The 105,628-nt window shown below is 38.5% G+C and overlaps 2 protein-coding genes and 1 pseudogene across 7 annotated transcripts; 1 reads left to right on the top strand and 2 right to left on the bottom strand.

The window, feature by feature from the left end:
• Positions 1-14,008: 14,008 nt before the first annotated feature.
• Positions 14,009-14,448, bottom strand: LOC308528437 (ubiquitin-conjugating enzyme E2 variant 1-like; annotated as a pseudogene). Its single transcript has one exon. The product of its transcript is annotated as a ubiquitin-conjugating enzyme E2 variant 1-like (transcript).
• A 1,698-nt stretch (positions 14,449-16,146) lies between these two features.
• On the bottom strand, positions 16,147-100,377 carry IFT74 (intraflagellar transport 74). Of its 5 annotated transcripts, XM_081104252.1 has the most exons (20): positions 100,120-100,283; positions 94,769-94,910; positions 90,501-90,636; positions 88,187-88,235; positions 85,497-85,595; positions 85,289-85,349; positions 84,443-84,502; positions 83,226-83,287; positions 68,520-68,658; positions 66,479-66,541; positions 62,663-62,806; positions 60,698-60,738; positions 57,007-57,086; positions 50,040-50,093; positions 45,545-45,642; positions 44,519-44,645; positions 26,415-26,578; positions 25,547-25,672; positions 20,069-20,129; positions 16,147-16,661 (listed from the first exon to the last, which is right to left on the bottom strand). In XM_081104252.1, the coding sequence occupies exons 2-20, from the start codon at positions 94,889-94,891 to the stop codon at positions 16,543-16,545; spliced, it is 1,806 nt and encodes a 601-aa protein (XP_080960378.1). In that variant the 5' UTR covers positions 94,892-94,910; positions 100,120-100,283; the 3' UTR covers positions 16,147-16,542. The 5 variants fall into 5 exon arrangements, 4 of the variants coding, with proteins under 4 accessions (XP_080960378.1, XP_080960379.1, XP_080960380.1 ...); XM_081104253.1 differs by lacking the exon at positions 85,497-85,595; XR_013996713.1 differs by lacking the exons at positions 16,147-16,661; positions 20,069-20,129 and adding an exon at positions 52,989-53,316.
• Positions 70,800-79,294, top strand: LRRC19 (leucine rich repeat containing 19). Its single transcript, XM_081104256.1, has 6 exons — positions 70,800-70,907; positions 72,424-72,476; positions 76,265-76,354; positions 76,894-77,407; positions 77,758-77,946; positions 78,720-79,294. Exons 3-6 carry the CDS (start codon positions 76,274-76,276, stop codon positions 79,046-79,048), a joined length of 1,113 nt encoding a protein of 370 aa, XP_080960382.1. The 5' UTR covers positions 70,800-70,907; positions 72,424-72,476; positions 76,265-76,273; the 3' UTR covers positions 79,049-79,294.
• Positions 100,378-105,628: the final 5,251 nt, after the last annotated feature.

Consider the following 105,628-nt stretch of genomic DNA (forward strand, 5'->3'; position numbering starts at 1 on the left):
TATTCAATGTCCAAGCAGTTTACAAACCCTCTGATACTTTCAACTACTGAAGTTACAGAGCATCTGGCCATATTCGTTCAGAAGAAAGTATCTAAAATATTCCTAACTACTACATATATATATTTTTTTCATTTTTTTTTTCATTAGCCCAATTAAGATTACTCTTCAATGAACTATGTGTGTAAATTAAGAGTAATCAAAGGAAATGCAAAGAGTCCAATTTTAGATCATTATCTCACATAAGAAAGGGTTTTTTTCCTTATCAAACAGTCTTCCTCTACTTAATAAGACAGCCATTTATTTGGCTTCCTCTGGTGGCTATAATTGGAATAAAAAATTTTAAATTCTAAATCTACACTGTCCAATTTGTAGCTACTATCCACATGTTACTATTGAGCACTTGAAAGGTGGCTAGTCTGAATTGAGACCTACTGTAAGTGTAAATATGTATCATTCTCAAAGAGTTAGAATGAAAAAAAGATTAGAAAACATCTTGGTAATTTTATGTTAATTACATGCTGAAATAATATTGTGGATACACTGTGTTAAATAAAATGTATTAAAACTAATTTCACCTGGACAAGTCAAAAGTACAACTAAATTATAGAACAACCACCCTTGAGAACCACCTGAAGGCCAGCTGAACAGAACTCCTACAGCTAAGGCTATAAAGAAGCCATGTGGAGACAGGTAGGAGGTGCAAAGATACAGAATCGGCTTGCCCACACCCATGTGTGGTGGTTAAAAATCGGGAGGGATATCTCAGCTGCAGTGGTCCCCTCTCCCCCGACCCTGAGGAGCAAGTAGTCCCAGTTCCACACCGGGCCCCCATCTCAGAGTTCCAGTGCCAGGGAGAAGCCCCCATAACTTCTGGCTGTGAAAACCAGCAGAGATTATGGCTGAGTGAGTCGGAGGACTACTGGAGTCCCAGGTGTATCCTTAAAGGGCCTGAAAGACTTGCTCACTGCCAGACTGGGCAGCAGCTCAAAAGGCGCCAGGGACATACGAAGGCATGTCTGACTTCAGGGTGAGGCCTGGAGGGACAGCACTCCCTGCCATTTTATTTCTTTGCTGAGCCCTCCCCCAAGCCAGCTGGCAGGCACAGGTGGACACCAAATCTGAGACTCTGTTAAACTCACCCTAGTGCAGTGGTTCTCAACGTTGGCTGCACATTAGAATAACCTGGGAATGTTTTTAAAATCCTGATTTCTGGGCCTCATCCTCTGGAAATTCTGTTTCTTTGTTATGGGGTGGGGCCACAACATTAGTAACAAAGAAACAATTTCCAGAGGATGAGGCCCAGAAATCAGGATTTTAAAAAGATTCCCAGGTGATTCTAATGTGCAGCCAACGTTGAGAAGCAATGCCCTAGTGATTCCCTATGAAATCAAACCACCCAGCACATGCAGAGGCCCGAACCTCTTTCAGCAGCTGTTACTCACAAGTGGCTGACCTCCACACATGGTATGGATTGCCCTAAAATCTCTGGAAGGTCCACAAACCCCAAACAAGAAGTGGCTGGCCTTAGTGTACCTCTAGGCTAAGTGGCCGCCACCCTGGCACTAGTGGCAGTTGGCTTTGATTTACAGCACAGCCTGTCCTACGTGACTCCAAGTACATAGCACAAGTGAAAACCATCTTCAGATCACTTTGTGAGGCTCCTACCAGGTGGCTCAAAACCAATACAGCCAGTGACTGGCTTCAGACCACACCAGAGTATCACCCAATTAGCTCCACAGACGACACACTCAAAAAGCAGAGTCAGCAGGCACCAGAACCCACTAAAGTAACTCTTGTTCCTTGAGGTCAGCCCCTGCACAACAGCTTGTCCACTACAGCCAGGGCCAGTCCTCATAGCCAGTCAGCCTGAGAATCAGTCCCACCTACTGACATGCCAACAGCAATCAAGGCTCAACTACAAGAGGACACACACAACCCACACAAAGGTCACCCCTGGCTCAAGTGACCAGGGAATCTGCACCACTGGGCCCCATAGGATACCTATGACATAAGGCCACTCTGCCAAGACTGGGAGATGTATCAAATCTACCTACTAGTAGTATATGAAAACCAAAACAGGGAGGTAGCCAAAATGAGGCTATAAAGAAACATGTTCCAAAGGAAAGAACAGGACAAAACTCCAGAAAAAGAACTAAATAAAATGGATGCTAACAATCTACCATATATAGATTTCAAAACACTGGTTATAAGGATGCTCAATGGACTTAGGGGCAGAATCAAGGAATTTAATGAGAACTTCAACAAAGAGGTAGTAAAGAAACCATAAAAAAGAACCAGTCAGAAATGAAAAATACAATATCTTTTTTTTTTAAATATATTTTATTGATTTTTTACAGAGAGGAAGGGAGAGAGACAGAGAGTTAGACACATCGATGAGAGAGAAACATCGATCAGCTGCCTCCTGCACATCTCCCACCGGGGATGTGCCCGCAACCCAGGTACATGCCCTTGACCGGAATCGAACTTGGGACCCTTCAGTCCGCAGGCCGATGCTCTATCCACTGAGCCAAACCGGTTTCGGCGAAAAATACAATATCTTAAACAAAGACTATGCTAGAAGGAATAGACTTGCAGATTAGATTAAGCAGAATCTAATCAGCAATTTGGAAGAGAAGGTAGTGGAAAACACCCAATTGGGACAGCAAAAAGAAACAATGAATTTAAAAATTATTATAGTTTAAAGGACCTCTGGGACAACATCAAGTGTAACAACATTCATATCATGGGGGTACCAGAAGAATAAGAGAGAGAGGAAGGGATTGAAAACCTATTTGAAGAAATAATGACTGAGCCTGGGCTAGGTAGCTCAGTTGGTTAGAGCATCATTCCAATATGCCAAGGTTGTGGGTTCAATCCCCAATCAGGGCACATACAAGAATCAACCAATAATTCATAAATAAGTGCAACAACAAATAGATCTCTCTCTCTCTCTCTCTCTCTCTCTCTCTCTTATCTCTCTCTAAAATTAATACAATAAAAAAGAAATAATGACTGAAAACTTCCCTATTCTGGCAAAGGAGATAGACATACAAATGCAGAAGTGCAGAGAGGCCCTAACAAGATGAACCCAATGAGTTCCACACCAGGACACATAATTAAAATGCCAAAGGTTAAAGACAAAGAGAGATTCTTAAAAGCAATAAGAGAAAAGCAGTTAGTTACTTACAAGGGAGCTTTCATTAGACTGTCAATTGGTTTCTCAACAGAAACTTTGCAGGCCAGCAGGAATTAGCACAAAATAGTCAAACTGATGAAAACCATGGCCCTCCAACCAAGATTATTCTACCCAGGAAGACTATCATTTAGAATTAAAGGACAGTGATAGAGCTTTCAAGACAAGAAAAAGCTGATGGAATTCATTTAATATCAAAGGAGAGATAAAGACCTTCCCAGACAAAAAAAAAAAAAAAAAAAAAGCTAGTACTACAAGAAATACCAGTATTACAAAAAATGTTAAAGGAAGAAAAAGAAAAAGAGATTTAAAAAATGAATTTAAAGAAATGGCAAAAGTACATACATACTGATATTTATTTTAAATGTAAATGATTTAATGCTCCAATAAAAAGACAGGGTGGCTCAATGATAAGAGCCCTTTGAACACTCTTGGATTCTGCTGAGAAGCTGAAATGTCTAAAACCATTCTTCTTGCCTTGCACCAAATATCATCCCTCTCTGCAAGTAGCCCACAGCCTGGAGAAAGACCTCACAGGGTAGTAGAAAGAAATGAATGATGAGTTCTTCCCACCATCTGGTACCTGCTTTAAAGAGAAAAAAGAAAATACTTGTGGCCACAGAGTACTGGATGAGTGCCGGGGCTGACCAGCAAGACCCTGAGCGATGACGGATGAATAGATTACTGCGACACAACATTTGCTGTGAAAGAGAGGGCTAAAAAGTGAAACAAAATCCAATTTTTAAAAATCCTATTTTTAAAATATTTATTCATTATAACTTTGAATGCTTACTGCTTAATTGTAGAATATATTAGATTCTACCTGGTGCCTCAGTGTCTTGTCTTGTAATATTCTGTAATGAACTGCTGCTCCGCAGACCTGACTATAACCTGGAAGGGAATAGGACTAGCCCATATAGAAATCACATACTGGGTAAGCAAGGCCGCTCTGCACGGGCATTGTCTCTCTCCTCCCAGGAGAGGGAATGGTTGCACGGAAGGAGAAGCTGTGTCATAGGAGGGAAAATAACACCCACTGGAAGTCCAGGACACAAGAGCGTTGGAAGGAAGCATGAGTCCGAAGAATTCAAGAGGTCTACTGCCTAAACGGAGGCTCAAAGTAGACAAGCCTTTCACAAGAGAAATACAAAAGCTAAAGTGACATTTGCAAAATCAACTTCTGCTTTATTGCAGAATCTTTATATAAAACATCATTCTTGCCATGATAACAACCTAGTAATACCATGGAATAAAGGCAGACTTCATTAGTTAAATAGGGTCAAGAGAGAACTACTCCTAACCAAACGGAAATATTATCTCATTTTCCGTGTTATCATTTCCAACAGATACACTCACACTATTAGAGGAAGTCCCGGCTGACATGAAGGCAAGAGTATTTGATTCAGTCCATAAGCTCACCCTGAATTTTATCAAAGGAAACTCTAGTTCATGTGTACCAGCCTCTCTCAATCTTTAATTAGCTGCTTGTTAAAATGAACTTTCCCGTAGTTTTCTGGAGTGGGGGGAGGTGGCCTTAGAGCTTGACCAGCGCTTCCCCATCCCCCCTGCCAAGGACAAAGCAGGGACCTTGTCTTGGGATTAGGGGAAATAGTTAAGAAGGAGAGGAAAAGAAAATTGCTTTTCCAGCTTCTCTAACTTCCCATGCAGCCTACGGAGAAAGGCAAGCATCCCTTGGGAGGAAATAACAAAAGTGCCAAACTGTAGATGGATGGATGAGGTCTGCATCCCTGCAGTGGACCGGGGCTCTTGCCTGAATCGTGTCACACACTCTTGTCCCTTGCTCATGCTGGTTATCAGAGGCCAAATGGACATTTATTACCAGTTGGCCCTGCCCTCCTGGGGACCTCTACCCTTGAAGCTGTTCCCTTTCCTGCCAGAAATACCAGGGTCAGGGAAGGGGGTCTGGTGAAGCTGCAAGAGTTCAGTTGCCTTGTTTCCTCCCACAGCACATGAGGTAGCCAGTTGGATCATGAGATGCATCTATAAGAAACCTTAAGAGACAACTACAACAGGGTGTCAGGTAAGGCGATAAACGAGCCCTTCTTAGAAAACCACTCACCACTATGTTATCTCTAAGGTACTTCCAGCTTGGCTAATAATAATAATTATTATTATTTAACAACCGCCCCCCCCCCTAAAATACACATTTAAAGTTTCTGTGGCTAATTATCTTTTCATCAAGGGTAGGTTGGATTCCTACCAAGTTTGCCTTACCACACACACACTATTTTGCCAGACTTGATTGCTAACATACTTCATAACTCACTGTGCACTGCTGAGAGAGAGAGAGAGAGAGAGAGAGAGAGAGAGAGAGAGAGAGAGAGAGAAAGAGAAACAGCAACTGGCTGCCCCCATACATGTCCTGTTGGGGACCAAACCCACAACCCAGGCATGTGCCTCAACCAGGAATTGAACCCGCAACCTTTTTGGTGCTCCAACAAACTGAGCCAACTGGCTGGGGCACATTCTCCATATCCTTACTTAAAACACAATGATGTTCCCAAGTATAGTAATGAGGCAGTTTCACTTATTTAAAGAAACTAAACCAAATGAGGTTGTGCATTGTGACCCTGGATAATGCCACGCTGGTGAGCCTCCAGGGAAGTGAGCACTCTTGCACCCTGCCAGTCATGCGTCTTTCTGAGAGCCATTTGTGTCAATAGCCTTGGGTTCTGTGTACTCTTTGACCTATTTCTATGAGTTAAGCACTATTACTTCATTTTACAGATAAAGAAACTGAAATTCAGAGAGATAAGTAACTTCCCAAGGTCATACAACAAGTTAGTAGTGGAGCTGCAATTCAAATTCAGTGACTTTATCCAAACCTTACACTTAACCCCTATACCATAAACTTCATTTAATAATACGGGTTTGTCTTTAGAAAGTACTCATATAATAGAATAACATGCAGCAATTTAACATGTTGTACAAGAATATATGACGACATGGACAAATGTTTGCAAAATTACATATATCCAAAGTAAGCTAAAGAATGTAATCCTAGCCCAGCGGGTGTGACTCAGTGGTTGAGCATCCACCTATGAACCAGAAGGTCACAGTTCAATTCAAAGTCAGGGCACATGCCTGGGTGGCGGGTTCTATCGATACCCGGTGTGAGGTGTGCAGGAGGCAACTGATCAATGATTTTCTCTCATCATTGATGTTTCTATCTCTCTCTCCCTCTTCCTTCCTCTCTGAAATCAAAAAAATGTATATTTTTAAAAAGTTAAAAGAAAGAATGTGACCTTAATTTTATTAGATATACATAAGCATATGTATATAACATATATATATATATACACATATATGCATAACATAGATATGTGTGAGATATATAGATGCACATCTAAAAAGACTGGTGAGATCACAAGTCAGCTATTTCTTTCATTCTGTGTATCTGTCTTTCCTATATTTCCTATTTTTGTACTAAAAATTGTTGTTTTAAAGATGTTCAATCTCACATCTCATAGTGAAAATCTGCAAGTTAAAGGCAAAAGCTACTTTTATATAAAAAGGAACATGAAAATGAAAGATGCAAATTAATTTTAAAGTGGATTATCACAGGCTTCTGGTAAAGAAGGCTGATAAGTGAATGGGGTACTCACATCCTCCCACAAGCACATTAAAATTACAATTAAACTGCCCTGGCCAGGTGGCTCAGTTGGTTGGAGCATCATCCCATACACCAACGGTTGTGAGTTCTATTCCCAGTCAGGACACATACCTAGGTTGCAGGTTTGAACCCAGGTCGGGATGTGTTCGGGAAGCACCACTTGGCTTCTCTCTCACATCAATGTTTCCCCCCCCTCTCTCCCTCCCTTCCTCTCCCTCCCTTCTTCTCTCTCCAAAATCAATAAAAACATATTCTTGGGTGAGTGTTTTAAAAAATTACAACTAAACTACAGAACAACCATCCCTCAGACCACCTGAAATCTAAATGAACAGGAGTCCCATAACTAAGGACATAAAGAAGCTACATGAGACTGGAAGGAGGGGTGGAGATGCGGAATGAGCTGGTCCCACACCCATACGTGGTGGTCAAAAATAGGAGGGATATCTTGGTTGAAGAAGTCCCCACTGAGGATCCAGGGGTCCCAGCCCTACAGCAGGCCCCCACAACTGGGGAGGTTCCAGTGCTGAGAAATCCTCATAACTTCTGGCTGTGAAAACCATCAGGAATTGTGGCTGAGTGAGATGGAGGGCTTCTGCGGTCCCAGATGTTCCTCTTAAAGGGTCTACACATGGACTTTGACTCACGCCCATTGAGTTCCAGCGCTGGGGCAGCAGCTCAAAAGATGCCAGGGACATACAGGAAATAACTGAACTGTCTGGCATCAGCACGAGGTCTGGAGGGTCAGCTTTCCCCCAGACAGAAGTGCTGGCAGAGGCCACTGTTCCTTTGCTAGGCCCTCCTCACACAGAGCCAGCATGTGGGCACCATATCTGAGGCTCTGTCAACCTGGCTAACACTGTTCACCCTGCCCTGCTGATTCTCTGAGACCCCAACCCACCTAACTTTTGGACCCAGCCAAGCTGTTTGTTTTCAGTGGCTTTTCCACACAAACAGCCTGTCTTGGCTCACACTGTGGACTCTCCTAAAACCCCTTAAACAAGCAGCATCTGGTCTTGCATGGCCTATACCACTTGGTAAGTGGTCCCAAGCCTAACACTAGTAGCAGCCGCCTTTGGTGTGCAGGCTGGCCTCTCCCGGGCACATCCAAACCCAGAACAAGTAGCATGCATTTGAAGATCACTTTGTAGCTCATGCCAGGTGACCCTGGGCAGGACACAAGCAGTGGCTGACCTTGTTCTACATCTCCCAGGAGGTCCCAGAGCCAGCGCACTGATGGACAACTTCAGACCATGCTAAAACACCACACAATTACCTCCATAAACAACACATTCAGGCATGAATTCAGCAGACGTCAGAACCCTACTGAAGCAAGTCCTGCTTTGTGGAGTTGGCCCCTGCACAGCAGATGCTCCACAGTGGTCATGTGTGACCAGTCCTTGAAGCTGATTGGTCTGAGGGTAAATCCCTCCCATTTATGTGTCAACTGTAATCAAGGCTCAAATATAATAGGAGGATACAAATAGGCCATATGAGTGGGTGCACCTTGGGTGACTGGGGAGACTGCACCACTGGGCCCAATAGGACACCTACTACATAAGGCCACTCTACCCAGACTTGGAGGCATAGACACTCTACCTAATACATAGAAACAAACACAGGGAGGCAGCTAAAATGAGGAGACAAAGAAACATGTTCCAAATGAAAGAACAGAACAGAACTCCAGAAAAGAACTAAATAAGCAATCTATCAGATGCAGAGTTCAGAACATTGGTTACAAAAATGCTCAATGAACTTAGGGAAAGAGTAGATAAAGTTACTAGTAGTGAGAACTTCAACAAAAAGAGAGGAAACATAAAAATGGAGAAAGAAAACATAAAAAAGAACCAGTCAGAAATGAAGATTACATTACAGGAAATCAGCAATAAAGTATATAAAGCAGAGGATCAAATCAGCAATTTGGAAGCTAAGGAAGCAGAAAATACCCAATCAGTATAGCAAAAAGAAAAAAGAATCTAAAAGATAAGGGTAGTTTAAGAAGCCCCTGGGACAACTACAAGCATACCAGAATTCACATCATAGGAGTACTAGAGAGAGTAAAGGAACTGAAAACCTATTTGAAAAAATGACAGAAAACTTCCCTAACCTGATGAAGGAAATACACATACAAGTCCAGAAAGCACAGAGAGTCAAAAAAAAAAGATGAACCCAAAGAGGCCCACATCAAGACACATCATAATTAAAATGCCAAAGATTAAAGACAAAGAGAAAAATCTTAAGGGCACCGAGAGAAAGACAATTACCTACAAGGGAGCTCTCATAAGACTGTCAGCTGATTTCTCAACAGAAACACTTCAGGCCAGAAGGGATCAGCACAAAATATTCAAAGTGATGAAAAGCAAGGACCTATATCCAAGATTATTGTACCAAGAAAAGCTATCATTTAGAATTCAAGGACAGATAAAGAGCTTCCCAGATAAGAAAAAGTGGAAGTTCATGACCACCAAACTAGTAATACCAAACTAGTATTACAAGAAATGTTAAATGGTCTTCTTTAAGAAATAGAAGAAAAAAAGATAAAAAACATGAATAATAAAATGGCAATAAATACATATCTATCAACAATTACTTTAAATAGAAATGGATTAGCCCTGGGTGGTGTGGCTCATTTGGTTGGAGCATCATCCCATTCACCAAAAGGTGGTGGGTTTGATTCCCAATCAGGGCACATACCCAGGTTGTGGGCTTGATCCCCATTTGGGGTATGTGCAGAAGGCAACTGATTGATGTTTTTCTCTCACATCAATGTTTCTCTTTCTCTCTTTCCCTTCCACTCTTTAAAATCAATAATAAATAAATATAGATGGATTAAATATTCCAATCAAAAGACATATAGTGGCTGAATTGATAACAAAACAAGACCCTTACATATGCTGTCTACAAGAGACTCACTTCATTGAAATATACACAAACTGAAAGTAAAAGGATGGAAAAGATATTTTATGGGAATGAAAAGAAAAACAAGCTGGGATAGCAATATTTATACCAGACAAAATAGACTTTAAAATAAAAGCTATACAGCAAAAGACAAAGAAGGATCCAACAATTCCACTTCTGGATATTTAGTTGAAGAAACCCAAAACATTAAATTAAAAAGACATATTCATCCATTTGTTCATTGCAGAATTACTTACAAGAGCCAAAATATGGAAGCCACCTAAATGTCCATCACTAGATAAATGGATAAAGAAGTGGTACATATATGGAATATGACTTAGCCATAAAAAAATAGTGAAAGCTTGCCATCTGCAACAACATGGATGGACCTAGAGGGTATTGTGCTCAGTGAAATAAGTCAAATAAATAATGCCAGCCCTAGCTGGTTTGGCTCAGCGGAGAGTGTCGGCCTGCAGACTGAAGGGTCCCAGGTTCGATTCCGGTCAACGGCATGTACCTGGGTTGCGGGCACATCCCCAGTAGGGGGCGTGCAAGGGGCAGCTGATCGATGTTTCTATCTCATTGATGTTTCTAACTCTCTATCCCTCTCTCCCTTCCTCTCTGTAAAAAATCAATAAAATATATTTAAAAAAAATAATGCCAGAAGATATTACTTATATGCGGAATCTGAAAAACAAAATAAATGAACAAGCAGAACAGAAACAAACTCACAGATACAGAGAACAGAAACAAACTCACAGAACAAGAACAGAAACAAACTCACAGATACAGAGGACATTTTGGTGGTTGCCAGATGGAAGGAGGGTTTGAGGGTTGGGTGAAAAAGGTGATGGGATTAAGAAGTACAAATTGGTAGTTACAGCATAGTCATAAGGATGTAAAGTACAGTGTAGGGAATATAGTCAATAATATTGTGATAACCATGTATGTTGTCAGAAGGGTACTAGATGTATCAGGTGATCATTTATATAAGTTATATACATGTCTAATCACTGGGTTGTATACTTGAAACTAATATTGTATGTCAACTGTAATTGAAAAATAAAAATTTATTTAAAAATAAATAAAAGAGCCCTAGCCGGCTTGGCTCGGTGGATGGAGCGTCAGCCTGCAGACTGAAGGGTCCCAGGTTCAATTCTGGCCAAGGGCACATGCCTGGGTTGTGGGCTTGATCCCCAGTTGGGGGCGTGCAGGAGGCAGCTGATCAATGATTCTCTCTCATCATTGATGTTTCTGTCTCTCTCTCCTACTCCCTTCCTCTCTGAAATCAATAAATATATTTAAAAATAAAATAATAAAAATAAATAAAATAGATTACTATGATACTTTGGTACGAAGTCCATCTTGATTTTGTCTTCCTTGATTTCGTCTAAATGTTCTTATTTGCAAAGGTTGTTTATGTTGGTCACAAGTAGCAAAAGGAAAGAGCTAGAGGGAAATTGAACAGGACGGCAGCACCTACCCCTGGAGCACCTACTAACTGGTGTTTCTTTTCTAGTGTGAATGGCATTACTCCATTCTCTAATCCTGTAACCCTGAACTGAAATTTATACTGTTTTCACTTGTTTTTTGTTTGTTAATCCTCAACAAAGAATATTTTTTCCATTGATTTTAAGAGAGTGGAAGGTGGGGAGAGAAAAGAGAGAAACATTGATGTGAGACACATGGATTGGTTGCCTCGCACATGTGCCCTGACTGGGACTGGGGATGGAACCTGCAACCCAGATAGGTGCCCTTGACCAAGAATTGAACCCAGGACTCTTCAGTGCAAGGACTGGTGCTCTAACCACTGAGTAACACTGGCCATGGTAAAACTTACACTTTAACATGAGACTAGAATATCCAAATAAGAGGCTCCCTGGTTAGTGAAAAAATATCAAGAACTCATGTTTATTTATTGATAAAGGATAAGGATGGGAAAAACACGACTTGCTAACTTTCCCATGTTGATCTTTAAACAACAGCTACTCAGCATGTTTGTTCAGACTGCAGCTTCTTTTCACATGACTTACAAGGTGTTATTTTAACAGGAGTGGAACTCACTGAGCAATGTGGCTGGCTGAGGAAGAGCCAGGTCATGCAGAGAGTAGCCTCCGGTTCTATCCTAGCAGAGAGAATTTTCTTGTTGGATTTGTTGAAAAGCTCTGAGAGGAAGGAAGAGACATTAGTGAGAATTTCCCTCAGATAACACGTTTTAGTTTAAAGAAATCCTGCTCAATTATGTTCCCCAAATATCATACATGAGTAATTTAGAACGGAAGTTGGAAACCTTGCTTTTTTTTTTTTTTCCCAATAAATTTTCTTTTTTTCGTTGCCAAACTTCCCATTGCTACAATGGAAACACTGTATATTTAATGGATAGACTATCTTTCTCCTGGTGTTTTTTGTTTGTTTGTTTTCTGGGTGAAGATTGGTTCAGTTCTAGTTCAATGACTACACAGTTGTCTTACTATCATATCTCCTTTCCACCAGTTAAAGTGCTAACTTATTTCAATTTTTACTGCATTTCTAAGTAGTATTATGTACCCCATAGATAATTATGAAAGTACCAAAAAGTCCAAGAAAAATTAAAACCCCACAATCTTACTACTCAGGAAAAAATATTATTAATAGTCTAGTATTAATAATATGCACTTTTTTAACTTACTGCACATTAGCATATATTAAAGACTCTTAGCAGCCAAGAAAGAAAGAAAACAATTTACCTTTGTTTCTGTTTGTTTTTTAACACAATGAATCGCTTTTATTTTGGTATGCATCCACATCTCAGCAATTAGTAGTCCTGAACAGAAAAGTGGAAAAGTGCAGCAATTTGCCAGGAAGTCAAGCCCGCCAGTTTTAGGGTTCTGCCGTGCACACCGTGTTCTTCATCCCCGCTGAGGACTGTAAGAAGATGCAGCACCAAAATCAAAGAATGCACCGAATTCAAGGTTCTTTTTGTGCCAGTTTTCAGATTCCAAACTAGAACCAAATGGATTGCAAAGATGACCACCTGAGAGCCCTGTTTAAAACTTCAACTTGTAAAAGCAAAGGCAATGATAGGAACACACAAAACAATTCATTCACAGGGATCATGTACTTACAAGTGTCTTCTGTGGCCTTCCTGAACTTAAAAAAAAAAAAATCAGCTGATGATGACAGTAGAGGGTGGCCCGACTGTGGACCCATTTATTTCCTGGGCTGGTGGAGAGTAAATGAATGTGGTTCCAAAAGTAAGTGAGGGAAGTCAGACTCTTTCCAGCCTTACCTGCTGGCTTCTGGCCAAGGCAAGGGAGCGTCATGGAAAGTGCTGGGTGGTGATGGTGCAAGAAAGGGACTTGAGGGGGAAGGAGAAAGCAGCACCCTGGGATATAAAGGTGGGGGGGGGGGGCATGGGGAAAGCCCTGAATTCCTCACCAAAGGCCATTTTTGCGGGGGAGCAGAGGGGATTAAAATCTATGCTTCAGCCAAGGTGGTAGTAGAGAGTGGGGAAAGGATAATGGCCTGGAAGTGGGAGGGGCATAATTTAAGACTTAAAAGAAGCAGCCAGGGTTGGAAATGAAGCGCCCCCACACCCAGCAGCAGTCCCACAGGCAGTGACCTTCACATCTACTCTAACAAGCCACCCTGAGCTAGAAAGCTGTTGCAGGGAGGAAGCGATGGTGTGAGCGTGGGGGTGTGGGAGAAGGGGGGTAAAGGGGGAGAGAAGGTGGGGAAGGAGAAGACAGAGCCCCAGGCCAGGGGTCCTCAAACTTTTTAAACAGGGGGCCAGTTCACTGTCCCTCAGACCGTTGGAGGGCCGGACTACAGTTTTAAAAAAAACTATAAACAAATTCCTATGCACACTGCACATCTTATTTTGAAGTAAAAAAACAAAACAGGAAATACAATATTTGTATTTGCATGTGGCCCGAGGGCCGTAGTTTGAGGACCCCTGCCCCAGGCCATGTAATCAGCAGCAAGGTGATTGTGTGTCTTCTCACAGTTGAGTTAGATGTGCCCCACCTGTTACGGTGGGAATTGATTTAAATATACAGGACTTTTTTAATCCCGGAAGTTCAACTCTGTGGACCGTGGTTACACTTGACAGGACGATTTCTTATGGCACAACTTATATATTCAAAAGGACAAAAAATTAGTATCATTTACAGTGTCTTACCATCAATTGCCTTTGAATGGACACTACACTTCGATGTCCACAGACATATCTAGAACACTTCCGCTGTGGAAAATGAAGACTGCTCGGATCCAATGGGGGAGGGGCGGGCCTGTGGCTTTCTTGTTGATTAACTGCCGTAACACTGTCCTTCAGGTGGCTGAGGGTGTTCCATGTTTTCTTTAGACATCATTAGGCAACGAAGCCCTGCAGGACTGCAGTGCTATGTGAATTCTGCCATTTCACTAGCACTGATATGGCTCCTGGTCCCCCACTCCGCCGGAACTATTAACTCCATTCATATTAATTTTTGTTACAAATCTTACAAGGGGGGGATGCTCGTGGGTATTTAGGTCCATGCTCTATTTTAAGGCTTTATGTTTGGTTTTGATAAATTGTTCTTGGAGGCCCAATGATCATCCCTATCCATCTTGTAAGTGTTCCGTCTTCCTCATCTTCCAGACCCCAGCTAACTGTGCCATCTCCTAGTCCTTTCTGGCCTTCTTCCCGCTCTTCCATCAGTCGAAAATTGCGAGGGACTTTTACTCCCCAGACTGTGGTGGTTGCCATCTTGCATTGCTGGAAGGCTAGCCAACAATTTACCTGTTTTTTTAAACAGTGCTTCTCAAACTTCGACCATGAATCCTTTGGTAGTATAATAACTCTTCATGACCTGAGTAATTCAGGATCTGAGGAACACGTTTGAGGAACGTCACCTACGTGAACGTATCACTGCCCACAAGCTTCAGCCACATTAGTGATCCAGAGTTAACCAAACTCACCAATGTTCACCCCTCGACCTCAACTCATACTTAATAATTTACTGTGCTAACTTTACTTCAAGAAAGCACCATGCATAGGTAATTTATTATTATGTAAATTATATCTCAATAAAAGCTTTTTTTTAAAGACAATATGCTTGCATTTTAAGAATATTGAGTAGAGTAACCCGATGAAGACAAGAAAACGATGGTTTTCAGGGCTCTTTTATGAGGATCAAGGTGACTCAATCCTGCCCACAAGAGAGGATACATCTTTAGTTACAATGAAGTCTCCCGGATTCATACTTCATAATTACATCTCTCCAGCTTTTCCTTTCAAATGTTCTGGCAATGTTTGCAAATTAATCTACTTAAGTTCTCCTACTGGACAAAAAGGTAAATGAATATATCAGGGTGGAAATGAATAGCAACAGCTATATTCCAAAAACAACACTGTAAGTGCAGTATTTCTTTTAAACTTCGTATTTTCCCCAATATATACATGTAAGGAAATATATTTAAAGTTCAGAGGTTAAAAGTTTTTAATTTGAAATCTTTAGGAATAACTGATTTATAAAGAATATGTGTTATACATTTACCTGTGCCTTTATATGCCTTAAAACACATAAAATATACTCCATTTAAGCACGGCTCAAAGCTAAACACCTCTCTCTAATTTTACCATCTTTTTCTAGAAGCAAAAATTGACAAGGCTGATGTTAAGTGCTGAATCAGAATCACACTCCATGCATCCCTCTAGAGTTGACACATGAAAAGATTTAATTTACTGCCATAGATCAGCAATTTTCAACTGGTGTGCTGCAAGAATTTTTAAAACATGAAATACCTGACTATTTAGTCAGGGGAACTGACTTTTTTTCCCTTAGATTGTGAAATAAAAAAATAGCAACAGCCAACACAATATTAGCCATCAGGTGTACATGCCCTGTCTTAAACCATAAATATATAGGTTACATATGAGTTGTATCTTATTGGTCAGGTTGCATAAGTTTGTACCTGATTGGTTAATTCTTGCATGTGCCGGGGGTGGGGGGGTGTGGGGCGGGGGTGGGGGTGGTCAGTGCAGGGCAGGGGGGGAGGGGAGGCTGTGGGGGAGAAGGAGACATATGTACTACTATTTGTAATACTTTAAACACTAAAAAAATTAAAATTTTTTAAAAATAACAAAAAAAAAGAAATCCTTATATACAAGTATAGGCATCTGATTTTTTAAAAAGTCAGTTTGGAGCAAAAAGGTTAGGTAATTACCATTATTATTTTTCTGTAACTCAATCAAATTATATCTATTTTTTATCAGATCAGCAAAATAATATTTTTCTTGGTGTGCCACGGAATTTTAGTAATTAATTTGTGTGCCATGAGATCAAAAAGATGATTGAAAATTGCTGCCATAGATGGATTATACCATTGAAATGACTCTCAATAACCACTTTTAGTTTGTTTATCTCATCACCCATGCAAAAAAAAAAATCATAAAAGGAGATGATACTTTTAAAATTTTTTTATTGATTGATTTGAGAGAAAGAGAGGACAGAGGAAGAAAGAGAAACATTGATTTGTTGTTTCACTTATCCATGCATTCAATGGTTGCTTCTTGCAAGTGTCCTGGCTGGAGCTTGAACCCACAACTTTGGTGTATGGGGACGATGCTCTAACCAACTAAGCTACTGGCCAGAGCAAAGATGATACTATTTAAATGCAAACTGTTTACTCAACTATTATACTATTTAAAACACCACTCTTCAAAGAGGCCACAAAAAGTATAGCATTCAAACATCTTAGGTAAGACTCTTCAAGGGTAAGCTTTTCTATTTTTCAGTCAGCTTGTTTAAAGTTTAATAGCAACAGGATACTTCTGTAGAGACGTGCAGTTGGTTCAGACTCAGTTTCTGCTCATGCTACGCAAAGCATCCATGATGGTTTTATTGTACTCTGCAATCTGCTTGTTCACATTCTTCATAACTGTCTGGTAATCACTCTCTTGACTCTTGGTTGCTATGACTAATTACATGAGTTAAGGGGGAACACTATCAATACAAATCCTATCTAATAAAAGAGTAATATGCAAATTAACCATCACTCCAACACACAAGATGGCCGCCCCCATGTGGTCAAAGATGGCCATCAGGGGAGGGAAGCTGGGGGGAACAGCCCTGCAGTGGAGGGCAGTTGGGGGCGACCAGGCCAGCAGGGGAAGGCAGTTAGGGGCAATTTGGCCAGCAGGGGAGCAGTTAGGCGTCCATCAGGCTGGCAGGGGAGTGGTTGGGGGCAGTCAGGCAGGCAGGCGAGCAGTTGGAAGCCAGCAGTCCTGGATTGTGAGAGGGCAGTCGGACATCCCTTGAGGGGTCCCAGATTGGAGAGGGTGCAGGCTGGGCTGAGGGACACACTTCCCCACCCTCCACCCCTGTGCATCAATTTTGAGCACTGGATCTCTAGTCTATATATATAAAAGCCTAAGTGACCCTTATGGCAGAATGACCGGAACAACCGGTTGACCAGTCACTATGATGCGCACTGACCACGAGGGGGCAGATGCTCAACACAGAAGCTGCCCCCTGGTGGTCAGTACACTCCCACAGGTGGAGCGCTGCTCAGCCAGAAGCCAGGCTCACGGCTGGCGAGTGCAGCTGGGTGGTGGAAGCCTCTCCTGACTCCGCAGCAGTACTACCGAGTGGAAGCAGCAGGTGCTGAGGGCCGGGATGAGCATCAGCGGCGCAGCGCCAAACCCTGGTTCTAGCTCCTCCCTGGCTGCCTGCCACTTGGCACACTGCTACATCCCTCTCGCAATCTGGGGCCCCTCAGGGGCCTAAACCGCAGTTAGACATCCCCAGAGGGTCCCAGATTGCAAGAGGACGTAGGTCAGGCTGAGGGACAACCCTTCCCTGCCCCTCCCCCCAATGCATGAATTAAGCATCAATTAAATCTTAAAAAGCCAAGCAGAACTGGTTTCAAAAAAGTTCACTTAAAATGGAAAGCTTTTTTATAGTTAATGTTATACATCTCAATCAAATTCTGGTCTTAAAACAATCCAACGATCAGAACAACCATGTTCTCTAGAATATCACAAAGAATTTCAGGTCAGTCTCCAGACTTCACTTGATGCTGCACAAACCTGGAGTCCTGTCCATCAGCATATTGTGAACGGGAGTCTTTTGCTTTAAAACTACGTTGTATGGCCACTGGGAATAGAGGCCCTAATGCATCTCATTTGGAAGTATGCTGTGGTCCACGCTGCTCTGAGCAGTGTCCTATAGCAGAACATATGCTGCATGGAGTCAGGATCTAATCCTCCAAGCAGAGATGTCCTTGAAGGGGGACAGGGAATAGAAAACTACTTTGGGGAAATGTTTCTTACAACCTCACAGTGCATGTCCTCAGCAGCTGCTTCCTCTTATAGGCATTCAAAAAGATAAGCAAGAAGATGGGACATAGGTACCATTTTGGTAGAAATCAGATGAAGTTGAATTGGCTGAAACAGATGAGCTTGAAGGTCAAATCTCTCATACGACTACTTAGTTTATCTCCTTTGCTGCACAGATATCCAAGAACAGCAGTATAAACAATGATACCCCATTCCCCCCTACACACATACATATGGTTATATATAATTCTCCCAACAACTCTACGAGAGGAACTATTAACTCTATTTGAGATGATAAAATTGAGGGTTAAAAAAATTAAGTAACAATTTACTTAAGTAAAAGTAAAGTCCATGACTTATAAGAAGTTAGCATTTAGATTAGCACCTCCCTAGAGGACAGAAGTTCTCTCACTGCAGACACAGCTGATTCTCACAGCCAGTTAGCCTGGTGGTCAAATCCCCGACAGTATTACCTACAACAATCTAGGCTTAACTACAACAAGACTGCGCATAAAGACCACTAGGGGTTGCACCAAGAAAGCATAAAAAATGCAGAGACAAAGAAACTGGACGCAGATGTCAGAAATGGAAGATATAGAGCTCAAAACCACACTTTTAAGGTCTTTCAATAAGTTTCTAAAAACTGCCGATAAATGTAGTGAGATCCTCAAGAAATCTAATGAGACCCTCGATGTTGTGATAAAGAACCAACTAGAAATTAAGCATACACTGACTGAAATAAAGAATATTATACAGACACCCAACAGCAGACCAGAGGAGCACAAGAATCAAGTCAAAGAATTGAAATGTGAAGAAGCAAAAAACACCCAACTGGAAAAGCAAATTAAAAAAGAATCCGAAAATACGAAGATAGTGTAGGGAGCCTCTGGGACAGCTTCAAGTGTACCAACATCAGAATTATAGGGGTGCCAGAAGATGAGAGAGAGCAAGATATTGAAAACCTATTTGAAGAAATAATGACAAAAAACTTCCCCCATCTGGTGAAAGAAATAGACTTACAGGTCCAAGAAGCGCAGAGAACCCCAAACAAAAGGAATCCAAAGAGGACCACACCAAGACACATCATAATTAAAATGCCAAGAGCAAAAGACAAAGAGAGAACCTTAAAAGCAGCAAGAGAAAGAAACTCAGTTACCTACAAGGGAATACCCATACGATTGTCAGCGGATTTCTCAACAGAAACTTTGCAGGCCAGAAGGGAGTGGCAAGAAATATTCAAAGTGATGAATGCCAAGAGCCTACAACCAAGATTACTTTATTCAGCAAAGCTATCATTCAGAATTGAAGGTCAGATAAAGAGCTTCACAGATAAGGAAAAGCTAAAGGAGTTCACCACCACCAAACCAGTATTATATGAAATGCTGAAAGGTATCCTTTAAGAAGAGGAAGAGGAAGAAAAAGGTAAAGCCACAAATTATGAACAACAAATATGCATCTATCAACAAGTGAATCTAAGAATCAAGTGAATAAATAATCTCATGAACAGAATGAACTGGTGATTATAATAGAATCAGGGACATAGAAAGGGAATGGACTGACTATTCTTGGGAGGAAAGGGGTGTGGGAGATGCGGGAAGAGACTGGACAAAAATCGTGCACCTATGGATGAGGACAGTGGGTGGGGAGTGAGGGCGGAGGGTGGGGTGGGAACTGGGAGGAGAGGAGTTATGGGGGGGAAAAAGAGGAACAAATGTAATAATCTGAACAATAAAGATTTAATTAATAAAAAAAAAAGAAGTTAGCATTTAAAATTAGGTCTACTGACTCCATATCCTGTACTTAGTCACTATGCCACACTACTTTGCTACACCTACACACACACACACACACACACACACACACACACACACCCTAACTATTGTAGAGTGGAAATTAAATCTTATTCCTTTATTCCCACATAGTTTAGCCCAGTGTTTCGTACATATTATGTACCTGAAAAAATGTGTGTTGAATTATTTCATTTCAGTCTGTAAATAAATTCATAGAAAAATAATCACTAGTTCATTTGCAGCTTTTTAAAGGATACATTCTTTCATCACAAAATTATTTTGTTCATGGTGTTGCCACTTCCTTTCCAAATTTGTAAGCTAAAAACACAAAAGAAAAATGTTATCCAGTGCCCCCATTCGCAAAAATTATTAGACACACTTTTAAGAGGATAAGAAAAAAAAAACACCACTACTTTAAATCTTATCAACTCCTTGCATGAGATAAAGCTATTGTAGACAAAAAAGAAATTTAGGGAATATTAAATAATAGTAAATACATGAATAAATACAATGTTGCCTCTGACAATAGGTTTAGTCTATGTTTATTTTAGTAGGAATATATTTAAAATATTTATTAATTTATTATACCAATGAACATGCCAACCGAAAGACAATTTACTATTTATACCTTTCCTAAAAGAACTTAAAAAAGAATGAGACATGATGGGAATGTCTCCTTGAAATCTGGAAGTCTAATGCCATAAATGTAACGTATATTCTAACACTGTCTAAGGTTCAGCTATATAGGAAAGACTTCCTTATTTCCAGGCTACACTTCCTGTCTAGTTCTACAAGCTGTGATAAGAGCAGAGCTGCAGTGTGAAGATTATAAGAGGGCCGGGGAAACGCTGGCACTGTTACAATAATTTCTGCATCAACAGGAAGCTAATGTGGATATTATATTGATGGTTGCTTCCTCAGAAGACAATTTTACTGTTATAGAATTAAATTGTTTTTCTGATTTAATTAACCTTGTAACTCTGGGTTACGGTCTTTCTTTTTTAAGATACACACAGTTTGTGTGTTTTTTTCCTAAGCAAAGTGCCGTCTGAAAAATAAAACACAAAATATTCTGCCCAGACATTTCCAAGAAGTAATAATCATTTTTAAAAATCTGATAATTAAAGCAGCTTTAGTAATATTTCTTCATACTCTCATGATAAACTTATTTTCGGGGCATAAGTTCAGACTTAATGTAGCATCTATCCTAATGTTTCCTCCAAAGAGATAAATCTAGATATTAGGATGAATCATAACTAATAAATCATGTGAACCTTATGCGCTGTGAGTTAACACAACTAAATCAGATCTAGCTCCCCAGACAGGACCTTGAAGTGAAGATGGACTTAAGGAAGCTGTCAGCACTTTCTGACAATAAATCTAATAACCTTCTGCAAAGTCAAGTACCACACTTTTCCCTCTTTGTTTTACACAAAGAAGTGGCCTTCTTATAAAGCAGCAGACCTTAGGTGCTACACGAATAATGCTGTAAAGCAACGCTGTGCCAGATGGTCAAATTCCTCCCATATTATACATCTATATTTGAGATTTGCCTTTAAATCTCCAAGTCTGTCATGAAGCACAATTCTGGTTTTTTCCTACAACTTACTTAAAACATCTAGTGTAAGTTCCTTATATATTCTAGATATTAACCCCTTATCAGATATACGATTTGCAAATATTTTCTACCACTCCATAGGTGCTTTTTTATTGTGTTGATTGTGAAAGGAACAGAAGCGTTCTAGTCTGATGTAGGCCACTTATTTCTGCCTTTGTGGCTTGTGCCTTTGGTGTCATATCAAAAAATCCTTGTCAAGACTAATGTCACCTATGCTTTCTTCTATTAGTTATACAGTTGCTCCAATATTAATATGTTTAAATGATTTCAAATAACTAATAGCAATTCATTCAAAAAATAGTCTGTGATGTAAAATTATTTATAGATGTCAAGAACTAGTTTTCCATGAAATATTGTAATAGATAGGGAGATCAGAATTTGACTTGATTATTTGGAACTCAAAAAAGGCAACAATATAATACTGTACAGTGTGTCTTATGTTATAAATTCCTATTATCAGTATATGTGGTTAGAATATGATTAGAACTTAATGTAGAAATAAACAAAACTACTATTGGCTGGCTCTAAGAAATTGTGTTTGTCAAATATTTTCCTCCTTAAATAATCTAATCAGTAGAAGAGGGCCAGTATTCCATAAGAAATATCACTATTTTTTCCTAAGAACCATTTAAGACGATGACTCCATAAACATTTTTTAGGTTTCTTCTTCAGCACACATCACAGACTGTTTTTTGAATGAATGGTTATTAGTTATTTGAAATCACTTAAACATATTAAAAGGTTAAATATTCTAAACATCCTAGGATACTTTCACCACTTAAAAAATCTATATCAAGACTTACATATTATGAATTAGAGACAGAATAACTGACTGATAAATTTTAATTATGTAAATTAGTGATTTCTAAGCTTTTAGTAGTTGTAGCAAACTCTGGTGAGCTTCTACCCCATACAAGAAGAATATATAAGGTATACCTTTTTTTTAAAAAAATGGTACATCCAGACAATGAATTAGCTGATGTCACACAAAAAAGAACTTGAAAATACAGTGGGGCCTTGACTTATGAGTGTCCCGACTAACGAGTTTTTTGAGATACCAGCTGTCTCTTAGCCGATTTTTTGCATTGAGTTGATAGAGTAATTTGAGTTAAAGAGCTCCTTAACGAGCTCGGTCTCGGAATGAATTAAACTCATAAGTCAAGGCCCCACTGTATTGGGGGAAGGTAGGTGGGTGGGAAGTAATCAACCAAGAACCTTGTATGCATATATGCATGGCCCATGGCCACAGACAATGGGGCAGTGAGGGCCTGGGGCAGGAGGGGCAGGGTATGGTGGGCTGGGACAGGCTGGAGGGGGTCAATGGGGAAAGAAAGGGGACATATGTAATACTTTCAACAATAAAGAATTATAAAAAAAGGAAAATAAATGCTTAAAGACAGTATGCATAGAATGATTTCATTTTTTGGTAAAAACCATATAATTAATATGGGTGTATAACTGCAAAGGAAAAAGTCTATAAAATGTTATACCAAAATGTTAATGATTATCTGTCATGATCACATTATATAAAGAAAAGAAAGAAAAATGTTAACGCATTTAGCATTAATAAATCATAGTTTCAAACTGTTACATAGCTGTAAATCAAGAAGTTCAAGGCTAAGACTGCTCTTTACAGCATTATGTGAATAATTTTTAAAATTAGAAATAACCTAAATGTCCAATAATATAGAATTGGTTTAGTAAATTATGCTATATTCATGTAGTCAAATATTATAAAGAATCATATTTAAAAATATCTATAGACAATGGTAAGTACTTATCTATAATAATAAAAGTGTAATATACTAATTAGACCAGACAGCTGAACGACCTTCCGGACATCATTCTGGGCAAAGCTGTGATGGAGAGATCAAGGCAGAGGTAATTAGTGGCAATCAGGCAGGCAGGAGAGTGGTTTGGGGAGATCAGGCAGGCAGGCAAAGTGGTTAGGCGTGATCAGGCAGGCAGGCAAGCAGTTAGGAGCCAGCAGTCCCGGATTGAGAGAGGGTGCCGCCTGGGCTGAGGGACCCCCCACCCATGCATGAATTTTGTGCACTGGGCCTCTAGTAGTTAATAATGAAAAACGAGTGAGGTGACATCTCATTGTAATTTTGATTTGCATTTCCCTAAAAGTTACTGATGTTGAGCATCTTTTCATATATCTGTTGGCCATTTGTATGTCTTTTTGGGAGAGGTGTCTGTTCAGGTCCTCTGCTCATTTTTAATTATACTGTTTGATTTTTTGGTGATGAGTGTTTTATATATATTTTGAATATTAACTCCTTGTCACAGCTATGGTTTACCAATATCTTCTCATTTGATTGGTCCCCTTTTTTGTTTTGTTGGTGGTTTCTTTTGCTGTGCAGAAGTTTTTTGGTTTGAGATACTACCTCACACCTGTTATAATGGCTACTAGTATTATCGACAAAACAAGTAATAACAAGTATTGGAGAGGTTGTGGAGGAAAAGGAACCCTCATTCACTGCTGATGGGACTGCACACTGGTACAGCCACTATGGAAAACAGTATGGAGGTTCCTCAAACAATTAAGAATACAGTTACCATATGACTCAGCAACACCTCTTCTGAGTATCTAACCCCAAAATTTGAAAACATTTATTTGCAAAGATATATATACACCTAAGTTCACTGCAGCATTATTCACGGTGGCCAAGACATGGAAACAAAGAATCACCCTTCAATAGATAACTGGATAAAGAAGATGTGGTACATATATACAATGAAATACTACTCAGCCATAAGAAAAGATGAAATACTGTCATTTGTGAGAACCATGGATGGATCTTGACAATATCATGCTAAGCAAAATAAGTCAGAGAGAAAAAAGGCAAGAACCATATGATTTCACTCATATGTGGAATAAAGAACTGAAAGCAACAAGTGAACAAATAAGACAAACAAAACAAAACCTCACAGATACAGATAACAGCATGGTGGTTACCAGTGGGAAGAGGGGTAGAGGGCAATAAAGGGAAAATGGGTCAAATATATGGTGACAGAAGATTTAACTTTGGGTGGTGGGCACACAATACAGATGATATATCATAAAATTATATATTTGAAACCTATGTAATTTTATTAACCAATGTCACCCCAATAAATTTAATTTAAAAAATAAAAATAAATTTCTAAATAACATGTACAAAATGATAGCATTTCTATAGGTATATAGAAATAAATGTGTACATATATGTGTATATATAAATAAATGTGTACATATACACATATAGACTAGAAGGACCCACACAAAAATGACAAAAAATTACCTCTTCTGGATGGTGGAATATTAGTAATCAGGTTTTATTTTCTTTATTTATAGATTTTATGAGTTAGCAAAGTTTCTGCATTAAAAATGCTTTACTTTCGAAAAAAATTTTTTTTAAATATATTTTATTGATTTTTTACAGAGAGGAAGGGAGAGAGACAGAGAGCTAGAAACATCGATGAGAGAGAATCATCGATCAGCTGCCTCCTGCACATCTCCTACCGGGGATATGCCCGCAACCCAGGTACATGCCCTTGACCGGAATCGAACCTGGGACCTCTCAGTCCGCAGGCCGACGCTCTATCCACTGAGCCAAACCGGTTTCGGCTTGAAAAATTTTTAAACTATTATCCTAACCAGCTGGTGAGGCTGAGTGGTTGAGCGTTGACCTACGAACCAGGAGGTCAAAGTTTGATTCCCGGTCAAGGCACATGACTGGGTTGTGGGCTTGATCCCCAGTACGGGATGTGCAGGAAGCAGCTGATCAATGATTCTCTCTCATCATTGATGTTTCTATCTCTCTCTCTCCCATTCCCTTCCTCTCTGAAATCAATACAAAAAATAAAAATAAAACTATTATCCTAATGGCTGTGCCCTGAACAGTGCCTAGCATAAAGAAGGCCTTCGATATAGGTTTATAGAAGACAGAAAAGCAGGAGTAAATTCATTCTGAGTGGAGGTTATCTGGATATCTACAAAGCCAGAAAATTTGGAAGGTAAATAAAAAGATGGGGAAAAAGGAAAGGATCATTTTGAGGTGAGAATATTAAGAGAACAGGACAGATAGTCTTCAATCAAAATTAATTGCAAAGTTTGTTGTTGTTTTTTTACCTGAGAATGAGTCTCATTTTCTTGCAAGTGTGCTTTTAGTGTCTCATATTCTGTGGTTAGCTTCTCTGTTATTTTCTTAAAGGCATTTCTGCGGGTTGATAACACTGTTCTCTCCTGATGTAATTTCTAGGTAGATCCAAATAGAAGTAAATAACAGGCTTTAGCAATATCTCATAAGCCAATATAAATTGAATTTGACAAATACTTTCAATGATATTCTGACAAAATTCTACCAAGGCTATAATTACTTTAAAACTGTTTGTAAAAACATCCTTTGAACTATAACAAGCTAAATTAATATTAACTATTTTAATAACTCTCTTAAGGCTTCCATATCTATTCCTGCCCCACCAAATTTACATTAATGCAAATGCAATAAAAAAAAACCACTGACAAGTCTTAAACAGGGAAATACCATAATCAAATCTGCATTTAACAAAATTCATATTTGTTGAAATGCTCTATCCCTTGCTTTTCAATTTGTGCCTTTGGTTTAAAAGTTAAATCACACCAGCCAGGCTGGTGTGGCTCAGTGACTAAACGTTGACCTATGAACCAGTAGGTCACAGTTCAATTCCCAGCCAGGGCACATGCCCGGGTTGCGGGCTTGATTCCCAGTAGGGGGAGTGCAGAAGGCAGCTGATCAATAATTCTCTCTCATTATTGATGTTTCTGTCTCTCCCTCTCCTTTCCTCTCTGAAATCAATAAGTATATTTAAAAATAAAAAACTTAAATCACTCTAATCTTCTACTATATGTGTAAACATCTTTATTTTTTCTTAATACACATCAAATAATCAACTGAAAATAATATATATTAGGTTTGATAAATAAAAAACAATTTGAATAATTTTGTAATACTATTTACCTTTTTCTTTTCTTCACCTGATGCTTTTAAAGCTGGCAAATCATTAAATGTCTCCAGATCAATCATCATTTGCTTAATTTTGCTTTTTAGAGAATGTTGTTCCTCAGTCATCTTACTTTCCAGAAGCTCCATTTTCTGTAGATCCAACTGTAGGCGTTGACTGTCTGCACCATGGGAAAATTCAAGTTCATAATTAATCAAAACTTTATTTCTTTCACAAAAGGAAATGCAATGCAACTATTAAAAATCATGTTTTATAAGAGTATTGGCAAAAAACCCCAAAAACATATTCATTGCAACCAGTTAGACAATACAAAGACAAATTAAGAAAAAATATACGCATCCCCCAGGTAATCAACGTAACCTGATGAAAAATGTGTATTAGCTATACTTGTTTCCATGCTCATATGAACATACAAAAAGAGACAGTTCTTTTCTTAATATTATAACATATGAGATAAAGAGTCATTATTTTAAACTAGAGGCCCAGTGCACAGATTCGTGCATCAGTGGGGTCCCTTGGCCTGGCCTGTGCCCTCTCACAATCCAGGACTCCTCGGGTGATGCTGGAGAGCTGGTTTTGGTTCGAACCACGCAGGCCAGGCTGAGGGACCCCATGGGGATCAGGCCAACTTATGTCTGAAAAAAGCTTATCTCCATAAAGCATATCACATCACAGCCTTCTTGTGCTCAGGAACACTAGCCAACACTTACGCACTATGCGTGGGGGGCACTTTGAATAGCAAAAATCACCCCAAAATGTGGGGAAAGTGGTGCTAATTATACCACAGAAAGGACAGGTTTACAGTATGAGAACTACAGCAAGTTCTTGCCTTATTTTGCCTCCACTTGAAATGCTCATATCAGACAATTCAAAATTTTCACCAGTCTACACATGGCACAAATGACCATGAAAGGGCTATAAGTGTTGATCTGGGGATTACACATTCATTTTAGTGAGTAGGTAAATTCGTAAATATAGAATCCATGAATAATGAGGATTGACTACACATCTGTTCATGTGTGTGTCTCATTCTTTGTTTCAAAAGTATTGAGCATCTACCATGTGCCCGCTGCTGAGGATATAGAGGAAATCAAATAGAGACATTACTTGTGCTCAAGAAGCTATATTCTAGAAGTGGAACCAGGCAATAAAACAAGCATGCACATTAAACTGGATAACTACAGGAATCCTTCCTTATCCGTGGGGAATATATTCCAAGACTCCCTGTGGGTATATACTGAAACCTCGGATCATACAGAAACCTATATATAATATGTTTTTTTTTCTCACACATACATACATACCTATGATAAAGTTTAATTTATAAATTAATTTAGAATTTAAGTTATAAATAAAAACTAATAATAAAATAGAATGCTTATAACAATAAAATAAGGTTTATTTGAACACAAGCATTGCCATACCAAGACATTTGATCTGATAATAAAATGGCTAATGACTAATGAGCAGGTAGCATATAATACAGGGTGGATATGCTGGACAAAGGGATGACTCATGTCCCAGGCAGGATGAAAGATAGTGCAAGATTTCATCACACTACTTAGAAGGGTGTGAAATTTAAAACATCAGAATTGTTTATTTCTGGAATTTTGCATTTAATATTTTGGACCACAGTTTACCCCAGGTAACCAGAACCATGGAAAGCAAAATTACAGATAAAGGGAGACTTCTGTAGAGAGTTATACAGGGTACCATAAGAGCATAGGCAAAAGAGCTCTCCAAGCCCTGGCTGGTGCTCAGAGGTTAGAGCACTTGCCCACAATCAAAGGGTCACAGGTTTGATTCCTGGTCAAGGGATGTACCTGGGTTGCAGGTTCAACCCCAGCCCCATCAAGGGCACATGTGGGAATCAACCAATCAATGAGTCTCTCTCACATAGATGTTTTTCTCTCTCTCTTTCTCTACTGCCTCCTCCACCCAACTCCCTCTCTCCCTTTCATTCTTTCTAAAAAAATAAAAAATTAAAAAAAGGAAAAAATATCCTTGGGTGAGGATTGACAAAAAAAAAAAAAGTAATAATAAAGAGTTCTCAAAAATCATCCTTTTTAACTGAGGCCTTAAGGATTGGGAATCAATCAAACAAAAGAGAATGTAAAAGTGTTCCAGAGAAAACATTCAACACGTGCAATGTCCAGCGGTAAGAAAGCATGGTATCTTTGAGTAAATAAAAAAGTTACATGTGACTAGAACTCAGAGTTTGAAGTGGGTGGTGGTAGGAGATAAAACTGAAAAATTAGACGGATTTCAGTTCCAGAAGGGGTTTTTAAGTCAAGATAGGGCACTAGTACTTTATTCTAAGGGCCAGGAAGGCAAATCCTCAATGAGTTTTAAATCAGTGTGGCATAATTAAATTTTAGAAAGTTAACTCTGCTTGCAATGTGGACAATTAATTAAAATAACATAACTATGTGCAGAACAACTGGTTAAGTGTTGGTCCAGCAATCTAGACAAGAAGTCTTAGACTAGTATAAGATTAGGAATTTTTTATTAAACAATATTTATTAAATGCTTTCTATGTGCCAGGCAAACTTCTAGGCCTGGAGGATATAGCAATAAACAAAGCATAAGACTACATATCTGAAATATACAGTTATAGCAGATGGAAATAAATGAGAAAATAATGCAGGAGAGATCTCAAGGGACTCAAAACATATTAGGTACCAGTATTTGGGATTAATGAAATAATTGGACACAGTGGTTGAGCAAGGAATCAATGCAGAATTCAATTCAACTTGAGTAAATGAGTAGATGGTGGGGTAGGCAGAGAGAGACACAAACTTTTGTTTGGGGAATGGAGTGAAATGATGGGTTGAAGTCAATTTAAAATATATTGCATTTGGGATACCTCAGAAACATCCCAAAAATAACATGTCCATATATAGGCCTGTTGAAGTTTGAAGACACAGATTTTGAAATCACCAACATAGAGATAACTGAAGCTATGGAAATGGTTGAAATCATTAAGAGAAAAGGATTCATGACAGAACTTATACAAATAAATTGACATGAAGAATCCTATAAAAAAGAATAAGAAATGACCAAAGAGGAGAATCAGAAGCTTTAGGAGAAAGACATTTCATGAAGAAGTAGTTTGTAGTACATAATACTACTTAGAGATTTAAAAAAGAAAAGGTTGCAAAATATGTGTTGGACTTACTGACTGGGAAGACTTTGATGTATCTGTTGAGAATAAATTTCTTAGAAAGAAACAGGTCCAAGAGTGAGAGCAAGGCTTTACGAAATCTGGCTGTGAAGCCTGTGAAAGGGAGTGATGGTAGCTAGGCAGAGAACACTTGGGAAAGGCTTTTTCTTTTTTTAAACAGGGGATAAAATATAGAAAAAAGACTGGAGATAAATACCAAATTTCTAATAGTAATAAACTCTTGACAATGGGAGTAGAAATATTTTTTTAAATATATATTTTATTGATTTTTTACAGAGAGGAAGGGAGAGAGATAGAGAAATATCGATCAGCTGCCTCCTGCACACCTCCTACTGGAGATGTGCCCTCAACCAAGGTACATGCCCTTGACCGGAATCGAACCTGGGACCTTTCAGTCCGCAGGCCAACGCTCTATCCACGGAGCAAAACCGGTTACGGCTAGAAATATTATATTATTTTATTTATGCTTTTCTATATCTCCTAAATCCTCTATAATAAATATGAACTATATTTATAATCAGAAAATATTTTTTTAAATATTCAATTCTAATAAAATTATATACCTACCTTCTATGTCAAAAACTTAACTTTTTGATTCTGGTTTTAAAAGTCCCTTTTTAAAGGGAGAGAAAAGTATAAGAGAGAACCAGTATTATGGAGTCCCTAAAATGTGCCTGGCTTTACCTGCTATCTGACTTACTTTTCATAATAGACCTAGGGGGTAAACGTTATATGAGGAAACTGAAGCTTAGAAAGGTAGTTTACGTAAGGGCACACAACCAGTCAAGGCTTTGGTGCTCAATGATGTTATCATCTTTATCAAAGGTTCATTTTTTTGTTTGTTTTGTTAATCTTCACCTGAGGATATTTTATGCCATTGGTTTCTAGAGAGTGGAAGTGGGCAAGGGGGAGGAGAGAAAGAAATACAGATGTGAGAGAGACACATCAACTGATTGCCTCCCACATGCACCCTGACCGGGGCTGGGGATCGAACCTGCAACCTAGGTACATGCCCTTGAGTGTGGGCCGACACTCTAATCACTGAGCCATACCAGCCAGGGTGAAATACTACTTTATGATAAAAAAAAAAAAAAAAAGATGTTTCTATGAGCAACACTGACGTATGGGAAGAGAAAAACCAACACAAGGTCTTCTTGCTATTTCATGCTTCTTTCCTCAAGGCATCATTCTTTGTTTGGCTTTCCTTATATCAAAGTAAAATCTGATTAGAGCTAACTCAAAAATGGATACTAATATGGAAATGAAATACCTGTCCTGCATATTCAGATGAAGAAATCTGAATTCAAACATGTCTTGCCAATTTCCTTTCTCTTGTGTGCTCAGTTACACATGTTAATAATCCTATACATCCAATAGCTACTTATTGTACAGAGGTATACAGTAGTAATACATTTTCATCTTAGAACATTTTGCCTTCACTTTTCCTCTATTTTAAAGTAGGAATACAAGTGCCCTCAGAAAAATAATGATGATATTTTTACAGTGTCAAAGTCAAATGTAAACATATTTTTATTATGTATAGATTTCAGGATAAATGATTTTTATATTAAAACTAGAGGCCTGGTGCACAAAATTCGTGCACGTGTGGGTGGGGTCCCCTCAACCCAGCTTGCACCCTCTCCAATCTGGGACCCCTCAGGGGATGTCTGAATGCCGGTTTAGGCCAGGATCAGGCCTAAACCGGCAGTTGGACATCCCTTTCAATACGGGACTGCTGGCTCCTAACTGCTCACCTGCCTGCCTGCCTGATCACCCCTAATGGCCTCTGCCTGCCTGCTTGATTGCCCCCACCGCCTCTGACTGCCAGCCTGATTGCCCCTAAATGCCCCCCTGCTGGCCTGGTCATCCCCAACTGCCCCCCCGCTGCCAGCCTGGTCACCCCTCACTGCCTCCCCACCCCCGCCGGCCTGGTTGCCTCACGCAGCCTGCTGTTTGGTTGTTGCGTGACAGTATCCCAGACAATTTGCATATTCCTCTATTATTAGTATAGAGATAACTTTATTTTTTTTACTTTTTAGAGATAACTTTTTTTTAGAGTAAACTACAAAATTAAAATTAATGTTTAATGATAAAGTTTAATCTTGTAGTGAAATGTATTATTTCCATATATATTTCTATAGCTCCTTTCACTGGTTTTTTTATTTGTTTGTTTTTGTATTTCAGCAGTTTGACTATGATGTGCTTAGGTGAAGGATTTTTATATTTATCCTGTTTGAGATTCAATAAGCTTCTTAGATCAATAAAATTAAATTTTTCATAAAATTTGGGAAATTTTTAGACAATATTTCTTCTACTATCTTTTCTCTCCCATTCTCTGTCTTTCCTTTCTTTCTCTTTGGGACACCAATTACATTTATGTTAGATTGTTTGAAATTGTGCCACAGATCATTTAGGCTCTATTCATTTTTATTTCTTCTTTAGACTGCATAATTTCTATTGATTTATCTGCAAGTTCACCAACTTTTTTTTCTGCTGTCTTCAATCTTCAATTAAGGTCAATGAGTGATTTTTATTCACTTACTTAAATTTTCAATTCTAGAATTTTCACTTGGTTCTTTTTTGCTAATTTCATTTCTCTGTGGGATGCTCTATCTGTTCACTTATTATTATTTTATTTTCCTTTAAGTATTTAAATATATTTATAAAAAGTCCTTTTCGTTTCAACATTTGGATTATCTCAGGTTCAATGTATAGTGACTCCTTTTCCCTTGACTCACATTTTCCTATTTCTTCACATGTTCAGTAAGTTTTTATAATATAATGGACATTTTAAATGATATGTTGTAGAAACTCTACTGCTCCTTTCAAGAATGACTTGTACCATAAATGGGCAATGAACTTCACTGAACTAAAACTCTAAACATTTCTCCTTTGGAATGGGCAGCATCTGAAATCTCCATATCAGGTATTTCAACTTTTAGCTGCTGCTTTTTCCTAGGTCTCCTAAAGTCTACCCAGTGCATACCTAGCTCAGCAGTCAGATCAGAATTTGGGTAGAGTTTATACAGGCATATCTTGTAGATATTACATGTTTGGTTCCAGACCACGGCAATAAAGCAAATATCACAATGAGTTACACAATTATTTTGGTTTCCCAGGACATATAAAAGTTATGTTTATACTATACTGTAGTCTATTAAGTGTACAGTAACATTATATCTAAAAAAAAAACAATGTTCATACCTTAACTAAAAATATTTTATTACTTAAAAAAGCTAACCATCATCTGTGTCTTCAGTGAGTCGTAATCATTATGTTGGTCGAGGATCTTGCCTAGATGCCGATAAAAACACAGTATCTGTGAAGTGCAGTAAAACAAAGCACAATAAAGCAAGGTATGCCTGGCACCCAATCTCCTTCTATGTCTCCCTAATACGTAGGCACGCAGAGATTAAGTTAGTCGGTTTCTTCATATAAGAGTTACCAAAATGTACTTGCAATTAAGTGCTATTATCTTTACAGATTCTCTAATAAAAAGAAGTCAAATGCAAACTTTTCCTTCTGTCTAATAAACCAAAGAGATTATATGATTAAAAATATACCAGGAAGGTGACATTATAATAAAAATCTCAGGTTCAAAAACTGGGTGACTCTAATCACAAGTGTAACAATTATCGCAGAGAGTTTAAAATATCAAATAGTTTAAAAAAAAATGCTTCAAAAGACATTGATTTAAGAAAGAAGGCTCTTAGCAACCGAATTTATTTTAAGTTGGTATAACTAAGCTTAAACATTTTTTGTTGCTTTAAGAGTCTATGACTCAACCATATTGGCACATGTTACTAAAAAACATATATATGTATATGGACTTAAATGTTGTTGACAGGGTTTTGTTTAGGTGGTTTCTTATCTCTAAGGTCAAAAAGAGTTCAGATGAGAATTAAAGTGCTAACAAAGTCACTTAGGCTTATGGTTTCAATGCTCTGAATAGGAAATGTACTTAGCTTGTATATTTTGACTGTTGGGCGAACACAGTTATGTAAATCTAACTATAAGTTTAATCTGAAGATATATTAAGGAAATATTTTGGAGCTACACAAACTGCTTTTCCTAGCAAAAGGGAGAAAATGGTGGTTGGTATAGGGTAAAGTTTATCTTCCTGTAACAGCAAGTCCCCATGAAAAGCTAAAGGCTTCTCCAAGGGAAGAGACAGGAAGAGGATGCAGACTAGTTCCTTCTGATATGCTATGAAGTTGCAAAGTTTACCAAGCAGTTGTGTACACAGTGGCAAAATCTCAGAAGGAACCGCTTTGACCTGGGGAAATGTTTCTCAAATATTCTGCCATCAGTGCATTTGTTTATTCCCTGGAGTTTCCTTTCCAAAAATATAAATAAAAATGATTGCTGACAGGTACCTTGCCTCTTTACTCATGCAACACACCAGTGTTTCTCAAACTTTTAAAAAAAAATTATTGAATTTATTACGGTGACATTGGTTAATAATATGTCTCAAATGTACAATTCTATGATACATCATCTGCACATTGTATTGTGTGTTCACCATCCAAAGTCAAGTCTCCTTCCATCACCATTTATCCCCCTTTAGTCTCTTCTATATACCCTCAACCCCTTTCCGGCTGGTAATCTGTAATCACCATACTGTTGTGTTTATGAGGTGGGTGTGTTATTTTATGTAATACTTTTACATTTTACACCCTGTACCCAAACACCCTCCCCTCTGACAGCTAACTGTTCTCTGTATCTATCAGTATGGTTTCTATTTTGTTTATTTTGTTCATTAGATTCCACATATGGATGAAACCATATGGTATTTGTCTTTTTCTGACTGGCTTATTTCAAGTAGCATAATATTCTCCAGGTCTATCACACTGTTACAAAAGATAAGATTTTCTTTTTTAAAGCCCAGTAGTATTCCATTGTGTAAATGCACCACAGCTTTTTTATCTACTCATCTACTGATATGCATTTGGGCTGCGTCCAAATCTTGGCCACTGTAAGTAACACTGCAATGAACATAGGGGTGCATATATTCTTTCAATTTAATATTTCAGGTTTCTTTGGATATATTCCTAGAAGTGGACTCGCTAGGTCATGAGGCAGTTTCATTTTTAACATTTTGAGGAAATGACATGCTGTTTTCTATAGTGGCTGCACCAGTCTGTATCCCACCAACAATGTACAAGGGCTCCCTCATGGGTCCTCTTACATGAGACACATAGACCAACTGTCCAGGATCTGTGTTGTTAGAACACATAAATGTGATTTCAGTAGGCAGGCATACACATGTGAGATTGAGTCTGTGTGTGAGAGAGAGAGACAAACTTAGAGAGGCAGAGCCGGAGAGATAGACATTAAGCTACTCATGATAGTCACCTGTGTAGTGGGTCTTACAAATGTCTTATCTTCTTGAGGTGATATCTAAAAAAAAATTAAATAGAGTGGGGCTCGCTCTGTGGGGAGAAGAGAGTTGTCATCTCATTCAAAGTCAGGTCAGGTGGCGTCCAATTGGTCTGAGGCTGCCATGTGGGGCCACAGTCAGCAACATACTGCTTGTCTGTCTAGAAATGGGAACCCCTGAGCAGAGAATATAGGTCCTCTACTGGTATCCAAACATATATATATATATATATATATATATATATATATATATATATACACTCTCAATCCTTAACAATGAGAAAACAAACACCACAACATGAAATAAGCATAAGGTCTGGATAGCCACCTCCCCTCTGAAGATACAGAGGTGATAGGGATACAAGACAGTGGTGGAGTAGGGAAAAGGTATACTCACCTCCTCCCAGGACCAAACGCAAATGACAACTAAATTACGGAAAAAAATCAACCTGAATAACCAAATGAAGACTAGCTAAACAGAAGTCTTATAACCAAGGATTACAGAAGAAGCCACATCCAGAGTAAAAGGAAGGGTGGAGACACAAAATGGTGCTAGCCCTGCACCCACATGTGGCAGTAGAAAATCCACAGGGATCTCTCAGCTGCAAGAGTACTTTTTGAGAAGTGAGGGGTCTCGAGTCGAGAACAGGTGCCCACATAACATCTGGATGTGAAAATCAGTGGGGAGTCTGTCCACCAGGAAGAGACAGGGGTCTGGTAGAAAACAAGTGCCCTCTCAAAGGGTGAGAACACAAAATCTCAGTTGCGGGCACTCATCCCGAGTTCTGGCAGAGAGACGGTGGCTCAGAGCAGAAGAGAGTCATACAGGGAGAGGGCTGGACGACAGCTGCCAAACTAGTGCTCTGCCTCTCTAAGTTTGTCTCCTGTACTGAGTTCAGGAAATGTCCCACAATTCCCTCAGATGACACCTTTCCCAGTCGAGCACTCCCCCCCATTCGGCATCACCCTGAGGGAATACATTAGGTCCACCTTCCCAGCTCCCTGTGGCCCTGCCCTGCCAAACTAGTGCCCTGTGGAGGAGTCAGCTGGCTGTGGCCAGCTTGGGCCCACAGTGCAGCCTTTCTTGGAAGGCTCTGAAGGAGATTCAGGCAGACTCAGGGAGTGGCAGAGGTATACAGTAGGTTAGATGAAGCAGAGGATCAATTCAATGATTTAGAAGACAATGTAGCAAAAAACATCCAATCAGAGCAGCAAAAACACACACACACACACACACACACACACACACACACACATCTTCTTTAAATGAGGGAAGCCCTGGCTGGTTTTGCTTAGTGGTTAGAGCAGCCATGGGCAAACTACGGCCCATGGGCCGGATCCGGCCAGTTTGAAATGAATAAAACTAAAAAAAAAAAAAAGACCATACCCTTTTATGTAATGATGTTTACTTTGAATTTATATTAGTTCACACAAACACTCCATCCATGCTTTTGTTCCGGCCCTCCGGTCCAGTTTAAGAACCCATTGTGGCCCTCGAGTCAAAAAGTTTGCCCACCCCTGGGTTAGAGTGTTGACCTGGGGACAGAGGGTCTCAGGTTTGATTCCTGTCAAAGGCACTACCTCAATTATAGGCTCAATCCCTAGCCCCGGTGAGAGCACATACGAGTGGTAATCAATGTTCTCTTCTCACATCAATATTTCTCTCCCTCTTTGTCTCTCCCTGCTCCCTTCCACTAACTAAAAATCAATGGGAAAAATATCCTCAGGTAAGGATTATCAACCACAAAAAAATAAAATAAAAATGAGTGTAGTTTAAGGGACCTTTGGAACAACATGAAGTATAACAACATCCGCATCATAGGGGTACCAGAAGAAGAAGAGAGAGAGCAAGAGCCAGGGGACTTATTTGAAGAGATTATGACTGAAAACTTCCCTAACTGGGTGAAGGAAAAAGACATGTAAGTCCAGGAAGTACAGGGAATCCAAGAAGACGAATGCAAAGAGGCACAAACCAAAACCCATCATAATTAAAATGGAAAGTTTAAAGACAGAGAAAGAATCTTAAAAACTACAAGAGAAAGAAAGTTAGTTACCTACTAGGGGCCTGGTGCACGAAGATTCATGCACTGGGTGGGGGGGGGGGTTGAAGGGGTGGAGGGGGCGTCCCTCAGCCCGACCTGCACCCTCTCCAATCTGGGAGTTTCTGTCTGACTTTGCAATCATATGAGCGAATTGTCTGAGACCCCCAACCCAGTTTGGTTTGTTGCTCACAGAATAACAGAGGCCGTTTTTTTTTCTTTGCTCAATTGGTGGTGATTTCCTGGAAGTTTTAGGATATCTTCCCTTTAATTTTTCCTAGACACTCTGATTTTACTTATGTCTCTCACCTTTGCTTTCCCTCCATTCCCCACTGCAACAGTAACTTGCTCCAGGCTCACTCTGCTCTAGTGCAGTGGTTCTCAACCTGTGGGTCGCGACCCCTTTGGGGGTCGAATGACCCTTTCACAGGGGTTGCCTAAGACCATCGGAAAACACATATATAATTACCTATTGTTTTTGTGATTAATCACTATGCTTTTATTATGTTCAATTTGTAACAATGAAAATACATCCTGCATATCAGATATTTACATTACAAATAACAATAGCAACATTACAGTTATGAAGTAGCAACGAAAATAATTTTATGGTTGGGTCACAACATGAGGAACTGTATTTAAAGGGGCAGAAGGTTGAGAACCACTGTCCTAGACACTAGAGCAGTGGTTCTCAACCTTCCTACTGCCGCAATAGTTCCTCATGTTGTGGTGATCCCCAACCATAAAATTATTTTTGTTGCTACTTCATAACTGTAATGTTGCTACTGTTATGAATCCTAATGTAAATATCTGATATGCAGGATGGTCTTAGGTGACCCCTATGAAAGGGTTGTTTGACCGCCAAAGGGGTCGCGACACACAGGTTGAGAACCGCTGGTCTAGGAGATCTGTCTGCCACCAGAACTATGATTCCCAGCATTCCTGGTGCTCCCTGCACTCTGGGCTTCCACTTCCGGTCCTGGAGCTGCCACCAAAACTACTATTCCCAGAATTCCTGGTGCTCCCCATGCTCTGGGTTTGCCCTAACTTAGGGAGCCACATCCCCCCAAGTTGCCAGCTCTCCCACTCTGCTCTGTGTATGCAAATTACCCACCATATTTGTTGGTTTAATTTTCATACTCACTCCTCATTGGCTGGTGGGCGTGGCTTGGGCATGGAGGGATAGCTAATTTATTTCTCTTTTATTATCCTACTAGAGGCCCAGTACACAAAAATTTGTGCACTCGGGGGGGAGGGGGGAGGTCCCTCAACCCGGCCTGTGCCCTCTCACAGTCTGGGACACCTCGGGGGATGACCACCTGCTGGCTTAGGCCCGCTCTCCAGGGGATTGGGCCTAAGCTGGCAATCAGACATCACTCTGGCATCATGACAGCCAGCGGGGAGCAGACCTAAGCTGCAGTCAGATTTCCTTAGTGCTGCTGAGGAGGCAAGAGAGGCTCCCACCACCACCGCTGTACTGGCAGCCATCAGCCTGGCTTGTGGCTGAGCAGAGCTCCCCCCTGTGAGAGCACACTGACCACCAGAGGGCAGCTCCTGCATTGAGCGTCTGCCCCCTGGTGGTCAGTGTGTGTCATAGTGACCAGTCATTCCCAGTCTTTCTGCTGTTAGGGTCAGTTTGCATATTACCCTTTTACTATATAGGATAGAGGCCTGGTGCATGGGTTGGGGCCGGCTGGTTTGCCCTGAATGGTGTCCCAGATCAGGGTGGGGGTCCCGCTTGGGTGCCTGGCCAGCCTGGGTGAGGGGCTGATGGCTGTTTTCAGGCTACCCGCAACCCCTTCAGGGTGGGGGTCCCCACGGGGGTGCCTGGCCAGCCTGGATGAGGGGCTGAGGGCTGTTTCAGGTGGGCCAAGCCTGCAACTGAAGCTCCCAGTCTCTCCTTTTTTTCTTTTTTTTTTTTTTATTCTGGGATTTATTTACCTCTGTAATTGAAACTTTGTTGCGGCTCCAGTTCTGAGGCCAGCTGGCTGAAAGCAGGTATCTGGGGTTTGTTTAGCTTCTACAATTGCAACATTGTTGCTTAGAGTGCAGCTCAGAGTTGGGCCGCAGCAGGCGGGGAACCTTGGCTTCCTCCATCACTGGAGCAACCAAACCTCATGTTCGCTTCAGCTGCCTGGCTGCCAGGCGCCATCTTGGTTGGAAGTTAATTTGCATATCGCCCTGATTAGCCAATGGAAGCATAGCGGAGGTACGGTTAATTACCATGTTTGTCTATTATTAGATCCTATCTAATGAACTTTAAAACAAAGGCTATAGTAAGAGACAAAGAAGCACACTAAAGAACAACAAAGGGAGCATCCCAACAAAAGAATATAACCCATGTAAACATTTAGGTACCCAGCATAGGACCACCTAAATTTGTAAGGAAAATCCTGATGGTGATAAAGGGTGAGACTGACAGTAATACAGTCATAGTAGGGAATTTTAACACCTCACTGACATCAATGGATAGATGCTCCGGACAGAAAATCAATAAGGAAACAATGGCATTAAATGATGCACTACATCAGATAGTTTAATCAGAGCATTTCAAAGCAGAATATACATTTTTTCAAATACATATGGAACATTTTGTAAGACAGACCACATGTTAGAACACAAAACAAATCTCAATAAATTTAAGAAGATTGAAATTATATCAAGCATCCTTGCTGATCACAATGGTATGAAACTAGAAATCAATCACAAGAAACAACAACAGAAAAACACACAAAGACATGGAGGCTAAATACCACAGTACCAAACAGTGACTGGGTTAACAATGAGATCAAGGACAAAATCAAAAGATACCTTGAAACAAATGAAAATGAGAACATAACAACCCAAAACCTATGGGACATAGCAAAAGGAATCCTAAGATGGAAATCCATTGCATTACAGACCTACCTCAAGAAACATGAAAAAATCTCAAATAAAAAAAAATCTAACTCTACACTTAGAGAAACAGGAAAAAGACAAACAAAACCCAAAGTGAATTGGAGGAAGGAAATAATAAAGATCACAGCAGAAAAAAATGAAATAGATTCTTAAAAAAACAACCCAAAGATCAATGATACCAAAAGCTGGTTCCCTGAAAAGATAAATTAGATTGACAAACCTCTAATCAGACTCATCAAGAAAAAAAGAGAGAAGACCTGAATAAATAAAATCAGAAATGAAAGAGGAGAACTAACACCAAAAAATACAAAGGACTGTAAGAAAATCTCATGAATAACTATATGCCAACAAATTGGGCAATCTGGAAGAAATGGATAAATTCCTAGAAACATACTATCTTCCAAAACTGAATCAAGAAGGATCACAGAATATGAATAGACATATTACCACTACTGAAATTGAAGCAGTAATCAAAAAACTCCCAATAAACAGAAGTCCTGAACCAGATGATTTCACAGGTGAATTTTACTGAACATTCAAAGAAGCACTAAAACCTATGCTTCTCAAACTATTCCAAAAAAAATTTAAGAAGAGGTAAGATTCCTAAGCTCATTTTAAGAAGCCAGAATTATCCTAATTCCAAAACTACACAAGGATACTACAAGCAAAGAAAATCACAGGCCAATATCTCTGATGAACATAGATGCTAAAATCCTTAACAAAATATTAGCAAATCAGATCCAGCAATATATTAAAAAGATTATACACCATGAACAAGTGGGATTCATTCCAGGGATGCAAGGTTTGTACAATATCCACAAATGAATAAAAGTGATATACTACATAAACAAAATGAAGGATAAAAACCACATGATCATATCAATATATTCAGAAGAAGCATTTAATAAAACCCAGCACCCATTCATAAGAAAAACTTTCAGCAGCGTGGGAATAGAGGAAACATGCCTCAATGTAATAAAAGCAATATATGACAAACCCACAGCCAACATCATATTCAATGGGCAAAAAACTAAAAGCATTTCCCTTAAGATTGGAAATAAAAGACAGGGATGTCTGCTTTCACCACTCTTATTCAACATAGTAATGAAAGTCCTAGCCACATTTAAATTGGAAAGAAAGAAGTCAAACTGTCATTATTGGTAGATGGCATGATACTGTATATAGAGAACCATAAAGATGCCACTAAAAAAAACACAAACAACTAATAAAACTGATAAATGAATTCAGTAAAGTACCAGGATACAAAAGAAATATCCAGAAATCAGTTGCATTTTAATACACCAATAAAACTGATCCCATTTACAATGGCTTTGGGAAAAAAAAAGAAAGAAGGAAAGAAAGAAAAAGAAACCTAGGGAAGAGTCACATTTGATGGCAAGAGGTGGTAGTGTCCCCTTCCCTTCTGCAGGCAGGAAAGTTAGACAGCCACTCAAGACAACACCATGAAGAATACTGGTATCAAGAGACTACTGTATACCCATCTTTTATGTATATTCTCAATTATCCTAAGCATTTTCATTCCATCATTCTTCTTGGAGAACTTCTAATTCAAAGTTACCACACGTTAGCACAAAGAACACCTGTAGTTAGAATCCACTCGTTCAAAACCCAAAGATTTAAGCAAAAATATATTTTTAAATATATTTTATTGATTTTTTTACAGAGAGGAAGGGAGAGGGACAGTTAGAAACATCGATGAGAGAGAAACATTGATCAGCTGCCTCTTGCACACCCCCTACTGGGGATGTGCCCGCAACCTAGGTACATGCCCTTGACCAGAATCGAACCTGGGACCCTTGAGTCCGCAGGCTGACACTCTATCCACTGAGCCAAACCGGTTAGGGCTTAAGCAAATTTTTATATGACTTTATCTTAGGCTCTTTAAGATCAATTTTGCATATTTGTTTCTTTCCATTTTTTTCTCCAGTATATTTTTATTGATTTCAGAGAGGAAGGGAGAGGGAGAGAGAGAGAGAAATATCAATGATGAGGTAGAATCACTGATTGGCTGCCTCCTACATGCACCACACAGGGGATTGAGCCCACAACCCAGGCATGTGCCCTTGGCCAAAATCCATCCCAGTACTCTTCAGTCCACAGGCCGACACTCTACTCACTGAGCCAAACTGGCTAGGGCTGCATATTTGTTTCTAACCTCTGCCTGTACTATCCAAATGACAGTCAGTAGCCACATATGGTTTTTGAGCATTGGAATGTGTCTAATACAAAGTTAGATGGACTGTGACTATAAAATCTAACAGATCACTTTTATATACTGACTAGAGGCCCGGTGCACAAAATTTGTGTATTGGGGGGGGGGGGGTCCCTTAGCCTGGCCTACACCCTCTCCAATCCCGGACCCCTTGGGGGATGTCTGACTGCCTCTCACAATCTGGGACCACTGGCTCCTAACTGCTTGCCTGCTGGCCTGCCTGATCACCCCTAACCCCTCTGCCTGACTTCCTAACCGCCCTTAACCAGCTCTGCCTGCCTGATCACTCCTAACCACCTCTGCCAGCCTGCCTGATCGTTCCTAACTGCTCCCCTGCTGGCCTGATCGCCCCAAACCACCTCTGCCTTGCCCTACACCTGGGACCCAGGATTCCCTCCTCCAGCCAGTTGCAGGCACCCGGGCCCTGGGCTTCCCTCCCTCTGGCTGGCCGCAGACACCCAGGTCCCAAGCCAGCTTTGCTAGGGCTGCCCGCAACCACAGGGGACCATGGGTGGGCAGTTTTGCTCAGGCCGCAGCCGCAGGGGCTCGGGACCACGGGGCGTGTGGCTTATCCCTCTCCCGGGCTGCAGGTGCAGGAGCAGCCGCTGGCACCCAGGACTGCAGGGCAGGCAGCTTGTCCCTCTTCCAGGCCACAGCCTGGCTGGTCCCCATTCCTCTCTTGTGAGCTCATTTGTGCCTGCCTGGCCCTCATTCCTCTCTCACAATCTCATTTGTGCCTGCTGGTCTCCATTCTTCTCTCCCCAGTGTTGAGTGTCTAAGCTGTTCCGGCATGATGGCATGAGGGTGTGATGACCATTTGCATATTAGATCTTTATTATATAGGACTAGCGGCCTGATGCATGAAAATTTATGCACTGGAGGGGGGATCCCTCAGCCCGGCCTGCCCCCTCTCACAGTCTGGGAGCCCTCAGGGGTGGGAGGTGACCCAGCGATCAGGGGAAGGCGATTGCCCCATCACACCTCTGCTGCTGCCACTGCTGGCAGCACAAGCCTTGGTCGGCCCTGGTTACCTGTGCCTTGGGTGGCCCTGGGAGGCTGGGGGGCTGAGGGGACTGGGAAACTCCAGAAGCAGGCACACAGAGCCCAGCAGGCCCTGCCACACGCCTGCTGCCAGGTGGGGCTGAGGGGACTGGGCGCTGCCATCTTTGAGGGTGTGGCAGTCAATTAGCATATTCCCTCCTTATTGGCTGTGGGCGCCGCTATTTTTGAGGATGTGGCAGTCAATTAGCATATTCCCTCTTTATTGGCTGTGGGTGTCGCCATCTTTGCGACTGTGTGAGGGTCAATTAGCATATTCCGTCTTTATTAGATAGGATTAAATGTTAAAATGATCTTATTTTGGACACACTGGGTTAAATGAAATATATTATTCAAATTCATCTGTCTCTTACTTTTTTAACATGGCTTCTAGGAAACTTAAAATTATGTATGTGGCTGGCATTACATTTCTGTTGGACAGTGCTGCTCTATTCTCAGATGAATCATCATGGCTGAAACTAATTATAATTAACATTACCTCCTCTAGGATACTTCTCCTAACTACCCAAGACTGGGGTGAACATGAGTCCTATATAAGTACTTCCATTGCTCCTATGCTCCTATCATAGCATTACTTCATTATATTTTAACTAGAGGCCAGAGCACAAAATTTGTACATGGGTAGGGTCCCTAGCAGCTGCCAGCTGCTGGCTGGTGGGGGGGTGGGGGGGATCTCCCTTCCCTGGCTACCTGCCACCGTCGGCCCTGCCCTCTGGTCGAACTTCTGGTCAAATTGCAATATACAATTTGCATATTAGGATTTTATTATATAGGACTAGCGGCCCTATGCATGAAATTCGTGCAAGAGTAGGCCTTCCTTCCCCCGACTGCTGGCACTGGCTTCCCTCTGGCACCCGGGACCCAGGCTTCCCTCCAGCCGCCAGGAGGCACCCAGGACCCAGGCTTCCCTCGCAGCACCAGCTTCATTCAGAAGGTCATCTGGAAGGATGTCTGGCCTAATTAGCATATTATGCTTTTATTATTATAGATTGTTTACTTTCATTCTACCAGGTTGAAAGTTCCTTGGGGAAACTGAGTGGATATTTTTAAAAATCTGAGAATAACCAAGTTATAGCACAGGCATAGAGAGAGATTTTAATAAATGTTAAATGAATGAGACTATCCAATGAAATACCATTAAGTTGCTGTGAAAAGTCACACAAAATTCTGAGACTATAAATGATTTGAAGCAATAAGCATTCATAAATTATGTCCTCAGTCTTTAAAAAAAAAATCAGAGAGAATAACATTAGATTTTTGTAATTTCTTACAAAACAGAGATTTTTAAAATCTAGGTTGTTTTCTCACCTGAAGTCAAATTCCTAGCTGTACTTTGTGATTTCTGCATTTCAGTAGATTTAAAATTGAGATCATCCTGCATTATCTTCAGCTCTTGATTCGTGATAGAGGATATCTGTTTCATACGATTTATATTCTGTGTTTGAAGAGAAATAAAAATTATTAAAAAATCCACAGATTTAACTCTTCAATAAAACCCATAGAAAATACTGCTAAAGGATTGGATGTTTTGAATGGGTGTTCTTTTTTGAAATACATCATTTATTACATATATTTCATAGAAGAACAGAGTGAGATGCAAATCAGGTTTTCTCTATAAGGACAGGCTAAATTAAAATTCAGAATTTTAAAAAAGATTTGCTTTGTTTAATTGCACACAAAAAAATTCAACAACACTATTTTAGGAACTGATTCGAGTCTTAAAACACTAAGAATATTGAAAAGAAACATGTATTTCTCCTCTCTTGGTACCAAACACCAGTGGCTGCTCAATAAACATGTTTTAGTGAATCAAGATACTCATTAGATATCTCATACCTTCCTGTTTATAATATATATTACAGGGTAAAAATATATTTAAAAAACATATATTAACATTTTCCAATATTATATATCTGGATTTTGAAATTTACCTGTACAAATGCTACTTCTAAAAGTTCAGATAAATTAACAATGGAAGAAATTCTTAATAATTACTCTGAATTAGTTCCTCACTTACTGCTGAATATGGCATCATATATATATATATATATATACACACATATATATATGTAACATATATGTAATATATATGTAATATATATATATGTAATATCAATATATGTCATGCTTCTCCCCATAATCCAACTAATTCACTGAATTTTGCTAGAAAGACAAAAATTAATAGCTTAAGGAAAATAACATAACAAGCAAGAGAATTTTAAAGAAACAGTTTAAGTGAATAAATGTAATAATGAACCATGCATTTTTTGAGTTGGATTGAAAGAGGTAATCACAGTAAAAATAAGGACACCAGGACAGATACATGGTACTTACCCGACTACTGTGCTCCAAAAGTGCAACAATGTCGGCTTCTATCTGTGCCTTCCGTTCCAGTTCCTGATTCTTATTTCCCTCAAAAGCCTCGATAAAAGCTGCCAATTGAGAAATATGAAGAGAGGCTACTCTTGCTATAGTTCACACTATATAAACTCTGATTTGTGTGTGGGTCTTAAGAGTAGAAATTCAAGCAAATTTTAAACTATCAGTGTTTAATATTTTATTAACCCAAGGGTAATTACATAATAAGAACATCTCTACATTCAAACTTTTAAAGCTTAATTATTATAACCTTATAAGATACAAGTAAACTAAAAATTTATATAGGCCCAGAAGTAACAGTTGATTTAAAAAAAATCAGGAAAAAACCTGTGTTTACATAGGATCTCCTTGATACATCTACAATTATTAACATTTATAATTAGCCACTAATTTTACTTCTGAAAATATTAATAATTGCTATATTATCTGAAAATCAGTATATTACTTATAATGCTGCATTCATCTCAAGTAAATAAGTCTAATAATTTGTTCATATTATAAATATTCTAAGAACTCATCTTTCTTCTTGTCTGAGAACCAGTACACAATTTGCTCTTATTTACTTTCTTAAAGTATTTCTACAGATTTTCTAAAAATAAAAACGTATAGTTAAAAACAATTTTACTGCTAACATAAAACAATGAATTAACCATCAACAAAACAACAAGAAAGCCCACTGCATGGGAGAACATATTTGCCAATGCTATCTCAGATAAGGGTCTAATCTCCAAAATTTACGGGGAACTCACACAACTTAACAAAAGGAAGATAACAACCCAATCAAAAAATGGGCAAAGAACCTAATAGAATCTTTTCGAAAGAGGACATTCAGAAAGCCGAGGGTCATATGAAGACATGCTCAAAGTCACTAATCATCTGAGAGATGCAAATCAAAACAACAATGAGGTACCATCTCACACCTGTCAGAATGGCTATCATCAACAAAACAACAAATAAGTGCTGGAGAGGATGCAGAGAAAAAGGAACCCTGGTGCACTGCTGGTGGGAATGCAGACTGGTGCAGCCACTGTGGAGAACAGTATGGAGTTTCCTCAAAATATTAAAAATGAAACTCCCATTTGACCCAGTGATCCCACTTTAAGGAATATATCCCAAGAAACTAGAAACACCAATCAGAAAGGATATATGCACCCCTATGTTCATAGCAGCACAATTTACAATAGCTAAGATTTGGAAACAGCCTAAGTGCCCATCAGCAGATGAGTGGATTAAAAAACTATGATACACCTACACAATCGAATACTACTACGCTGCTATAAAAAAGAAGAAACTTTTACCATTTGCAACAGCATAGATGGACCTGGAGAGCATTATGCTAAGCAAAATAAGTAACTCAGAGAAAGGTAAATATCACATGATCTCACTCATATGTAGGATATAATGAACAACATATACTGATGAACAAAAATAGATCCAGAGACAAAGAAACACTGAACAGACCATCCAACCTCAGACAGAAGGCAGTGGGGGGGGGGGTGGGCGGGGGGCGGGTAAGAGATCAACCAAAGGACTTGTATGCATGCATATTAGCATAACCAATGGACATGGACAGTGGGGTGGTAGGGGCTTGTCCTGGGGGGTGGGAATGGCCAGGGGTGGGAGGGGTTAATTGAGGAAAAAGGAGACATATTTAATACTTTAAACAATAAAAAAAACACACCAATGAATTAATTTTGATACTTGCTAATATTTTAAGGAAATCTTGGGATATTGTTAAATCAAAGTTGGCAATTAGTGCTTTATAGCATGCTTCTTTAAAGGTAACTATTGACATCAGGCCTATAAAAGTTCATATTTTATAGGTCTAGCAAAATGACACTTTAAGAAGAAAACCAGGAATAGATAATTTATATCAATTTTGAAACTTTTTAAATGCACAATATTAGTTTAAGTGAAAATCAACCTACAAAATTAAGATTTTTTTAAAGAGAGGCTACAACTAAAGACTATTAAATGTGATAGAACTAAGTAACATTAAATAAATATTACAAAAGCTAAAAAAGGTGATGTTATTAAAGATGAACATAGTGAAGCATATAAAAGAGAATATTCAATATTCAAGCAGTAAGTGGTCTATAGATTATCCTACCTAATAAAAGAGAAACATGGTAATTGGCGTACGACCACTACCCTTCCCATTGGCTAATCAGGGCAATATGCAAGTTAACTGCCAGTCAAGATGGCGGCCGGCAGCCAGGCAGCTTGAAACTAACACGAGGTTTGCTTGCTTCAGTGACGGAGGACTCCAACGTTCCCTGCCTGCCCTGCAGGCCTCTGAGCTGCAAGCAACTATGTAACAAACATAGAAGCTAAACAAAACCCCAGAAACCTGCTGGGCTTCAGCCAGCAGGATCGCAACATTGTAAGCAAAGGCCAGAAACCTACTTTCAGCAGTGGAGGCCTAAGAGCTGGAGCCAAGCCTCAAAGCTAAAGCTGGCCCAGAATAAAAAAGAAAAAAAAGGAAAAAAGTAGCGGTTGGAAGCTTCAGTAACCCCCAGCCTGAAAACAGCCCTCAGCTCCTCACCCAGGCTGGCCAGGCACCCCAGTGGGGACCCCCACCCTGAGGGATGTGTGACCAGCTGCAAACAGCCATCATACCCTCACCCGGGCTGGCCAGGCACCCCAGTGGAGACCCCCACCCTGATCCAGGACACCCTTCAGGGCAAACCAGCCAGCACCCACCCATGCACCAGTCCTCTACCCTATATAGTAAAAGGGTAATATGCCTCCCAGCACCGGGATCAGCGGAGCCGCGAGGCCTCCCGGCACCAGGATCAGCATGACAGGGGGCAGCGCCCAAACCCCCTGATCGCCCTGCGGCTCTGTTTGTGACAGGGTGCGGCACCCCAACCCCCTGATCGGCCCTGCTCTGTGTGTGACAGGGTGCGGCGCCCCAACCCCCCCCCCCCCGCCATGGACCCTGCTCTGTGTGGGACGGGGTAGAGTCATAACCTCCCCATCGGCCCTGCCCTGAGTGTGAGAGTGGCAGCACCCCAACCCCCTGATCAGCCCTGCTCTGTGGGTGATAGAGGGCGGCGCCCCAACCCCCTGATTGGCCCTGCTCTGTGCGTGACAGGGTACAGAGCCCCAACCCCCCTGATGGGCCCTGCTCTGTGAATGACAGGGGGCAGTGCCCCAACCCCCTGATTGGCCCTGCTCTGTGCGTGACAGGGGGTGGCGCCGCAACCTTCCCATCGACCCTGCCTTGAGTGTGACAGGGGATGGTGCCCCAACCCCCCAATCGGCCCTACCCTGAGTGTGACTGAGGGTGGAATCACAACCTCCCGATCGCCCTGCTCTGTGTATGACAGGAGGCGGTGCCCCAACTCCCCAATCGGCCCTGCTCTGAGCCCAACCAGGGGTTGTACCTAGGGATTGGGCCTGCCCTCTGCCACCTGGGAGCAGGCCTAAGCCAGCAGGTCATTATCTCCTGAGGGGTCCCAGATTGCGAGAGGGCACAGGCTGAGCTGAGGGACCCCTCTCCCCCCCGAGTGCACAAATTCTTGTGCACCGGGCCTCTAATCTATATATAATATGCAAATAGACCGATCGGTGGAACAACCAAACAACCAGTAGCTATGACATGCACTGACCACCAGGGACACATGTGGTACATGGCGGGTGTCAGCTGCGGCGGGATGGAGCAGGTGAGTAGGGGCACCAAACCAAGGCAGGGTGCCGGTCGCCGTTATTGGGGTGAGCCTCTGGAGGTTACTGGAAGTTCTTTGCTCCCGTGTGCCACAGTCCTGCCCAGGGCTCACATCTGCTGCCAGCGCCAGAGCCACCACTCGCACCCGCAACCGGTGCCAGAGCCGCCGCTCGCACCCACTGCTGGCGTTGATCACCCCTGAGGGCTTCTGAGGGGCGATCGAGGCAGCAACTGCCACTCCCACCTGCTGACGGTGTCAGCCCTGCTTGCACCCACTACTGGAGCCAGCCCCAGTCGCGCCACGCCATCAGCTGATGCGAGCAGGGCTGGCACCGTCAGCGCGTGGGAGCAGAGACAGTGGAAGCAGGGCTGCCAGCAGACAGGGCACCAGGGGCCATAGCAGGAGGGGCTGGGCAGAGGCATGGAGTATGGGCCAAGACCTGCCCCTTTGCCCACTGCAGCCTCGCAGCCCAGAGTTCCTTTCAAGGTGCATGAATTCGTGCACTGGGCCCCTAGTATAGACTATAAATAAATACTAGATTTAAAATCTGTCCCTAACATACATTAATACATACACTTAACCACATACAAACTTTCTTAGAATTCTCTACCTATCCCATATGCTAGATATTTATATAATTCTTCAAGGCAAATACTTTGAATGTCCACACTTCTGCATTTATTAGCCATTATTTCTTCCCAAATGAGATCTCTGATTTGGTTTAAGTGAACAGTTACCTGAAAATATAATATTTTCATATCTATAAGACTACCACTTACCATCCATACTTTCCTCCCTTTTTTTTAGTTCCTTGTACTTCTGATTCATTTCACCTATGAGAGATACAAAATATAATATTAATTTCAAAAATTCCAGATACAATATTCTAAATTAGAAACATCTCTTAGGTACTCCATATGTGATTATTCATTGAATATTCAGTACTTTCAATTAGGTGTAATTCTTATACACTGACTTACAGAATCTTTTAAAACCATTGTATTTGTATGTTTGACTATTTGGAAAGGACTTAAAGGCTTTCCAACGGTTCTCTATTTCAGTACCAACTTTGAGCTATTCAGCCTACACATGAACACTCCTGGTAACGGAAACATAAGCTCCAACGAAAGTTCATTCCACCTTTGAATAGCTCACATCGGCAAGCAAGATAGTGGGCTACCTCCCCGACAGAGCTTAAAGTCTAGGTATTTAACAAGTAATTAAAATGTACTAAGTGCTATGGTATGAAAAATAAAGGGTATTATAGAAGCATACAACAAGGACAACTAATTTAGTTGAGGAGCTCAGGGAAATTTTCTCTAAAGAAGTAGTAATTAGGCTGCATTATAAAGAATAAATGAGTAAGAGTTACCTGGTCAAAGAACAGAAGATTAATTTCAAAGTGAAAGCATTACAAGTACAGAAATATGAAGGTAAGGATGGCTATGACACTGAAAGGGTAATACGGCTCAGGCAGAGAAGGTAAGTGAAAAGTGGCACAAACATGAGGCAGGTTATGAGAAATCTTATAAGACACATATTATAAAAGTTTGGACTTCCTTCTAAGAACAATGGTAAAATTACCGAAGAATTTTAAGCAGGGGAATAAAATGGTCTGTCTGCATTTCTAAAAAAAAAATTTCTGATCTGGAGAATAGAAGTGAGATGGAGGTTATAAGACTAGTTAGGAGCTTGTTACAGTAATGTGGGTGACAGATGAAGGTTGCTTGGAGTAGAGTGGTGGCAAATTAGGATGTAAGGTGGTATTTGTTTGAGACATTTAAGAGCCAGACAAAGGATTTTGGTAAGGGTTAAACAGGGAGGAGTCAAATATGACTCCCAGGTTTCTCCTTGAGTAACTACAGGATGTGTGGCATTATTAATTAAAAGGAGAAGCAGCATGTTGAAGAAGTTGCTTATAGCAGTTTTGGACATGTTTCATTTAATATACGTAAGAGACATGTTCAAAAGGGCAAAAATCTGAGGACCAGACAGCTGGATGAAATCTGACACAGGCTGCAGAAAAGGCTCATCAGCAGAGATGGATTATAATTACTTTATACCAACAGGATTTCCAGTGTAACCAAAACTGAGCTGGAGGCACATGGTCTTGGGCTAGTGAGACAGCTGCAGCCCTGTGTCCCCAGGGCCCCCGGGAGAGTAAGCAGAATACATTTGTGTTTGCTTCATTCTGGAGAGACTAAGGAAGCTTATTAGGATGATGCCAAGCAAAGATGGAGGGGATAAAAGGCTATAGGGGTTCCTGATAGGAAGCCAGCATCTAGAAGGACTTTAGGAAGAAGACTTCAGAGAAAATGGAGGAGCCGAGAGACTCAGAGACTAAATCCCAGGTTAGCGGTGCTCCATCTAACTTCCTATAGCACATACAGTTCTTCTCAGTACTGGCTACAGGAGCAATGAAGGGAGGGAGCAGAGGAACATAATCGGGTAGAGCTGCTAATTTCAGGGAGGCAGGATTTCCACTTGAACACAGACTTGCTTGGTGGGAAGTGAGTTAAAAGTACACAAAACTGAAGGCAGCCAGAGACCTGGGTCAGTGAACAGCTTTTTTTTTTTCTGGTCAGAAAATATTTTATCCAGGCTCATTCTGATACACAAAAAATCTTGTCCCCCCAAACAGTACTGTCCAAGGACAGTGCACACCCAGTGGGCATGAATTCCTAGCTAGGGGAGGCCAGGACCTGCAGGGAACACTGGGTTCACTCCGGCTAAGGCTTCGAATGCGTTAATGACTTAACTGGACTACTACTCAGTTCAAAAGATCAGCAATGGTCTCAGAGCACGACTAGCTGTGAGGGGAAGGAAAAGAGAACATTTGTTACCAATGACAACCTTTGTAAATGATTACGTTTTTTAAAGATGAATTAAGATTAGACCTATAAAAATGTCATCATTCATTTACCTCATGGCAATGCATTTTGAGTGGGAAACAGAGAGAAGTGGCGTGTGTAGCACATATAATCTGGAATAAATACCCTCCGAGGAGGGTGATGTGCATGTAAATGTTATAAAACAGCTGAGAAGTAGCAGAAAAGTTAGTATCTGCTGAACCTGGCATGGCCTATGTTTCTGAGTGCTGGTTCCTTATTGCGGCTGTCTGAGAAGCTGCACTCTTGAGAGATGAGTCAGGCATTAAGGGATTAGGAGGAGGCCTGCACCCTCGGCTTTACAGGAATTTAACTCATCATATCTTTCCTCTTCTAAAGTTAAGAGAATCTCCTACACGTTTCCAGTTCCTCATGTTGCTATAAGATCTCAAGCCATCATAATGAAGCGTCGCCTCCTGCCATTCCAATGACACTGTTCTCAATAACATCATATTATTCTTTAATTTTAAAATGCAAGGAGCAGTTTTCAACTCTTATCTTATTCTGCAATAATTGACACTATTGATCCATCCAATTTTTTCCCTTATCTGTTTTGCTGGGGCCGCTTTTCTGGGTTTTCTTACGCTTAGATAATTCCTTCTCTGTCTTCCCTTCATGGTGTTCTCTCTTTTCTTCATTTACATTCTGAGTTCTGCTATTAACTGACTTGTAATGTTACATTACACCCAAGGAAATCCCACCGATTCCTGAGGTTTAAGAACTCTCAACTGTGGCTTTTCCCCTAATTTTCAGATTGTTTTATCCAATTGTTTTCTAGGTATATTCATCTAGGTATCTTTCAGGACATCCCAATACTAGTATAGCCATAATTAAACTCACAGTCTGCATTCCCTAATACATTGGAAGTCCTTCATCATATGCTTATCATCGAAGTCACAGGAATTCCTCCCTTATGCTCCCCTCAAATCCATGCTCCTAGTCGCCATCAAATTGAGCTGGAAGACACATCTGCTCAGCGTCTCCAGCTATACAGCTGCCAGCTGGGTGAGATAGGATAGAGCTCCCGTACGTCTTAGCAGATTCCCAAGCTTCAGAAAACCTCCTTCCATATCACTGTTGTTAAGAAAAGAGTTCAGGCCCTGACTGGTTTGGCTCAGTGGATAGAGCATCGGGCTGGGGACTGAAGGGTCCCCGGTTCGATTCCAGTCTAGGGGCACCAAAAAAAGAGAAGAAAAAAAAATAAAAGAAAGAAAAGAGTTCAGGCCACTAGTGAACTTCACTATTTTATGATTTCTCAGTTGGAGGATTAATGTGTGAGGGGCTCATATGGGCAGTCCTAAGGTAGGGGAGTTACCAAATGTGTCCTTAGATTTGCAATCACAGGAGAGGACACAAGATCATAGATACAGGAAGCTGATCAGTATATCCTCCTGAAGGTGGAAAGCAGGCAAGCAAAGGGTCTAATGTAGTAAAACCAAGAACAAGGAAACCAAAGGAGAGGAAAAGGACACAGGGTCATTTCAGAGCTATCCTCAAGTTCTGAGCACTCGATGTGATCATGGTTGCACATAATATATTCCAAATTTACTGAGTACCTACTAGTGCCAGATACTGTAACAGATGCTACAGATACCAAAATAAACAAGATAGCTACCAGTCTATGCTAGAAGGGTGTATAATTTATTAGGTGTTCAAAAATAAAAAATTAAAATACAATATAAATTATGTATAAAATAATATGGCAACTAGATGGGTGATTAAAGCCAGGACACTTCCTCCTCCTCCACTCCTACTTCAATTTTAATTAGTTTTGAGGTCCTATGAAATTCCACCTTTTTACCTGGTCTCTCTCTCCCACCAACTTTTGACACATCATTAAAGCAGTATATACTAAACTAGCTTATCAACTACTATTAAACTGGTATGTTAAAATTAGTACATGTAAATTTATTATTTTAAAGTAACTTTTGCCTTTAGGTTTAACCCAACTGACCAATCATACATTCTCTACAAATGTTTTAAATTTAATCAGGATATTTTCTTTACAGCTTAAACAGACAAGATCTGATAATTCTATTTCTACACACTGGAACCACTTTAAAAATGTGCAATTATCTAAGTATGTAAAAGTTCAATTACTGCTAAAACTGTCAAAATTTTAAAGAAAAAAAAAGGACTATGTAGAAGTAGTTTCAACAGAGTAATGTCAATAATATCTGGTGGCATAATGAGGAGTCCTTGGCATGTACTAAACACAGCATAACGTTTTAGTTACTGCCTGAAGCAGTGATTATCAAACTTCAGCCTGCATTAGAACCATAGGAAGGTTTTGTTGAAACACAAATTGCTAAGCCCTATCCCTAGGGTTTCACATTTAGTAGGCCTGAGGTGGAGATCAATCATTTTTATTTCTAATGAGTTTCAGATGGTGCTGTTATATTTGGTCTGGAGATAACAGCACCATTCTAATAAAAGACATAAAGAATAGTTTAACTAATCTCCAACTTAGACAATAAGCAATGATGCATTTTTCTTCATGAAATGTATATTTAGAAACTAGAATAGCAATGAATATCTGCCATTTGAAATCTCAGATACCAGAAGATAAACCACACTGAAATTAGATCATTTTGTATATCCTGGGGAAAACTTTGTTAATGGGAAAATACTTTCCAAAACATGTTTTGGGAAAATCACCAGGAAAGTTATTCTGAGTCACACACACACACACACACACACACACACACACACACACACACACTCTCCATTCATCTAATTCTCACAGCAACTCTAGGAGTGATTTAGCTACTGTTATTATCTCAATTGTAAAGACGAGGAAACTAAGATATGTAAAGGTCAAGTAGCAATTCCAAAATCAGCCAGTAAAATAGCGCAGTCCAGATTTGGCATTCTGGTTGCAGAACCTGTGCTCTACAATAAAGTTATTCTGTTTTAATAAATTGCATTTTACGTAAAATAACCAAAGAACCAAAGCTTCTAACCTGGGTCTTAAAACTCTGAGCATAAAGAAATATTCTAAGTGTTATGTTTTATATTTTTACAACTCTTGAAAGAAACATAGAAATTATGGAATAAACTGCAAATGAGTTCACTCAGAGTTTAGGAGAGTAACTGAATGATCCTATAGCATTTCATGTACACTTCTACTCTGATACATACTTATCACATTGTAGCAGTTAGATATTTAGATATTTGTGATATGTTGTATTAAGAATCACATGGTAGTCAATTTTACAATTTAATCAATCTTTGGGAAGATACTGTACTTTAAAAATGAAGGAATAATTTGTAGTAAGTAAAAACTCCCAAAAATCCTTCTTGGGAATGTATGTGACTATATTGTATTAACTATTCATCAAACCTTGCCTGTGTATGTAGATATTCAGAAAATTAGCCCCACCTTGTGGATCATGGCAGTACCACAAATTCAGGCCTTTGAGAACAGGGAATTGTCAGAAAAGTGTATATTATCTTGACTGACAAAAAGTAAGCAATTTATAACAACTAACATTGGTAAGGAAGCACTTTCACATACTGTTGTTGATTGTATAAAATGGTACAACTTTTTCGGAAATAAATTTGCAAAAGCAATAAAAATTGTGAACATAAGTAACATTCTATTAAATATTTCACTTTGTTCACATATAACATTATATTAGTTTCAGATATATAACCCAGTGATTAGATATTTACATAATTAATAAGTAAACATTCTGATAAGACATACACAGTTATTAAAGTAATATTAACTATGTAAATACTTCATAAGAGTATTTTTGTTTCATAAATGCAGAACTTCATATCAGAAATCCAGAATTTTGTTTGGGCAATACAATGAAAACTTTCTGGTCAAGGAGAACTTGGTTAAAATATAGACTTTACCCCTTACTAGCTGTGGGAATTTGAGTAACTTCTCTGAGCTTCAACAAGTATAAAAGGGGTGACAAGGCTTCAAAGGGTTCTTGCAAAGGTCAGGCAAGTAATCAATCAATAGTAGCTAGTTCTATTATTCATAAATCAAAAAAAGTATAAATAAATGAGTACACTGAATTTAAAATTGAAGTAAAAAATTTTAGAGATAGAATACCCTTTTTCCTTGCTAGTAATATTTCTTTAGCCATAACAGCTATACATATATATGCACAGTTTATAATATAATACCTAACTCATAAAAATATAGTCAATTCTTGATAATCCAAGAGCATACTAACTGGTTTGCAATTAATCTATGATGAAAGTGCCATGAGAAACCCACCTTCCTCTCCCTTACTACAGAGAAGCTGGTTAAGAAACTATAGTACCCAACCTCCTCCCCTGACCACACTGCAGCTCCCAAGTCCCCACCACAGCATTTCGACTTGTTCAGACCCCAGGCTTCCCCAAGTGCTCTGGTTCCTGTCTTGGCTCTTCAAATCCCACTACTAGAAAAAGTTGGAAGAGAATCAAAAATTCCAGGACTTGCTACGTCATTATTGGGTTCCCTAAACAAGTCTTTCTTTCTGGATTATTTGTGACTTTATCTTCACTCCTCCCAACTCTATCAGTCAACCCAGTTAATTAATAATTCACTATATTGAGAACGTATAACTTTAAAATCTGTAACAACGTGAAACCATTTTACTTCATTTTTTTAACTGCTTTGCCAAGGAAAATAAATTCTTATTCTATAATCATTTTAAGTTATTTCAAGTTTTGAGTTGGCTTAAATAATATTAATTATAATATTTAGTATTATATTCTAGTATTTTTGTAAAGTTAGTAATGTCATAATTAAATAATAAATCCCGTATAAACAGTCCCCAAGGCCCAAATTAACACTGTATCAATACTGCCATATAGCTGTTAATATACATTATAAAAACGCCAGAAAAATTACCTTGATGTTCTTCTAAATCCATGTCAAGTTGTCTAATTTCTTCATGGAATTGATTGATTTTTTCTTTTATATCTGTTAACCTATTGAAAATATTATTTAATGAATTTGTGACAGTTAATATAGGTATTCAGTGAAAACATTTAATGATGATGTTAGGAAATCGTTTCTTTTCTAAGCTGCATAAACAATATCTAGAAATAATGTGCCCTATTCTCAGGATAATACTACAAATTTAGAGAGAAATGCTTTTTTTCTAGATCTTTTTTTATGATTCACGTTTGAACTGAAAGTATATTCTGCAACTGTTAGGCTGCCCGATTCCAAAAGCTGATGCTTGCCCACATTGTTTTGAGCATGACTTAAAACATTAAGGAAGTGAAAAATCTTTAGTAACTTGTTTTTGGTAGGTTTGTATCTCCTGAACTAATTGGAAAATTAATCTCAAACATTAAAAAATAGGAGAAAATTTGCACTGATAGATCATATGGGTTAAAATTCTAGCAAAAGCAGCTGTACTTAGTATACAGTAATCATAGCTATGGTTCTGGAATATTTGTGACTTGATCTTCACTCCCTCTAACTCTATCAGTGAGATGGAACTATGAGTCCAGATCTTGCATCTATATATAACTAATTTTTTACAAAGATGCAAGACAATTAAATGGGAAAAGAATATTAAATATCTAGAGGGCCGGCGCATGGATTCGTGCACTGCTGGGGTCCCTCAGCCTGGCCTGGCATGCGGGGATTGGGCCGAAACTGGCTCTCCAACATCCCCTGAGGGGATCCCAGGGGCAGTTCTTGGGTGATGCACCCCGGAATTTGGCTCCCTCCCTTCTGGTTCCCGGTGCATCACCTGAGAACCCAAGCTGTCAAGTCACCGCAGCTCAGCAGCTTCTGCGTTGAGCATCTGCCCCCTGGTGGTCAGGGTGCATCATAGCTACCAGTCGGTCAGTCACTTAGGCTTTTATATATATAGATATTTGTCAAAAAAGAATATTTCAATAACTGGTGCTGGAACAACTGGATATGTACAATCAAAGAATAAAATTGGACTCCTACAATCATATAGAAAAATTATAAAACTCTTAGAATAAAACATAAGCATACATCTCTGTGACTTTGGATAAGAAACTGATTTCTTATATATGACACCAAAGCAAAAGCAATAAAAGAAAAAATAAATAAAATAGACATCAAAATTTAAAACTTTTGTGCTTCAAAGGATACCTTCAAGAAAGTGAAAAGTTACCTAACTGGTATGGCTCAGTGGTTGAACTTTGACCCGAGTACCAAGAAGTCACTTAATCAATTTCAGTTCAGGGGACATGCCCAGGTTTCAGGCTCAATCCCAAGTAGCAGGCACACAAGGAGGCAGCCAATCAATGATGTTTCTCTCTCACTGATGTTTCTATCTCTCTTCCTCTCTAGAAAAGACATCTAGTCAGAGTGGCTCAGTTGGTTGAGTGTTGTCCTGTGCACTAAAGGGTTGCAGGTTCAATCCCCAGTTGGGGTATGTACAGAAGGCAGTCGATCAATGTTTCTCTCTCACATTGTAGTATCTCTGGCTTTCCCTTCCTCTCTCTCTCCATTTCTCTCTCCCTTCCTCTCTCTTTGTATGTCCTTGTATGTCCTCGGGTGAGGATTAAAAATAAAATAAAAAAGAAGCTGAAAAGATCATTCACAGATTGGGAAAAACATTTTGCAAATCATTTATCTGTTAAGAAATTTGTATCTAGAATAAATGAAGCCATTACAGTGAAATAAAGATAAATAAACCAATTTGAAAATGGGCAGAGGATCTGAACATAGATTTCTCCAAAGAAGATATACATATGGCCAATAAATACAAGAAAAGAAGCTCAACATCATTAATCATTAGGAAAATGCAAGTTAAAACATAATGAGATCCCACTAGATGACCATAATAAAAAAAAAAAGATAACAAGTGTGAAGACATGGAGAAATTGGAACCCTGGTAGAAGTGTAAAATGGTGCAGCTGCACTTGAAAATTGTCTTGCAACTCCTCAAAAAATTAAATATAGAGTTACTATATGAGTCATCAATCCCACTCCTAGGTGTATACCCAAAAGGAGTGAAAACATATGTCCATGCAAAAAGTTGTACCTGAATTTCATACCAGCATGATCACAGCCAAAAAATGAAAACAATTTAAATGTCCATCAATGAATGGACAGAAAATAAATATGCTATATCCACAAAAGAAATATTTAGCAATAAAAAAGAAATATTGATACATGCTACAATACAGATGAACCTTGAAAACATTATGATAAGTGAAAGAATGCAGCCACATTGGACCATATATTATATGATTCCATTTATTATATAAAACTAGAGGCCCGGTGCACAAAATTTGTGCACTGGGGGGGAGGAGGGGGTCCCTCAGCCCAGCCTGTGCACTCTCACAGTCTGGGACCCCTCGGGGGATGACCACCTGCTGGCTTAGGCCTGCTCCCCGGGGGATCAGGCCTAAGCTGGCAGTCAGACATCCCTCTGGCAGCCCGGAGCCCTCGGGGAATGTCCACTTGCCAGCGTGGAGTAGGCCTAAGCTGCAGTCAGACATCCTTAGCGCTGCTGAGAAGGCGGGAGAGGCTCCTACCACCACTGCTGTACTGGCAGCCATCAGCCTGGCTTGTGGCTGAGCAGAGCTCCCCAATGTGGGAGCGCACTGACCACCAGGGGGCAGCTCCTGCATTGAGCGTCTGCACCCTGGTGGTCAGTGTGTGTCATAGTGACCAGTCATTCCCAGTCGTTCTGCTGTTAGGGTCAATTTGCATATTACCCTTTTATTATATAGGAGTGCCTGGCCAGCCTGAGTGAGGGGCTGATGGCTGTTTGCAGCCCCTTCAGGGTGGGGGGTCCTGCTGGGGTGCCTGGCCAGTCTGGGTAAGGGGCTGAGGGCCATTTTCAGGCTGGCTAAGCCCCCCAGTGGGGACCCTCACCCCATGAGGGTGTGGCCATCCTGGGTGAGGGGCTGATGGCTGTTTGCAGGCTGGCCGCGGCCCCCAGCCACCCAAGCTTCCAGTGGAGGCTGGCTGGAAGCAGGTATCTAGGATTTATTTGTCTTCTATAATTGAAACTTTGTTGCCATGAGCGGAGGCTGCAGCCGGCTCAGAGGAGGCAGGAAGCTTGGCTTCCTCCATCGCCCAGGCAACCAAGCCTCTGGCTTGCTCCAGCTCCATGGCTGCTGGCCGCCATCTTGGTTGGGCTAATTTGCATATAGTCGCTCTGATTGGCGGGCGGGCATGGCTTAGGGTGTAGCGAAGGTATGGTCAATTAGCATCTCTGTCTTTTATTACTGTAGATGTCCAGAATAGGCCACTCTGCCTACATAAAATAAAAGTGGTTCTCTAGGGCTAGGATTAGGGGATGATTGGGTGTGGATAACAGGAAGGGTATAATTAAGGTTACTAAAGAGATCTAAAATTGACTGAAGTGATGCTTGCATAACTCTGTGAATATACTATAAAACTCTCAACTGTACACTTTAAATATGTGAATTGTATAAAATGTATTTAAAGCTGAAAAAAAGATTGAAAGTTATGTCAATATTATCAATGTGAACCACGCCAAAATTACTGTGATAATATGCACCTCTTGTACATTTAGAATTTAATTTAAAAGATGAGAAAGGGATGCAAAATGTCCTAGTACAAATGTACTTACTGTCGCTCCATACTGGCTATTTCCTGGTTATCTTCTTTAACCTATAAAGGCATAAAAATAAAATAGTATTTAAAGAATTATTCATTGTTAGGGTATCTTTTTTTTTTTTAAATATATTTTATTGATTTTTTACAGAGAGGAAGGGAGAGAGATAGAGAGTTAGAAACATCGATGAGAGAGAAACATCGATCAGCTGCCTCCTGCACATCTCCTACTGGGGATATGCCTGCAACCCAGGTACATGCCCTTGACCGGAGTCGATCCTGGGACCTTTCAGTCCGCAGGCCGACGCTCTATCCACTGAGCCAAACCGGTTTCGGCTGTTAGGCTATCTTAAAAATAATTTCCTTCTAAGATATGTTGCACTAAAATGTCAAATCTTGTCTCTTGAAACTTACTTAAAATTCAACCTCTGAAGTTAAAAGGAACATCTCTAAGGAACTATTCACACATTTTTATTTATTCCTGAAAGAAAGGGTGGTGACATACTTTCATACTAACCCACATGGTATCATGAGGTTAACTGTATCAGTTTACGTAAACATCTAAGATATAAACCCCCAATATATAAGGTGGGGTTGACAGATTTAGCAATCCCACTGCATTTGAATTTCATATAAATAAATTTTATGGGGGTATATATGCATCATATACATCATGCAATATGAAATATACTTATCATACATATACACACACACACACACACACACACACACACACACACACTAAAATATTCTTTGCTTCTCTGAAATATTAATTTACGATATTTTATCTGGTAACCTGTCCCAACGAAGACCGCTCTTCCTTTGACTCCAATGATCTCTTTTCCAAGGACCTTCAGAGAATCTAGATTTTAATACTTTTCTAGAATGATCATAATACTTAAATAGCTCCTGAGTTGATCCTTAAGGTTCTTCCAAATCCATTGGATTCAATATAAGACTACAAAGGAATTCCATTTGTAGGCTCCTGACTGGCTGTTCTCAAATACACATGCAGTTCTCCTAAGGGCTCTATAGTTAGGGTATCTCATGATAAATAATAGGATAATTATAACTTAGTATTAAATTAAAGCCAGCCTTGGGGTAGTAAGGAAGCTAGTGAATACATGTGACATGGCCGTATGACATACTGTGATTTCATAGGAGATTTTATTTATTTATTTTTAATAATAATATCAATTATAAGAATCACTGATCGCCTGCCTTCTGCACGCCACCTACTGGGGATCGAGCGTGAAACCCCAGCATGTGCCCCAACCAGGAATCAAACCATGACCTTCTGGTTCATAGGTCCATGTTCAACCACTGAGCCACAGCAGCCAGACTCTTTTTTTATTTTTTAATCCTCACCTGAGGACATGGGGCAAGGGAGAAGGGGGGAGGGTGAGAGATTGAGAGAGATAGACAAAGAGAGACACATCAATGTGAGAAACATGGATTGGTTGCCTTTTGTATGTGCCCTACTCGGGGATCGAATCCACAACCTTTCGGTGCACAGTACAGCACTCAAACAACTGAGTCATTCTGAACAGGCAGATTTTGGAGGAGATTTTAATTTCATTAATAAAAGTCATTAGCTTTGGGACACTTCATTTCTAAATATGAAGCCCAAAACAAATAATGGAACAGATTTTCAATAAGATTACCTAATTATTTATTAACTAACGAAGAAAAGTTTTAAGTTTTCCTCATAGAATCCAAAACATGAAAAAAAATGGCCATCTTATGCATGAACACCACATAAAATTAAGGTGTATGTAAAAAAATCCGTTTATGTCAGAGATGATTTTTATTAGATTTTAATGGTCAAGTAGTTCATACTGATTTAGGTGAAGCTCACTTTTCACTCTTTTTTAAAGACACAATAAACTTAATGGCTTTCTGGTCAATTCAGGTGGCTTAAATAAAATAAACATTTTATCAAATCCTGATATATTAAAATAAGTATGTTTGTTTTTCCTACCTGTTTAAGTAATCTCTCTCTCTCTTCCATTGGGGACCCCATGCTTTTGTCTTCAGCAACCATTTGATCTCGATGGGACTCTAACTCATAAAGTTTTTCATGCAGCAATACAGCCTCCTGTTTTACCTGGGAGTGTGCTATTTCCTGAAGGGAGCAAAAAAAGGAAAAATGCATTAATTCATCAAAAATTATTTCAAATAGGTTTCATTTTATAAGAATAAGGACACATTTAAACCACCAGCATCTTTTAATGGATATATAAAGTATCTAGATTAATCAATAATGCGAGGAAACACATTTCTAAACTGGAATAATAAAAATAGATCCCTGCATATTTTCTTCCTTTTTTAAAACTTTTTAAAATTTAAATTTATTGTTTAAAGTATTACATATGTCTTCTTTTTCTCCCATTGACCTCTCCCCAGCAGATCCCATTCCCCAGCACATGCCCTCACCCTGCTCCCTACTGGCCATGTCCATTGGTTATGCTTATATGCATGCATACAAGTCCTTTGGTTGATCTTTTGCCTCCCCCTCCCCTCCTGCCTTCCCTCTTAGGTTGGATGGTCTGTTTGATGCTTCTATGACTCTGGCTTTAATTTTGTTCATCAGTTTATGTTGTTCATTATATTCCACAAATGAGTGAGATCATGTGATATTTATCTTTCTCTAACTGGATACCAGGGGGGTGAAGGCATGGGGGGGGGGCGGGGAACAGAGGACAATGAGGGATAAGGATACATATGTAATACCTTAATCAATAAAGAAAAAAAAGAAAAAAAGAAAAAATGAATGTTTAAAAGTCCATAGGTAAAAGGTTTTAGGCAAAGATCAGTAATGGATTAGCTTCAGGTGAAAAGGCATGACAAAAAAAATACAGATGAAGGCCGGGGGAAGGTCAATGGGGGAAAAACGGAGACATATGTACCTCCTATTTGTAATACTTTAAACAAGAAAATAAAAATTAAAAAAAATACAGATGAGCTATGGCTGGTTAGAGCATCGTCTTGCATGTACATGGGTTGTAGGTTCGACCCTCCATCCCATTTCAGGGCATGTGCAGGAGGCAACTGATTGATGTATCTCTCTCACATGGATGTTTCTCTCCCCCTTTCCATTCTCTCCAAAAATCAATGGAAAAAATATCCTTGGGTGAAGAGTAACAATAAAAAATAATACAGTCCGGCCGGTGTGGCTCAGTGGTTGAGCGATGACTTATGAACCAGGTCATGGTTCGATTCCCGGTCAGGATGCATGCCGGGATTGCAGGCTAAATCCCCAGTGTGGGGTGTGCAGGAGGCAGCTGATCAATGATTCTTAATTTTTTTTAATCTTAATATTTTCAAGCAAACTTTTTAATAGCAAATTTCCAAAAGAATGATTACAAAACATTCATATTTATTTCTTTTGCAAGCTAGATGCCAACAATCATGGCAATCAATGTTCCATTGTTACTAATTTTATTATCATTGTATCTACCTGACTCCATAGGAAAGGCAGGCCAAGTGTGAAGTACAGGCAGTATACTGAAGTGCAAAGGACATGAAAAGGTAGTTCTCAGAAAAAAGAAATACACTGAACAACAAATAAATAAAGAGAACTCAATTTCATGCATAAATAAATGAAAATTGAAACAAAATAGTAATTTTTACCGATTACACTAGCAAACATGGAAAAGGTGGGTAATGCCTGCTGTCAGTGAGTGCAATGAAAACAGGCACTCCCATATATTGGGTCTAGGAGTAAAATATGCAACAATCTTTTTGGAAGGCAATTAGGCAATCTCACATTTTACGTTTATGACCCATTGCAAAAAATGTATCTTAAGGTATACTCATATAACTTTGCATAAAATGTATGCAAATGTTTCCATGCCAGCATTATTTATAACTCCTCCAGTCTATTCATTACAAGGCTGTATGACAGCCATACAATGTAATACAATGTAGTGATTTTAAAATAATGAGGGAGCCGTTATAAGAGCTGATGTGAACATCCAGGAGAGAACGTTAGGTGAAAAACAAAAAAGCCGCGGACAGCATACTAATGTGAATCCCACTGAAGGTTTTCCACAACAGGAAAGCCAAATTAGGATTACAGGATTATTGTGAAGATTCAGTGACAATATTGGTGACATCTGTCAAGAATTCAAAAAAGTACAAAGTAAGCACTCAATAAATGTAAGAGTAGCTCTGTCTGGAAAGAGGGCAAAAAAATCGGGCATTTTTACTTCCATCTTATTCTTATTTTTTTTTTTTTTACCATAAACATGATTTGTTTTGTGAATTAAAATTGTTTAAATAAACAAATAAGAAAATGAATGCAAGCTTTTACATCTTCAGTGATAAAATGATCTCCTCTTCATTTGTTTTATCTCTTGTTCATATGTCTTTATTTTTTATTGTTTTATTATTGTTTAAAGTATTACATATGTCTCCTTGTTCATATCTTTAAATTACCTCTGGATTATGTGCCCCATTAGGCAAAGTGACTTGTTTTGTACACAATTGAATCTAATTTCTTACCAAATTAGTATATTTGTGGCCCTAAGTGGGGAAGAAATTATTATACTCTTGTAAGTAAACTGCTAAATAAATATTTACTTGGATGAGTTCCATTAATATATTTAGCTGAATCATATATATATATATACTAGGGGCCCGGTGCACGAAATTCGTGCACTGGGTGTGTGTGGGGGGGGGAGAGTGTCCCTCAGCCCAGCCTGCCCCCTCTCACATACTGGGAGCCCTCAGGCGTAGACCCCCATCACCCTCCGATCGCCTGATCGGCCCCTTGCCCAGGCCTGACGCCTCCGCCACAGGTGTCAGGCTTGGACAGGGGACCTCCATCTCCCCCCGATCACTGGCTCTGGCCCCCGCCCAGGCCTGAGGCCTCTGGCCCAGGAATCATGCCTGGGCAGGGGACCCCCATCTCCCTCTGATCGCTTGCTCCACCCTCCGCCCAAGCCTGATGCCTCTGACCCAGGCTTCAGGCCTGGGCAAGGGGACCATCATATCCCCCCAATCCCCGGCTCCGCCCCCCGCCCAGGCCTGATGCCTCGGCCAGAGGAGTTGACCCTCATCACCCTCCGATCACCAATCACCGGATCGGCCCCTTGACCAGGCCTGAGGCCTCCGGCAGAGGCGTCAGGCCTGGGCAGGGGACCCCCAGCTCCCCGCGGTTGCAGGCTCCGCCCCTGCCCAGGCCTAACGCCTCTGGCCTAGGCGTCCGGCCCGGGCAGCGGGGACCTGCAGTGGCAGCGGGGGGCGCCGCGATCGTGGGCTTTGCTTTCGGCCCAGGCAAGGGACCCCTAGCTCCTGGGACTGCCAGCTTCGACCGTGCCCAGCTCCCATCGCTGGCGCCACCCCTACTTCCTGCTATCACTGGCCAGGGCGGCAAAGGCGCCTGATTCTCCGATCATGGCTGGGGGGCAGGGCAAAGGTGGCCCCAGGGCCGCCTTTGCCCTGACCCCCAGCTCTTAGCTCCCCCCTGGGGTTTCAGATCACTGTCAGTGGCAGGGGGCTTCTCCCTGCTTTCCCTTTCGCCTCCCTGCATTGTGCCTACATATGCAAATTAGCTGCCATCTTGTTGGCAGTTAACTGCCAATCTTAGTTGGCAGTTAATTTGCATATAGCCCTGATTAGCCAATGAAAACGGTATCGCCGTACGCCAATTACCATTTTTCTCTTTTATTAGTGTAGATATATGTATATATATATATATATATATATATATATATATATATATACATATATATAATTAACTTATGTTTTGTAGATGAGTAATATAAGAAATCTTACTTGATTTTATACTTACAGCTTCCAGACTGTCTTTTTTCATGTTCAATGAATCTAGCTGCTGCTGAAGTGTATCTAATTCCTAAAAAGAAGAAAAAAAGCAAATACATATGTCAGTTACATTAAGAATAAACTTGGCCCTTGCTGGTGTGGCTCAGTTGGTTGGAGTGTCATCCCGTGCACCAGGTCACAGGTTCGATCACAGGTCAGAGCACATACCCAGGTTGCAGCTCCATCCCTGATCAGAACGCATGCGGGAGACAACCATCAATATTTCTGTTTCTCTGTCTGTCTCTCTCTCTCCCTCTCCCTTCCTCTCTCTAAAAATCAATAAAATGGAAAGAAAAAAAAATAACACACCAGAATAAATTTTTCTGTTTCTCAATATTTTAAATATATATGTGACAAAGTAAATTTTGTAAACATCTTCAAAACTTATCTTGTAATTTGACTAGAATTTACTAGTATTCACTGCTATTTTTGCCAATTTTTTCATTATTTCTAAAAACTTTGCCATGATCCAACTTTAAAAATACTTTATGCCCTGTCTGGGTGGCTCAGTTGGTTGGAGCATCATCCCATACACTGAAAGGTTGCAGGTTTGATTCCGGTTGCAGGGCACACATCTAGGTCCCAGTCCAGGCATATGGAAAGCAACAGATAGATGTTTCTCTCCCACTCTATATTTCTCTCTCTCTCCCTAAAAAATCAATGGAAACATATCCTTAAGTGAGGATTAAAAAACACCCAACTCTATAAGCTTGTTGAGGGTAGCCTATCCTTTTCACACTAAATCATCACATCACTGTAATCATCAAGTTTGAAAAGCCTTCAAACTCATTCTGTCATTGTTTAAAGTTTTAATTTTTTATTTTGATTTTTTAAACCATGTTTTCATATTTTTTTACCTAATTCCTTTTTAAATTTAAATGATTTATTTTTTTAAATTTTATTTTATTGTAACAAGAAGACTTAAGATGTCCCTAATTTCTTTTAGGGCCCAGCCCTACAGCAATTTACATAACTCAACACCTTTAAGGGAAAAAAACCCTTAAACTGATTATTACTCATTTGAGAACCCCTATGCAGGATTAATTATATTTTGACATTTCTGTGATACCCTTTTTTCAATGTTTCATTGTGTCTTATAAATCCTGTCTAAAATAAAAGTTATATTAAACTGTCAATGAAGGAATCTAATGAACAAAATAAAATGAAGAACAAAATGGAACCAGAATCATGGGTACATGGAATAGACTGGAGGGTGCCAGAAGGGAGAGGGTGGAGGTGACCAGATAAAGAAGGAAAAGGGAGCCAGGTCGGTACGGTTCAGTGGTTGAGCATCAACCTATGAACCAGGAGGTCACGGTTCGATTCCTGGTTGTGGCATATGCTGGGTTGGGGGCTCAATCCTCAGTGTGGGGCATGCAGGAGGCAGCCCATCAATGATTCTCTCTCATCATTGATGTTTCTATTTCTCTCTCCTCCCTTCTTCTCTGAATTCAATAAAAATATACTTTTTTTAAAAAAGAAGGTAAAGAGTTTAGCTAAAGAACACACATGCATAACCCATGACACTAACAATAGTGTGGTGAAGGCCAAGGGAAGGGGAGGTGGGGTGGGTAGAGGTAGGTAAAGGGGGGAAATGGGGGACATCTGCAATAGTGCAACATTAAATATTTTTAATAAAAAAAATGTGAGGTTTATTAGGCAGGAAGAAAAGAATGTAAATATTCATTTCATGTGGCTCAGATATATTAGGCCTTTTAATGTTGCTATTAAAAGTTGATTAAAAGTAAGTGTTTTCATATGTCTTTATGACATTCAAAAATGAAGGATGCATAGAACTGAACAAATAATACAGTAAAAGCTAGGTCATCATGTAGCATAAGAATAAATTTTTCTAAAGCAGTGCTTCTCAAATTTAAATATCCTGTGAATCATCCGGGGACCTTGTTAAAGACGGAGCAATAAGTCTAGTCAAGCTCTCGGGGGATACCGATGCTGCCCATAGTGGCAAGACGGCTGCATGCCTGTCCCGAAGGAGTCATTAGTATTACCTGTAATAATTTCTCATTTGTGGTTTTCATGTCTATGTACTTGACTTGTTTTTCAGGAGACATATTTTTTATAATGCCATCTGCTGCTTGTTTTTCCTGTTCAATTTCTTCTTCTACACTTCTAATTTGTCTCTCCTTCCTGAAACCAAAAGTATGCAATATTCCTTACTATCCTGAGGGACAAAACCATTACTGTTACTCAGGTCCTGGTCTCAATTAAATAGGGCACTTAAATGTATTCAATCATAATTGTTGATCTAAAAGTTCTTATAAACATACAAATAATCCTATTTGACCTGTACAAAACTTGGCCCCCCTCAGCACAGACTTACTTTGTCTTTTTCTTCTTAACCCCCAAATGCTTCTATTTTCTTACTCTCCATTTTACTTACATTCTTATAAGAAACACAAAAATCATCGCAGAAAATCATTAAAGCCTTCAACATGAGGATGTATTTATAATTTTTGCTATCATACCTTCAAGACAAATAAGATAGTTGCATTTTAGAAGAGTTGTTTTCAAACATCTCATAGCTACAGAATTCTTTGACCAAATTAAATACTGTATGGAAGTTTACCATGTAAATCATATAAAGTAGCACAGCTCTGACTGAACTGGGAGTAGAGAGAGCTTATAGTGCAATGTGATTTTTAAAAATTACAGCTTTAGATTAATATGTTTTACATAAATTCTCTTTTATCCACTGCTTTAACTAAAACTGGTATTCCACAAATTATCAGCAATATTTTAGCACTGCAAAGTAATAATTTCCAAAATCATAAAACAAAAACATTAAAAGTACAACCATATTTAAGTAGTAGTAGTGAATTAATTACAAACAATAATATTTATCAAATAACCACAAGAAATACCAGTGATGTGCCAGTTATTACCCTATGCAAGGTCAATTATCATTAGTATAGAGAAACATTTTGAAAAGAATAAAAAGGTAAGATGCTAGTTATCATGTAAATATTTCAAGATTTACATATAAAAATTTTTCTTAAAGATAAATTTTAATCCCAATGCAATAAATTTATATTTTAAGTTTCAAAATGATTACTCTACTATTTAATCTCTTTTACAAGTAGATAACCAACTTCTACAGTTTTCACAATCACTAGCTAAGTCCTATATAGTCACATATCGGTGACCTTCACACTCTTTACACACTCATACTCCATTAGCATAAGATAACCTAAACTCAGAAATCTTCCTGTAAAGATATCATAATAATCAAATAAATGACGAACATAATGAAACAGACTGCCTGGAATTTTTATTTATTTTTGTCTCACTCTAGGACAAGGAGTGATGTCTTTCTTTACTTTGAACCTCAATTACTACAGTGCTTGATGTTACAAGTATGTTTACTGTTGCTACAATTTATATGGGTCTATGCAGAGGTGGGCAAACTTTTTGACTCGAGGGCCACAATGGGCTCTTAAACTGGACCGGAGGGCCGGAACAAAAGCATGGATGGAGTGTTTGTGTGAACTAATATAAATTCAAAGTAAACATCATTACATAAAAGGGTACAGTCTTTTTTTTTTTTAGTTTTATTCATTTCAAACGGGCCGGATCCAGCCCGCGGGCCGTAGTTTGCCCACGGCTGGCTATGGGCTCATAGAACTTTCAAGCAGAAGAGGTTATCTATTTCAGTCTTTTTGTCTCATAGATTAAGGAGATACTGAGGCCTAGAGGAGTTAATCGTCCGGAACAAACTAATTCTGAACTCCATGATTACTTGCGTCTTAACCATGTTTCTTTGTGACATGTCTCGGTGTAGTTAGATGGAAACTAATGTTGTACAGTATTCCATTTTACAGAGAAGTTAACAGCAAAAGGCAGGTAACCGATTTTCTCAAGGCCACATAATGGTCAAGTGTCAAGTGTTTTGATACTAGCACTTGGCTCCGGTTATAACTTGGCAGTAAATCACCAATGATGGTGTCATAAAAATGAGTATATAAAGTTTAAACTCAGTGGAGTACTAAATTTGGTGGTATCTTTTCATCTTGTATCTTTCTAAACACAAAATACCTTCAGGAATAACACTTAAATCACTTTAGCATTCTCAAATTTACATACTTTAACTCATAAAGTAAATTTGTTAATATTTAACTTTTATGAGTAATTAAACATAAAGATTATGCAAACCACCTTACTTGTTACATTAAAGAAGTCAAAGATGACTTTAAGAAATTATTCTTCTAGTCAATCTTTTGCTAAGGAAGTCTAGTGGGTTTTTTTTAAATCACCTGCTCACTGGGTACAAAGGTTAAAACAAAGTAAAATGCAATCATCTGACATAGCTTTCTTTTTAATGGTGAAGAAACAGAATAGATTTCTTAGCACACCAGTCTCAGAGACAAAAAAAAGTAAAGGTAAGATCTTATATATTTACAGGTTTGGTGGTTGTTGCTGAATTTTTTTAAAAAGTCATATTTGTTTGTTAAATTTGTACAAAAAAAATTATGCCTTTGCTAAATGATGAAAGAGCAGAGAATATGATATTTTCACACACTCTATAGATATTAACCTTAGACTAGCCAAAAAATATTTCCCAAATAAAGTTATAATAAAATGTATTTTTCTTTTTTTAAAAAGGTTTCATCTACTCAAATTTATATGACCTTTTTATTTTGAAATATGTTAATCACACAACATTTTGAGGTGACATTAATTTAAAAAAAAATTTGTAAAACAAAAAATTACTGGCTACCCATAGATAATTGTTGAAATTGGGTGATGACTATTCTCCTTACTTAGAAGTTTTTCTTGAAGTTTTCCATTACAAGTTTTTACACTGGAGGAAAAAAAAATCTATAAAATGGTTAATTGTAAGAGTGAAATTAATTGTGAATTATTAACATTTTACTTCAAAATACATTGATTTTTGGCATAAATATCTAAAATATTTAATGGTAAACTATAAATACCTTTAACAAGACCAAAATAATTGCAGCATATTTTTACTTCATAGTATATAACAGTCATATATAGCAAATAATCAAAAACTCCTAAGAAACTTGTACTTAAAAACTACATAAGAACAACACTCTTTCTTTTTCAATATCTATCATTTCCTCTTATATAAAGCTTTTTTTTCTCTCTATGTAGACTGTAGGCTATGTAAAAGGGCATTTAGGTGGCCCTCTTAGCGCAGTAGGCAGCGCGTCAGTCTCATAAAAGGGCATTTAATTTGTGAAATAATTAAAATAAACTGATATATTTGTTCTCTATTTTTTAATCACTACATTTAAACCCAAATTTCAAATTGAGAAAAAAATCCAACTTTTTAAATAGGGTAAATTGACTCAAGTACATTTTCTTCATAATCTACTGGCTAGCTATTCTGGCAATCTGATTTCTTCAAGATAGACAATAATGCTAGCAAATGTTTCCTCTGTCTAGGGATTTATCTATTCAGAGTCTGGATGGTCAACATCTACCCCCTTTCTCAATTTTTCCCCTCTCAAAAAATAAACAAATATACAGAAAGTCCTATTGATCATGGAGCTCAATCAATGCATTTAATGGCTTTAGACCTAATGCTTTAGATTGCTGAATGCTTTCTAATACAGAATCTACTTTAAGCTCTGAGTATATACTGCTTCTAACTTTAAAATTTATCAAAGAGAAAGAAATACTTCTTTTCTAATTCTTATAATTTTATTTCCTTTAGCACACTGGAGAACATAATGATTAGTAATAAATAGATGATAAAGATAATAAATACAAGAGGATCCTATTTCTATTTCCATATAGGCTCATGGTCTTGCCTGACCCCCATTACCTCCTTCAGCTACTTCACTCCATATCAATTTTTTACTTAAGTTCACTTAATTTTCTTTGTAGTCTAATTGCTTCCTTTAATGATCCCTATCCTTTTTATTCCAGAAAAAAAATAGCACTTCTACTTTACCCACATCTGGACCCTGCCAGTGACAAGAGTAAGAACTTCACAACACCACTGAGAAATACTGAAACGAGAGAATGAAGAGGCCACACACATTCCTAGGGACCACTGAACATGGGCAAAATACCTTTTATATACGATTTGGGGATACTCTTTTGTGGGCAGTGGTCTGGAAAGTGATAACTTGAACTCATTTCTGACTCTAAAAGGGATTCTATTATGATCTATATCCAAGTTGTAATATCTAGAAGGAATAGTGGCTTTTTCTAACAAATTTGATTTAGCTACAGAAAGGGAGAAAGAAGAAGGGAAATAAGTATAAACACATAAACAAATAGAAGGCAAAGAGTAGATTAACTAGAATAGGGTAGTATCAAAATAACAATAAATACCTAATTGCTAATGAGGTAACAGACAACAGACTTTAGTAACGTGAAAATGAGTCTTGCTTATTCTGAGTAGTTTTCTACTTCCTGCTCTAGTAGAATAAACTTTTCCTTAAAAAACATTAAACAACATATGCTGTAAATAAAAAGGCTCAAAAGAAAAATGACTCAAATTATAGAAAACCACTAAGGGTGGTACTAACATGATATATTCATACCTTTCAAACATCATTTGTTCGCAGCTGTTTTTAGTGTTGACTTAAAAAATGCACATATAAAAACAAGAAGCATGAATGTCATGAGAAAATCACTATATGGAAAGTAACTATTAAGCAAGAAGAAATTACTCCAATAAATGGCAACTTCTAGTGAAAGATGGTATAATGAATGTTCCCATTAACTTGAACTTCTCCCCCAAACCTTACTGAAATGTAAATAAAAGGCAAGAAGGAATATAAACTCATAAGAACAAAGAGAATGAAAAAGGATACAACAGCAATAAAACCTAGAAACTAGACAGTTAATAGTTAAGTGGAAACTGACTGGGAAAGCAAAATTTTCCTGAACCAGCAGAGTGGAAAGCTGAGGAGCCACAGGATTTACACTGCAAAATGCCAAACTGGCCCAGAAATTGGCAGCACCAGGTGTTCTGGAAGTAGAGGAGGGGCTAGATTCTAGTTTAAAGTTTCCTGCCTGTCTCTGTCCAGTCAGGTAAAGCTCCTCTCCCATATAAACAGAAGATTAAGGCTTTCCTCCACCACCAGGATCATTGTGCAAAAAAAAAAAAAAAAAGGGAAAGTAAGTTAAGGTTTACATACTAATTATTGCGATAAACCCACCTTTTCTACCATTCCGCTCTCAAATGCTAGTCATTTGGCTTTATCTGTTCAGTCAAATTAGAGAAGTCATTTTTGGCCCTAGTCCATTTGCTCAGTGGTTAGAACATCAGCCCTCAGACTGAGGGGGCCAGAGTTCAATTCCAGTCAAGGGCATAGGGACCTGGTTGAGGTGCATGCAGGAGGCAACCAATCAGAGGGTGTGTGTGTGTGTGTGTGTGTGTGTGTGTGTGTGTGTGTGTGTGTCTCCCCCATCCCTTCCACTTTCTCTAAAAATCAATGGAAAAAAATATCACCGGTGAGGATTACCAAAAAAGGAAAAGTCATTTTGGGAATCCAACCAGTCCTAGGAAAAGATCTCAAGATAATGACATTTAAGGATTCCCAAAGAAATAGTCAAATAAGTTTTTTACTCTACAGAAATAAGACCTATATAAATGTTGTATCCAAATAGCTTTTTTGTTTCCCAGTCTTATCTGTAAATTGCAAACCAAATATTAACAGATATATGAAGACAGAATGTCTCTAATATAAAGGATACTGACCATTATAAAGTGGAAAAGCATAACAAGACGACATAGAGGCTAATAAAGGAAAAAAGAACATGGAAGATACAAGACACAATAACTTATGTTATAAGATACTATTAAAGAAAATTTTCAGAAAACAAAAAGAGCTCTTAGAATTAAAATGAGCTGTAAAGGAAAACTTTAAGAGGTTAACAATAAAATTGAGGATATATCCTTGAAAGCAGAATAAAATGAAATATAGGCAATTCAAGATAAAATATAAGAAAATCATTCTAGGAGATCCAATACCCAAACACCAGATTAAAGCAGTTCTAAAGTGTAGTGAGACTTAAAAAAAAAATGGTGAAGAAAATTATCAATGAAATATTCAGAAAGTTTCTCAGAACTGAGGGATAGAGCTTCCAGGGTGAAAGCACCCACCAACTAAGTACCCAGTTTCATGAATCAAAACAGATTCTCAGGAAGATCCATGACACTTCAGAATATTGATTTTAAAACCTTAAGAAGAGGCAAGTTACATAAAAGGATAAAGAACTAGAATGGCATAGCATCACCGTTCTTAACAGTAATACTAAAAACCCTACGACAATGGGGCAATGCCATCAACAGTTTGAGAAAAAACCATTTCCTATTTATAACTTTACTTCTAACCAAATTATCTTTCAAGGTCTAAAAAAATTTCCAGCCTATAGACCTTCTTAGGAAGCTATTACAGAAAACTCCATTTAAAAAAAAAAAAGCAGTAATCCAAGACAGGCATTCTAGAACACAGGCATCCAACCATAAAGACAAAAGGGAATGTCTTCCATACGGGTGGGGGGAGAGTGGAAGTCAGCAGCTGTGTAGAGGGTACAGTCCTCAGCTCCTCTAGGTTACAGCATGGCAACAGGCTCTGGGAGAGACTTCTTTAAGCACATTAAATATCAAAAATGCATGCAACATTGAGTGATTTGTTAAAGGGCTTGAGTATAAATGCATTAAAAAAAGAAGAAAACTAAGCCCATAAAAACAACAACACAGTACATTTAATTTAGTGAAAAATTGTGAGCAGGAATAGAAAAGTAATCCTGTTATATGGCTCAGACACTGATAGTTTTACACATTTGTGACACATGGAATACTCAACTAACCCAAATTATAAGTAACTATGTATGAAGACTAAAAAGACAGGAAGTATATATATTAGTTGTGTTAGAGATGAAAGTAGGGAGTTTGAAAGAGAACTAAAGACTCTTATTATCTTCTCTCTGTCTCTCGCTCCCAATTTTTTTTGGGAGGCAACCAAATTTTTGGTGGCCTTGTTTCAACAAGGCTGGTATGTGGCATCTAAAGAAAAGATTAAAAAAAGAAAAGAAAAAAGACTCTTATCTCTCACACTTGTAGGTAAATAGATAATACCAATAAAGAACACCTTAATTTTAAAAAAAGAAAAAGAAATAGCAATATAAGAATATACTACTCATTGACATGGACAACAGTGTGGTGATTATGGGAGGTGGGGGTGGAGGTGAAAGAGGGTATAGGGGAGAGAAAATGGTGATAAAAATATAAAGGAAAAGAAGAGTATACTTAAACACATATACATAAATACATATTCTTCTGGACCTTATTTTTTAAATATATTTTTATTGATTTCAGAGAGGAAGGGAGAGGAAGAGAGAGAGAGAAACATCAATGATGAGAGGGAATCATTGATTGGCTGCCTCCTGCATGCCCCCTATTGGGGATCGAGCCGGCAACCTGGCATATGCCCTTGACAGGTATCGAACCCAGGACCCTTGAGTCCGCAGACCGATGCTCCATCCACTGAGCCAAACCAGCTAGGGCTGGACCTTATTTTCAATAGATCCAATGAGACACTTAAAAAAATACTGTCTTTCATTCTCCATAGGAGTTTTCAAATTTAAGATTAGAGTACAGGGATGGGTGAAGGAACATGTAATTGTTTCACATTTTATATAGTTTCAGAAAAAATAGATTTAAAAGGAGAAAAAAGGAAAGCAAAATGTCTTCAATAATCTCTGAAGTGCTAGTCACCTACTGACATGACAATACTCTCTTTTCCACCAGGCCTGCAATATGAAAGCCACATGTATACTGATCTTGTTTTGGCCCCTCTTCATGCTAATACTTTCAGATGAAAGCGAGACTTTTAAAACAGTAAGTTTTTACAATCAAAACAGTGAAAATATTTTCAAAGGTACACTTTGAATGTCCCAAAGTAATAAAAGAAAGCAAAAAAAGAAAAAATCCAAACCAAGCCATCAAAACTAACTCTTTAGTTAGCTGGGTATATTCAAAATCTGTGACCTCTGAGCCAGATTCTAATTTGACAAAAGCAGACTTCATTTTTTAACAGAATTATTATTCATCATGTATTTCCACATATACAAATGGGAATACACCAAAAGTCTTTCTTTCTGTAATGATTATACAATAACAACTAGAAGACACCTGTATTACAAACTAGAATCTCCCTGCTCAATAAATTATACATATCAGAATTTCCTTAATCTTCAATATTTCATCCCAATAAAGAAATAAAAGCATCAGCTTTGCCTTTTTCACACTATAATATTGAAAGATTAGACAGTTTTTTTCTAAATTATTTTCTTCCAATGTTTAATTGCTAGGATATGAAATTTAGAAAATTCTGTTAATATATTTCTGATTAATACATTTCTTTTTTTATTTTTTAGGAAGTCAAATGTAATTTCACTAAACAGAATTATTATTTGATTCCAGCGGATATCAATAAAGAGGTTACTGTACTTGATCTCAGTTATAACCAAATTACTCTGAATATTACAGACACAAGTATTCTACAGATGTATTATTTACTCACTGAGCTCTACTTGACTGAAAACAGTGTCATCATCTTAAGTAATAATAGTTTTGGTAACCTCTCCAATCTACGAATTTTAAATATCTGTAGAAACTCCATCCACATAATTCAACAGGGTGCATTTACAGGCTTAACTAAACTACAACAGTTATATCTATGCCAGAACAAAATATTACAACTGAATCCTGATATATTTGTGCCTCTTAAAAACCTGAAACTTCTGAATCTGCAAGGCAATTTGATAAGCTATTTTGATGTACCACAACTGTTTCATCTGGAATTAATCATTTTACATGGAAATCCATGGAACTGCTCCTGTAGTTTACTGAATTTGCAGAATTGGCTAAACACATCCAATGTAACATTAGGTAAGCTATCATTATTACATTAATCAAAACCAAAAATGTGATTGATTTTTGGTTGTTTCACCCCAGAAAAGTCTCCCATTTTCCCCAGATTTGCACTACAATCTTAATCGTAACATCTTTACTATTACAAACTAAACAATATATAGATACTGTACCTAGTAACTATATTTATAAAATAACTTTATAAACAGGAATGTGCATCTTTCCCCTGTGTTGCTAGGCAATATAAGAGTTTCTTATAGTACCAATAATGACGTGTCAAAAAATTCTAATTTACATAATTATAAATTGTTATTAACCATATTTTATTTTCCATAATAAATCATAATTTATTCTTTCTGATTTACTAGAAAATGAGAACATTACCATGTGCAGCTACCCAGATATACTGAAATACTACAGCATCAAAACAGTACCTTATAAGGCTGAATGCTACTCAAAACTTCCTTCACCTATAACTGAAGACCTTCAGATTAATTTTCAGTCAATTAGCAATTCAACATTTAATAGCTCTTTGAACAACTTAACAAGAAATTCAGGTAATGTACTGGTATTGAATACTAACATTGCTGAAGACAGCATACTAAAAAACTAAATTAGTTCTCATTGTTTTTCTGCATTTTAAGTTACTAGAAACAATGTAAAATTCCTCATGTCAAAAAAAGATTTACAAAATACTGGGTTTCCAAAACAGGCTCTGCTGGTTACCAGGCAAATGCCACTAGGCATATTATTTAACTACTCTTAGGCTTAATTTTAACTAGTAAAGTCACAATTCTCCTTTTGTTTTGTTAATCCTCACCTGAGGATATTTCTCCACTGATTTTTAGAGAGAGTAGAAGGGAAGGAGAGAGACAGACAGAGAAACATCAATGTGAGAGAGACACATCGATTGGTTGCCTCCCACAGATGTCCTGTCCAGGGATGGAGGCCTGGGGATGGAGCTTGTAACTAAGGTCTGAGCCCTTGACTTGAATCGAACCCCGGCCCTTCAGTCTTCAGGCCAACTCTATCCACTGAGCCAAATCGCCAGGGCAAGTCACAATTCTTAAAATGTATAAATCAATAATGTTCCTAGGCGAATGGATAAACAATCCCTGTAAAGACAGGAGTTAGTCTTTTACCACTCTAGGAAATAACTAAATATGTTTATTTTGTAGTTTTATTAACTTTTGCTTAAAGAAAATTATAAAGTACATTCATTTCTAATACCAATATTGGGGAGTTATTAAGATGTCTAATTTTTGTTGTCAATTTAACAAAATATCTTCCCTCTCTCATTCTCTCTCCCTGTCTCTGTATCCTATTTAAGAACATGGACCTCTTGGAAAAAGCTGGGCTTTTCTTGTTGGTGTTGTAATGACTGTACTGGTGACCTCTCTCCTCATTTTTATTGCTATCAAATTGCCAATATGGTATAATATTCTGCTTAGCTATAAACATCATCACCTGGAAGAACATGAAGTAGAAACCTATGAAGATGGTTTTACCCAAAATCCAAGTTCCCTTTCACAGATACCAGATACAAACTCCGAAGACACTACAGTAATATTTGAACAACTACATTCATTTGTAGTGGATGATGATGGGTTTATTGAAGACAAATACATAGATACTCATGAATTATGTGAAGAAAATTAATTTCTTTCAATTTTTGATTATTTTAAAAATGTTACCAGTTCACTGAAAGTTTAGACATGGAGATTTTCATATGTGACATACCTAACTATAGCTAGTAGAACTTCGTATTAATTGCAACACATATTAATATCATAAAATTATGTTTTTCTCATTGGTATTGAAAAAGTTAGTCCAAATACCGTAACTGACACTCCTTGGTAGCTAATAGTTACAACACTATTCTCAGTAGTATTCAGAAGACTATACATACTAGTAAAAAAAGAAAAGCCTAAAGTAAATTATTAATTAATTAAAATAAACTGATTCTCATATTAGTTCAGATATTGGATATAATACAGTTAAGTTATATTAATGTTTTACTTATTGGAATCAGTAGAGAAATAAAGGTTTTGGATTTATATCATAAGTCAGAGTAAGGAACAGAGATAGCTTAAACTTACAATGCACTTGGGTTGATTTTTTTATGCTCACCAAATGAATTCATGGAATTGGAAAACATTTTTTTAATGCTTCCTGAATTGGCACAATAATTCCCTGAAAACTTAGTAACAATTTAGAGCATAGCATTATGTCCAGGCACAATCCCTTATAAATTATTACTGATCTGGGTTATAAAGAAAGATTGTCACCACAACGCAGGGTACCGAAATGATCTATAAATAATCTTATTTTTAAAATACATATTTCTGTCTCTCTTAGTGAGATTTCTATTCAAATAAGTTGTGTTGGGGCTGAGAAATCTTCAGTTGGTCCATGAACAACTGTTTGGGATCCAGATCATGGAGGAACGTTCCCCAAACTGTTTTCTACAACGTTAATTTCCAGAGAGAGAGACATTCACAAGTATCGACGGGGGGGGGGGGGGGGGGGGGGGGGCGGGGATTTGTACATGGTCAAATTACTAAAGAATTACTATAGGAAATACTAGGTTTAAACAAAGTGAAACAAGATTCTTTACTATATAGGACTCGTCTGAAACTTTACTAAGCTAAAAGCAAAGTATCAAGAATTTTCCAACCTTTCTTTAAGGTATGCCTACTAAGAGCTCATAGCACAATAAGGGTCCAAAGAACATAGTCTGAAAAACACTAGCCATAAGACTATTATAGGAAGAGTCTAAAAGTCAATTCCTTGTAATCAATTGGCTGTAATCATAATTTTATTAATTTAATGGAAATAGTGGCATTAAAATTGTAACAAAATCTATCATAGGTGGGAAGGTTAAATGTATTTATCTCTATCTTTTATAGGAAATATCTTTAAAACACTGAAATATATTCATGGGTGAAATGATGTTTTCGATTTTCTTCATAGCACAGAAAAGGGAACAATGGCTAAAGGTGTACATGAAGCAGGGTGGGTTGTGGAGCTGGGTCATGGGTACATAGGACTATAGTACATTATTTTATTTTTGTTCAAATTTATAACACAGTTTTTAAAATGTGTATTTACTTGGTGCTTTCTTAGAAAAAAAGAGACTACAAATAATGTAGATGTACGTTATATTCTGTAGTCATTTTAAAGTTTGTATCAATACATAAATTCAGTTCAAATGTCTATAAGGAAAACAAAAACTGTTTAGGATGATATACCTAGTGAAATAGAAAATGAACTCATTTATCATGCATATTTGCTTGTGTTTATCAAAATGTTTTTAGTATTCAGTAAAGAATATAAATGCTTTACGCATACTATTTCCTAATAGATATTATCAATTATATTTCATTGTTTTCAATCTCAAGTATAAATGAGATAATAGAAACATGAGGAATCTTTTTCTAAATAATCTATCATTTTACCAAATATGTCATATTTTAAGAGGCAAATATTAATATTTGAGAAACAGAGTAAAATAAAATTTAAATATGAATCAGTAAAGACTACATTAATCTCTTATATTCAAGAGCCTCTTATAAATGAATATTGGGTAGTCAATAAATATCTAACTAAACAAAAATAAATAAATGGACTTAAAATTATAATTACATATGTTTTTAAAAGATAACTAATTTTTGACTAATACCAAACTAGAAAAGTATATACAACAGAAGTTGAAGAAAATCATTAGCTCATGCAGCTCTATGTAACTGAATTAAAGTCAGGTGTGTAAGAATTGTAGTAATATATCGAGGCTATATATCATAACCAACTTATTATGAATAGATGTTCAGTAATAAACCAGATGGTCATGCCATACTAAATGGTGAGATTAAAGTAGAGGAACATTAAAACAGAAGTTTTTTACACCTGCCTTCAAAAGGTATGGCATTTCCTACTCCCTTTGAATGAGGAGTATCAAGGTAGATCTTTGTGTTAGTGAGATTCTGGTTACCTGCTTAACACATAAAATAAATCTATTCTGCTGCATATAAAAGTAAACTTCATAAAAATAACTTTTGTTCATAACAAATTTCTTCTTAGAAGGGTCAGGAGAACCTATTTCATTCAGCCTCAATTACAAACTACGGATATGAAGTTTTGAAACTGCTGACACTTTTAGAACAAACTTGTATATTTTAAGAACTATTTCTTCAACCAAATGAGCCAAACAAAAATAAAAACTCTAACATTCTCAAACTTATAATCTGTGGTTTATCATTTAGTATGAAATAGCTATGAAACATGTACATATAATATTTACAAATATGACCTAGGTATTATGTAAGTCTGTAGATAAATGATTAAATAAATGAGGACTTACATATTGTAAATATCATAAGGACTTCAATGGGCTATATTATTTATATTATTTATATTATTCTTTAGGTACCTAGAAGAGTATCTTATATAAAGTAAATGATAAATATATGCACTAAATAACAGAACAACAATAACAAAAAAAGAAAGTTTTCATGGAAGAGCTGGGTCACCAGAAATATGGAATTTCCTTTGTACAAGGGAAGACACTTCCAGTATATGTAGTTTTTAAGACAGCATTTTACAGGAGCATCAAATAATGGAGGGGGAAGAGATTTCTTTGTTTTCGATCAACACGAGAATTGTATTTATCTTTCAAAATTTTTATTATATTTTAACATGCTAGTTTTCATTAAATATTTACTGTACATGCAGAGGTAACATGACAGTATATTTGGTGTTACAGAATTTTGTTAGTTTTGGTAAACTATTATCCTTGCTCTCAAAGAAATTACTATTGATATATTTTTGGGACAAAATGTAGGTAGTATATGTATGTACAAAATAGCTCATCTATGTTTGCATTGCCTTAGACAATATTTAAGGTCAAAATGCAGATGAAGAAAATTATGTTAACCATTGCCGTTGTCTGAATAATTGCACCCCTCTAAAATTCGTGTGAAAATCCTAACCCCCAAATTAAAGGTATTAGTAGGTGGGGACTTGGGGAGATGAATAGGTCATGAGGATAGAGCCCTCATGAATGAGATCAGTGCCCTTATAAAGAGATCCCAAAGCTCCCCAGACCCTTCCACCCCCTGAGGACACAGTCAGAAGGCCCCAGGCATGAACCAGGAAGAGGGCCTTTACAGGAAAGGACCATATGGTGCCTTGATCTTGAACTTCCCAAACTCCAAAACTGTGAACAATAAACTCCTAATATTTATAAGATACCCAGTCTATGATATTTTGTTATAGCAGCCCAAATGGACATCCACTTATTATTTTGTAGGCATTAGTGTCACTGCCATAATTCCCTTAATATTTAATCTTTAACCAGTTATATGTAAATATGCACATATAATCTAAACCTATGATATGGATTTTACTAATATAACTATTATCAATTAATAATTGGATAATATATGGGATAATGAAATACTGTAAGTAATGTGCCTTTCATTAGAATGGGGTTTAAATCTCATAATTCAAATTAGTTAAAAAGCCCAGGTTAAAATTATAAACTGTAGAGATAAGAATGTTTTGATCCATCTTAAGACTTTTAAACTCCTAGAAGTAGAAATTATAGCTATCTAATCTATACAGTACTTTTACTTGTACAGAATTTCAGTACTTAGTAGTAAATAAAGATAATAGATGTTCAAATAATAATTTGCATTGCAAATATTCAACTTTTTTTAAATTAAAGAGTACAACAGGGAAAAACAAGAAAATCAGTAAGGAAGTATATGACTCAGAAGTTAAACTACCTAATACAACTCACTTATAAATGTTTTATTTCTATATGGATTGTACTTACGCTTGTCTTTCTGTAAATATGATATCCATACTTTGTGTTTCTCGATCATTTTGAGCTTTAAGCTAAATAAAGAGTTAACACAAAAATGAGGGATAAGAAATTGCCATTTTAATCAAACTATTTAAAGGTTATTCAGATTGTGAACTAATTGAGAGATAATTATAATAATTCTAATGCCACATGAAAAAGTTTAAAAAAATATAGTATTTGTTTCAATTAACAAATCACCATACCAGATCTTTTTTTTTTACGTCTTCTTCACAGGCACGGTAATCTCACATCAAAAGTATTCATCTTGTCAAATACTCCAATGTAAACTTAATTTATGAAATTAAAATCTCAAATATTTATTGGATGTTCAACAGTTGGTTAATAATATGTTAAATTTAGACCCAACACAAATTTTATTCTTAAATAACTCAGGAGTGTACCTGAGCACTCCTAATTGACTCTACCTGTACATATTCAGCCTAGAATTTGGACCTATCCCAAATAACTGACAAAACACATACAAAAGATTTTACTTTTTACATTTGGCATTAAAAATAGTTTTCCAATTGGGACTTCTCCTGTATTCTAAAAGCCAAGAATAATTTCACTAAATTATCATGCTTTTAGAACCCAATTTAGAAAAAAAGAGTCATTTTATAAATTCTATGTTTTCACAGAACTTTGAATGTGTAAATAAATGATAAGCTATGTTAGTTATAAGGTGCATGTTATTTTCATCCAAATGTTTATAATTAAAATAAACTAGCTGCTAACATCTCATTTACCAATCAAAAGTAGTATTAATGTCTGGCATCATATAACTATTTGTTTTTCCCCCTTTCTTATTAAACTCTATACAGGTACCATAATATGTCCATTGAGTACTCAGCTCCATTTGTGCAAATATTAAACCAAATTAATTTATATGCAAACTAATTTACATATAAGAAAATGTGGATGGGACTCCCTGACTAATGCTAAATGCAGGACCAGTTAAAACACAGCCTTTTGAAAGACACTACGGTATCATCCATTTGGGAGAGCCAGTGAACAGGAAAAATAATTTAAAAGCACAACTAAGGGAACTCAATTATAATAGTGGTATTTGGGATCAGAGTAATACCTATCTCTAAGGTCCATACGTTTCATCAAACTATTTCTAGCTATAAATGCTTTGTTTTGGAGAATATGATCTATATTGATCTACAGCTCATAAATTTTCTTACCATGTTGTAATCATTCATTACTTCTTCCATTTCAGTATTGGTATTAAGTTTATCTACCAACTAAAAATAAAAATACACAAAAAAATACATTCTATTAGTGTATAAATTTTCTCTTATTCCATAATATAGGTATTCAATCTTACAAATAATAGTCATCTAAGTATGAATACTTTCAAGTATTTTATCTTCTAAGATAAAAACAAATCTTAAGCTACCTAAGTAAGCATACACTGTGCATTTGGCCAATCAATAAACTACATTTTTAGTAACGTAAAAAAGTGAACAATAATGAACTACTACTGTTCCCGCAGATTGTACCTTGCAGAGTTTTGCCTGCTCTGAGATGTCTGAGCTTATAAAGATCCAGAGAAGACAAAAGTTTGGAAAAGATCTCTTTTTCTCTAACTACACCCCAGACTCTCCCCCTCTCCCTCCCCTCTCCCCCAGGGGAGGTGGATGTTAACTGATTATAAAATTACACCAGTAAAAATATAAAACAATTTATTAATTTTTTATTGACTTTTAGAGAGAGAGAAAGAAGGGAGAGAGAAAAGAAAGAGAAGAGAGAGACCTCATTCTGTTGTTCCACCTCTGTATTCATTGGTTGCTTCTTTTATGTGCTCTAAGCAGAGATCAAACCTGCAACCTTGGCGAATCAGGACAACGCTCTAACCAGATGAGCTACCAGGCCAGGGCCACAACACTTTAATCTCTATACTTTCTATAGTTTTAATCTTTTACAATAAGCTTGTATTCACGTATTATTTGGTATTTAAAATAACACATTTTTAAGTGGTAAAAAGCAATGAAAATATTCAAAGAAAATCTTTATGAAAAAGCAAATACCATGTTGTAGTCTGCTAGTTGTCCTTGAAACTCTTTGATTTCAACAGCTAAAGTCTCAGCTCTGCAAGCATAAAATAAATACACTCATAAACAGATAAATAAACAAATGAACATTACAAACAAATTCAGTATAAAACTCCTAAAATATATCACATTAAATGCTACCGATAAAAAAGATCTTGCATATTTTAGCTGCAAAATTACTCACCTCTTTTCATATGACAAATAAACTGAATTCTCTTGATTGTACATTTCTATTTCTTTCTGAAGTTTATTAATTTCTGTTGTAAGTTCATTTATTTTACTTCTAAATGAAAAGAAATAAGTCAGCAATACTTCTAGTCAAGATAAGACTTTCTAATCAAACAAAAAAAACTTTTCATAAATGTGTAATAATATAAATGGTTTTGTGAAATTTCACTTAAAAAATAATTTAAGTGGCTTATTTAAGAATGAAGTATATCCCAACGGATAAAAAGCGAACATAGATTCTCTACTCACTAACAAAGATGACACAGGACCAGAATGGAAACCCGGTCAAACTGGTACAATCTATAGACAGAAGCAGATGCCTGTCACCCTCACAGCTCCTGCTTCCCTCTAGGACAGGGTGTCTCAAGAGTGAGGTGAGTGACTAAATAATACCTTGGCATGGGGTGCGGGGGACTATCCTCTGCACTGTAGGATGTTTAACGGTATCCCTACTTTGGATGCCAGTAACATATCCTCCGAACCTCAATTATGACAACCAAATATGTGTCTAAAAATTAGCAAATGTTCCCTGGGGAGCAAAATCATCACCAGTTGAACCCTGCTCTAGAATCAAACAATCACACAAGTAGCTAGAACTACTATTCTTGGATGCAGAATCACAAATCTTGGAGAAGGGAGGCAATGCAATGATGACAAATGGCTTTATTTTGTTTCCTTCTTTTGAATAAAAAGTGTCTGGGTATCAAGAGACGCTATACAACGATGGCCTCACTTTATCATTGATGTTAGCTTTAAGGGTAGATGGGGAAAACACACTTCTCTTTATTCTAGAAGTTTGAGAATCAAAAAGCCTCATGTAATTGAGAAACAAAACAATCAAGAAGGACTAAGAGAGAAAAATGAACTTTTAGGACACAATAGAAGGATTAGCTGAAGTGGAAATAAGAGAGAAAGAAGGTATAGATGAGGAGCAAAGAAGAAAATAAAGTAACATGGGAAAATAGAAATAAGACAGTAGGACATCTGAGCAGAGGAAATAGGTAGGTAGAAAATAAGACATACATTCTTGATATAGAGCTGCACAGAGATATATAACAAAGCTTACGAATTCATTAAAATTAGGCCACATTTGTAACAACTCACCAAATCCACAGGGTGTCCCAAAAACATGAATACACACTTTAACCGCTGACAGCTCAATTGATGTTTCTTTCTTTTCAGCCAGACTAAGCTTTGAACAAAAAAAATTCACCCTAAAATGCTACTAGAAGTTTGAAAATGCAATTGAAGTACAAGCACTGCCTTTATAATTATTCAAAGTGTGTATACATTTTTTTGGGACACAGGGTGCCCCCCCTCCAGCCCCCCCAAAAATGTATACACACTTTAACAGCTGATAATTCACTTAATTTTCACTTGTTTTCAGGTCTGCCTGATTTAAAATAATGGGTGAAGCTAGAATAAGCTTCAACAAAGGTTTAACCTTTAGACTTTTTTATGAGGTTACATAAAAAATAAAGTTTATGGTACAAAACCAGCAACAGTTGACAAACTGAGGGTGCACAAATACCCAATGAAACGATTCTTTAAAAAAAAATATGTTTTTATTGAATTTTTTGTTTTGTTAATCCTCAGCAGAGGACATTTTTCCCATTGCTTTTCAGAGAGAGTGGAAGGGAGGGAGGGAAGGAGGGAGGGAGGGAGGGAGGGAGGGAGGGAGGGAGGGAGGGAGGGAGAGAGAGAGAGAGAGAGAGAGAGAGAGAGAGAGAAACATCTATGTGAGAGAGACACATTGACTGGCTGCCTCCTGCACACCCCCAACCAGGGGACAGGGAGCAAATCTACAATCCAGGCAAGTGCCCTTGACAGGGAATTGAACCCTCAACCCTCCAACCATCGAGCCATACCGACCAGGGCTGTTTTTTTGGATTTTTTAGAGAGGGAGAGGGAGAGGGAGAGAGAGAGAAACATCAATGTGAGAGAAACATAGATCAGCTGCCTTCTGCATACCCCCCCACCAGGGACTGAGCTCACAATGTGCCCAGGCTGAGAATCGCACCAGACTTCTTGGTGCATGGGTCAATGCTCAACCATTGAGCAACACCAGCCAGGCAAAAATGATTCAGGATGTTTGCAATTCCACTGCTTCACATAATCAGCAGTGCCTGGACCAGACTGGATATCAGTTTGTAAACAGGCATTAACAACAAACAAAAAAATTATTTATTTCTGTAGATTTTTTTAAATTTTGAAAATGAACTGCATATTAATAAACACTGACTTTATAATCATTCAAAGTGCATATACATTTTTCAGGACACCCTATATATTTAGGTAAAACTTTGTATTAAGTAACATTTACAAATATATTCCTTTTCTTGTTAGATGTAACTGGTGACATTTCAATAGTATTTCAGAACAAGTAGTGAAAGAAGCATAAAAGGTTATTTTTAGAGATTTTAAAAATGAACTTGAAATATATAGCTTACATGCAAATATATAAAATTTAAAATCTCAGCCTAGTTGCATTACACATGTATTTTGTAATATAGCCAAATTATCCAAAAATTATGTTAGAACATAAAATCATTCTTATAAATCAACATATAACTAATTATCTTAACAAGTACAACAGTTAAAACTTTATGTGATGCATAGAAAAAAAAACACATTTATTTAACATACCGAAGAAGCCCAAGATAGTAAGATTTGTCTAAAATTTGCCTCTGAGGACCTAAAAATAAAATGTTTTTAAGCATTAGTATTCAATTTGAAAATCCCACCAAAATAGCAAATCAAAAGCACAAACAGAATTATGCTACACAATTCTCTGACGGTCCTTATGAATGTGCCAATAAACCTGATAATCAAGAAGAATCATTGAAATGGAAAAGAGAACTAATATCTTACCATTATGATATAATAGAAGCTTGAGTTAAGCACACAAAAATGGGTTTAAGACACAGGTTGACTGAATGGAAACTGGGTCTAAGAGAGTCTAAAAAAGGGCTATCAAAGAGAACTTTCTGCAATAATGAAATATTCTGTATCAGTGCTGTCCAATAAATGAATTGCATGGGATTACCAGCGCTTGAAATGTGGCTGGTGCTATTGGGAAACTGAGGTTTTATTTTACTTAATTTTAATTAATTTACATTTAAATAGCTACATGTAGTTATTGGCTAGCATAATGGACAGTGCAGATTTAGACTGAATTTCTCAATGCAAGTAAGAGATGATGATTTTTCATAATTTGTCTCAGGGACTTTTTTATACACATGATCTTATATTTCAGTAGGACTACGAAAGTACTCCTAGGTTAAATGTCCCAAATCTTGAGACAGATGAAATGCCCTGCAAGGTGTGAGGTGTAAGGCTAGGGAGGTCTAAGTGGAGGAGAGGGAGAGAATGTCTTATTAGAATGGGAAATGGGGCACTAAAATAGGTCAGAACAAAATCACAGCAGATAGCGGTAACAATAAAAATGTTTACACAAGGCTTTGCAGTATATTGGTAGAAACTGACTAAATGATATTGGTCCTGTTTTAAAGGAGAAATTAATAAAGTATAAATACTTATTGAATTATTTTTTAATCTTTATTGTTGAAAGTATTACTTATGTCTCCCTTTTTCCCTCCACTGACCTCTTCTAGCCCACCACCCAACCCCCACCCCCAGGCCTTTACCACACTATTTTCTGTGTCCATGGGTTATGTATACGTGTATACAAGTTCTTTGGTTGATCTCTTCCCATCCACCCACCCTCCCCTACCTTTCTTTACTGAATTCTTTATAGAATTTCATATGTTGCTACCTTTAATGTTTAATAAGTAATATTAAACACCCAAACATTTCCATGAATAGAGTTTTAAAGACTAAACAACTACATAATTTTCACTCATTTTTTCACAGTATTGATTAACCAAGCATTTCTAAATAATCTATTGGTTTTTAATATTTCGTGAGCTAAGTTTGTTATAATACAAGTAAGAAAATGAAGTCTCCTGAAAGGCATGACATACTATATTATAAAGGGTATTATGATATCTTATAGTTAATTTTGTACCAGTAAAATATCTTCATTCCTAGTAAGTCCTTTGCCACAAATATAGAAAATAAAACAATTCACCATGCTTTTATATATATATATATATATGTATGTGTATGTGTGTGTGTGTGTGTGTGTATATATATATAGTTTGAATCATAACATACAGTGTATTGTTAAGCCTTTATTTTAGTTTATTTATTTTTTTGCTTTTTTTGGTTATGGCTTTCTAAACACATACAGAGAAGCATAATGAGAGATGGCTATAAATCTACGGTAGCCTCATTTCTTACATATTATAATGCAGCATTAAATATTAGAAAAGTAACACATCTTGACTCACTTCTCATACACAAATATCTTAATAATGTAATTTTGATATAGAAACAATAAAAAAGTATTTCAGAATATTTTCATAGAGTACTAGAAATCTAATTTTCATTCTTAAGCTTTTCTTCAATTTATTTCAAATTTCTTGAATTTGTAGCAAACCTCCATGTTTAGAAATGAAGATCAAAATACCTCACATATGTAAACTAGAGGCCTGGTCATGAAATTCGTGCACTAGGGAGAGGAGGATTCCTCAGCCTGCGCCTTCTCCCAGACCAGGAGCCCTCGGGGCAGGTGGGAGAGGCTCCCGCCACTGCCGCTGGGCTCGCCAGCCGTGAGCCCGGCTTCAGGCTGAGCGGTGCTCCCCCTGTGGGAGCACACTGACCACCAGGGGGCTGCTCTTGCATCATAGTGACTGGTTGTTCTGCCTTTAGGTCAATTTGCACATTAGCCTTTTATTATATAGGATAACTCTCCAGCTCATAATGGTATTCTCTTATTTTGTGAATCACTGAATAAGAACTGAGTAAAACTGCCTCTTTCACTCTGTAATTCTGATTTAGTAATACGGTACTACAATACTTCTTATACAAAATATACTCATCATCTTAAAATAGATACCTTTAATCCCAGTTTTCATTCCACTCAAACCTTGCTGTGTTACTGGACGATCTGCAACTTTAATCTGAGAAGACAGAACTCCTCCTGTCCCTATGAGGCCACCACGGGAGCCTGGTCTTGCAGTTCCAGGTGATATCTAAAGAACAAACAAGATTTCACTTTTAAGAAACTAGAAAAGCACTGTAACTCTATTACTATTAAGACTGCAAAGAGAATATCAAATTTTAATTTGACATAATTTGTAAAATAGTCCCATATTTTTTGTTTAAAATATAAAATAGTGGTAAGTAAAATTCTTTAAATTTTAAATTTCTATGTGTAGACCTCACAATACTTCAAAACTGGAAAAGAGTTAAATGTCCAAATACTTTTCCTCATATAACCATAGACTAATGGCTAAATAAGTTGTAGTAGATAACAAAATAGTTAACAAAAAATAATTTATAATTTCATTTTGTAAAACAAAAAGTCTGGAGGATTATACAAAAATAGTAACAATGGTTATCTCTATATAATGATGTTATAGTTCATTTTTATTTTGTCTTCTGGTGTTTTCAACATTGTTACAGTAAATAAATATTACCTTTAAAATCAGAAAGAAAAGTTTCACTTTTAAAAAAATTAGACATAATCCCATCACCAGATAGCCCCGTATTTAAGGGCTTAATTCATTCACCAAGCATTCACATTATTACCTCAGGTCTACAAAATCCAATATAACACTCTACACCCTGAGGAAAGAGCAAGACTCCCTTCTTGTCAGTGCGGATAGTGAGTGCGGGCTTGGGAAGGTATGAAAGATAACCTGAAACTGCTCCAAGTGAGCCTTCTTCTAGCTTCCTTTTCCACTTTTCTTTTTCCCGCCTCATTCCCAAATAGTAAAGCAGTAAAGTGAACATGTAGTAGAAACTTTATACTGGGGCTGGATACAACCACTGTCATTCATTTTGACTGTTTTTCATTGTTAGCTGGTGGCCTCTAACCCTATTAGCTAACATAGTTCTTAAGTGCTTCTGAGGATTACTTGGTAATTATTTTGAGTACAGGAGGCCAGCAACAGTGACACATTCCAGAAGAAATAGGTTGGACACAAGAACACTGTCAACAAATTCAAATGAAATTAATTCAGGCTTATTCTGAATGATCCTTGTGAGAGAATGCTAAATCTCTCCCTGGGTAATTCTTCTAAATAATTTCCTCTTCAGCTCTATGTGAGCATAATCGTGACAGCTACTCAAATAATTATGCAAATTTTAAAAATATCCAGATGAAAGTATAAAGAAAGTAAAAATTAAAACTGCACACATTTAAAAAAAGAAAGAACCCTGACTGGTTTTTCTCAATGGTTAGAGCATTGGCCCATGCACCCACGGGTCATGGGTTCGATTCCCGATCAAGCACATGTACCTTGGCTGCAGGTTCCCTTTCTGGTAGGACCCTGTTCGGGAGCCAACCAATCTATGTGTCTTTCTCATAGCAATGATTCTCTCTTTCCTCCTCCTCCCTCCCTTACCCTCTCTAGAAATCAATGGAAAAACTATCCTCAGGGGAGGATTTAAAAAATAAATAAATAAACATTTTAAAAATGAAATAGATATACATGTATTCACATGGAAATATATTTATGGTATGTTACTGATATATTTATTATATATTACTGAAAGTAAAGGACAAGAATGTATATATTATCATCTTCATTTTGAAAAATGCTGAAACCATCAATTATATATGCATATGTGTCAGTATTTGTAAATAGACAGAAAAAGTTTAGAAGGATACACATCACACTGTTTGACAACGATCATACCTGGGGTAGGAGGAAACTGACACTTGTTGTTTCTATATTTTACAATGAGCATTATTCTTTTAAAAACTGCAAACATTAAATAGGTAAAGCACCTGGCAAATATTAGGTGGCCAATAAATGTAAGATTCCTTTTAATAATATTTAGTTAACAAGCATAAATTCTTACTAGAATAAAAGAAAAGATATCCTAACTCAGTACTACATATGACTTTAGAAAAATCATTTCAGTATAAGTTGATGATGATATTACCTGAAACTCTAGAAAAATCTCAAAAATGTAAAAAAACTGATTTCAACAAAATTATTCCCTCCCCAAAATACTGCTCTTGTTGTGAATTAAGTATAGGATCCAACATTATCTCTATAGTCCAAGCTATATGTACCTTATTAGGTAATAAAACCATTTGTTGTAAACATCAGAGCAATTACCATGAATATTTTGGTGTATTCACTTCTTTCTGTGTACATATAATTTTATATTAAATCACATCACACTTTTTTTTAATACTCTATTATATATATTATATATATTATTTTCTAAAATGTGCTTTAAAAAATTTTAATGGGTACCTAATAGTCTATGATAGGGATAAACATATAATTTTTTTATGATTCATCTGTTGTACACCCATTTAGGTTATTTTCAAATTTCACTGTTATAATTAGAAAGAAAATGTAATAATTATCTTTATAGGATATTATTCTGCTTAGATTATCAGTTTATAAAGTTAATGCATTTTGTTCTAATGTATTTTTTTTAAATATATTTTATTGATTTTTTACAGAGGGGAAGGGAGAGGGATAGAGAGTTAGAAACATCGATGAGAGAGAAACATCGATCAGCTGCCTCTTGCACACCCCCTACTGGGGATGTGCCCACAACCAAGGTACATGCCCTTGACCGGGATCGAACCTGGGTCCCTTGAGTCTGCAGGCTGATGCTCTATCCACTCAGCCAAACCAGTTAGGGCATGTTCTAATGTATTTTTCTCTTACGATTCACTTATTTATGACACTATCTTACATATAAGCTCTTAATATTTTTTAGAGTTTGTTTCTATACTGCTGTGGCAACCAGAATATTGTTTTACTTATTATTTATAAAATATTTTTATATTAAACTATTGTACTTTCTTATTTTTGTTTATTGTTTTAGATAAATTTTAGTTTCATAATGATATACCCCTATACGCACGCGTACGTGCATGCGCACACACATACTCACTCTCACACACACACGCACACACACACACACACACACACACCCCCAAAAGAAATCTCATTGAATTTAGATTGGTTTATAACATTTTAATACAGAAAGAGCTCTTAAATATTCTGAACTCTATGTATGACATATATATTGCAAATATTCCTTTACCAGTTTGTCATTTTTCCTTTAGGTGTTCAATAGTGTTTTCAATGTGGTAAATTAAAATATAAAAATAACCTCTTCTTCACTATTTGTGTCATTTTACAAAGTCCTAGTCCATACTAAGTTTATGTGAAATACTTGCCTATATTTTCTTCTAGTACATTTATGATTTCCCTATTTTTAAATATATTTCTTTATTGATTTCAGAGAGGAAGGAAGAGGAAAGAGAGACATCAATGATGAGAGAATTATTGACTGGCTGCCTCCTGCAAGCCCCCTACTGGGAATCAAGCCCGCAACCCGGGCATGTGCCCTTGGCCAGAATCAAAACGGCACCCTTCAGTCCGCAGGCCTACGTTCTATCCACTGAGCCAAACCGGCTATGGCAGATTTCCCTATTTTTAAATATAAAGTTCCTAACATATCTAGAATTTTGAGCCCTAGCTGGTTTGGCTCAATGGATACGGTGTCAGCCTGCGGACTGAAAGGTCCCAGGTTTGATTCTGGTTAGGGGTACATGCTCGGGTTGTGGGCTCGATCCCCAATGGAGGCCATGCAGGAGGCAGCCAATCAATGATTCTCTCTCATCATTGATATTTCTATCTCTCTCTCCCTCTCCCTTCCTCTCTGAAATCAATAAAATATACTTTTTGAGAAATAGAATTTTGAGTGAGGAAGGAATCAATTTTTTTAAAAAAAATGGTTTTCAGTCATTTGAATGTATTACTGAATACTCCATGCTTTTTCAACTAATTTGAAATGCCACCTTAGTCATTAATTAAATTCTTACATGTCTTGATTCTGTTTCTGGTCTATCCATTTCATTTGATTTTGACACCAATACACTACAACACTTGAATACTTGTAGTTTTAAAATACATTTGAATATCAGCATGAGCATACCTCTTCTCACTACAGTGTCTTTCAGACATTGTCCCACGCTTATACTTTACAACATTTTCAAAAAACAAACATATAGCCTGTTCATAAAGTAAAGAAAGAGCAAAGAAGAATTTATTATTATAGACAGGCTTTCCAACTTTACCAATATATATGCACAAGAATTCAATAGATTTGTTTTAAACTTACTCCAGTTGCCACTCGAATATTTCCTGATGGGGGTCGAATTCCAGAAGGAGGCCTTCCTGTCAACCCAATTCCACCTCGTGAAACAGGGCGAGCTGCTGCTGGAGGTTTGTGATTACTGGCCATTGTTTGTTCACTTTAACCACTGTTTAGAAACAAGGAATAGTTCAATTCTCCTTTGATATCTTCTATTGTTAGACACTAGTGACCCACATAACCCTTCCTTCAAACATTTAATCCACAATGGTTTTTCTTGTAAATTGCCATTCCAGGTATTACTACAAGGCTGAGCCTGATTTAATTTTGTTCAAACTTGACATTAATGTTCCATTTACTAGTAGAACCATGAAATCATTTACTACAACATGACTTCCTCATTTCCCTATCTATATATATAAAAGGCTAATATGCAAAGTGTCCCCTCAGGAGTTCAACTGGAGACCAGGAGTTCGATCCCTTGCTGTGAGGTGCACTGACCACCAGGGGGTGGCACAGGCCGAAGGAAGGCCTTAGCCCACAGCCAGAAGGCCCTGATCGGCCCTGATCATCAGCCAGACCTAGGGACCCTACCCATGCATGAATTTCATGCACCGGGTCTCTAGTTTCTTATCAAAATACAAACCCCTCTAGTTATCTCTCCCATGCTCTTATCCCATAGGCCAGTAAGTCTTCTCTCTCCTGACATGTCCAGCTTCTGTCTGATCTCCTAATCTTTCCTCTGTGCTTTCTGGTCCATGATTGACTCCCTTATATTCTGAATCCTGTTATGAAGTACTTCCATTTACTCTTCCCTTTAACAAAATATTGGCTTTCCCAAAAGCACTTTTGGTAATAAAAGCTGTTGTAGCTTCCAGTGCTACAATTCCAAAGTTAAGAAAAAGTGTGTGGCATTGTCCTTGCTTTCCACTGTCACTTTTAAAACATTATTCTTCCTCCCTGGCCTGTGTTCTCAGTGGTTAGAGCGTCAGCCTGCGCACCAAAGGGTCCTGGCTTGGGTTCCTGATGAAGGGCCCGTACAACTGGGTTGCAGGTTTGATCCTTGGCTCCAGTCAGGAAGTGTGAGGGAGGCAACCAATCAATGTGTCCTCTCACATCAATGTTTGTTTCTATCTCTCTTTCTCTCTCTAAAAATCAATGGGGAAAAAATATCCTTGGTTGAGGATTAATAACAACAAAAAACATTATTTTTCCAAGTATTTTAAAAATAAAGAGAATTCTCTTTCTTTAAGGACCAGGGAATACAACCATATTGCCTTGGATCTTTCCTGGTTGTTTTTATCTAGGTACCTCCTACTCTCTCCCTCAACTTCAGTAAGGTCTTTATACCTAGTGTAGTCTATTCCAGTCCCACTAACATCCCGGTTGACTTTCATATGGATACTGGATTCAATATCTAAATTCTAGTTTCACAGTTTCCTTACCTAAATTTTGGTAAACATCTCAACTTCATTTCAGATACCATGGCCAGACCAGAAGCTTGTCACCATCCGGAATTAATCTCAAATATTTTAACTGAAATACTTCATTCTCTGACTTTCATCTCTCCTTTTACCCCTTTCTCATCTTTACTCTCACTACACCTCTCTTTAAATCATTTCCTTAATTCACTTATTCTCTCCCAGTTTATCAATCCTTTCCATTACTCATCAGAATATTATTTAAGGTTTTGGCTGATATTTTTAGAATAACACTTTTCAAATTATGAGTCATGACCTATTAGTGGGGTTGTAAGAACAATTTGGCCGATTATGTTTTAAACATGAAACAAAATAGAAAATGTAAGAGTTCACTGCACATATAGGAAGGGTATTGTTTCATTAAATTTTTGTTTCAGTTATATTTATATAAACGTACACATATATTTGTTCTGGTCTGTAACGACGTAAAATGTATGTCCTGTTACAGGTCTCAAAAGAGTTTTAAAGAAATTGATCTCGAGAGAGAAAATGGAGAAAAAGAGTGCTCAGAATTCTACCTGAAGAGATAGTATAAGAGACTAAAAATGAAGGCCAAGAAAACAAATAGAAAAACTTGGAGTATGTGTCAGAGATCCCAAGAGAAAGCAGGAATGATCAGCCAGGCCATTACTGTTGGGATTTCATATAAGATGAACACTGAAATGTCCATTGAAATCCCCATCGAAAAAGCCATTAATGACTTTCACTTCTCTACACTAAACTACTGTCTTATAAGCACCATCAATTATTTCCTATCCTTGAACTTTCCTCAACTAATCTGGCAAAATCAGAAATTCCCCTCTACATCCAACCTAGACTACTCAACATGGCTGGTAGAAATCATAACTATAGACTGGAATACTGCAAAGTAACAATCACCAACACTTAGCTGTACCCTCATCTCAGAAAATTGTATTTATCCTTGATAAGCGACTTTTCTCCTAAATGATTCCAACCCTTAGCCATTTTCCTATCTACACTCTGTTCCTGCCACTCTCAGCAGATGACTCAATTTCCTACTCACCTGACAAAATTAGGACCGGAAATCCATCATGTTTGGAGTACCCGCCCTTGTTTAAGATTAATCTCTATTGTGACTTACCCTCTTGATTCCACCTTCTTTGGGACATTAGACTCCCTTTCCTTGTCCCCTCTCCTCCTACCCCAATCTCCTTTGGAATTATCCCACTCCATCCTATATCTTTAAACTTTCTTCATTCTTTCAGTCTGATATGTTCAATTATTTCTTAACCTTAAAAATTAATTTATTGATCCTGAAACCACTTTTAACTCTGTCCCATATAGCCTATTCCTATATAGCCAGACTCTAAAAAATAGCTTATAATACCCACTATTCTCTACCTTTTTAATTTCCACTATCTCCTCCATTCAAATGGCCCCTGCCAATGCAGCTAGGGATGTAAATGGCATCTGTTACTGGTGACCACTCCTACATGAAACCATTTCCATGACACTCCCCTCTTCTGGTCCCCCTTTTTCAGTCCTTTCCTTTTTCAGATCTTCCTCTTGGTAACACTTCTAGTCACACAAGTCAGAGACTCAGTCCGTGATTTCTTCCTCTACCTTATTTCCCATTGCTAATCACACAATCCTACTGACTATTCGTAAATGTTTAACATGTACCCTTTTCCCTATTCCTATAACACTGTTCAGTGCCTGATGGACTCAAGTGGATTATTATACTGGCCTCCTTACTGGTCCGCTTATATAACACACATCTTGCCTGTTATCTTCCCTAGAAATCCTTCCACAACTAGCCCATAACCTCCGCTTCTTAAATTTTAAGTTATAGGCTTGTCCTATATGCTACTATGCATCCTGGACATATCTCTATCCCAGTATCTATCACACCAATTGAAATTATCTGCTTAAATATTTCTCTCCTTTGAGGACAAGCCCTGGATCTCATTCATCTTTAGGACCCCAGTATCTACTAGTATAACAGCACCAGGCAAAAGCTGTTCTCCTTTGGTTTTTTTTAATCCTCACCTGAGGATATTTTTCCATTGATTTTTAGGGAAAATGGAAGAGAGAGGGAAAGAGAGAGAAACATTGATGTGAGAGAAACACATCGATTGGTTGCCTACTGCAGGAGCCCTGGCCAGGGCCAGGGAGGAGACTGACTACAACCAAGTAAGTGCCCTTGATCGGGATTGAACCTGGGACCCTTTGGTCCGCAGGCCTAAGCTCTATCCATTGAGCCAAGCTGGCTAAGGCTCTGTTCTCCTTTGTATTTTCTGAATTTCCTCCCACATTTACACATTATAAATTACAAAACTTCACTATATTATTTAAAAAGAAACAAATCGCCCTAGCATTGGCCTTTGGACTTAAGGGTCCCAGGTTCGATTCCAGTCAAGGGCACATGCCTGGGTGGCAGGCTCAATCTCCAGTGAGGAGCGTGCAGGAGGCAGCCGATCAATGATTCTCTCTCATCATTGATGTTTCTATCTCTCCCTCTCCTTCCCTCTCTGAAATCAATAAAAAAAAAAAAAGATACGAAATGAATCATTTCCTGAACTAAAATGAATTCTCCATTTCTATACTCCATGCCCACTTCTTGGATTGCTTTTATTCTATAATCTTTCATCCTTTTTCTTATAACTCTAACTATGTTGATGATTATAAATCAATGTCTCCAGGTGTGTCCTTTAAACTGGGCATCAATTCTAAATTTTCAACGGTTTATTGGAAATTTCTACTCAGATATCCCATTATCACTTCCTATTGAGTATGTTCACACCAAACTGAAAATCTTCCCACTCCAACTAGCTCTATGGTTCTATTTCCTTGCCATTTTGAACTATGTGGACAAAGTAAGAGAGTTATTATTTCAAATGGAAAAGGGAGTTTTATGAAATAACTTTTTGAAAGGCAGACAAGGTCTATGGTCAAAATGATTTCTCCCAAAGAAAGCTAACACAATAACCCTTTGTTTCCAGTAGAATTACTCACCCTTACTCTAGCTTTCCTGATAAGTTTAAGAAGGTGTACAATCGCCCAAAGTGTTGCTCAGTGGTTGAGCCTGGACCTATGAAATGGGAGGTCATGATTGCATTCCTGGTTCAGGGCACATGCCAGAGCTGCCACTGGAGCCCCAGTAGGGGGCGTGCAGGAGGCAGCCTGTCAATGATTCTATCTCCCTCTGAAATCAATAAAAATATATTTAAAAAAAGAAAATTTACATATCAAATTTCTACCTCATTTCCTTTGCCACTGCTTTACTATCATGATAAAGCACAGTATGAGATCAGTCCTAGGTGGCAATATAAAAGGGAGGGGTCTAGTAACAAAAAAGCCACTACTTGGGGAGTTATTCATACATACTCAGAGAAGAAGCCTGGCCTTCGGCTCCAGAAAGATAAAGGATGCCAACTTCGGCTCTGACAGTTACCACCAGCCCTATATCCCCTCTGGGGGTGTATCCTCAGCTGTGAAACAGAAGGTGGCCACAGCCTCTATCTTGCAGAGCTGTTAAAATTGCAGGTAGCATATACAAAACACCTGGCTCCTAACTGTGATTACTATCGTTATCTTCCCTAAAGCAGCCATTTTAACACATATAACGAAGCGTTACATTGCTAAGTCCCTCCTGCTATCAAGGACAGACATAAACCTATTATTTTGAGTAACATCTCTGAACCCCAAGAATTTTTTCTTCGGGGCTCTTGCACCCTTCCCAGTGGTCTCGCCTTGGCAGGTCTGCTCAGGGGGCAGGGAGAGGTCTCCGTGCGCGCTTTGGCCTGGGGACAGGCCTGAGAATAGCTAAAAAACGGAGACCGCGTTTGTTTTGTTTGAGCGCATCAGCATCTCCAAGGCGAGATAATAGGTCCGAAGGGAGGAAGGGAGGGAGGGAGGCGACTCGGGATTTCTCACCTGTGCCGGCGCGGCAGGAGGGAGGTCGGCAGGCTCGGCTAAGCCACCACCGGGGGCACCAGGCCGCCCCACCAACGCGCCCCCTCGCCCACCCTGGCGCAGCTTTCCTGGGTCCGCAGGCCTGAAACCACTGCAGGCTCCGCGCCTCCGCGTATCCCGGCAACGGGGGCGGGGCGGAAGAGGCCCCGCCTCCTGACTGGCCAATCCTTGGCCTCGACTCCTAGTACCTCCTAGCCAAGCGAGAGTAAAAAAGTTCTCGCGAGATTGGAGGACCTCCAGGTTTTTCTGCAAAGAGTGGAAGACAGCAAGTTGACTGGGAGAGAATATTTTTATTTGAAAACCTGGTGGGTTTTGTTTCAAATAATCAGAACAACCACTCGGATTGTGTGCCTGACCTGTACTTACAAGTTTTATTACATCCCTATGAACTCTCCCGTCTGTTACCTTGTAATACGTTGTTTTGTTTTAATGTTTTGATTTTTTTAGAGAGGAAGGAAGAGGGAGAGATGGCAACATCCCTGATGGGGAAACACCGACTCGCTGCGTTTTGCACTCCCCCTGCTGGGGGTCGAGCCTGCAACCAGGGCAGGTGCCCTGCCTGGGAACCCAACCGGGGACCTCTTGGTTCATGGGTCACGAAACTGAACCCCTGAGCCACACCAGCCGGGCAGAACGTTGAGTTTTTAATAAAAATCGTGTGATGTTATTCTGTGGGAGGCAGCATTGCACAGACTTCTTCCAGAAAATGGTAGTTTTCCTTCCTGTTGGGACTGCACATCGTACACAAATACAGCCTTAAGTAAGGATGCAATTCTGGTGCCTTCTGTTCCTCCTCATCTTATTGGAAGTTGCAAATCTTTAAGCTTCCTTTCAGAGTTCTTTTTTTTTTATAATATATTTTTATTGGTATTTTACAGAGAGGAAAGGAGAGAGATAGAGAGTCAGAAACATCGATGAGAGAGAAACATCGATCAGCTGCCTCCTGCACATCTCCCACTGGGGATGTGCCCGCAACCCTGGTACATGCCCTTGACCGGAATCGAACCTGGGACCTTCCAGTCTGCAGGCCGACGATCTATCCACTGAGCCAAACCGGTTTTGGCCAGAGTTCTTTTGATTCACGTTTGTGAGAATGGCTGAAAAAAATTGCAAGTCGTTCTTTAAAAAATTATTTTAAAATCGGTTTTTTTTTTAATATATTTTATTGATTTTTTACAGAGAAGAAGGGAGAGAGATAGAGAGCTAGAAACATCGATGAGAGAGGAACATCGATCAGCCGCCTCCTGCACACCTCCCACTGGGGATATGCCCGCAACCCAGGCACATGCCCTTGACCGGAATCGAACCTGGGACCTTTCAGTCCGCAGGCCGACGCTCTATCCACTGAGCCAAACCGGTTTCGGCTAAAATCGGTGTTTTTAAAAAGAAAGCCACTATAAGAAATACCGCACCTCTCTAATAAAATAACTTGCTTTTTATTTTCTTCAGTCTTCCTACATATAGACGGACCTTAAAGGTTATTGCAGGTGATAGGAGTCCGGTTACACAGCTACCGTCAAAGCATGTGTATACATCGGACTTGGAGCATTTTTCACGTTATTTCCCACTCACGTACATAATTTACAACCAAATTTATTATGTGCCTGCGTGAAAGTAGTTTAAGATCAACGCCATACCAAGTTGTTACAGACACCTCGCACCAATACCAGAGACGTGTTACCAGACAAGACAGCCCCCTGAGCCAGTGGGAGAGGGCTGCCCCCAAACTCAATCCTTATCTTCTTACAGAAATGAATTTATTCAAGAGACCTTGCCTGCGTTGTGAAAAGCCAACTTAGTAAAGCATTTAAAGCATGCGCCTTTATTGAAAAAAGCAAAAGCAAGCAAACCCATACTCCTGGCTTATGAAGCAAATTTGAGCTCATCTGAAGAGCAGGTTGGATGGGAGTCTGAGGCATTATATTCCCTCCTGTCCATAGGTCTCAAAATTCCTCTGCTGAATATTTTGGTACAGATTCTCAAGATTCCCCCCCCCACCCCTGCTTTTTTGTTGTTGTTGTTGTTGTTGTTGCTGCTGCTGTAGTTGTTTTGGCCTTCCCAGAAATCATGAGACACACCTGGCAACTTTATCTTGCCAAGTCTGGAGATTGCTGGCTTCTCTGCTGAGGGAGTAAAACTGCCCTTTTCCCCTTTCCCCTTTCCTTCTCCCTTTCTGCATTCTCTAATTAGGGAGGTTTTGTTAACCATTTGCTCTCCTGTGCTTGGCTGGGGAAGATAATGGCCTGTTAGTTACAAGCTGGCTGCAAATTGCCCATACTGTTTGCCTTGTTTTAACTTTCCTGTCTTAGTTTCCCTATTTCTCCTGCCCTGGAATCCTGTAACAGAATAATATTACGTGGCTGAGTTCTCAAAGTTTGTAAAATATTTTCATTAAACTATACAATTTGATCCCAACATATTTGTAGTGGTCATTTTTTCCTTTTGGTCATTGTAGTGAAGGGTAGTAGAATTTGCCACCTCAGAAAATGGCACTTTGGTATAAGGATTATTTTGAGCTAAAGGCAATTGAAAAGCATATACAAGAAGAGCTCTTTAAAATTCCTCTACTTCCTCCAAAGAGAACATAAATTTTCAAAGATTTCCCTTCTTGCACATGAGGAACCTACACAATCAACTTTACTAATTGGTCTTTACCTACCATGTTTCTCATATATTTGCCTTTCCATAATTTAATGCCTGTAAATATTTAAGGTCCTTTTCTTTTTGTCGTTTACATAAAAATTTATTGTTCCTTTGTTAGGATGCTCTAGCCACCTTTGTGAGTTACTCATCCCTGAGTTTCTCTCTTGTATATATGATATACATATTAACAAACTTTTTAGTTTTTCTCTTGCTAATCTTTTGTTACAGAGCCCCAGCAGAAAACCTCAAGGGTAGAAAGAAAAAAATTTCCTTCCCCTACAACCTTTAACTGTCCAACCACTCCATATATTGTCAAAGAGGTTATTGACGTTATGCATATTTCTCCCGTTAGCGCTTTTATTGTTTTAAAAATTTTTTGTTGATTTTTGAGAGGGAGGAAGGAAGAGAGAGAGAGACAGACAGACATGATTTGTTGTTCCACTTTTTTATGCATTCATTGATTCTTGTATGTGTCCTGATGGGGATCCAAACCGCAACCTTGGCTTTCGGGAGGACTTTCTAACCAACTGAGCTACCCAGCCACAGACTCCTCCTTGGTGCTTTGTTTTTATATTTTTAAATTTTTTTATTGATTTTAGAGAGAGGGAGAGAGAAACATCAATTGTTGTCCCCTGGAGACCCCCTACTGCAGCGGTTCTCAACCTGTGGGTCGCCACCCCCTTTAGGGGTTGAATGACCCTTTCACAGGGGTCGCCTAAGACCATCGGAAAACACATATATAATTACATATTGGTTTTGTGATTAATCATTATGCTTTATGTTCAATTTGTAACAATGAAAATACATCCTGCATATCAGATATTTACATTACAATTCATAACAGTAGCAAAATTACAGTTACGAAGTAGCAACGAAAATAATTTTATGGTTGGAGGCCACCACAACATGAGGGACTGTATTAAAGGGTCGCGGCATTACGAAGGTTGAGAACCACTGCTTACTGGGTGTGGAGCCCTCAAAGGGGTGTGGGCCCTGACCAGGAATGAACCTGTGACCTTTTGGTGCTTGGGAAGACAACCCAGCCGGGCTTCCCCTCCGTGCTTCTAAACATATGGGAGGGGGATCCAGCATTTCTCATTTGTTTACAGATGTTGTTACTGGGAAACCCCCTGTTGGGCTGGGCTGCCTGTCCGCTGTGTCCAATAACTGAAGCAGGGTTGAATCATATAAGGCATTTACTGAGAAGACTAGTCAACCAAGAAGACAGGGAGCTTATAAGCATTCAAATCCTGTCTTACAGCAAGGTGCAAGGGACAGGATTATAAAGGGGAAGGGGCTAGGGCAGTGGTCGGCAAACTCATTAAGTCAACAGGGCCAAATATCAACAGTACAACGATTGAAATTTCTTTTGAGAGCCAAATTTTTTAAACTTAAACTGTATAGGTAGGTACATTGTTATTAACTTAATTAGGGTACTCCTAAACTGGCCTTTGCTAAAAACGTCCTCAATCTGATTGAGGTATGTTCGCTGAGGTCCACCCCTTCCAACTCTCCCATCCACACTCCTATACTTGTTTCGTCTATCTCCTTTCGTTCATCCTCTCTATATGTCCAAACCATCTCAACATACCTTTCTCAATCCTCGACACTACATCTTCTTTCACTCCACAATGTTCCCTAAAATTAACTTAATAAACTTTACGTAAAGTTTTAAGTCAACTTCGCACTGTACAGGCGCGCCCACACGTGGTATTTTGTGGAAGAGCCACACTCAAGGGGCCAAAGAGCCGCATGTGACTCGAGAGCCGCGGTTTGCCAACCACTGGGCTAGGGGGAGTGGAATTCAGTTATGTGTAGTCCTGGCGGTCCGCAGAAGTCACCTATTGTCCTTAATCATAAGGTGATGAGATGATGTTTTGGTGGGTCTGACCACGCTTATAGGTTCTGCTTGCCAGATTCACAGCTGAGTCACCTCCTTAATCGCTTTGCACAAGCCTTAAAAAGGAAACTTCAGAAAAATTTAACCCCGTACTCACAAATAAGAAACTTAACCCCTATTCACGTAAGTATGTGTTCTAAGATTTAAAATATTATTATTTTTCAAATTGATTTAGGTGCTCTATCAGATTATAAGTCCCCCTATCAAAATGAGAGTTGAAACTATTTGAAATCTTTAAAATGCTTAACACAGCCGAAATCGGTTTGGCTCAGTGGATAGAGCGTCGACTTGCGGACTGAAAGGTCCCAGGTTCGATTCCGGTCAAGAGCAGGTACCTGGGTTGCGGGCACATCCCCAGTGGGAGATGTGCAGGAGGCAGCTGATCGATGTTTCTCTCTCATCAATGTTTTTAACTATCTCTCTCCCTTCCTCTCTGTAAAAAATCAATGAAATATATTTAAAAAAACTAAAATGCTTAACACAAAGTATTAAGTTTTAAGTACCAAGACCCTAGTTTAGTGTTCACAGAATTTAAGGCAAGCGATTGTTTCCAATTTGGCCCGAAACTCTCTCGTCTTAATTAAAAAAAAAAAAACAAACACAAAAACAACAAAGAAACAAAAACACAACAAAAACGTTTAACTTGTAAAGATATCAGGAGACTATGCATAGGTTTGGGGAATGCGGAGAAAGCTGCCCTAACAGATCACTCACTCTAAGTAACCTCAACAGAACTGAGCTCTGCAGACCAGGATTTAAAATACCAGGATTCCGCGCACACGCGGCACACGCCACCCCGTCGCGTGGCATTGTGGGATTTGTAGTCCCCGCCTGCCTCCAGGATGGTAATGCGCAGCTCAGCCCGGGCTCAGGAAAAACGCGGCCTTGGCCAGGGCCGGGTTTGGGGCGCCTGGGCAGAGCGGGCGG

The sequence above is a fragment of the Myotis nattereri genome, assembly GCF_964212035.1.
Source record: "Myotis nattereri genome assembly, chromosome: 12".
In the NCBI taxonomy this organism is placed as follows: domain Eukaryota; kingdom Metazoa; phylum Chordata; class Mammalia; order Chiroptera; family Vespertilionidae; genus Myotis; species Myotis nattereri.

Coding starts and splice junctions, on each gene's coding strand:
- LRRC19 (XM_081104256.1), top strand. CDS start 76,274: ATGAAAGCCACATGTATACTGATCTTGTTTTGGCCCCTCTTCATGCTA. Junction 76,355..76,893: donor AAAGCGAGACTTTTAAAACA/GTAAGTTTTTAC, acceptor TTTATTTTTTAG/GAAGTCAAATGTAATTTCAC. Junction 77,408..77,757: donor CACATCCAATGTAACATTAG/GTAAGCTATCAT, acceptor CTGATTTACTAG/AAAATGAGAACATTACCATG.
- IFT74 (XM_081104252.1), bottom strand. CDS start 94,891: ATGGCCAGTAATCACAAACCTCCAGCAGCAGCTCGCCCTGTTTCACGA. Junction 44,646..45,544: donor TTTTGGAGCACAGTAGTCGG/GTAAGTACCATG, acceptor CTTCAAACACAG/AATATAAATCGTATGAAACA. Junction 20,130..25,546: donor AAAATGAGACTCATTCTCAG/GTAAAAAAACAA, acceptor TTGTGTTTTTAG/CTTACAAATTTGGAAAGGAA.